This window comes from Haliotis asinina, chromosome 1, assembly GCF_037392515.1.
Source record: "Haliotis asinina isolate JCU_RB_2024 chromosome 1, JCU_Hal_asi_v2, whole genome shotgun sequence".
NCBI classification, from domain to species: Eukaryota; Metazoa; Mollusca; class Gastropoda; order Lepetellida; family Haliotidae; genus Haliotis; species Haliotis asinina.
The window spans coordinates 76,331,164-76,457,349 of NC_090280.1; the positions used below are offsets into that span (position 1 = coordinate 76,331,164).

A 126,186-nucleotide genomic window follows, 5' to 3' on the forward strand; every position below is an offset into this window, starting at 1 on the left:
TGTAACAACTGAAATCCTACACGCAGAAGATAGGCTAACTATTTTCTCACTTCAGTTTAAGTCAAATAATTGGTACTAGTGTCCGTATTAGGACTGTAGATTTGTAGTAAAGTTTCAAGTCGGTATGTAATAGCTCACTGGCTTCTATCCTCGATTCACCGCGAAGATAAACTAAATTGTGCCGATAAAAACTTCTTTCACACATTCGTTTAATTTCTAGCAGGAGAACATACCTTTAGTTGAAAGGTATTTGCAAGTAATAGTGACAGTTTCATGACTTAAAAATTGTTAGGGTGTAATTGAGGTGTGTAAAAAATATGACATTTCGCCACTGAAATGCAATACGCGGTTGTTGGAGTATTCCTAGTTACTTCCTCAAAAACATCTTTCACATACACCTTTAATTCATATGAGGGGAATCTACTATCGGGTGAAATATGTTTGCAAGTAATTGTGATAGTTTCATAATCTAATAAAGAATGTTAGGGTGTATTTGAGGTGTGTGAAAAATGTGACATATCGCCGATCTGCTCTGTTCCGCCATTAATACTATACGCCGCTGTTTGAGTGTTTCTAGTTATTACTTCAAAAACATCTTTCACATACACCTTTAATTCTTATGAGGAGAATATACTATCAGGTGAAATGTGTTTGCAAGTAATAGTGATAGCTCCATAATCTAAAACAAAATGTTAGGGTGTATTTGAGGTGTGAGAAAAATATGACATATTGCTGATCTGATCTGATTCGCCATTGATGCTTGAGGGTTATAGTTCCATAACTTCTTTCTTTTTTGTTGATCTTATTATTTGACAAAACTGGAAAGGTGTTTTAGAACGTTTTGTGTGAGTTTTACACTTTATTTTTAAGGGTACAGTGACAGTGTCAGTTAACATTTTGTTAATGTTCATTCCATTCCCCAAATGCAATAAGATATCTGAATTAATTATTGAAGTAAACAAAAATGTTTCAAAGTAGATTTTTTAAAAGGACAGCTGATGTTAACACGCGTTCTCGCGATACTTTTGCGTTCTTTAATATGCATATGTTTTGGGAGGGACGGCCGTGGTGTATCGTTTATTCTTTCATTCATTCACATACATGTATGTACTTCTTTCTTTTATTTTTTTTTCTTTATTTCGTTCATTCATTCACATAATTCTTGCTCTTAATTCTTACTCTAATTCATTCATTGTAAAATTCCTACTGATACAATAAACTGGCTGAAGTTCTGTTAAACCAGGGACAATCTACAACGTATATACTCTATATAGTCTCCCTGGTTAAACACAACTGAAGTTGCACTGAGAACGAGCAAAGTCACTGTGTGCGCTGGAGCATGACGAGGCACACGTCAGTTAGTACAAATGGGAAAGAAAGTAAGCGAGTGACCTATCCCTGTTGTAGAGTATCCCTGTTCATATGTATATGGATATCAGTGTACACTTGTTGGACCCAGGACGTATTATTTTTCAGCAATACAAGCCCCTGTGGATCTAACTAGACATTCAGTGGAATGCGTAACAGGATATCCATAACGACTGTTTACTCGTAAGATCGGGCAAACCTTGATAAAGTTGACCAGGATCAGACTATAGATGGCAGTTATTTCGCCCAGGTATGCCGATAGACAGTCGTCGACTCGACAAATGGTATGAAATGTGCTGCCTACAGGCACATGGGGTCACCCAAGGGCGAATATAGATTTTTGAAAAAAGTGGGGATGTGCACACTTCATTTTCACCCAAATTTCAGTGGTCATTTACGCAGATCGATGTTTATGTTGTTTATCACTTTATTGTCTGTTCTAGACTCGATTTTTTACAGACCGCCGCCATATAGCTGTAATGCGGTGTAAAAGTAAACTCACTCACTCACTGTTCAAAGTAGAACAGAGAATGAATTCATGCAAGATTTCTTCGCTGAGTCATATATACACGCCCCGATACCGAAAACTCATATAAGCGCGCTGGTGAAGTTTCCTCATGGTATCGCCCCCCTGAGGATTGAAAAAGGCCGCAATGAGAACCAACAGAAGCAAGTCTATGCCCCAACTGCAATGAAATTGACCCCGAATTCCACACGTTGTTCAAATGTCAAATGTACGAAGAGGATAGAGATGAACCTTGTTAGGGAAAGTGTCCAGATATATCGAGTTCTTACAAACCTTAATGATATTTTAAAGTTTACGTACTTTTTAGTGACCGCAATATTGTTTTACAGAGGGCCAGAACCTGCAATTTTATCCTATCTAAACGACATCACCTTTTATACATGTATTCCTAATTATACTGTTCTACTGCTTAATGACAGCATCATAATGCGTTTACATGTGTACATGATTTGATACATATGTATGTTTTTACTATTTTCTGGTCTCTAAGTCACTAAGTGATTGTTCGTGTACCTTATGTACTATTTTTACTAAAGCTATCAGCTGTATGTACACAAGTGAGATTGTAATGAAATCATTGTCTGTGTGCATGAATTCAGACATTACCGGTTTGACTGGCTAACAAGGGCCACAGCTTGGTTAACGAGAGATCAACGACAACAAGTCTCTGGAGGCCTACACAATCTCCGGCTACGTTTCTTGTGCCTTTCAGTATATTTGGGTTTAACACCTTCTTAGAATGTAATGCGTTAGTTCTTTTATTGAGTTCAGTCCCATCTCGGACGTGGAACCCACACGCTCAGAGTCAGGCACCTAAACTCCAGCACACAAAGTCAACCGGCCTTCGCAAAGATGGTGGTACCCAAGATTGCGGACTTTGTGTACCCTTCTGATGAGTGTCAACTGGTACGACTCAGACGGTCTGAATGAGTGAGGGAATCTTTTCAACTATATTCCAGCGATATCTTGGCAAGGGGCACAAGAGATTTACATTGTGCCCATGATGAGAACAGAACCCGCGTCCTCGGCGTGTCGAACGAACGCTATAACCACTAGGCTATGAAAGCGATGCAAGCAAAATGCCAGTTAGTGGTCAAATGTTTTTATTTACACTTTCTCATTCAAGGTGGCGATTAGGTACCTGAGGGTGAGAGTTCGAGTACTGCACGGGACTCAACCCAAGAAAGTTACAAGCAGCTGCTCTTTCCTGAGAAAGTGTTTATCCCAAATAAAAATGTGTTTCGTTTGACCGCTTTCTATATGCCATTGTGTATATAAATTTGGTTCGAATCCCCAGACAGCTACTGGTTGCATCAGTTGCAAGGAACATAATTTGACATCATCGAGCAATTTTGGATGTGTCGAAACCTCACACTGGAACCAGTTACGGAAGCCAGCATCTGGAGGTAGCAGATCCTGCAACCTAAAGAGCACACCTACACGAGTCACCCATACCCGTCCTCATAACCGTGGGGTAGCCTTGTGGTTAAAGCGTTCGCTCATCACGCCAAAGTCCCTGGTTCGATTCCCCACATGAGTGAAGCCCATTTCTGGTGCCCCAGGCCGTTACTTTGCTGGAATATTGCTGAAAACGGCATGAAAATAAACTCACTCACTCTAATAGGCGTCAATAATGAAAAGTAAAGCTGTAGGAAATAGACTTACCCCCATGCACGTGCATTTTCGGCGCTAAGAGGAACATGGATACTATCATAAGGAAAGCCGGCATAATGCGGATGGCCATTCTGCTACCTTTGGGGAGGTGTCTTGTGAGGTGTCCCACAGGTGTGCCTGTGTACCTTGGACAGCCTATTTTATAGCCCACGCCAATCATGTGACATGTTTGCTCACCTCTAAAACGTTATTTGTTCAAAAGTTTTAATGTACCTTTGTCACGAAAAGACGATATTGAGTGATGAGCGGGATACCAAGCATTGTGTCAAGTGTCAGATAAGGTACAAATTAAGCATCTCGCACTTCCGATGTATATATAATTCGAAAATTGGGGAAGTTAGGATAGAATATTTAAATATTTGTTGTTTGGTAATACGTAATATGAGTACGCGTGTTTCGCTGCTCTGTATTGCTATTGTTGTTATGACGTTATTGTTGGTGTTAATGTTTTTTGTTGTTATGATTGTTTTTAATGTAGCTGTTATTTTTTATTGATGTTAGCGTTGTGTTTTAGTTGCTAATATTGTTGTTAATGTTGTTGGTGGTGTTTTGGTTAGTATTGTTGCTAATATTATTGTTTATGTTGTTGGTGTTTTGGTTAGTATTGTTGCTAATATTGCTGTTTATGTTGTTGGTGTTTTGGTTAGTATTGTTGCTAATATTGCTGGTAGTGTTGGTTGTGGTGTTAATGTTATTACTGTTGCTAATATTGTCGTTAATATTGGTGGTGCCGTTTTGATTATAATTGTTGTTATTAATGCTGTTAATGTTGGTGGTGTTTTGATTTTATTGTTGCTAATATTGTTGTTAATATTGTTGTCGGGGCTTTGGTTAGTATTCTTGCTATTAGTGTTGTTAATGCTGTTGTTACACTTTTTTATGTGTTGTTGATGCTGTTATTTTTGTTGTTGTGGCGGTTGTTGTCAACCCTATCGAAAAGACCTTCGTAGACTCATTAAACTACTCTTAGAACAGGCAAGTCCTGAAACCTAGACTTTGATTGTATGCATTGAAAGACGACGTATTGTACCTTCTAAACATTACTAAGTCAAGTGAGGGAAGTTGGGTAACCTGTTGGTTTAAGCGCTGAAGACTCGGGTTTGATACTCACACACAAAGCCAAATGCTGCTCTCAAAGCAAACTCCCGAGTGATCATCTCTAGCTTTATATCAAATCCAAAACAGGTTTTATACTGTTTAATAGAAACGTTTATGGATGCAACTATGACGCCGTGTCGTGCAAAGTCTAGTCAGGCTGTGTTCTAACATGTGTAGGTTCTAATACAAGCGTACTATTGTGTTGTCTCTTTCCAGACTCTTGGTCAACAATTGCCCTGATTTGCACTGAAAAGTGTATACAGGGATCCAAACAACAATCGTCCTGATTGGCAAGACTTCCAGTTTAACCTGGTCCGAGTATGTAAGATTTGCACTGGTGTCATTCACATTGAACATGCTTCATCACAAAGATTCATCGTTACCAACCCTAAAACTCCCCCACCCCTACCCCCACACCCCCACACCCACCCCAATTTCCGCTTTCCAGTGCTGTCGGGAATTACATATTAGTTGGGATGTACGACGAAAACAGTCTTCTTATTTAATGAGCGTGTACAATATTTAACATACATCCTGTAACCTTACTGTCGTGCAAATTACCACGCGTCCATAACCTACAATCAGCCGTTTCCTGGCACGAGGAGTCCAGTTCGTTGTAGCGCAGTCATAAATCATATATCACGCGTCGTCAATGTGCGCAGATCAAGAATAACTAGGATAAGTCTAAGATTTAGTACCTTATGTCGAAACTTTGAACTGTAGAAGAAATCACGTTTCTAAAACTTTATCCTTAACACCACGCTCGGATTATTCGTGAGGTTCAAATGATGTGTTCACATATAAACGTCAAAGCCAGAAAATAACCAGGGGCGGTTACAGCTTTTTGAGAAAGAGGGGGTGTGCACATTATTCAGACAAGTAGGGGGTGGGTGGGGGTGCACACTTCTTTTCCCCCGAGTTTCATTGCTTATTTTTAAAAAATACACGACCAAGGGGGTATGCGCAGCCCTTCAGCCCTTGAAGATTGTCTTGAAAAAAAACAGTCCAGTGACACGTGTGAGTATTTACAGCTTTTGGTGACACTAAAAACGATATGTTAATTTAAAACTACGAATTACGTGTGTAAGTTCAAATATTCTCCTACTTTAAGTGAAGAAAAAAGGCCAGTCAGTCAGTCTTTCAGTCTCTCAGTCTTTCAGTCTGTCAGTCTGTCAGTCTTTCAGTCAGTTAGCCAATCGGTATTAGTCAGTCAGTATCTGACCATCAGTCAGTTAGTATCAGTGAGGCACTAAGAGTCAGTATCAGCCACTATCAGTCAGGCAGTATCACTGAGGCAGTACTAGTCAGTATCAGTCACCATCAGTCAGGCAGTATCAGTCAACATCAGTCAGGCAGTACTAGTCAGTATCAGTCACCATCAGTCAGGCAGTATCAGTCAACATCAGTCAGGCAGTGCCAGTCAGTATCTGTCACCATCAGTCCATCAGGCAGTATCAGACAGGCAGTATCAGTTAGGCAGTATCAGTCACCATCAGTCCGTCAGTATCAGTCAGTATCAGCCACCAGAAGTCAGTCAGTCAGTACCTTTCAGGAAGGATCAGTCAGTATTAGTTAGTCAGTATTAGTCAGGCAGAATCAATCAGTACCAGTCAGTCAGTGTTCGTCACCAAGAGTCAGGCAGGATCAGTCGGGCAGGACCACGCAGGATCAGTCAGTGTCCGTCAAGCAGTACCAGTCAGACAGTATCAGTAGGGCAGGATCAGTCAGTGTCAGTCTGTATCCGTCAGTCAGACAGTATCACTCAGTATCGGTCAGTGTACATGAGTCTGTATCAGTCAGTCTGTCAGTTAGTATCAATCAGCAACGGTAATTGTAGTAATACTGTGACCTGTAGCAGTACTAAATGTAGTACAGTCTGTAATAACACTATGGCATGTGGCAGTACTAACTGTAGTACAGTCTGTAGTAATACTATGCCATGTGGCAGTGTCATCTGTAGTGCATGTTGTAGTAAGTATCAAACAGACAGTCAGTCAGTATCAACCAGTGCCCCGTTTCACAAAACTCTCGTAAGCCTAAGATCTCGTACGTTTTCTCGTAGCCATTGTACCTGCTATACTGTAACACAGGAGCTACGGATGCTACGAGAAAACTTACGAGACCTTAGCCTTACGAGACTTTTGTGAAACGGGGCCCTGAGTCAGTATCATTCAGTAGTATTATTGTGATTTGTGGAAGTAGCACCAGTGGTACAATCTGTAGTAATGCTAATGTGAAGCATTTAAGACCGATTTCATGAAAATGAAATCTGGCATTGTCACCAATCCTCAAAGTGATGTTGATGATATATGTCCGACTGCCTTCTGGAACTCGCTCTCGGGATGTCTTAACATTCATGCGTCTTTGGAGGTAAGCAAATCCCTACACGAGATGGTTCGAATGTTAACAAAACCAAGGCTCAGCGACGTGTGGCATAACGGCGCCGGAGGTCTGCACGTCTTGAGGTGCACAGACAGACGTACAAAGTAGCAAGAAACCATATTAATGTATTTATCAGGAAATCGAAAACGGCATTTGTCAACAAAAGCACTGAACAAAATGTTCAGAATCCTAAAAAGTCATTTTCAGTTCTGAACCATCACCTTGGAAAATCAAAGGACGCTGTACCGAAAGATGATAAAAGTCGTTTAGCCTCAGTCTAAGTAAACTTATCCTCAGTACTTTTCGTTACACTCCACCACTGAGTCTAAAAAAACTAATAGGAGGTCGCGTCAGGTAACCTTTGACCAATCAGAACACAACTTACCAAATCGCGAAAGTGCACATCTGCACTTCCCTTATGAACTTTTTATCTCGAAAAGGTTCGTACCCGAACGATTCCGAATGCTGTTTAGCGCACGATCGCTTCCGGGTGATGCACACGGCGTACATACTGCCATGACAACGGTGAGTAAACAGTCGCTGAAAATAGTGTTTTTGACAATATTCAAAGATGTTAATTTGCGGAAATATTAGCTAATGGTAACCATGTGAACAGAAATCACAAAGCGTATATACTACAGGTCAAATAACTGTGTTATATGCTGATTTTTGTTTGTGGAGAGATCTGTGTCGGTGACCTGAATGTTTTGAAAGTCCCTCCAATCCCTAAATAGTAGCCGTTTTCTGATTAGTTAAATCTGTTTAACCGCATCGCATTTGATTGGACCGTCATTGGTCTCCCAAAGGTTACCTGACGCGACCTTCTACTAGGTTTTGTTAGACTCAGTGGTGGAGTGTAACGAAATACACCGAGACTAAGTTTACTTAGACTGCGTATAGCCTAAAACTTCTCCAGTTTCTTGATTGAGAAGACTGACAAGATTAGGATAAACCTTGGACCCTAAGATCATGAATAGTCTACGCCATATTCTGGAACCAGTTTTAATAGTTTTCGCCCAGGAGTGAAGAGAATCTGCACAATGTAAGCATAGACTCTAAACTCACAGCCTGTGAAATTGATCAAGATTTTGTACACGATCATTGATGTTGTATTACCTACCCTTCTACAACTGGTAAATATGTACTTCATTGGAATCAGAAACTGTACCCAAGTGTTTCAAGCCTGCCGTGATCAAACCACTGATAAAAAGGCTTTCACTCGATTCCCAACTGCTTCAAAGCTACAGACCAATGTCGAACCTTCGATTCCTATCCATAATTCTGGAGAAGATAGTGAAATGTCAGACTGGGGAGCATCTTATTTAACATGGACTGATGGACCAGTACCGGTCTGCCTACAGATCATGCCATACTCAGCTTTTTTGTGGATAACTCGAAGTGGTCTGTGGATGGTGGTAAAAATGGAATGCTTGCTCTATTGGACTTGTCTTCCGCCTTTGATACTGTGGATCATCACCTTCTGACAGATGGGTTGGGAAAAGATTACGGTAGATCCGCGGGCCTGTCTTCAAGTGGTGAGTTTATTATCTAATATGGCAGAACCCAGTCTGTATGTGCACAGAACACCGTGACACCTGTTATTGTATTGAAGTGTGGAGTACTCCAGATTTCTGTCCTTGGGCCACTCATGTTCACCCTTTATACCAGACCACCCGGCTCTCTCATCAGTAACCAGCATGTTACCCATTGCCCTGGCGACTCTCTCTGCTCATGGCGACTCTCTCTGCTCATGGATTAACTTCACCAGTGGTCCCCAGTGTCAGACTGAGGTCTGTGCCAAGATGGAGACGTATTTGAAAGGTGTTAAAACTTAATGCTTGATGTCTAAGAACACGCTAAATAGCACAACAGCTGAACTCATGATCATTGTTTCTAAGTCCAGATTGCAGAAATATGGTATCGATCATCTCCAGATGGATGACGTAGAACTTCCTGTTTCTCGTAGTTTAAAAAACCTAGGCGTCTTTGTAGATGAGAATCTATCTATGGAACAGCATATTAACCACCTGAGGAACATTCTATTCGTCACCCCCTCACCAGAAACACCACACCTACACTGATGGGATCCTTAGTGATGTCTCGGTGAGACTACTGCAATAGTCTCTTGATTGGTATTACCAGTGACCAACTTCACAGACTACAGAAGGTGCAGAACACCGGCATTATCGCACGCTCAAAACTAACACATCCAGCCTGTATTGAAGTCCTTCCACTGGCTGAGTGTCAAAGAAAGAACACAGTTTAAGATTTTAACTCTAAACCACAAAGCCCTACATGGAACTGCTCTACTCTATTTCCCAGCCCTTGTCTCACCCTACGTCCGACAGAGGAATCTCAGGTCAGTCGATCAATCACATCTTCGTGTGCTTCCATATAAACTAAAACCACTCGGACATAGATCATTCAAACATTCAGCTGGTTTCCTTTGGAACTCTCTCCGTATAGACATCAAATCTGCTCAAACTCTCGCAAGTGTTAAATCTCACCTTTTTCTTCGGTACTGACTTGATTGTGTTTGTGCTTAGAGTATGGCCAAGTGTTGCTGAGTCCGGCGCTTTACAGATAACCTATATTATTATTATTATTATTATTCTGACCTGTGGCAGTAGCACCTGTAGTACTGACTGTAGTAATACCGTAACCTGTCGAAGTAGCAGTGGTAGCACAATCTGTAATACTATAGCCTATGGCATTAGAAACTGTAATACAGTCTGCAGTAATACTAGGACGCTTAAAAGCAGTAACTGTAGTACAGTCTGTAGTATTACTGTGATGTGTGGTAGTGTCAACGGTAGTACAGTGTGTAGTAATACAATGACCTGTGGAAGTGTCAACGACAGAACAGTCTGTAGGAATACTGTGATGTGTATAAGTAGCACCTGTAGTACATTCTGTAGTAATACTAAGATCTGTGGCATTAGAAACTGTAGTACAGCCTGTAGTAATACTATGGCATGTGTAGAACAGTCTGTAGTAATACTATGGCATGCGTAGAACAGTCTGTAGCAATACTATGGCATGTGTAGAACAGTCTGTAGTAATACTATGAGCTGAAGCGTTGCTGTACGATGTAATGAGCATAATGGCATCCTATCTCTGCAGTGAGAGGGTGGTTTGGTCTGATTGAGTGAGTGAGAGGGTGGTTTGGTCTGATAGAGTGAGAGTGGTTTGGTCTGATTGAGTGAGTTAGAGTGGTTTGGTCTGATTGAGTGAGTGAGAGTGGTTTGGTCTGATAGAGTGAGAGTGGTTTGGTCTGATTGAGTGAGTGAGAGTGGTTTGGTCTGATAGAGTGAGTGAGAGTGGTTTGGTCTGATAGAGTGAGTGAGAGTGGTTTGGTCTGATTGAGTGAGAGTGGTTTGGTCTGATAGAGTGAGTGAGAGTGGTTTGGTCTGATAGAGTGAGTGAGAGTGGTTTGGTCTGATTGAGTGAGAGTGGTTTGGTCTGATAGAGTGAGTGAGAGTGTTTTGGTCTAATTAAATGAGTAAGAGAGTGCTTTGGTCTAATTAAATGAGTGAGAGAGTGGTTTAGTCTGATTGAGTGAGTGAGAGTGGTTTGGTCTTAGTGAGTGAGTAAGAGTGGTTATGTCTGATTGAGTGAATTAGTGAGTGGTTATGTCTGATTGACACTGAGAGTGGTTATGTCTGATTGAGTGAGTGAGAGTGGTTTGGTCTTAGTGAGTGAGAGAGTGGTTTGATCTGATTGAGTGAGAGAGTGGATTGGTCTGATAGAGTGAGTTAGTGGTTTGGTCTGATAGAGTGATTCTTTTGGTCCGATTGATTGAGTGGTTTAGTCTGATTGAGAAAACAGTTTAGTCTGATTGGGTGGTTTGGTCTGGGTGAGAGAGAGAGAGAGAAAGAGAGCGTTGTTTGGTCTGAGAGAGTTATTGACTGATTGACTGGTTTTGTCTGATTGAGTGAGTGAGAGTAGTTTTGTCTGATGGAGTGAGTTAGTGAGTGGTTTTGTCTGATTGAGTGAGTTAGTGCGTGGCCTGGTCTGAGTGAGGAAGTGGTTTCGTCCGACTGAGTGAGTTAGAGAGTGGTTTTCTCTGTTTGAGTGAGTCAGTGAGGGAGTGGTTTGGTCTGATTGAATAAGTGGATGAGTCGGTAGATTAATATATTTGTACTGGAGTCGGCAGATTGCCGTTTGCGATTTTTATTGTAATCAGTTTAGTAGCAGCTCCCTGGTAGAATATTTCTATTGCTTTTTGCAGCGTTCTACTGCGTCATTACCATCTTACAGACATACCATGGCGGATAAGACAAACCACCGTCCTAACCATATCATTGATTCCCTAGTTGAACACTGAAAACAGCAGTAGGAATATTCGTTGAATTGTTCGTACTGCAGACTCCACCTCATATCGAAGTGTGCGTTCGAGTCATACTATACTGGACAACAAAAGAAACGCAACTCAGGCTTTTTGTGGAGTTCGTAAATGGGGATTCTTGACAGGCATTTTGAAGTTGGTATTTAAAACGTCTTTTACTTTAAGTTTTTAAATAGAAGACATAAACATGAGCGCTTACTTTTATGCGATTTCCTTTCTCTAACACTTGCGTTTCTTTTGCTGTTCTTTATATATTATATATGCAAACAAACAACCAAACACCGTCTTTGTGGTGCACAATTTTATTGCAGTTTTTTAGATGCTCTTGGAGGGCTGACCGAGTTTTGACAAAACAAGGTATCGACAACACACGGACATATTTTCTGCATCACCAATCAATCCCTTACATCACATTCCACAATAGGGAACCATAACGCAAACACGGCTCCATTTCACTGAGTGATCTTATATAACGTTACGACAGTAGAAAGTCTGCGGTTAAGACAAAAGTGTAAACCTGAGAAAACCTGTGAGACGAAACCCATTGATATTGTACGAATGCAGTATGGGTAAAAACTAATGTTTTAGTTTCCTGTTGGTTTCAATGACAGTGACAACCTGCTTTTTAACTTTTTCAAGAAAATTGTATTTTTACTTGAGCTGATGTAATACCAATGTTGACAATTTCATAGATAACGACTTCTTTATTTTGTGTGTGTGCGACTTTGTGATAGAGATTCTGGTACCTTTGTCAAGCAGTTGACGAAATATAGAAGTTGCATTCCATGAAATTATACTTCCCAACTTCCCAACTTCCAAAATACCACTCAAAGAAATGCTATATTCTCAGTAAATCAGGTGCTAAGGGAGGAAACTCAGCAGTGAATGCCGACAGAAGCAGCTCTGCACATCGGACGCTCAGGGAGGCAATTTCTCAAAGCATGTACTAAGGGCGACAACTCTGCATATAGGACAATAATGGGGGAGGTGGGGTGCGCAACTCTGAGCAGCGGATGCTAATGTGGCAATGCTGCAAACCGGATGCTGTGACACGACACAGGGTCCTAAGGGAGGCAACTACTTTGCACATCCGTCGCTATGCAGGCAACTCCACAAAGAGGACCAAGAGAGTACTAAATGGAGTCGTTCCGCACACCGGAACCCTTTGAAGCCAACTCCAGACAGCGCACATCTAAATTTGCTTTCATGAGCCAAACCATATGTCAGCAAATTATCAAAAACCGAAAATCATGGGATTTTATCATGGAATATTTCTAAGCATCAATCAAACTGTCACGTATAGAGACAAAAAACGGCTTTACAATGTTAAACTACCGAATGTCACGTTGTAACATAATCTACATATTGTTGCAAAAGCATACTCCGACAAAGTACGTGACAGATCGATTTAAATAATCTAACACACTCCGTAAAGACTCAGCATTTTCCCTTGCCTACATAGTAGGTACACCAATGCTCAATAAATAGCATCTTTTACAGTGATGTAGCAGCCATTGTCAAAATTATTTTAAGCTCGCGAACCAATCAGTATGTAGTGTTCTCAAATGTCGTGGTAGAAACTCGTCATATAAGCCACTGTACACGCTAAAACAAAGGTTGGCTATGCTTTCAGATAAAGGGGTGGGGAAATCTGAGACGAGGCAGTGGTGGTACGTGTTTCTCTTACTACACTTCCATAAATCTTACAACGCGAACGTCTTCTTCACGGCAGCACAGGTTCTGACTGCCGCAGCGATCGAACAATTCGACGGTGATGTTGGGCAAGTCCATGGCATTGGGGCCACAGAAATTGCCGGGAATAACAAACAGACCACTTAAGAATGGTCTGTATGTGCTGCCACACAACATCATCAGCCTTATGTTTCGCACTTGTAAGCGGTTAACATATGTCTCCGCTGAGAACGCTGTGGTGTTGATTGCGACGCGCGTTATGTTGCCGCAACTGTCGTCGATGACGACGACGGCGTATATTTGCTGCTGCATGTCACTCCCGCAGTAGGGTGCACATCGAACTGTCCAGGGACGGCTCAAGTTCACTTCTGTCAAACAAGATGAAAGTTAATCAATGTAGGGTCAAGGATCATACATTATAACCAAAACAAAGGGCAGTTCATAATACATTTGTGTATGACCAGGGGAGTTTTACTGAATAATCTTTTGGAATTTTTTTACATATGTCTCATTTATTTGCTATTTATTTATCTATCTATCATTATCAGTTCTCTTTTGTTTTGGGAGTGGGGTGGGGGGGTGGGGGGGGGGTCACTGATTTTGTACATACGGGGGTTGGGGGGCACTTCCTATGTACAAGGCATTTACATGCTCCTCCTTCATCAAAGAATGAGTGTCGGCGGGAGGGCAGTGTTTCTGTGATATTTTCGTGATTGCGATTCTGTTGCGATTCAATTCACTCCCTCACTTTAACAAATATTATTCTCACCGCAATCATCCGCTGACGTTCCAACTAGTAAGCTCTCCCTGGCCATCTCCCTGGCCATCAGAGCGACCGCTGTCCGTGGACAGTGCAACGCTCGATTGAAGCCTGAAAGAGAAAAGAATTGTTGTTATAAAATTTGAAATTACTCGAATTTATGAACAAGTGATTCAAATCTGACGCTGTAGTTTAAAGGCCACGTTTCTAAGACTGTAGTAGAGTGTAGTCTCACTGTCCCTGCACTATATCATTTCCCATTTCACCCAGTCCAGGTCGGGTAGCCTAGTGGTTAAAGCGTTCGGTCGTCACACCGAGATCCGAGTTCATTGTTGGAATATGGTTAAAAGCGGCGTAAAACAAAACTAATTCATCCAGTCAACTCATCAGTGCGAAACCTCCAAATAAAGCTATAGATTTCCTCAGGTTATGCGTGGGTGAGGTTTACGCTGCACTCAGCAAAAAAAAATCGAGTCTCTTGGATTAGGTGTTTGGCTATTTTGTCCACAAAGCTTCGAAGGGTTGGTGTGAAGTATAGACCATGGCATTCCTCACAAGACGGGTAGCGCGGGCAGCGCACGTGTAGGACACGGGTAGCACGTGCATGGCAATATATCGGCTTCCTGTCGCATCCCATTTGAAATTAGACTTAGCTTCATTATAAACGTAAGTTGACGTAAAAAATAATTATAACTTTTATGCTGAAACTATTAAGGATGTATCCACCATGGAGTCCCACTATCACTATAAAGAGAAACAGGTAGGAGGGGTCGTCTCAAAAGCAAAACCAGGACGAGTGTAGCAGACAATGGTTGGGATCGGGCTCGGGGATTGAGAAATCAGCTAAAACATGTATATGATAATCCCATAGGAGAAATAAACTGTGGAAGAGCACGGCATGTGAAAACAATTTTAAAATAATATCCAATGCTGTATGTCTTCGTGTGGTCATGCTACCTGTACATTTTGAGACATTTAATTTTATTCTGTGGGTATCACGTATCATACTATTTTACATGTCGCAGCATAAACTTTATTGATGTCAATCAATAGATGAGACATAATCAACACACAGGTAAAAGCAAAACATATGTCTTTAAGATGGCCCCTTGTGCCAGTGCGCACAAGGTGTGTCGACGGTGGGTCTTTAGTCTGAGCCAGTGTTTTCAGTAACCAGTCTATATTTTCTCAGCTTTGCCAGATTTTACGAGTAAGCAAGTTTTTCTGGATATCCTCTTACGCATCCCACTGAATTCCCGATTAGACAAAAGTGGGTTATTTCCACATATCCTATGTGCAGTTGTGTAAATATTAGGGATGCAGAGTAACAACCTAGAAACAGTTTTTTTACTATCCCCGACAGTTCATTAGTTGCCTCATCCGGCATTCGAGTATGGACCATACAACCTAGTGATCAAAATCATGAGCATCGATCTACGCAGTAGGGACATGACAATATATGGCAACGGTAACCACCCGAAGAGCCACATTTGAAAACTACCTATGGCCGTTAAAGCCACATTTCAAGTACAAACCTGGTTGCCACGAAACCCACAACGAATAAGGGAATCATTAGGGGTTTTGTTTGTTTGGTTGGTTGGTTGGTTGGTTGGTTGGTTGGTTGGTGTGTGTGTGTGTGCTGTTTGTTTGTATGGGGTTTTTTGTCTTGTTTTTGTGTGTGTGTGTGTTTTGTTTTTGTTTTTTGGGGGGGGGTTCTTTTTGTTGTTTTTTTTTCTTTTTGGTGAAGGGGGGAGTTGTTTTTTGTTTTGTTTTGTTTTTGATGTTGTTCTTTGGGTTTTTTTTCTTTTTACGTTCATTATGTTCTTTAATCTAGCATTTTCTGCTTTCAGTGTATATTCTAATATCTTAATTCCTATGAACAGAATCTGTTCTGAAATAAAATGATGCATGCAAATGGGTCAATGTATGGAAAAGGGCAATTTCAGCTTTAACTCTTAAGAAAATTTATTAAAATTTTGCATTTTTGCATTTATTTCTTCAAGTGAACTACTTTGGTTTGTGTGAATTGTATATCGCTTACGCAAAGATGGTTTTACATAATATTTATTGTGACGTTCCAACTTCAAATCAAATCCTTACCACAGCGGCGGCAAAAATACAGATTTGGGTAAATGTAGGCATAAAGCTTGCTTAAAACACCACCAGCTGTGAAACGGAAAAAGTCCCAAGGCTTCACATATGTGACTGTTTCTAGGTATAATCGTGCAATAAATGGTCACTGTAAACGTTTCGGGTGTTTTTATCATAAATTGTAAACAAACTAACTGAAGCAACAATAGCTCTTATCTCAAACCGTTATCAGAAAAAACACAAAACATTGAATTCCTTTGACATTCACTGAGCTAAAATGCTTCTAAGTAATAACTGGTTGTATAATCACACACAAAAAATCGTAAAAGGTGTTTGAGTACCCACGTGAGGCAGCTAGTTTGATATCCATTATTTACGATAACATGAATAAACATTGCCAGGCTAGCAATTCTCGAAACGTTCGTAGCCCTACGAAGTTCTTAAGCCCATTCTTAACACATTCTTAACTACGATCAATGTTATATATCCTTAGGGCTACGAACCTTTCGAGAATATGGGCCCTGGAGAGCCACGCGCAGTTTTTACTCCGTAACCCTATCAACCAAGATAGCGAGTCTGACCAGCCAATACTATTATATAGCCTGTTTGCATGGAAAACGTACCGATGAATTCCACTTTATACAAAAAGGTAAATCAAATAAAGTGAAATTATGATTGAGAATCCCCATAATTTTACCTTGCCAATTGTATATTTAAATGTAAATAAATTTTCATCTCAGAGTAAAGGTTGTTTAACAAACGATTATATTTATAAATCGTTCTATGTGCTTGTATTACAAGGGGTTGTGCACATTAAATGAAACACCGAGAACAAGTACGGTTGGCCTTAGTTAACGCTTATCACGTACAGCACGTGCATTTGTTTCACTGTTCAAACTGATACGCTCAACACACATGGGTCTTACGGATTGTACAAATAATGGGAATCGAACCATAGTGTCATGCATGACGAGCGAAACCTTTAACCACTAAGCTACCCTATCGTCTCTCTTGCCTATGGTTTTAGTCCACTGGTAACAATATTCCAGCAATATCCCGCCGGGGAACACCAAAAATGGGCTTCACGCACTGTACAAATTTTGGGACTCGAACCCGGGTATTCTGCATGGCAAGTTCAAGTTATAACCACTAGGCTACCCCGCCGCCCCTATCAACGACAGAACATCTGACCATACTCACCCGGTAGGAGTTCCTGGAATTGGTGAGTAGGCGCGATCAGGATCATGACCACAGTCATTACAAACGCTGGTGCTTGTAGTCGTACCATTCTGCTCACACTTGACGGGATGTTCCTGACTGTGGTTCTATCGTTGGAAGAGGACTGACATATATACACATATGTGTTCAAAGGCATTTTTTTGACATATAACAAGAATCAACTGGGCTCCTAAATTTGATCATGTCTGAATGATGTTCGTCACGTAAGCGAAAAAAATAGATTGATGGGAGACGCTGCAGGTCAGTGTGATCTTACTGTGTGATGCACGGGCAATACGACACCTCACCTGGGTGCAATACAAGGAATGGGGGTGGGTAGTTGGGGGGTTATACATAGCGCTTACCTTGGACCTGGAATGAACAATCAGGTTGTGGTGGTCCGTCTAGCGTCCTTGACCAGTGAATGGTTGGTGAGGGATGTTGCACTTAGTGCCATGTTTCATGCTTACGACACGTCATTAACAAAGGTTCAAATGATAGCACATGTAAAGAAAAGTTTCTAAGAAATATTTCAACTAAGAGTGTCATCATGCTTAACGTGTTGAGAAACGTGACATACAGAGAAAAAGTTCAAACCGTACTAGCAAACATCAGTTGTACAGACCAGCCCCAAAGACAAACATAAAAAACCTCGTTCATTCAATATCTTGTGTACTCTTCTCGCCCGTCCAAGACACAAGTGCTTCTTGTTCACATGCTCTTTATCAAATTCAAAAAGAAAGCTTGCGGAATTGCATTCCTTTCCTCCACTAGAGCTCTTCGGCAGTCTAAGTAAACTTATCCTCGGTACTTTTCATTACAACCCACTACTGAGTCTAACTAAACCTTATGGAAGATCTCGTCTGGTAACCCTTGAGATTAACCAGTCAGAACAGCTTACCAAATCGCAAAAGTGGACACTCGCACATACCTTCTGAACTTTTTTATCACGAAAAGGTTCGTACCCGAACGATACCGAATGTTATTAGCGTACGATCGCTTCCGGGTGATGGACACGGCGTACGTACAACCATGAAAACGGTGAGTAAACAGTCGCTGACAGTCGCTAAACTTATCCTCGGTACTTTTCATTACAACCCACTACTGAGTCTAACTAAACCTTATGGAAGATCTCGTCAGGTAACCCTTGAGATTAACCAATCAGAACAGCTTACCAAATCGCAAAAGTGGACATTCGCACATACCTTCTGAACTTTTTTATCACGAAAAGGTTCGTACCCGAACGATCCCGAATGTTATTAGCGTACGATCGCTTCCGGGTGATGGACACGGCGTACGTACAACCATGAAAACGGTGAGTAAACAGTCGCTGACAATGGTGTTTTTGGCGATATTCAAGGATGGCATCTCGCGGAAATATTAGCTAATGGTAACCATGTCAACAGAAACCCCAAAGCATATATACTGCAGGTCAAATATTTGTGTTATATGCGGATTTTGTTTGTGGAGAGATCTGTGTGAAAAATATTTTGAAAATCCCTCCGATCCCTAATTAGTAGCCGTTGTCTGATTGGTTAAATCTATTTAACCGTCTCGCGTTTGATTGGACAGTCATTGGTCGCTCGGAGGTTACCTGACGCGACCTTCTACTAGGTTTTGTTAGACTCAGCGATGGAGTGTAACGAAATACACTGAGACTACGTTTACTTAGACTGAGCTCTTCGGAGTCCTGGAAGATCCATTGGTACTGGATGACGTCAATCGTGTGTAGACTCGGCCGAGTTCATTCAAGGTATTCTCAAATGAGCCTTAAGCCCATCTGTCTGTTATACATAACCCAGATCTTCGCGAGTCTTCCAACTTGTAGAGTAAGTTAGTGAGTTGTGTAGGAGGATAAAGGGGGCTTACAGTTTTGTGTACAGAAACGCAGAATAATATTGTTTTACGCCGTCTTCAACATTATCTCACGTCACGCCGGGTACCAGAGTCCGACTGAAGATGATATATCGGAGAAGCAGGACTATCTGTAATTCATGTTAATACTTTCTTCCATATAAATGCGTTTGTATTTGAAATATGAAATATGATTTTCGGATATAACAGCTATTACTGACATCCTGTGTAATCAGCTGTGATTCGTTTCGACACGACTGAGGTACACGTAATAAGGGTTCAAGTATCGGAATATCTTTTATGAAACATTTTGAGTCAGAAAAATGTTTAACTTACATCAATCATCATGGCAGTCCTAGGGCCTGCACGAACCTTGTCAGTTCGAGTATTATCGTGTGCAGGAGTGGGTGAAGTAACTTAAATAGCTTTCTGGATATATGAGTAATGTCGGAGGCAAGTCTGGACTCATGAAGGTCTCTGACGTTCTCATTAACTACACTCGGGCATTTTGAGTGCGTGGGTTTGGTCCGTAGCTCTTGAATATATGTCAGATGATTCACGAACCCCTGAGTGAGTGGGGTTTTACGCCGCTTTTAGCAATATTCAAGAAATATCGCAGCGGGTCACAATAGTGTTGTCGACTATTGTATTGTTTCTTGTAATATGTACAATGTTGTAAATGATTTCGTTGTGTGTCTAAAACCGCTGTCTGAGTTGCCCACCATGGCCTACTTCTCGCGTCAATCTGAAGTTGACAACTCCTGACAGTCACATGGCGCGACACGTGCGCAGGAAACATGTATTTTCATAATTTACACAGATACATACTCGATGTTGATTGTCAACCGTCCCTGGTTTGTAACTTAAGAAATTCTCTTGTAGACAGTTTTCCTGACTCTAAGCAACTTGTCAATACTAACTTGCACGAAAGTGTATCATGTCTGCAGGATGTCTGTTATAAATCTCTGGCATCCCTCAAACACACATACTAATATGAGGAGTAGTACATTATTACTCACTTCCCCCAATTGCATTACAACACGCATCCTGGCTTTTCTCACCCCTGCTTCCACCACCTTACACATCATCACACAAACGTGCCTTTGGTAGACAATTGTTTCAGAAAGAATTTCTTTGTTTATTTATTTATCTATTTTTCCTAAATTACAACTGGGAATTTTATTATTCAAAGTGGCAACTGTACTTGTTGCCAGATGCAGGCTTTTTATGGCAAGACTTTTTGGTAAGTTCAAATGATTGAAGTCCTTCAAAGAAAACTGTGGGACTGCCTACACGAGGTATTAAAACAATACAGTTTGTATTTGTTAACAAAGGTTTATTGCAAAAAAATATTGTAAAATTATGAATTCTGTGGAAAACGCACAAAAATAATACGTAATGGATAGACTTCAAATGCTATAAAATTGTTGAAACTATTCAAGTTGTTGTTTGATAAATGTTGGGAATATATTTGTTACTTTCATAAGTTTCTAATATTCAATACACATCATATTTGGTGATGTTTGGTTGTCCCTATTTTTTATTCTTACTTGAAATAATCAAATGATTCCTTAGGTCAGTTTTATCCACAGATATGGAAATGTTTGCCCTGATGGAATAAAACAATACTCTCACCCATCACACACTCATTGGTCAGCAAAATTCCAGTTATAGGGCGATGGTCTGAAAATTTGGAGCAGTCAATACAGTTATCAACGTCATGAACATCGATCAAGAAAGTGATGTGATATGATGACATGTGTCAACCAAGTAAGCAAGCAAGACAGATCAAGATCATCACCTCTTACGACATGTATAGGGGCTGAAGATCAGTTCTAACCCGGATCTTCACGGTTAGGTCACCAAGATATTTCTTCATCGATGTTATTAAAACCATTCTTTCCAAAGCAAAGAAACTTAATGTACATAATAAATTAATTTAAAGACTAGTACCAAGTGAGCAAAATTTAAATACTTAAAAAAATTAGTCACACATTTAGTCAAAAGCATTTGTTAAAATGTTTTACTATTTATAGTTTTCGCCCACCCATGCTTTTGATGGCCTTATGGACATAACACATCTGCAAAAGTATCTTTTGCAAGTAATTATAAAGTTGGGACTTCATCCTCGATAACTCCAGGGTATACGTTCCGATAAGTCCCCACTATACCCTGGACGCATCTACGACTCTGCCCGATAACTTTATTACCTCCTTTGGCTGTCTCTTTATCCAATCATGTGCCTATGCTGGGAAGTTGAGTGAACCAATCACAACTCACTTTCGTTTTTAAATTATCTAACCGATTAAACATGGCAACACAAACCATTCAGCGGTACTCTGAAAGAAGTAGAAGGAGTTCTTGTATATGTCGTTTTAAAGTTTCGAGAACGTGTATTGATGTTGGGACTAATGCTGCATCATTAACATTCAAAGCAATCTATCCAGGAGTGAACCAGTGGGGTTTTATGCTGCTTTTTGCAATATTCCAGCAACAGTGAGTGAGTAAGTTTAGTTTAGCTCTCAGCAATATTCCAGCTATATGACGGCGGTCTGTAAATAATCGAGTCTGGACCAGACAATCCAGTGATCAATAACATGAGCACCGATCTGCACAGTTAGGAACCGATGACATGTGTCAACCAAGTCAGCGAGTCTGACCACCGATCCCGTTAGTCGCCTTTATGGCAAGCATGAGTTGCTGTAGGCCTATCCACAGGCAAACTATATGAAGACTGGTCATTTTCTCTACGCTGTGCAACCACATTTGCGCTACAGTTTGCATGTGGCCTATCCTAGCCCGTGAGCTTCACGGGTACCAGCAATATCTTGTCAAGGGACACCAGAAGTGCACATCACGCTGTCAACATCTGGACCTTCAGTGTGACCAGGGTACGCTTAAACCAACACACGCTACCTCACCGTCCCAAGCAACTTATTAACAAAACAGAGAAAACTGTTACTATCAATAAATGGTGCCACTGATATAAGTCTGCCACATTTTGTGTATTATTTAAAATTATATCATAAGTATTACAGGAAAACAGATACTTTTAAACTTTTGAGTTTATTGGGACATCATGACTTACAGAACAATGTAGCACACTTAATATAATATCAAGAAATGAAGAAAGTATACCAGGAAGATCAGTGTAAATGCATATTTTACACACTGGCAAAGTATACATGTATTACTAATTATCACATCATGGATAATATTATCAAGGCACTAAACCCAATATGATAAACGTGACTTGTTTGTTAGCAATTTAATGCTGCATTCAGCAATATTCCAGCTATATGGCGGTGGTCTCTAAATAATGAGTGAGTGAATTTGGTTTTACACCGCACTCTGCAATATTCCAGCCATATAGCAGCGGTCTGTAAATAATCGAGTCTGGACCAGACAATCCAGTTATCAACAACATGAGCATCGATCTGCGCAGCTGGGAACCGATGACGTGCGTCAACCAAGTCAGACAGCCTGACCACCCAATCCCGTCAGTCGCCTCTTACAACAAGCATAGTCACCTTTTACGGTAAGCATGGGTTGCTAAAGGCCTATTCTACCCCTGGACCTTCACGGGTCTTGTAAATCATAATGTAAGAAAAAGCAGTGATCAAAAGCATGAGGCTCAGTCTAGGTAACTGGGATACGATAACATGTGTCCTACCATGTCAGCGTGCCTGACAACCCTTCCCATTAGTCGCCTCTCACGACAAGCATGGGTTACTGAAGTTCACAGGGATAAGGATGGGTAGGAATGAAATAAGAGGAGAAATGGGCAAGACCTCTCTGGAGTCGTGTTTATTGAAACAATTTAACATATATCATGAACAACACCAGTGCCATCAAATGCGCAGAATTCGGCGGATTTCATCCCTGAGATATTCATCTAACCATGATCTTTACGGGTGACAAACTTGACATCACTATCTGATGATTTATGCAGGATGAATAAAAAGAGCTAAGTACACTGTATAAACGTCATTCATCTACCTTCTTGTCCGGAGACTGCTGTGTCTGCTGAGACTGCGGAGTCTGCTGTGTGTGCTGAGACAGCTGCGTCTACCGAGACTGCTCTCTGCTGTGTCTACTCAGACTGCTTTGTCTGCTGCGTCTGCTGAGACTGCTTTGTCTGCTGAGACTGCTTTGTCTGCTGAGACTGCTGTGTCTACTGCGTCTGCTGAGTGCTGAGTCTGCTGTGTGTGCTGAGACTGCTGTCTGCTGTGTGCTGAGTCTGCTGTGTGTGCTGAGACTGCTGTGTGCTGAGTCTGCTGAGACTGCTGTGTGCTGAGTCTGCTGAGTCTGCTGTGTCTGCTGAGTCTGCTGAGACTGCTGTGTGCTGAGTCTGCTGAGTCTGCTGTGTCTGCTGAGTCTGCTGTGTGTGCTGCATTTGCTGCATCTGCTGTGTGTGCTGTGTGTGCTGTGTCTGCTGTGTCTGCTGAGACTGCTGTGTCTGCTGTGTCTGCTGAGACTGCTGAGTCTGCTGTGTCTGCTGAGGCTGCTGTGTCTGCTGTGTCTGCTGTGTGTGCTGCATTTGCTGCGTGTGCTGTGTCTGCTGAGACTGCTGTGTCTGCTGAGTCTGCTGTGTCTGCTGAGACTGCTGTGTCTGCTGAGGCTGCTGTGTCTGCTGTGTGTTGAGACTGCTGTGTCTGCTGTGTCTGCTGCATCTGCTCAGACTGCGGTGTTGTTACACTGTTGACTCGTGATGCCAGTTTGTGATGGTTGTTCTATCAATCCTACTTATGAAGGCAACCATGAATAGTATGGGAACATGATACATTTGAAAGTTCCGTCATCTACTGATGTTGCATAGACATATATCAGGAATATCAGCTGTCTCATACAAGAATATTCCCAACACATGATTCAATCTAACACCCTGATCAAGGCAAATACTTCAAGTTGTCAGAGACAAAAGGAAATTGTTGACTTTCCAGAATGTGCTGGAAGTACGTTTTGGAATGTGAACTTACTTTGAGACAAGGAAGTGAGTGAGGTAAGTTTAACACTGCTTTTTGCAATATTTCAGCAATATCATGGACAGCAAACACCAGAAATTGTGGCCATATAGGGAATCAAACCTGTACCTTTGGTATCAAGACCAGGCTAACCACCAGGCTACCCCACCCTCCCTCCAGACAATTGTAATTTTAAAAAAAAATGACTTCAAGAAAAGTGTAAATTGAAACAAAATGACTTTGACACAAATGTAACTTTGACAAATCTGATTCAACTTATCTGAAGCTGAAAATTAAATAAAAACAAAACATGGAGCAACTAATCTTTCGCTCAGAGATAAACCTACACACAAGACATCAAAAGTTTAAGAAACAGTGTTTGGCATTGTTATGCTGCACAATCTCATCCAGACATTTCTATTTACTTGTGGGACATGTAACACAAAGGAGTCCTAAAATGAACCATACCACAAGTTACATACAATCAAACAATGTCGTGTCAAACTTTGGCATGTCAAAGCGTAGGTAGTTTGAAGTGTAAGGGGTGGTGGGGTAGCTTTGTGACTAAAGTGTTCACTCATCACGCCAAAGACCTGGTTTCTACTCCCTGCATGGGGATAATGTACAAAGCCTATTTCTGGTGTCCCACGTCATGATATTGCTGGAATATTGTTAAAAAACAACATAAAACAAAATCCACACACTCACTGTACCTATGTGGGGAATGGAACCCAACCCCCAAACTTCACAACAACACCAAAGCCATGTACATACATTTCCAAAATGGGGCGTAGTTGTCAATGCTGTAATGTGTTTCTTTCTTCTCAAAAACAGTCTAATTTAGTAATTTAATCTGTGTGTTTGAGCCTTGAAAATCCCCTGAAATTTCAGCTGCTTGCACACAAAACGACCTTCACACAGCAGGCTAAAGTTTGATAACACATGCTGTTAAAATTATAAAGTTGTCAAATTCATGTTTTCACAAGTCAAACATGTGTATTCAAACTTGTCAAGCTGACTAGATGACCAAAACATCATATGACAATTTTGACGGGTTTGACAACACTTCACACGTCAAACTCAAGGTTGATAACACCGTAAGTTTGATGGAAAAGTTGGAGAGGATAGAGACAACAGTTTGACAGCTCTGAAATTGGTGTTGGTGGCGAGTTGTTGACATGTTCACACTCTCAAACTCAAGTTTTGTAAGAGTGTAGTTTGCGGTGTGAAGGCTGCTTCAGGTTATCAATCAGTGGTAATAAAAGTATACTACTCAAAAGAAGTTGAGGAACATAACGCTTGGTATGACAGAAAGAATAACCGTAGTAACATGAGCAAATCAAGTCTTTTAAGTTCCTCTGAGTAGTATATACAGGGGACTGACAGCCTCTGCAAACATTGACATTCTCACTGGGATGAAGATATGGAATGATGTATGTGCAAGAGAACCTTCACATGTATGGTGAGCAAAGAGTTTTGACATTAACTGTTCGGAGCCTGTCATCAGCTGTCAATCTGTCTTCTGAGAATGTTAGATGATTCTGTGTCACCAAACTCATTTTGAGCCACTGAAGGTAACTCTGACCCAAACAGGGAATGCTGGTACTGAAAATATTGTGACCTTGCATCATGACCTTCACCTTCCTGTGATGTTTCGGTTTGTGACTGGAAGTCATATGACCTTGACACCTGTGAATAAGGGTCATGTGACCTTAGTCCTTGGGACTGGAAATCAAGTGACCTTGATACTTGATAATAAGAGTCACCTGACCTTGACCCAAGAGGCTCAATGTGTGACCTCGACTGATCTTTGTGATGCTGATAAGGACTTGAAAATTCATCTTCCCTTGCTCCCTGTGTGTGACAGTCCAGTGATGCAGAATTCAGACAAGAGTCTTGCTGAGTTATTTTCACATCTCCTTTTGATTCATGGTAGCATGATGCATGTGGCCTTGGCCTGAATTCTAATGGGGACACAATTCCAAAGTTGGTATTCTCTTGCAGCACAGGATAAGACTTGAGGTTCTCTTGGACTTCCTGGGTCTGTTGAACTTTGATTCCACTGAGTGTCTGCTCACTTGCCGATTTTTCTTGTACTGAGGAATTCTGGGAGGTCAATGGTGAAGTATGGTTGGACACAGAGTTTCCCTGAAAATATAAACCATGCACTCATAAGTCTCAGTCAGCAATTTTCATGCTTGGTTTCCACTGTGCAAAGTTGCTATATGGCTGAAAACGCTGATGTGAGGTAATGTGATTTTAACTCAGTCACTCACCCCACTGTACGAAGTGTTCTCAATATATCTCAAATATACCTTAACCTTGCCTTACAACCAGATAGCTGTCTTTATACCTGCACCTAAAGGATAAAATGAATGACACTAGATGCAGATTGCTACAGAGGCCAGTGTTGTCCTCACCTAGTTAGCTTTGCTACTGAAAACTTGCAAAGCAGATTTCTACTGCCTCACCTGGGTGTTAGTGGAGGCTAATACAGTGGACCTCTACTGACTCACCTCTGTGTTACTGGAGGTTGGTACAGTGGACCTTTACTGACTCACCTGGGTGTTCCCAGAGGTTGGTACAGTGGACCTCTACTGACTCACCTGGGTGTTAGTGGAGGCTGGTACAGTGGACCTTTACTGACTCACCTGGGTGTTCCCGGAGGTTGGTACAGTGGACCTCTACTGTCTCAGCTGGGTGTTAATTGAGGCTGGTACAGTGGACCTCTACTGACTCACCTGGGTGTTAGTGGAGGCTAGTACAGTGGACCTTTACTGACTCACCCGGGTGTTCCCGGAAGCTGGTACAGTGGACCTTTACTGACTCACCTGGGTGTTCCCGGAGGTTGGTACAGTGGACCTTTACTGTCTCAGCTGGGTGTTAATTGAGGCTGGTAGAGTGGACCTCTACTGACTCACCTGGGTGTTCCCGGAGGTTGGTACAGTGGACCTCTACTGTCTCAGCTGGGTGTTAATTAAGGCTGGTACAGTGGACCTCTACTGACTCACCTGGGTGTTAGTGGAGGCTAGTACAGTGGACCTTTACTGACTCATCTGGGTGTTCCCGGAAGCTGGTACAGTGGACCTTTACTGACTCACCTGGGTGTTCCCGGAGGTTGGTACAGTGGACCTTTACTGTCTCAGCTGGGTGTTAATTGAGGCTGGTAGAGTGGACCTCTACTGACTCACCTGGGTGTTCCCGGAGGTTGGTACAGTGGACCTCTACTGTCTCAGCTGGGTGTTAATTAAGGCTGGTACAGTGGACCTCTACTGACTCACCTGGGTGTTAGTGGAGGCTAGTACAGTGGACCTTTACTGACTCATCTGGGTGTTCCCGGAAGCTGGTACAGTGGACCTTTACTGACTCACCTGGGTGTTCCCGGAGGTTGGTACAGTGGACCTTTACTGTCTCAGCTGGGTGTTAATTGAGGCTGGTAGAGTGGACCTCTACTGACTCACCTGGGTGTTCCCGGAGGTTGGTACAGTGGACCTCTACTGTCTCAGCTGGGTGTTAATTGAGGCTGGTACAGTGGACCTCTACTGACTCACCTGGGTGTTAGTGGAGGCTAGTACAGTGGACCTTTACTGACTCATCTGGGTGTTCCCGGAAGCTGGTACAGTGGACCTTTACTGACTCACCTGGGTGTTAGTGGAGGCTGGTACAGTGGACCATTACTGACTCACCTGGGTGTTCCCGGAGGTTGGTACAGTGGACCTTTACTGTCTCAGCTGGGTGTTAATTGAGGCTGGTACAGTGGACCTCTACTGACTCACCTGGCTGTTACTGGAGGTTTGTACAGTGGACCTCTACTGACTCACCTGGGTGATACTAGAGGCTGGTACAGTGGACCTTTACTGACTCACCTGGGTGATCCCGGAAGCTGGTACAGTGGACCTTTACCGACTCACCTGGGTGTTAACAGAGGCTGGTACAGTGGACCTCTACTGACTCACCTGGGTGTTACTAGAGGCTGGTACAGTGGACCTCTACTGACTCACCTGGGTGTTACCAGAGGTTGGTACAGTGGACCTTTACTGACTAACCTGGGTGTTCCCGGAGGCTGGTACAGTGGACCTTAACTGACTCACCTGGGTGTTCCCGGAAGCTGGTACAGTGGACTTTTACAGAATCACCTGGGTGTGAATGGAGGCTGGTACAGTGGACCTCTACTGACTCACCTGGGTGTTACTGGAGGCTGGTGCAATGGACCTTTACTGACTCACCTGGGTGTTCCTGGAGGCTGGTACAGTGGACCTCTACTGACTCACCTGGGTGTTACTGAAGGTTGGTACAGTGGACCTCTACTGACTCACCTGGGTGTTACTGGAGGCTGGTGCAGTGGACCTTTACTGACTCGCCTGGGTGTTACCAGAGGTTGGTACAGTGGACCTCAACTGACTCACCTGGGTTTTACCGGAGGCTTTTACAGTGGACCTTTACTGACTGACCTGGGTGTTACCGGAGACTTTTACAGTGGACCTCTACAGACTGACCTGGGTGTTAACAGAGGCTGGTACAGTGGACCTTTACTGACTCACCTGGGTGTTACCGGAGACTGGTACAGTGGACTTCTCCAGGCTCTCTATCATCATCCTTGACTCTGTCAACAGACGCTGTAGTTTACTCGCAGGGGAGGAGGCAACATCAGCATGGGTCACGGCCTGGAAACAGATCTGTCTGCTACAAATCTTGATCTACTATGAAACATTGGCCATAGGCATCAATAGAGCTTCCAATCTATGGTGGATTGGATGGAGGAATCCCAAACTTTTGTATGTCAAGTTTCAACATTCTGCTGTCAAACACCAATCCAGAAACAGACACAAATAAGAACATTTAAATTAGTGGCATTTATATTTGTTTGTCAGAACAAATGCTTTGTCTCCATCTCCAAGTTTTCAACATTTTCGAAGTTTTACGCAAGACATATCAGTAATAATCAAAGCCTGTAGGTTATTCTATTCTCTCAGCTCACCTCAGTATCTGTGTCTTGATCAAGGAATGATGACAGGCGGTCTTCAAATGAAACACGGTGATTGTCACTGTCAACATCATGTTGCTGTAGAGACATATGTTGAACTGGTTCATCATTACCATGGCAACTGATGGAATCATCCAGACCAATGCTAGAAATGGGAGAAAAACATTCAGTAATGGGGTATGATTTCTCTAGATCAATACACCCAAAAATTACGAAGTGAGAAAAAGAAGGGAAAGAAATTGCAATGGTCTGACAAGGAAAGTGTCAAAGTAGATTCCTTTTTTTCCAGAATTAAAACCAAATACCAATCTATCTGAGCTCAAGGTTACAAGGACACAAGTCATGCACTTGTGATGTCATCACTTCTCCTGTAACCAGTAACATATCGTTTGACTGTCAGATTATATCAAATGTCATGAGTGAGAGAGTATGGTTTTAAGTCGCTTTCAGCATTATTTCAGCAGTATTGTGGAAGCGGACACCAGTAATAAACTTCACACATTGTACTCGTGTGCGGAACTGAACCCAAGTCTTCAGCCTGACACGCAGATGCTATGAACTTTGTTCAGTGAAACATGTTCATTTCAGACACTAGTTGTTAGTCTAGGGCAGCTGGTACTCGGTATTTATCACAAAGTCATCAAGAGATGACAAAAAAGCAACAATCTGATGCAAGGGCTACTTATACCAGAACTGTCAATGAAATCCTTCAGTTCAATCAAAAACATTTAATGTTGATCAACATTTTTCAATATCACAAATCATCAAACGTCCCCACATAGACCTCCAGTCAGATCTCTACAGCAAATTTCATCCAGAAATATTTAGTGGTTTTGAAATTGCTCCAGAAACTGACAACGGAGAACACACAGTGAGTGAGTGAGTGAGTGAGTGAGTGAGTGAGTGAGTGAGTGAGTGAGTGAGTGAGTGAGTGAGTGAGTGAGTGAGTGAGTGAGTGAGTGAGTGAGTGAGTGAGTGAGTGAGTGAGTGAGTGAGTGAGTGAGTGAGTGAGTGTAGTTTTATGCCGCTTTTAGCAATATCCCAGGAATATCACTAGTGTCTCTACCAGAGTGTTTTAGAAGGGCGCTGCGCCCTGCCCTTTTCTTCTGGCACCCTGCCCGTTTTTACTGCGCCCTGCCCAGTACTTGTTAGTTGTGACAGAGCACAGGAACAGACTGAAAGTCAGCAACTGTAACAAGCATCTTATGATCAGCCTAAACACTGACAGCCACAATGACACCGACTTGGAAGCTGTTGTGAAAAGCTTCATGAGAAAAAAGCAAAGGAGACTGTAGGTTAATTATACATGAGGTTCAATCTGATAATTTTGTTTTGGTTTTTATTGTGGTTTGTGCCCTTTTCAAACTAGGGTGCCCTTTTCTATAGTCTATAGAAACTTCACCCTGCCCTTTTTGTGGTCTGGAGGAAACTCTAATCACGGTGAGGGACACCAGAAAATGGGCTTCACACATGAGGACAGACAGATGGCGCGGGAACAACTGGCTGAATAACCGGTCATTTAATCAATCTTGCTTGCATCAGTGATTATCAATTGGCTCTTGAGACTAACTGATATTCTAAAACAATTAAACATCAAATTAAACTTTAGAAAGTTTGTTTATGAAATCAAAGTATAATCAAATGATGCAGTTTCACTACCTATAAAACTGCACTGGAAAAAAAAATACTTGTTGCATATTCTTACAAGAGTGGATTTTCTGTAAATTGTAGCATTGGCTAAGTGATGAATTTTGAGTGATAGTTACTATGGGTCACATTTGCATCATAAGTGTTCAGTGCCATAAGTATTTTAGCAGCAGGCCTTTAGGTTAGTTCTCTAGAGTTACCTCCCTTTGAGAATGTTTTGATTGAGGTACACACAAGGCTGGCCAAGAAATTTCTAGGTAAATGGCGATGGTGAGTTGATACTATATTTGTGGTTCACTACTTTAGATTTGATTGCACATGAAACCTCTATTGTGGATCAATGTATCTTGCCCTTGTTTGCTCAATACATATTACTGAAAATTTTAGACTTGTCAGTGTTATATTTCACTAGTTCAGAGGTGATTTCTTATACCTTTTGTCATGGCAAACTTTTAACTATTTTCTTGGTATTACCTACAAGAGTTTTGTGGTTGTGGTTACAATTACAACTGCATATTGATTTATTCATTTGCATATTATTAGCAATAACCAACTCTATAGAAAGATTAAACCACCAAGTAACCTGTTACACAGTCAGTGTATTACTCTTTGACCAGCAACAGTAACAAACCTTTGTTCAATGTTGCTGTTCTGGTTGCTATTCTCCCGGGAGCTGTCCAGGTTGAGCTGCATCAGAGTTATCTCCCTTTGCTGGCGCTCATACAACTGGAACACAAACGGATTGCAGTAGTAAATGTGTATTCTATATATGCAAAGTCTGATGTACTGAGAGAACTGTTTCATCAAGAACATTATCACCATAGCACAGTTGGTGTGATTCTTCAGTGAATTTTGACCTTTTGCATCTCATAGACGAGAGAGAGGGTCTAACATGACAACTTAACGTCAATAGTTCACTGACATTGAAGTAATTAGATACTGGTTTAAGGTTTTGAACTTACCTAATGATAGGAACCATAAGCAATGTTATATCATGCTGTGTAATATTTACAGAGCTGGTAAGAAGACATGGGTGTATTATATTTTATTACCTATGACGGCAAACATATTGGGGTTCATATTTTTCACACAAAATATCATGGTAACGTGACATCATGAACAATGGTATGACATTACATTTCTTTCTCTGATGTTGCTTTCCACAGGTGGCGATGGCGGGCCTGCTGTGTTTGACAGTAGATTTGGGTTCATTTTCCTCAATTTGACGACTTCAGTAATAAACAGATAATATCATATTTGTGCCCTTAACATACTTTGTTTACGACACTCTTGCCTAAATGTCGATATATCCCATGCTCTCACTCAGGAAATACCAAAATTTTAGCACTCGTGTCATAAACATAGTATGACATGAGCACTCATATGATATCCTCTATATATCTAACAAAATAAATTATAGATTTCTTTATGTATGGGGGGCCCAAGGAGTTGGAAATGTGGAATTATTTTTACAACAATTTTATCATAGTGTAAAAGGCTGCCAACAGTGATCAATTGTTAAAGATTTGTGTAAGTATCATCTTTAGATGTTTATTCATCAGTGAACCATATCAAATCTTTATAAAATCTCAAGATGCAAGGTGTAGAATTACATTACTAAGAATAGGTGCACTTCCTCATTTTAAATATACTGGTAGGCAGGGTGGAACAATAGCTATTACTTCTTAATACACATCTTTGTAATATTTTTTCAGATGCTACCAATTGTGTGAATTAGTTCAAAGATATGCTTACATTTCATTAATCATGTTATGAGTGAGTGAGTTTTATGACACTTCGTGCCATATTCAAGCAATATCATGGCAGCCATATATTTGGTACAAACTTAATATTGAAATGTTATCATGATTTTGTGTGTGGGCTTTAGGCCTTCTCACAAAACAGACTGATTGACTGACCCGAACTTGAAGTCTTTGAAAGTCAAGGATGCAACTTTCCAGAGAAGTAATTATATGAAATATGTAGTCCAATTCTCTGAGCTACATCTCATCAGAATATATAGTTAAACAAAAAAATATGTTCAGTAGAAACAGAAAAGTTAAATTGGTTCACTTCAAGGCATTTCATCAACTTGTGAGGGCTTAGTCAATTCAAACTCAAGATGTTTACAAGGATTGTCACTGTGGCCCAGTAAGCACTGGCAGGGTATTTATGAATAAGTGAATGTCTGTCCTACCTCACGAACACTCCGGAGTTCTGCCCGCGTTCGCTCCTGCTTTGACCTCAGTGACTCAATCAGGTCATCCTTGCTCTTCTCACGCTCACCTATGAACAATACAGATATTCATGTTAATAAAGAACATTGGCAATAAAATCACTGACTGACCCTTCAATGACTCCTCCCTCCACTAACTCTATCCTCCACACCTCAAAAATGCCTCCCTCCACACTTCAATGACTCTTTCCTCCACACTTCATTGACTCCTCCCTCCACACTTCAATGACTCCAACCTCCTCTGACTCTCCCTACACACTTCACTGACTCCTCCCTCCACACTTCAATGACTCCTCACTCCACACTTCATTGACTCCTCCTCCACACTTCATTGACTCCTCCCTCCACATTTCATTGACTCCTCCCTCCACACTTCATTGACTCCTCCCTCCACACGTCAATGACTCCTCCCTCCACACGTCATTGACTCCTCCCTCCACACGTCACTGACTCCTCCCTCCACACTTCACTGACTCCTCCCTCCACACTTCATTGACTCCTCCCTCCACACTTCATTGACTCCTCCCTCCACTAACTCCATCCTCCACACCTCAAAAATGCCTCCCTCCACACTTCAATGACTCTTTCCTCCACACTTCATTGACTCCTCCCTCCACACTTCAATGACTCCTACCTCCTCTGACTCTCCCGGCACACTTCATTGACTCCTCCCGGCACACTTTACTGACTCCTCCCTCCACACTTCACTGACTCATCCCTCCACACTTAACTGACTCCTGCTCCACACTTCACTGACACCTCCCTCTATATTCCAATGACTCCACGTTTCAATGACTCTTCCTTCAACCCTCTTCACTTCACTGACACCCACCTGTTATCATCAGCTCCTCCTCTGCTGTCACCAACCTCTGCTGCAGCTGCTGCAGCTCACTCCTGACTAGACTCAGCTCATTGTCCTTGCTTTGTATGGAGCCTGAAACCATTCAAATCAACATCATTCCACAGAATGTTCACAGTCTCATGAGATGAAGACAGCAAGGATATATTCTATGTTACTTTGGAGAAACAGAAGGTGTCCAAGTTTAGCTGAGCCTGATTAGTCCAAAATATTCAACAAACAAGAGTGCTTTGGGACTCACACTCAACCCCTCCCTTGATAACTGTCAGAACAATACTGTAATGCTGTTTACGCAGAACTTTACAGCACGGTGGTAAACAACTGACAGCAACGCCCTACAGGCATCCCTACTTGCATACTCTTCATTCTCATCTCTGGCCTGTGTGTATTTCTGCTTCCACTGCGTGGCACGGTGCAGGGCATCAGCTTCCCGAGTCTGGCTCTCCTTACATCGGATATCCAGATGCTGAATACAGGCGTTCAGTTCTGCCATGCTGCTGGTGGCCTGGGTCACGTCTTTCTCCTAGGAAACACTCTCAGTAAGTTATATGAGATCAATTACTGTGGCGTACTTACTGCAGACACCTTTGATTGCTTCTTTGTTACATGTGTCTACAGGAGGGTATACAAACTCATTTGTATATTAAATTCAAACTAACCCAAACTACTATTAGTTTAACGATACAAACACTGGCTATTATACCCAGGAGTGTGAGTAGACTTTTATGCAAATTTTAGCCATATTCAAGCAATATCATGATGGGGCTGCCAGAAATGAGCTTTGCACATTGTACCCATGTGGGGAATCGAACAAGGGTTTCAGCACAACCAAAAGTTTTCAGCACGACCACGTCCAATTACCATGGACTAATAAAATTATAATTCTTCTATTACATACAGCCTTAAGTTTTTTATTTTGTTTTGATCCTCTCAATTCTCCCTCTCAAATATGACATCTGAAAGACAGGTATCCCTGCTGCCCTTGGGCTTGTTTGTAATCTTTCACTCTTGTGTTGTGCGGCTTACCTTGAGACGGAGCAGCGTCATCAGTTCCTGTTCCCGAGCCTCTAACTGACCAATTGTCCCGGACATGGCCTTAACAGAGTTACCCAGACTTTCGTTTTGCTTCTTAAAGGAAAATGAAACGCAGCAACTTATTGCATATACCAAACTCAGACACCTTTGTGAGCAGATTTTTGTAAAACAAAGTATATTGTCAAACTGAAATTTGTGGCAGTGGTTCTACACATCAAAATGGAACATACAACTTTATGGATGACAACTCTCTTGGTTACTGTATGTTTCCATACTTGCTTGGAAATTTGACATTGTATTCAATACAATAATATACAGCTATACATTTTACAGAAAATTACGAAATTCAGACATGTCATAACACAGCTCTATTCTATGTGAAATGCAAGTTTAATCAAACCATCAGTATCATTAGTTGGACAGAGGCATTTCTTTGAAAATAAACTAATATAAAGGCCTCTCTGACTTGGCAAAACTCTCTCCTAACTGAACTTTATGGACTTTTTGTTTCTGAAATACATGTGAAATTGTTTTAAATCACATGAAATTCACTTATCCATACCAAACAGTCACTATAACTTCAGACATTGGCATGAAGAAAAGGAACAGTTGTAAATGTTGGTGCAGTTGATCGGACTTCCTGTCTCACCTCCAGTGTGTCCACCTGAACTACACTGTGTTGTTTCTGCCGACTCAGCTGTTCCAGCTCTTCCTTGGTGGTGATGAGGCTGGCATTGTGGGTCTCCTGGTAACTTCGAGCTGCCTTCAGCTTTGACTTCATCATTTCGACCTGCTTCTTCTTTTGTTGTAGCTCACCTGGTAAGGGAGAAACAGTTTACACAGCTTTCTGACATAACAAAATGATGGGAAATCAGAGGCAAGCTAGAAAATCCCTCCAACATCTCAAATTTGATGTTATCACATAGCTGGAATGTTGCAGAGTGTATGAATAACAATGCAATGAATTTCGCCTTCTAAGACATTACAAAATGAGCAAGAGTTCATCAACAGGTGATTTGGTTTCTGGCTACGGACAATAATGTACAACTCAGCATCGGACATGCATAAGACAGGAAAGTGGACTGGTGTAGGACTGGTATGGAACAGGTTTGGGACAGGTATGGACAAGTATGGGACAGATATGGGACAGGCAAGTTCGCCATTTTGAGGTGAGGAATGAATCCAGGTGATTATCTGAAGAAGTTTGTCATACATCTTCATGCTTGAACTTAAAACATTCAAGGCAAATCTATAGTTTATTACATTGTACCAGGAAGCAGATCAAGCTTTATTTTTTAGTTATTGGTAATACTGCTGATTTATTGCCAGTTCCAAGGCAATAGTGAATTCTATTATATGACGATGCATAACTTCTCTCAGTGATCAATCACATCAATTCATCATTCAGAATATCCCTGTAGAAAGTTGAGTGGTGTATTAATCTGATACAGATTAAGTTCACAAACTGTCAAGGACCCACTTGAACAATTTGATCTTAGCTCTACAATGATTGAAGCTCACATGCTCAAATACAGATTTAGATGGTTGTAGCACAAAGATCTCTTCATGAAAGTGAGCACTATCCTGTGAGTTGATTATTTACAGACCGCAGCTATATATCAGGAAAATTGCTGAGTGCTGTGTTATACAACAAACAAACAAAACTGTCGCTGTGGTCAGCTGACCTTCATATCGAGAACACTTCTGTTCCAGCATCAACAGCCTCTGTCTGTCCCGTTCCCAGGCCAGGAGCTGACTGCTGTGAGCTGTCACAGTCTCATTCAGCTCATTGTCTCGCTCCCTCAGTTCCTGAATCAACAGCTGAATCTCCCGGCGCTGTTTCTGCACTGTTGTGTTGTCTATTGGGGATGTGGGATTCTGAAAAAGACATGTCAAACTGTCATAAGTTCATAGGAAGGACATGCTTCAGCATAATATATTTCATTGCAAGAACAGTATTTACTAACTCCAAATTTCGGAAAAGGGTTAAACAAAAATAGAAATTCAAGCATTTTTTAATCACTGACACAGAATTCATTCAAAAAACATCATACATTATCTCCTTTTCTAACCTTGACAACTGATACATGCTATACAAGCCCAGAGACAGATACGTGTTCACTCCATTGCTTGTAACAGGAAATATGGGAACCACATTTGGTTGCGGCCTCAGATGGACCTGAAGCCCACAGGACACCCAGGTCGGTTGTGTGATGAGCAGGACCTGGTATCCACACCACACCCAGGTGGGTTTTGTCAAGAGAAGGACCTAGTACACACAGGATACCCAGGTCGGTTGTGTGATGAGCAGGACCTGGTATCCACACCACACCCAGGTGGGTTTTGTCAAGAGAAGGACCTAGTACACACAGGATACCCAGGTCGGTTGTGTGATGAGCAGGACCTGGTATCCACACCACACCCAGGTGGGTTTTGTCAAGAGAAGGACCTGGTACACACAGGATACCCAGGTCCGATGTGTCAAGAGAAGGACCTAGTACACACAGGATACCCAGGTCCGATGTGTCAAGAGAAGGACCTGGTACACACAGGATACCCAGGTCCGATGTGTCAAGAGAAGGACCTAGTACACACAGGATACCCAGGTCAGATGTGTCAAGAGAAGGACCTGGTACACACAGGATACCCAGGTCAGATGTGTCATGAGAAGGACCTAGTACACACAGGATACCCAGGTCAGATGTGTCAAGAGAAGGACCTAGTACACACAGGATACCCAGGTCAGATGTGTCAAGAGAAGGACCTAGTACACACAGGATACCCAGGTCAGATGTGTCAAGAGAAGGACCTAGTACACACAGGATACCCAGGTCAGATGTGTCAAGAGAAGGACCTAGTACACACAGGATACCCAGGTCAGATGTGTCAAGAGAAGGACCTAGTACACACAGGATACCCAGGTCAGATGTGTCAAGAGAAGGACCTAGTACACACAGGATACCCAGGTCAGATGTGTCAAGAGAAGGACCTAGTACACACAGGATACCCAGGTCCGATGTGTCAAGAGAAGGACCTAGTACACACAGGATACCCAGGTCAGATGTGTCAAGAGAAGGACCTAGTACACACAGGATACCCAGGTCAGATGTGTCAAGAGAAGGACCTAGTACACACAGGATACCCAGGTCAGATGTGTCATGAGAAGAACCTGGTACACACAGGATACCCAGGTCCGATGTGTCAAGAGAAGGACCTGGTACACACAGGATACCCAGGTCCGATGTGTCAAGAGAAGGACCTAGTACACACAGGATACCCAGGTCCGATGTGTCATGAGAAGAACCTGGTACACACAGGATACCCAGGTCAGATGTGTCAAGAGAAGGACCTAGTACACACAGGATACCCAGGTCGGTTGTGTGATGAGCAGGACCTGGTATCCACACCACACCCAGGTGGGTTTTGTCAAGAGAAGGACCTGGTACACACAGGATACCCAGGTCGGTTGTGTGATGAGCAAGACCTGGTATCCACACCACACCCAGGTGGGTTTTGTCAAGAGAAGGACCTAGTACACACAGGATACCCAGATCCGATGTGTCAAGAGAAGAACCTTGTACCCAAAGGCAACCTGGGTCATGATTAGTCATGTGACGCATTGCTAACAATAACTATGAAAGTCAATAGTTGCACTACAAGTTGCTAATATTCAACCCTCAAATGTTTCAGACAAAGAAAAACATAAAGCTTTATTCTACTTCAGTGTACACATGATCAGATCAATCATTATGACTAAAGGGGTCAGCACAGGGTACTGAAGACATGTACCCGAGGTAAGTTTCTGAATACAGAAATGTACCCTTGCTAAAATCTGAATACAGAAACATATCCTAGGACAAGACCTATCCCCATTTCACTGTTTTCTTGACTGGAACTGTCCTTTGTTGTATGAGGTGAATTTGATTGTGCTAAATATGACACAAGCATCTCCAGTATTTCACAATATATCTTTACAATACTGTATCACTCTAACTACTTAATAAAATAACTATTACTAACAGTTTCAGGTAAGTGTTGAGGAATATGGATTCTGAAGTCGTTTAAGGTATGGAGTACACTACTTTGGATTGGGTATATTTCTGTACACAAAAACATATCTATGTTGCATGACTGAAGTGTCTTTGCGACAATGACACCTTCGGCATCATTACATATGCCGAGATAATGTTAGCCAGGGTTTAATAAAATAATTCCAAATTTGACATCTCGACTCTTCAGACTTACAATGGGGACAAAAGGTTGGGTTGGGTAAAAGAGATTTCAGCTCAGTGACAATAAATTTGGACTGGTCACAGCTCCAGATAATAAAATCAATACATACATGTCTTGGAGAATGTAGGCTGACTGGTGACTGCTGTTTTCTTGAGTTTATGGAGTGATGGGATCTGTCAACATCCCCATTCCTCTCCGACTGTTGACCATCACTGACCACCTGACGTACTGGAGAAGAGGGCTCCACTCGTGCTGTTATACGGACTGGACGAAGTGGACGTTTGAAGGGACCATCCTAGGCATTACAAATAAACAGGGTCCCGTTTCACAAAACTTTCGTAAGTCTAAGATCTCATAACTTTTCACGTAGTATTTGTACCTCCTATGTTACAGCATACCAGGTACAAATGCTATGAGAAAAGTTACCAGATCTTAGGTTTACAAGAGTTTTGTGAAACAGCCCCAGGATATCAAATCTCTGTGTTGTGGCATCTGTGCAAATGGGAACCAATGATATGTGTCAACCAAGTCAGCAAGTCTGTCCACCTGTTCCCATTAGTCACCTCTTATGACAACCAGTCACCTTTTATGGCAAGCATGGGTTGCTGAAGGCCTATTCTACCCCAGACCCCAGAACAGGTTAGATAATTGAAAATTCTTTCGTTTCATACAAAGTTTATGGTTTTGTCAATTAATCTAAAGTGAACAATGAGAGATGAATATGAATATTTTATAGTTAGTGAGTGAGTCAAATATTCCATTTATGTGGCGGCAGCCAGTAAATAATCAAGTCTGGACAGGACAATCCAGTGATCAACAACATAAGCATTGATCTACACAACTCTGATATGATGTCATTCAAGTCAACAAACCGATCATGTTAGTCATGTTAGTTCAGCTTGCTGAAGCGCACTTCTAACCCAGACCTTGATATGATGTCATTCAAGTCAACAAACCGATCATGTTAGTCATGTTAGTTCAGCTTGCTGAAGCGCACTTCTAACCCAGACCTTGATATGATGTCATTCAAGTCAACAAACCGATCATGTTAGTCATGTTAGTTCAGCTTGCTGAAGCGCACTTCTAACCCAGACCTTGATATGATGTCATTCAAGTCAACAAACCGATCATGTTAGTCATGTTAGTTCAGCTTGCTGAAGCGCACTTCTAACCCAGACCTTGATATGATGTCATTCAAGTCAACAAACCGATCATGTTAGTCATGTTAGTTCAGCTTGCTGAAGCGCACTTCTAACCCAGACCTTGATATGATGTCATTCAAGTCAACAAACCGATCATGTTAGTCATGTTAGTTCAGCTTGCTGAAGCGCACTTCTAACCCAGACCTTGATATGATGTCATTCAAGTCAACAAACCGATCATGTTAGTCATGTTAGTTCAGCTTGCTGAAGCGCACTTCTAACCCAGACCTTGATGGGTCCTTAAACTATAGAGATCAGGACAAAACTAATGATGCTTTATCCAATACGATAGTTCTTAGAACAAACATTCATGTGAACAGGTTTAGATTTTAAATATTACTGTGTATAACTCACTACCATACATATACTACCGAAAGAAAATAAGGGAACCAAAAAACTGAATGTAGATGACTTTGACTGTGACAGGGTGCGTTATTGTGGCGTAGGTCCCAAACGCAACATCCAATGACAATGGAATTTCGCATAATGCATGCCCAGCACGTGCTACACGTGCATACAGAAGTTAACTCCTGTAAATGTACTGGAGAAGTCGCAATCACTAATGCAGTAGAGATTGACACTTACTGACAGAAATGCCTCCGAGGCAGCATCTCAGTGAAGCAACAAAATGGAGAATTGTGGGGATGATAGAGGGGGGGACATCATTATGTGAAGTTGCCCAGCAGATGGGTAAATCAAAAAGTGTAATTTCACACCTGTGGTATAAGTACCATCAAACGGGTGGGGTTGCAACGAGATCTGGGCGTGGTAGACCAAAATCAACGACACCACAACAGGATCGTCTCATTACGTTAATTGCTCTCCTCGATAGGTTTAAATCGGCCCCTGCCATCTAAGTCCCGAGACCTGTCCCCAATTGAACATCTCTGGGACGTTCTTGGTCGAAGGGTGTACACCAGGGACCCAGGACCCGCCAACCTGGCCCAGCTTGGTGCAGCTCTCCAAGAGGAATGGCGGGCAATACCACGGGCAACCATCCGGAAATTGATTAACAGCATGCCATCAAGGTGCCGTGAATGTGTTGCCCAACATGGTGGACACACCAGATATTGAACTTGACGCCTAAAATTGATTTAGTGGATATTTAAAGCAGTTTCAAATTTGCTATTATTTCATTAGTTCCCTTATTTCTTGTCGGTAGTATATCAGCAATATCATCTGTGAAATTCCTTACCTTGATGGGTGTGCTATGGTGCGGACCTTCTCTCTCCACCAGGCTTTCAGAAAAAACATCTTAAAAAAAATCAAACTTATTGTTTATTAAACACTTAATGAGTATTCAAAATCAGAATGGAAGCCAAGGGGGTGCAGGATATTGGAAAAAGGGGATGTACATAATATTCTGAAGGCAAAATGTTAGTTCTCATGATTAAATTTTGATCTATGTTCCAGGGCCTAGATTTTCTAAGTTCTTTTAATAGCGCTATGACAGTCGTAAAAGCCACACATTAACATTAACTTATGACTACCTTGACACTAAGAGAGCTTAGAAAATCTAGGCCCTGTATTGTAGTGAATTGGGATACAATAGTACAGTAATCAAGAGAATCATGTGATACAACAATGTATATGAGGGGGATAAAACTGGTTCAGTTCAGGTCGTAGGTAACTGTGTCAGCTCTAGAATCCAGCACGCTGTCTAAACCAAATTTGTCTTCAGTCCCAATGAGAGCCAGTTTAGACATGTTCCTGTGCTGTTTCTCTTTTCATCATGTAAGATCACTGACATGATCATTGAACAAGTACAAAGAAAATACATCAGATTTCCTTCAGCAAAATGTGAAATACATTAACATGATGAAGTGTTGCAATCTTTACTTTTTGAGGGATATATTTTCTATAAATCACAAATTCGCTCCTTTTCAGTAAAGTAAAAAGCAAAACTGGTTTGTTCACATGTAATAAATATGATGAAAGCTAGAATATATAGAAATTCTTACCACATTCATCTCCAAACATTTCTGTAATCTAAAGTTGTCACTAAGTCCAAGTCAGAGAGAGATAGCAATCTGCTGAAACAAATATCAAGGAAGTATGATGTCGCTTCAGCTGGAAAAATTCAGCACTGTTAATTGATGGTGTGGATAATAACATGGAAAGGCAAAAAAGGCAACGTTTCTGGGGCTCCTTTCATGAAGCAATCTTTACCAAGGTTAACCTTAACTCGTATTCTCTAACATTGTACCAAGGTTATCTCACTGACTTATGATCACCTTTGTGCTTTGAGAAAGGAGCCCTGCGGTTAGATTTTCGAAGCTCTCTTAGCGCTAAGATAGTCGAAAGTGAATGTTGATGTAATTGGTACTTTCGCCCATCATAATGCAAGAGAGCTTTGAAAATCTAGGCCCTGCTCTTTAGATTCAACCAAATAAGCTACAACCCCACCTTTTGGTTTCATCTTTTCATATTTTTAAAGTTTTCTGTAGGTACTCCAACACTATGGAACGGATGAATGGATGGGTAATATGATGATATGACAAAGGAATTAAAATGGCCTCAAGGAACTCTGGGAAGAAGCAATATATTAGGAATTACACTACTAACTATACTACATGGGGATTAGTGCCATTAGGATTCCAAACCCTCACTAGTAAGTCACTGTTCACTCAGTTTATTTGTTTGTTTGTTTGTTTAACACAAAACTCAAGAATATTTAAACTATATGGCGACAGTCTATAAATGTCAAGCTTGCAGAAGTATTCAACCACATGTGAGTGAGGGAAGGAGAGAGGGAGCGGGCATGGTTTTGTACCACCCTTGGAAATATTAAAGCAATATCACAGCAGGGGACAACAGAAATGGGTTTCACACACTGTATTCATGTGGGGAATAGCAGCTGTGTCTTCAGTGTGATGAGCAGTCACTTAAACCACTAGGCTACCCCATTGACCCTGGTCATCACATGAGAAGACAAGTTCCTGACTTTGATGTATAATGGGTAGCACTGTGTGATTTGTGGGGTATTAATTCAAAGTAAACCGATACTGTCAGCGGAGGAATTTGTTTAATAAGCTATCACACATAAGTGTTTGTTTTCATCAAAGTAATTTATAAAAAGGGTGAAATATCTAATATTCTCAAACTAACCTGAGTGTGAAAAGGGGGTAAGTGACCAGTATTGAGGGGAGGTGCAGCATTTGGGACATCAATCCTGAACAAGTGGTGTTTTTTTCACACTTACACAGTGCTGTCAAATCAAAATTGTTGTGTGCTCATTCATTTATGTGCTCTCCCACAACAAAGTTGACATCACAAGAACATGGCTTCATCTACTGCAGCCTCTAGACAGATTAAGGCTTCATTGCAGCCACTTCATTACACTTTACCTGTCATTTATATGAATTAAACATGGTACACAAGCACTACACCAGACACTTACCTACCATATTGGATTAGGTCCCTAACCCTAAACCCCTAAAAACAATCCTACTACATAAAGCAAATTGGTCAAAGCTGGGAATAATGGAATATAACTGAAGGTGGCTGTTGAAATGCATATTTTACCATTAAAAGCAAACTAAAGTGATATTTGAGCTAACTAGCTGTGAATGACAAGGATCTATCAAAGGAAGGGGCAAGATTACAAATACCGGATGCCTTCTGCCATCTTTGAAAGCATGCAAGTTTACATTTGGTTAGGGTTAGGGTCAGGGTTAAGGTTAGGGGAAGGTTTAGGGTTTGTGTTTGGGTTAAGGATTGGGTTTGGTTTACAGTTAGGGAAAGATTTAGGGTTTGCGTTATGGTTGGGGAAAGATTTAGGGTTTGCGTTATGGTTAGGCTGACTTGGCACAAGGTATACAGACTATTCTGTAACTGTACCAAAGAAGGTATCACTTGCAAATGAATGAGAATTCTTTCCCATAGCGGATACAGGGCCATGCTCGTTGCAGTTACTCTTGTACTGACCGCCTATCACTATCAGTATAAGTGTGTACTGGGAGGTGGGAGGGTGGGGTGTGGGAGTGTGCCGAGGTCGATTCAACTGAAGCGTCCGTTAAATCGCTAATATCATCATCGACAAATGCAAAACCGTTTCTAACCGACGAAGTGAATTATCTTACTTGCTGCGCAGTGTGTTTCATGGACCTTTTTTGTGTAAACGACTCAAACTGTTCTCACTGAAGCAGTGATTCAATCCTGTACAATAGTCTGGAGCTTCTGCCAACGGTAATTTGAGTTGTCATCTATGTTATAGCGTATGGCGATTCACATTTATCGGTTTGAGGCTGCTTTTCGGAAATGTATCATATGACCGCTCTGTCTCATCACTGAACGCACAATATTACTCTCTGTCCTCGTCAATAAATATGATTTTTCCTCTTCACTGGTCATTGTTTACGTAGTTGGCAAGTATTCCGCTTGTTCAATCACGTTCGTTGGTCACAGTCCCAAACATCCGGCGAATGGGTTATGATAAAAGAAAGATTCTACTACTCACCCTTCTGTATTAAATCAAATTTACCTGAACACACATGTATACGCCTATATACCTAGTTATGATACTAAAAATATGAAAATGAATAGATATGCCCCGCACAAAATTAGACATGTTACTTTAAAGCAAAGTGGAATAGAATAGTTCCGTTTTAGTAGTACACTTTTCGATGCAAGACGAATATTCTAGCGCATGCGTGTACGTCTACTTCACAATCTACTTCCTTCCTGTGCATGAGACATGGCATGTATTATTTCATAGACAGACTGTGTTTAGAGAAGTTCATTGCTGGAAGTTCATTAACGTAAGTTTTCATTCACGCTTAATCAAGGGCAAACGTCAGAGACACTTGTCGGACTGGCAGCAACGCATTTTTGGGGCGCAGCTGGTAGAATTAATTGGCTGTCTGTAGCTTTCGTTTCAAAAACCTCACAGATCTGAGACCTCTTTGAATTGATTCTGAAAATTTTGGTAACTTCAGTTTTGATTGGCTTGTCGTCTCATCTTTATGCTCTTCCCTTGTATCTGACCTTTCCGATCCAACACGCAACGCAATTTTGGTACACCTGCAGAATACCGGATATTTACCATCCATATTGTTTAGTGTCACATCACCCTAAACCTTACTCTAACCCTAACCAAACTCGCTTGCTTTCAAAGATGGTGGAAGGTATGCTTACCCAATTTAGGTACCCATGTCTTGCCAAGAACCGTGATGTTTATCATGTTTATGACACCATCGCTGCTTCTCCCACCCACTCACCAATATGTGTTCACTCATCACTCCGAGACAAATCATTTTAACCAGATAAGTGTTCGCTTGACACTGACAGAATCATCAGGAAAACCAATTTCTGGTCTCCACCGTTGTGATCTTGAAGGAATAATGTTAAAATAAGCAGCCTGAACACATACTCAGCACTGTACCTTTATTCGTTGAGACTGGTTTTTAAAAATTTACCAACTTTTGTTAGTCTTGAGTTGAATTTGTATTCAATACAGCTACTTTACCTTTGTTTACAGAAAGCTATGGCTGCTGCAGATGTTGCCGAATCAGGATGTGGTGATCACAAGTTTCTGGAGTATGATGGCCCAAGGAAAGGTGTTAAATACCCAATAAGAGTTCTCTACTGTGGAGGTGAGATAATGCTCAGTATGTTCATCATTATGGTCATGTGACATTCGTTTTCACAACTCTTCTGAAAAAGGCAATGCTCAAGAAAGAGTATGCAATAGGCATGTCCACAGAAAACATGAAAACATAACCATAACCAAATTAAGTTTGAATTGTTTGTGTACAAATATGAGTAAAAATATGAAAACTTACATGTTCTTAAATTTCAGTGATTCACAGAATCAGTCAATGTTGAGAATAAGATACCACCCAAATATTCTTTACCAGTGTCTCTCTGTATATTTCCAATCTTGCAATTTCTTACTGTGTCCATTGTTGTCTTGCAGAGTGCAGCATGCCTGTGGAGGTAAGTTTGATGTTTTTAAATTAAAGAGTGAGTATTCAAGTGAATAATCCAGTATGTGGTTCATAATTAGATATCTGACATCCATTACTTGCACAGTTTTATCTGTAAATCATGAAAAGACATAGTCCATCCCCATTGCCAGTGGTCTGTTTGTTCAGAAACTAGTGAAATCTTGAGCGACAAGTTGATGTTTTTCTAATCTAGTTATAAACTCTACTTCGGAAAGAGGACTGAACTGGTTTGATCTGACCCATGGGAGTAACTTTGAGCATGTGACTTATCTGAGGCTTTAACCCTCTGGAACATTGCTAACATAAAACTTATATTTTATCAGCAACTGGAATTAAAGCAGGACAGAGTTAATTCTGACTAGCAAGATCAGGTGGTTGACACATGTTGACTTATTCCAACTGCAGGATCAATCATTCAATGCACATGCTGTGGATATCTGGAAAGTCTGGTTGAGACTCAGTTATTTATATACAGCTTGAATAATGCTGAGTGCAACGTAAAAATAAACTCAAGAAGAAAAATAAAATCTGCATGTTCAAGGATCAGTCGTTCATCATGTTTTTGCATTTAGATGTTTTTCTGTGATACATTAGCTCTTAGCATGAAAAACTGATGACAGAATGAGTGAGTGAGTGTGTTTAGTTTTACGCCGCACTCAGCAATATTCCAGCTATATGGTGGTGGTCTGTAAATAATTGAGTCTGGACCAGACAATCCCAGACAACATTAGTATCGAACTACACACATGCATGCATAATGATCACCTTTAACCACCTTGATTCAGATTGAATTAAGATTTAATTTTCAACAAAGTCATACCATCATGGTATAGAGTTTTGAAGGGAAGGACAGTTTCAGTGTTTACATGACAGTGGAACATTGGCTTCATGGCTTTGTTTGGTAATTTGGGGTGCTCCTGTAGAGGTCTTCAAATATGACATGCTAGGTAATGGTCTCATTCATAAAGACTCAGATGAAATATGTATGCATCCCTCTAATTTTGTTGGTTTCCATTGCTTGCAGTACTGTGAGTTCTACCCCAACTATGATAAGTGCAAGGAATGGCTGAAGAGCAACATACCAGAGGAGTTTTCCCGGCTCATGGCAGGTTAGTGATGACAATATCTAACCTGTAGCACCTCATAGTCAGGGCCTAGATTTTCGAAACTCACTTAGCACTAAGATAGTCGTAAGTGCCATTCATTAACATTAACTTACAACTATCTTACCGCTAAGAGAGCTTCGAAAATATAGGCCCAGAAGTCCTGCTAGAACCAAGATGCAAGAGGAATCTAAGGTGCCACAATCTGCTGTACACAGTTGTATTCCTTAGATGTGTACACACAAATGTCTGAGTTAGAATATTGGCCTTCAATAACCCATGCTTGTTGTAAGTGGCAACTAATGGGATTGGGTGTCAAGTGTAGCATAGAAAACTACACTTGTTGTAAGAGGCAACTAATGGGATTGGGTTGTCAGGCTCGCTGACTTGGTTGAAACATATCGTGATATCTCAGTTGCGTATGTCAAGGTTGGACATTGGTCTTCAGCAAACCATAATTGTCATCAGATGCAGCTATTGAGATTGAATGGTGAGATATGCTGTCATTGTATCCCAGTTGCGTAGAATGATGCTCATGCTGTTAGTCACTGGGTATTGTCCAGACTCGACTGTTGACAAACTGCCTTCATATAGTTGAAATAATTTCTGATTCAAAAGTCAGGTGTAGCATAGAAAAGTACAGTTGTTGTAAGGGGCAACTATTGGGATTGGGTGGTCAGCATATAAAACTTATTGAATATTTTTTTAAGCATTATATAAATTTTGAGACATACATCTTGAACTTAATTTTTGAAATGTTGTATTCCTTCTAGTGCCAAAGATATATTGCCATTAAGCATGACAAACACTGTTCCATATTTTAGTACTTGTAGAAAATAAACAATATTTGGAAATGTTTACAGTGAAAAATTAGATTGCTGATCTTGTTGAACAGGATTGGTGAAATGGGATACAAGTTTCTGCATATTTTAATGAATATTTAACTCATTCATTCTCAGAGCCATTAAACTGCTCCTATAAGGTTTTTTTCTGAATCTAACTATTGAAATGGACCTGTGGTATGTTTGTGTGACCTTGACCCGGTGCTTGTTCCAGACAAAGATGAGGAGGAGGCGAAGGCAGGGGAAGAGGACGGGGAGAAGAAGAAGAGGCAGACTCGAGGGGGGAAAGGTATGATGAAGCCGAAGAAGAAGACAGAACCACAGGGAATCAAGATGTGGACAGCAACGAGGGGCAAGAAGAAGAAGGTCACTTGTGTGGCTGGCTTAGCATCATACGGTAAGGAGGATCAGCTGAAATATCATTGCAGAATTCGGCAGAATCAGTACCTTTGGTTTGAGAGCATTGTTGACATAAAGACCATTGTTAAAAGAAAGCAGGGTTCATATCAACTTGAAAAATCCTAAAATTGGATTCCTACACAAAGGCCCGACATTCATTTTACTCTTGAAAAGATCCTGATTGCCAATGACTTGCCCTAAAAAGACCCTATATTTATCAAAATTTGTCAAGTTATGATAATGCAAGAAACATAATAATAATTAATAATAATTAATACATTAATAAAAATACCTAGTAAGGGACTTAATTTATGTTTTTTTCTGATTATAATGGAGGCATGTACCAAACCCACTCACACACGACGCACATGCACACGCACATGCACAATTCCCCAGAACCAAGTGGGTGACATTGTATACAGGTCAATTCTCCTGTAAGGTACACCGTTTTCAGTCTATAGTCCTACTTCTTCATTAGTTGAATAAAACTGAGAAGCTTTTATATGTGCACATGTGGACAGTAGATGTAATACATTAACAAACATGGACACTTTCCAAGGGGTGCCAGTAGCTCATTAGCGCTGTCTGGTATTAGCAGTGGACAAATAGAAGCCAAGCGTAGATTTGTGTAGATAGGAAAAAGCATTGATTAGTAATGTACAAAAAGAAGCAAGGGAGGTAATTAGCTCTGCCTCGTGATAGAACATATAGAAGCTTATAAAGTTTACAAAAGTATAGAAAGTCATATGTAATTTTGTAAACAGCAAATATTCTGCATCTTGAAAATTTTACGTACCACCAGCCTGTTCTGCGACGTATTATTTTTGCGAGAGTAGGAGGCTTTGCAAAGCCAACATTGTTAAGTTAAACTACATCGCTTCTTGTTAATCCCTTTGATCTGAACAGTATCAACTATGTGTCAGTGGGCACTGTGATTGCTAACTCAGTGTCAGTCGGCATGTGACTATAAGAGGCAGATTGGTCGGTCTCTCACAAAATCGAAATGTTGAAGTTTTTAATTGTACAGAAGCGTGGAGAGAGAGGCCTACCAGATCCCTCGAAGGCCTCGACACCTGAGAAGTCCAGGAGGATGCCTGCTGTTAACCAAACCATTGAACAAAGTTTGAATAACAGTGGCCATGACACAACCATTACTAACTGTGGTGTCAAGCAAAAACAAGAAAATAATAATTTCTATCCAACCTCAAGAGCCAAGATCGCAAAGTATGCAATTGACAACGGAAATACAAGGGCCGCCAGGCACTTCAGTTCTGTTCTTAACACGAACATTGGCGAAAGCCCCATCAGATTCATGACGGAGGCTTACCTTGCTAAGAAGAAAGAAGACAAGACTGCTGATATCGAAGAATTAGTACCCAAACAATGCAGCCGCCCCCCTCATGTTGGGAGAATTAGACAAACTTGTGAAACAACATGTGGCTGCCATTCGTGACTATGGGGGTATTGTCAATTACAATATTGTTTTGGCTACTGCTAAGGGTATTGTTTCTTTTGAAAATAGATCACTTCTTGCTGAAAACGGAGGCCCCATTTCCTTAAGTAAAACATGGGCAGAATCTTTCTTAATGAGAGCAAGCTTTCTGAAACGTAAAAGTATGAAAGCAGCTAGAAAATTGCCTGACAACTTTGCTGAACAGCAGGAACAGTTCATTCGTGGTGTAGGGGAGGCTGTTTCCAAACATTACATCCCATCGGATTTGGTTGTTAATTTTTACCAAACTAATGTCAAAATTGTACCTGTCTCGAACTGGACATTAGCTACTCAAGGATCAAAACAAGTGGGCATTGTAGGCCTTGTAGATAAGGGTGAAGTGACAATGGTATTAGGAAGTAGTGCAAGTGGTGACCTCCTTCCCCCTCAGCTGATTTGCCAAGGACTTACTGATAGATGCCACGCCCACTTCAAATACCCTGAAACCTGGCACATGACTCACTCCGCAAACCACTGGAGCAACGAATCGAGCTTGCTCAAGTATATTGACCATGTGCTTGTACCTTACACCAAGACTGTGAAAAAAGAACTCTAGTTGCCATTGAAACAAAAATCTCTGCTGATCACTGATGTTTTTGCAGCACATCGTTGTGAATTATTCTTGAGCAAGCTGAAGCTGCGGAACTTCATTGTCAAATTTGTTCCAGCTGGTTGCACTGGCAAACTGTAGCCAATGGACCTTTATGATAATTCGGGGGTTTAAGTCAGCTGTGAAAACACAGTTCACAGACTGGTATGCTGATTGTGTTGCAAAGAATCTAAAGGACGGGGGTGATCAACATGTTGATCTACGCATAAGCACATTGAAACCTCTCCATGCCAGATGGATCGTGTCCAGCTTGGACTGTGTGAAGAAAAATAAAGACTCAATGATTTGTGTATGGAGGGCATCCGGTCTTCTCAATGCGATAATATTTGTTAGTATAAGTATTTGTTATCTGACACTGATTAAACTGTCTGGGAGTGCTATATCCAATTTGTTATTACTGCGTGTAGAATTTGTCAGTGTATTTCAAGAATATAGTATATACGTCATCAGGAATATTTGTTTTGTGGTGGGTGTATTTATAAGTATTGAAGGAATATCTAAATGTTTGTTGAAGTAAATTTACGTTTCTAAATATTACTACAGAGAATTTTTTACATGGGGAAGAGAAACGCAAAATTCACAAAATATAAAGAAACGCAGAATATTTCCTGTTTGCAGTAATCAGAAAATCCAAGGACGGTATCTGGACAACAATGACTGCGTTGATTAGTCATGTACAAAAAGAAGCAAGGGAGGTAATTAGCTCCGACTCATGATTGAACATATGGAAGCTTATAAAGTTTGCAAAAGTATAGAAAGTCATATCTGATAGTCAGAAAATCCAAGGAAGGTCTCAATGACTGTTTTAAAATCTTAACTGATGAAACTGATGTGTTTCTTGACTGTATTTTCACTTAGTCTTCAGAAACCAGTGTCCACAGTAATGCCTGAATTACCTCCCTTCAGACTGTTTCAAGCAAAACCAATGTCTAGTAAACACACACACTGTGTTTCACACCATGTACCCTTGTAGGAAATTGAACCTTGGTCTTCGGCATGACGACCAAACACATAACCACAGGACTATCCCACAGCTCCTATTGTCCAAGGAAGGGTCACCGAACAAGACTATTGTTATGCAGGTTAAAGCATTTTCTGGTTGTAGGTTCCAGTCCTCCATAGGAGTACAAAGTGTGAAGCCCATTTTTGCCATCATATCACTTAAGCAGCATAAAACCATACTCACCCACTCACTCATACATGAAACATGTTCCTATGTCTTTGGACAGACATCGACCTGAAGGATGCCTGCAAGTTCTTTGCCACCAAGTTTTCCTGTGGGTCGTCAGTGATGGGCGAGGATGAGATAGTCATCCAAGGCGATGTCAAGGACGATCTGTGGGATATTATTCCAGAGAAATGGAAACAGGTAACACTGATGTTGGTGTTTGGTTTCGTGAGCATATTGATGTATTTATGTCATGTGAAGATCCGGAGTAGAAATTTTCTTCGGCAACCTATGCTTGTCACAAGAGGTGAGTGATGGGATTTAGGTGGTCAGACTTGCAGACTTGGTTGACAAACATCATCATATCCCAAGTGTATAGAGCAATGCTCATACTGTTGACCACAGGATAGTATTATACAGATTCAATTATTTACAGACCACCTCCATATAGCTGGAATATTGTTGAGTTCAGCTCTATAATTCAAAATCAAATGTCTTTTGTGTGAAGGGCCGCAGGGCCATTCACATGAAGTGTATTGGCACAGCAAAGGATCATTGTAAAGAGAGAATCACACTTCATTTCAACCCGTTTCTGCTCCTAAAGGCATAATTCTTGATAGTTTATGGTTGCCTTAAGGTGATTAAATTATTACACTGAAGGTGTGACTCAGTAATTAATTGGTATGTATGGGTTCCAATATTCTCTAAGGACAGACATCTGAGGTTAAATGGTACAGATCTTCAGTATTTTTTAAGCTTCATCAATGCTGATTCTTGGTTTCTTGAACACTTAGAATTTTCAAGATATAGCTCAAGACCCATGAAGGTCCCGGTGTTGAACAGGCCTTCAGCAACCCATGACTTCCATAAAAGGTGACTATGCTTGTCGTAAGAGGCGGCTAACAGGATTGGGTGGACAGGCTCGCTGACTTGGTTGTCACATGTCATTGGTTCCCATTTGTGCAGATCGATGCTCACTGGATTGTCTGGTCCAGACTCGATTATCTACAGACCACCGCCATATATCTGGAATATTGCTGAGTGCGGCATAAAACTAAACTCAGTCACTCATGTGACTGAAATATAGCTGACATAAAATTTTAACCCACTCATGAGCACTGTTCCAAGGGGCTAAACCTATATCATAGTCTTGATTGTCTTTTTCTCAACAGGTTGATGAGGACGATATAGATGACAAGGGAGATAAGAAATGATGGATGAACATTGTCAGCACTCTTCACTATATGTAAATAAATTTTGAGGACAAACACCATTATGTTCTTTTGTAGTTTGTGTGTTGTTTTTAAGTAGTTTGCTACAGAGAGTCACTGTAAGGCTAACCAGTGAAGGTCCGGGGTAGAATAGGCCTTCAGCATCCCATGCTTGTCATAAAAGACAACTATGCTTGTAGTAAGCTGCGACTAATTGGTCGCTCACTTAATTGACACGTTATTGGTTCCCAATTGTGCAGTTCGATGCTCATGCTGTCCACTACTGGATTGTCAGGTCCAGACTGGATTATTTACAGACCGCAGCCTTACAGTTGCAATATTGCTGATTGTGGTGTAAAACTAAACTCACTCACTCACTGTAAGGCTACAGAGGTACACTATGGTACTTACACATAATACTCCTCTATATGTTCATCCACTAACACAATCAGGTGTTCAGGCTTGCTGATTAAGCTGACACACTTCATCAAATCCCAATAACATAGATTGATGCTCATGATGCTGATCACTTGATTTTCTGGTCCAAACATTATTGTCAACACTGTCACCAAATAGCTGTAATATTTACACAATCAAGATATAATCCCAGGTAGATTTCTATGCTGTTGCTAAAAAGTTACGTCATGAACACAGTAATCAAACAGTTGAACAGACAGAAAATGTCACATAATGTTTGAAATTGAAGACAGTACCAGTCAGACTTGGTACAAACTCACTCACTGGTGAAATTGTGTTTTTTAACACCAGGAACCTTTCTTAGCTGAACAATGAAGATCCAGTTACAGGGCTCCAGATACAGGTCGTATCGGCGTATATACGGATACAAAATATGCAATGTGGTAGGGAAAAAATCATGAAAAGTAGCAGATATGCACCACAACAAATCATTTACGGAGTATTTACCTGAGAAAGTATTGTTATTGACCTGTTTACACAAGAGATGTGAATCATCTGTGATGCATCCATGAAACGAACACAAGATTACTTACTCGCCATTAAATGCCATTCAATACTCTAAATGTACTCTTTAACTTTTCCAAGTAGTCTTATAGGGAGAAAATAAGGCGTGCATACTCCTCATGTTCAAAAAGTATCTGGAGTTAGAATTGGTCATCAGATACCCATGCTTGTCATACGAGGCAACCACTAGGATCAAGTGGTTAGACTCTTGTATTGGTTGACTACGACTGCATTGAACGATGTTCATGCTGTTGATCACTGTACTGTTGGTCTAGACTTGAATATTTACAGACCAACGCCATATAGCTGGAATGTTACCGAGTGCGTAGTTAAACAACAATCAATCAATCAGACCTTTCTTATCCCAAAGGAGAACCCATCAGTAGCTGACTTTTTCATTGGGGGAACTATTTTGCCTTTCATTTATTACATCTAATTCTTTTATTTAATTTTTGAATATGCAATCGTTATGCGCTGAAGCATTCAAGTAGGAAAGCTGAAAAGCACTAATTGCTGAATCCGTGTTACTATAATGGCTGCTGAACAGTTCTTTCACTTGTACTTTCCCAATTACACTGCTTTTCATTAAATCCACGACACAGAATTAATCATGGTATTTAATTAGCTATGCATCAATGTATTCAGCCCGTTCACTGCCGCTAATCATGTATTCATACAACACAGTAGAAGGGAATCGTGGCAATACAAATAGGTCTTTCCTCGCAACTACCTGTAACAGTTCTCACCATTTCAGAATATCTCCTGTCATTTATGAATGAATAATATTCATATCATACAGTAACCTCGAATGATTGCTTATGTGACTAGTTGAGTGTTTGTTTCATAGTAAATTGACAGGGTATGAAACAATTAATGACTTGTGAACTTGAACTTGCTATTACATAGATCTTGAGACATTCACTGGTGATAACCGTCAGCAGCGAAACTGTTCAGCAGCCAGTATGAAATTTACCTGATGATGACCTCATAGCGACAAAAGGTTGGCTTATCTCGGACCAGATTATCCACAGGTTGTCATATCATAGCTGGTTTTGTTGCCAACAACAGCACAACACTATTTTCAGTGACAGTTTATTCATAGCACATTTTAAACTATGTTAAAGTTAAATTAACAGTCTTTAAAGCTAGTCCACTCTCAGTTTTGTGAAGCTCAAGTTTAAGAATGAGACGACCAGAAAAGGCAACACTTGTCATATGGAAAACACATATATAAAACTTCATCTCATATCCGAAATTGCCAAAAACATTTCAATATATTTTTTGATAATTCAGAAATAAAATTGTCACAATGTTTAGAATGCACACTTGTTTCAATGTCGGTAAGAAACAGTCATGGTTGTATTTGTTCTTTGATGTTATGGAAGATCTGAGAAAAATACACAGAAGACAACATATTTATATAATCATGATAATAATATATACGATAACTAGGCATCAGGAGCAAAAAAATGTTTGTAAGAAGCCAAATGTACTACATATTTATCTTGTTTTGAAACACTTTACAAAAATCATATATACTAATCTTGATGAACAACTCCATGCCAACTTTATATCATGACATTGAAGTGTCAACTATGATCTGATTCAAGAAAAATATTCTTATGAAACCCTTCACCGCACACACAGATAACTTGATGCATTTGTCAGATAGATACCACTTGATCTTCCAAGTCATTTCTATATGTATCTGAAAACTAACCAATGAATTTCACTCTAAACAAAATAGTACATAAAATAAAGTGAAATAAACATTGCCAATACACATAGTTCTACCAGTCCAAATGAACCTGTAAAACTCAGAATCTTATTCAACTTACAATAAAAATGTTCAACAAACAATCATAGTTGCAAACGGCAGTAGTTGAAACAGAGAAACAAAAGCATGTGCAGTACATGATTAGTGTTAAATCGGACCACTCTTTGAATCACTATCAGATAGTAAACATCAAGAACATTAAAAAAATGCAAGTTTTGAAAAACTAAAATGTCATACAAGTATGTCTTCATGTTTGTCATCTACTTAACAAACTGACAAAAAAAACGTTTTCCTTTGCTGTTCTGTATATTCGCGACAGTGAGACACTCTACAAAGAAATAAATATGTATAAATCCAAACACAACATATCACTTATAGCAGTTTTTAATGTGAAAGAACATATTTTCCACTTTCATCCTCCTTCCTCCTGTCAAGTTCACATTCCTTAAGTTCCAGCCTCATTTGAAATGTTTATCTTCCTACAAACTTCAGCTGGTTGGTAAATGTTACGGAGGATCATGTTTTATGAATGGGATCAATAATGATCAAAACAGCCACCATGTTTTTCACTCAAATGGTCGTAACAGGCTCTAGATTCACGAAACCAGACAAGGCACAACCAACAGAAGCTGCAACGGCATGCGTTACAGTGCATATTATTGCAACCTTCTGTTTTCTCTATTGGGGTCTTACAGTTTGGGCACTTCTTGGTTGTTTTGGCATGGGCTGCCAGCCAAGCTTCAAGGCTGCCTTCATCATCCTTGGCACTGTTGTACATGGCACACGTCAGTCCATCATGATACTGAATGTGGCACGAAGTGCATATTCTCACACTGCAGTCAGGGCACCTGAACACAGATCCCTTTGAGGTCACTCGGTACACCATGTCACAGTTTGGGGTCAAGCAGTACTTGAAGGTTGTGTTTTTGCTTACAAAGGAACTCAAAGAGGCGCTAGCCAGATTTGCAGTAGTGAATGTTCCTTCTTGCTCAAAATTGGACAAATCCTTCCATACAAATGGCTGACCACATCCATCATGCCCACAAACGCAGGGGAAGTCTCGTTCAGTGATTGCAGTTTCCAGTTGTCTCTTGACACAGTCCAGGCAGTAGGCATGCCCACAACACTGCAGCCTGTACAATTCCTTTGGTTCTATTGGGCAGAAACAGACACAACAATTGGGCAGCTCCTCCTCCTCTGAAGTTTTGACACCCTCCAGCAATTTAGATGAAATGTCATCTATGACCTTGACAGCTTTGCCAATATCTTCAGCTGATCCCATCAAGTTAACAATCTGTCCCTTGAAGTTCAGGACAACTGATCTCAGACCAAAGTCCTTCTGTAGCTTCTCAAGTTCTATGCCATATTTATTCATCAATGTCTTCATCAACCCATTGGGTTTGTCTCTTCCCCTCAAGTGCACCTCCCTCATTTTGCCTTCGGACCGTTTCTGGAGATAATCATTGATTGAATCGCGCACTCTAGTGCATGCTTCTTGTTTCCCGCGGATTGAGAGTGTGAAGGTTCTACCATCAACTTGAATAAAAACATTCCATTTCCTTTCTATGTCTTTCAGAAAGTCTCTTCCAGCCCTGGTAAAGAGTTGACGCAAATTTGGATTTGTACCACATTCCAAAACATCTCCTTGTACAATGGTCTGAAGCATAGCTCGAACCTTTGCCATTTCTATGGAGCTTGAGGCATGGATATCAAGGACGACAGTTCCGCCCATCAGTGTCCTCGAAGTCACTTCAACTTCCGTGTAACCGAAGGTCAGGAATTCTTTCAAGTATGCATCCAAGTCCTCTTTGATGGCTTCATAAACTTCTCTGTTTACATACAGTGATGACCTTATGTCTGGCTCCATGGTGACCACTCGGTCATTGATACAGAACTGCCTGGACAAACCTTGGCAAGCTGCTATTCCCTCATCTGAGTTGGTGAATGATGCAAATGCTAAGTAGTTGACACTTGTTAGAAATGGCTCTTTTACCTCCACATGGAATCTGTTGTCTGGCGAAAATCTTCTGAGCTGTCCCTGGAGATGAGTCTTGAAGGTATCCAGTTGATCTTTTGTAGTGGTTACCTTTTCTCTCACTACTGTTACCTTTCGAACTACGTCAGTCTCATCTTCATCATAGTTCAAAGAGGATAGAATTGCTTGTTTGATATCATCTTCGGTGATAGTTTGACCAAGATTTCTAAGATAAAGGCTCATTCCACGTTTCCTGTTAATATCAACATCTACACATTTACCTTTGATATTCAAAGGCCCTCTTTGCAAAATCTTTGGCATCAACTCTGGTTCAACATCAACAATCCCACATCCTTTAGATTCTCGTCTACACCACGTTATTTTGACCTTGAACTTAGAGTTTTGATAGCCTCGGCCATGTTTCTCTGGAGCAGCAACTTCTGATGAATCAGATTTTGTGTTCTCCACAGCTTGTTTTGCTGCTTCTGAAGATTCATATGTAATACAACCCCACCTCTTTCGAGGATTCTTGAATATTCTGTGGCTCTTTATCTTTCCAAAACAGCCAAATTTGTTCAATATACTATCTTCTGAAGAATTTTCATCAGGACGATCAACAAATATTGTTCTGTATTCATCTGCCATGAGGATGTCTTTCACATCGCCTCCTTTACCAAGTATCGCACGGACACCAGCATGCTCTTTAGACTGACCCAGTGGTACCTCCACATCTTCTCCTTCCAAATACGTTTTCATAGGTCCAGTCACCTCATTGAAAAGGTGAGATAATTTGCCAGTAGCATGATCAGAGCTAAATATCTTCAGTTCCCCTTTTTCCTTTGAAGCCTCAATGACAACCAGATGTGGTTTAACAAGATGTGACGCTTTTTCTTCAAACTGTTTTAGTTTTGTAAAACCAGGACCAACAAGCTTCCAGAAAAGAAATGATCCAACATGCTCAACATGCACAGGGAGGAGTTGTTTCTTTCTCATCTCTTCAAGATCTCTCTTTAGACGTCCAGATTCAATGGCTTCAACAACCCAAGATTCATCAACTGGTGTGAGTCCTGTTATGAAGTCTTTGGATGTCTTCATGGACTGCTCGAAGACAAGCCACTCAGGAACTAAGTTGAGTGGATTCAGAACTGATGAGGGATGAGCATGAACTTGTTGATCAAGTCTAGGGGTATAATATCCTGCCTTTGCAAGTCCAAGCGAATGAGAGATGTTGGATGTGAAGCTGTCAAAGAGTATTCTCTGAAGTTTCCCATCTGCTTCTTGTGGGTCTTTGAACTCATGTGTGACCTTTACTTTTGTCTCCTTCTTCAAAAGAGTCATCACCTCATTTACTGTCTCTCTGGCAATTCGCAGAGATTTGGAGTTTAGGCTGTTTGCAAAGCACCATTTGTTCTTCTGCTTTTCTGGCTCTTTGTTCCATTCTCTGTAGACATTCAGCAAAGTGAGACTATCACCACCATTGTGGCAGAACTGTATCTTCAGTTTGTCAGCTTTCTTCTTATTGTCGTCACTGCCCCCTCTGAAAAATATGGAGCTTCCAACATTACTCACAGCTGCAAGAACAACAGCATCAAAGAGAACATCTTCAGATCTTCCTTTCTGGATAATAAGTCCAAGTCGAGGTTCTACAGGAAGCTTTGCTAGTTCTTTCCCTTCTTCTGTGATCTTATTGTCTTTGACTGCACCAAGTTCCTCAAGTGTAGTCATAGCTGCAGCTATTGCTGATTGCTCTGGTGACTGAACAAATTCATACTTAAGGGGATTAATTCCAAGCTCTGTCAGTTTCAGCATAGCCTGCCCAAGGTGAACTTTGAGTATCTCTGGCAGTGATACTGCTTCCATTTCACGATATGTCTCTTCACTGTAGAGTCTGTAACATTTCCCAGGACCTGTTCTTCCCGCTCGACCTTTCCTCTGATCTGCTGAGCTGCAACTAATGAGAACTACACTCAATATGCTCATGTTCCGACGAGGATCACAACGTTTCTCCTTTGCAAGGCCAGTATCAATTACATACTTAATTCCCGGAATGGTGATGGAAGTCTCTGCACTGTTTGTAGCAAAGACAATCTTTCGTATACCTGGAGCAGTGGCCTGAAACACTAACTGCTGCTCATCTGGTTGAATCTGACCATGAAGAACCAAACATTTGAAGTCAGTCCTTCCCTGCAGTCTGTTCTTGAGATCTTCACTGCACTTCTCGGTCTCTAAAGGAGATGTTACGAAGACCAGAATGTCACCTGGGGGATCCTTCGTGTGGACATGTACAGCCTTGTTGACAGCTTCTTCCTGATAGTTATCAGAATTCTTGCCCCCATCACCTTCAGCTAGGTACTCAATTTCAACGGGAAACATTCTGCCAGATACTCTCAAGACTGGGCAGTCACCAAAATACCTGACAAAGACATCAGGGTCAATAGTTGCTGATGTAATTATTGCCCTGAGATCAGGGCGCTGTTTCAAGCACATCTTCAGCATTCCAAGTAGCAGGTCAGTGTAGATGCTTCTCTCATGTGCCTCATCTACTATAACACAGCTGTATCCAGACAAAGTTGGATCTTTCAGGCATTCATTCAGGAGGCAGTGATCAGTCATGTACAGGATCTTGGTAGCTCCTCCGCATTTGGAATGCATTCCTACTCTGTAACCTACTACATTGCCCACATTTGTTACCAGCTCAGAAGCAACATGGGTTGCTAGACTTATGGCTGCAACTTTCCTGGGCTGTGTGCACACGATTAAACCATCTTTGCTGAAGCCAGCCTGATGGAGGTACTGTGTCATCTGTGTGCTCTTCCCTGATCCAGTCTCGCCTAATATCACACAAACCTGGTTGTCCTGTACCGTTTTGATTATATCATTTCTTCTAGCATACATAGGCAGTGCTGAAGTAAGCCTACAAAGCTCGATACCAAAGTCTCTTCTTAGATCGCCAATGTGTTTAGCATAGGTATTATCTTTCCACAGTGAAACAAGTTTTGGCTCCAAGCCCTGCACAAACGTTATAAACTCTTCTTTCTGCAGTTTCAACTCTTCCAACTTATCCTTGAGAGCAGTCCTTTCATGCTGTATTGCGTCATATTCATCAATAGATACATGTGTGTTTGTGGAAAGTCTCTCAATATTCTTGGAAGTAACATTGATTTTATCCATATGATCACTCAAAGCTTTCGCTTCCCTTCTTTTAATAATGGTGAGATGCTGCTGAAATTCCGTTTCATCTCTCTTAGTAGGAAGATCCATTGCCTCATTCCTGTCTAGTGTGCAAACTAACTTTGTCTTTGATTCTCTGTTACTTAATTTCAGTAAATATCCAACTTTGTTTGCCACAGATTTACTTGGTGCTTCAACTGAAACTACAGTGTTGCTTCCAACATGCTCCATTTTCTCCACTTTTACTTCTTGGTCAGTCTGCATCCGTGCACGAAGGAAACCTTCAACATCATAGTTTGGGTCAAGTTTTTTATGGATTCTAACATACAGAATAACAGAAATCTGCTTTCCAACTTTATTTCTCAGGAACACATCAATCTCATCCGTGGGTTTGTTCTTTTTCTGGGCATTCCTCTTTGTACCTTTCTGTACCCCACCTTTCTGCTCCCCTTTCTGAGTAGCATCCAGTTTGTCTTCTCTGCCCCCCAGGACATCTTTGATGGGTGTTTCTTCTGACACACGTATGGTCTTTCTTCTGCTCTTGTCGACAGTATCTCTTCTTTCATACTGTGTTTGCTCGGGATGACTTTTTTGTGCCTCTCCTTCCGGATTAGCATCTAATTTGTTTTTGTTTCCCTCCAGCACAACTTTGGTGGGTGTTCTTTCTAACAAGCGCCTGGTCCTTGTTGTGGTCCTGGTGACACTACTTCCTCTTCCATGCTGTGTTTTCTCAGGAGGAACGTCTTGACTAATCTGTTGCTTTGAGGGAGTTTCGACTGTCTTGCAATTTGGGCTTTCTTTTGTGTCTTGTTTGTAATGGCTCTCTCTTGGCTTCTTCTGTCTTTCCTTGTCACCTTTTCTTGAAGAAATATCACCTTTTGATCTTTCATAAATTACACTCTCCCTTTCTGTGGGGGCCTGCCCGTTCTTGGTAGCCTCAATACGATGCAGAGACTGATCATCCACAACAGGAATGTCTTTCATTTCTTTAGAAGCGTCTGGTCGATCATCTTTTGGCTGATCTTTCTTCAGATTTGTTCTTGACTTTGAGACAGGTGTTCTACCTTTCCAATTCATCGCTGTCTCCTCATTATCAGACATGCCTCCATCACTGATGCTCTTTGAATGGTCCACTGGCAAATTACTTGGCAACACAGCAACTGAACCATCAGCAAGATCAGATCTACAGATTTGAGTTTTAATAGAACCATTTTCATCATCTGTCAGCCCTTCCTCATTGGATACTGGAGGGATGGCTGCCATCTTGGTGACACCGAAAAACGTTGATGCTGCAACTGATTTCCGTCTGCAAAGGCTTCAGAATATCTGTTCCACCTTGCACATCAAGATTCAGTTCAAAGCTACGCCTGCTCACCCCTTCATTGGTCTCTTCCTACACAAGCATTTCCATCTGAAAAAGAATAAATATATATGAAACAATGTACTTGATATCCAACTCACAAGGGGTTGTGCAGTAGCTTAGTCATTAAAACAATCCCTCAAAACCGAACACATGGTTATAATTCCCCACATGGGTAAATTGTGTGAAGTCCATTTCTGGTGTCCCACGTGACGATATTGCTAAAGGGGCCTTCACACGGCAAACTGAAGTTTGACAACACATGTTGTTGAAATTTTAAAACTTGTCAAACTCAGGCTTTCACAAGTCAAATACGTGTCAAGCTGTGTTGTCATTTGAGGGCGTTTGGTGGAAAAGTTGGTGAGGATAGTGACATACCCTATTTCTCAACAACACTTTGACAACTCTGAAATTGATGTTGGCGGTGAGTTGTTGGAATGTTCAGACTCTTAAACTCGAGTTTGACTAACATGTGTTGTTAAACTTTAGTTTGTCGTGTGTAGCTATAGGCTACTTAGAAATATCACAAAACTAAACACAGTCACTCCAAATCACAAATTTAACATCATTTAAGGTGAAGCAGTATTGCATGTTAACATTCCATTATCATTCAGTCATTGTTTGGCTTGATTACATATCCTGATCCTGGACCTAGATGTTTTAAGCTCTCTTAGCGCTATGATAGCCGTACGTTAATGTTAATGTATGGCACTTACGACCACCTTAGCGTTAAGAGAGCTTCGAAAATCTAGCTCCTGATGTCTTGGTAATGTGTCTGAAGTTGTTACTCAGGTGGAAAGAGCGTACTTGAAGATGAAGATGCAGGCGTCAATAGATGACTCGTTGACACCCTAGCTGGTGTTTGGTATTATGAAAGATAAAATTGTTGATTTGTTGGCCGTCAGAATAATGGTTCTGAAAGAAATATCCCTTTTAAAATGTACAGTATCTTTTTGTAAGCACTATCACACTGATATTACTATTGCTTTTGCCACATTTAGCAACATTCCAGCAATACAGTGCCAGGGGTGGGCTTGGCACACTGTACGGCCTAATAAGCAACGACCTACTACCCTGGAACATGAACACAAGAGCTCCTACCCTAGAACATCAACACACAACCTGCCACCCAAGAACATCAACTCAGGACCTACTACTCTAGAACATGAACACAGGACCTACAACCCTAGAACATGAACACAGGGCCTACTACCTTAGAAAACGTGAACACTGGACCCACTACCTTAGAAAACATAAACACAGGACCTGCTACCACAGAACATCAACACAGCACCTAATACCCTAGAACATCAACACAGGACATCCTACCCTGGAACATCAACACAAGAGTTCCTACCCTAGACCATAAACACAGGGCCTATTACCCTAGAAAATCAACACAACACCTAATACCCTAGAACATCAACACAGGATCTACTACCTTAGAACAACAACACACCACCTAATACCCTACAGCACGAACACAGCGCCTAATACACTAGAACATCAACACAGGACCTAATACCCTAGAACATCAACACAGGGCCTACTACCCTAAAACATGAAGGGTACAGGTCGTTCAGCTTGACCCGTGCCCACTTGCACAGAACAATCTGAGCATTACAGTTATTGTAAATCCTTAAGATCACGATCTTGGGTTTCAGCTACCATCACCACTCACTTGCACAGAGCGATTTTAGGCTAAGATCCTTCCAGGTTACAATCACATCTTACAATTGACACGGGTCAATTTTTATCCTATCCAGATTATCCAGATTATCCTATCCACCCAACCTTAGTATCTCCTTACCTTATCCAAATAAAAAAACCCTTGCCCCCTCCTAATATACCCCTTCTCACCCTATCCAAATAAAAAACCCTTGCCCCCTCCTAATATACCCCTTCTCACCCTATCCAAATAAAAAACCCTTGCCCCCTCCTAATATACACCTTCTTACCCTGTGGAAATAAAAGCCCTTGCCCCCCCCCCCCCCCCCCCCCCACACACACACACACACCCTATCCTTATAAACACCCTTGCCCTCTCCTAGCATACACCTTCTTACCCTATCCTATGTTGCCAAAACAATAAGGCACACTTCAAAAAGAGAGTTATCGCCCCTCTGAACAAAACAGATTGCCCATTTCAGCGCATGCGCAAAACACGTAATCAGATCTACACCCAAAACACGGAAAGAGCATGGTTTTCCCGGACTGTTTCGATCTCGAGTTATCGTCCTAACATTATTACATGTACGCGTATGAATAGCACATCTGTTAGTGTGTATATTTATAGCAATGTTTAGACCCAAAACCTCGTCGAAATTCTTCATTGCAGTCTCAAGCAAATACGACTGAGGCACGACAGCCCTGCAGTACATCTACTGAAGTACGATAATATTTTTCACCATTTATTATTGGCTCTCGGTTATGTACAGCTCCATGTGCTATCAAAGATATTTTCATGTTTGTGCAATCACATATTCTTTAAGTTATATCAACGAAGAAGCTGATGAAGTTTAACAACGCACAACCAGCACCAAGATATGACGGCAATACATGGTCACTGTCGGTCACCAACGTCTGATTGTCTCTGTGTTTCTCAGCTCCGTATTCAGACACGCCCCTGTCACCTCGCGAAAATAAGAAGGCTCGAAAAGGTTTAGTGACGGTCACTCGCGAAATTTAAAGGCGCGAAAATAAGACAGTTTAGAGTTTTAGTCCGATACAGGCTACCACACATGATCAAAAAATAAATGTGTAACTTACCTCCCACCTGTCATCAACGTCTGATTGACTCTGTGTTTCTCAACTGTATGCTGATTTTCAGGGAAATTTCGATCCCTGTGAGTGTCCATTGTGACAGACAGTGTGTTAGTGTTTACAAGATCAAAGGTGTCACTCTCATCTTATCTTTTTCGTGAAAATGTCTCCGTGAATTTGAGTTGTTTCAAAACAGAGACTAGAAATACTGTTTCATTTTGACTAGTTGTTGCAAAAAGTCATCTACCGGCGAATTATTGAGACCTCCCGCCTTACTTTCGGTTTGGACTTCCCAGAAAATCCGGAAAAAAAAGATCATGACAGAAGCTCCAGGGTATGATGGTATGCCCGTGGACGTGTTAAACAATGAACAGAGTCTTATGTTTTTACACAGAACTTTTAACTTGTGTTTTCTTACTGGTAAAGTTCCAGCTGGTTGATCCAGGGGAATCATTAACCCCATACCGAAGTCAGCAACAGAGGACCCACGTAGTCCACTCTCATATAGAGGTATAACGCTGGTCAACTCAACTTATAAGCTGTACTGTGGAGTTTTGAATGACTGACAGAACGTGTGGAAGATGCTAGTACTTTTTCCGATGAACAGAACGGTATTAGAAAGGGCAGATCAATTACAGAGCATGTTTCCACTCACTGAGTGATATCGGCATCCACGATAATATGTTTAATGCTACTGTGTCACTGTATCAGTATGTCAAGGCCTATGTGCGGATAAACGGGTTGAGTACGTCATGGTCTGGCGTCAATGGTGGTTTACGCCAGGGATGTCTGCTTTCTCCGCTGCTATTTAACCTGTACATCAACGATCTCATAACTACGTTGAATGCCTTGGAAGTTAGTGTTAGTGTTGACGATGAATGTATATGTGTTCTAGCCTACAGGACCTGAATATACCTCTTCACGCACTTGGACAGTGGTGTAGTACAAACAGGATGTCGGTTAACCCCAGCAAGTCGAAGGTTGTTCATTTCCGGAGTCAGGCAGTGGAGAGAACCGATGCTTTATTCCAGTGTGATGAAGCGATTTTGGAAATCAGTGATAGTTATTGTTATCTTGGATAACTATTAACGGAACATCTGGAATACACTCGGATGGGTAATATTGTAGCTAATGCGGCAAGTCGAGCTTTAGGACTTCTAATATCGAAGAGTAAGATCCAAGGAGGAATGGATTATAATACATTCACCAAGCTTTATGACTCCATGGTGTGGGCAACGATAACCTACGGAGCTGCGATATGGGGAGCTCATCACATTCCAGCCATCAATAGTGTTTACAACAGAGCCATGACATATTTTATGGGAGTGAGGAAGTCTACACCTAACAGCGCAATAGCGGGGGACATGGGATGGGAGCCACCGGTTGTGTGGCTATGGAGAAGTGTGACGGGACAGTATAAGCCAGTCTAAGTAAACTTATCCTGAGTACTTTTCGTTACACTCCACTACTGAGTCTAACAAAACCTTATGGGAGGTCGCGTCAGGTAACCTTTGAGATTGACCAATCAGAACACAGCTTACCAAATCGCAAAAGTGGACATTCGCACATACGTACCTTTTGAACTTTTTATCTCAAAAAGGTTGAAATCCGAACGGTTCCCGAATGCTATTTAGCGTACGCTCGCTTCCGGGTGATGCACACGGCGTACATACAACCATGACAACGGTGAGTAAACAGTCGCTGACAATGGTGTTTTTGGCAATATTCAAAGATGTCATCTTGCGGAAATATTAGCTAATGGTAACCATGTCAACAGAAACTCCAAAGCCCATATACTGCAGGTCAAATAATTGTGTTACATGCGGATTTTTGCAGGTGGAGAGATCTGTTTCAGTGACCTGAATATTTTGAAAGTCCCTCCGATCCCTAAATAGTAGCCGTTGTCTGATTGGTTAAATCTGTTTAACCGTCTCGCGTTTTATTGGACGGTCATTGGTCGCTCAAAGGTTACCTGACGCGACCTTCTACTAGGTTTTCTTAGACTCAGTGGTGGAGTGTAACGAAATACACTGAGACTAAGTTTACTTAGACTGCAGTATAAGCGATCGTGCGACATGGACCCTGACAGACTGACTTATAAAGTGTTCAAGTGGGCAGATGTAGTAGCATCATCGGGTAAACGGAACCGGAATCTTCGTGTCCACAAGAAGCTGCGAAGTTTACATTTAGACCATTTCTTATCTCTTAGAAACACGTTTTACGCTCCTCTTATCACAGACAAAGTCGCGGAGAAGATCATGTACAACTTCCTGCAGGAGTGGATGATGTCGGTCACACAGGAAGAAAGTAAAGATGGGACAGGAAAGAACAAGCTCCGACTATATCGCCGTTTTAAGGCTAGTTTGAAAGCTGAACGTTACTTGCAGCTTCCCCTACCCGTTCTCACCGCCGTGCTCTAGCGTTATTCCGCTGTGGTGTGGCCCCGCTCTGTGTAGAGATAGTTTGCTACAGTAATGTGCCTTTGAGGGAAAGAGTATGTTTTAATTGTCAGGAATGCGTGGAAGATGAACACCATGTTTTATTTCACTGTCCTTTATATACAACTATTACTGATAAGCTTTTAAGTGTCTGTATGAATATCTGTGGTAATTTTCAAGTTTTAGATGATGCGGATAAGTTCGCTTTTATTATGTCCAATGATGATCTGTTGTTTTTAACGGCCGAAACCTGCAAACTCTTACTTGAAAAGCGCAAGTCTATTTTATACAATGCTTAGATTTATCTTTGTGATGTCACTTTTGTTTGTTCTACCTTTACTACTTTTATAGTCTCTCATATGGGTGGCTCGGTATGCATTTTATTATATCTGTATTTATGTATGCGTTTATGTTGTATACGAGGTGTGACTGAAATAAAGAGATATGTTTACAAGATCAAAGGTGTCACTCTCATCTTATCTTTTTCGTAAAAATGCTGCCGTGAATATTTGAGTTGTTTCAAAGCAGAGATTAGAAATACTATTTCATCTGAACTAGTAGTTGCAAAAAGGTCATCTACCGGCGAATTATAGAAACCTCCCGTCTTACTTTCGGTTTGGACTTTCCTGGAAATCCGAAAATATGACTGCCATAATTGGTTTCTCTGTAAGCTTGCTTGGAAACCACAGCCCCCTTCTGCGGGTCTGAAAATCAATAATCTACGTCCTGGTTTACTATTCAACCCCCTTACTATATACCATGCTATATACTAAGAAGGCTATAGAGAGGCTCAGTTTGTCGAGTCCTGTGACCCTCTATGGGATCCGATCGATGTTGGAAACTTACGAATTCTCACAGTGAGAAAGCGCCGGACGTTTTCACTTTCAAAATCATGTCGCAGAAGACCGGTTTAGATGAAATAGTTCATGAAAGGAGTCCGGTCGGTTTGTGCAGCGTACACCTCGGCCATTCATAGAATTCGTCTTCTGGTAAAATTTATCCGTAAAGGTTTTAGCATGGTTAGAGACGTGCCCTACATTTGTCAATGGAAGTAGTATATTACGGGTCCTTAAAAGGCAGGTTTGGTTGAGGGAAGGCTAATAGAAATTGATTGGCCGATCCAAGTCACGTGATCACCGTCAAGCGCGCCGTAAATAGCCCGTCAAAGACGAAGAGGGAATTGTTTTTAATGCAGAAAACCTTTTATCAGAAAACAAGTGAAGGGTGATAAATTAATGAATGTATAGTGTGCTGCCCTGAATAGACAGACAGTATCCCTCAGCCCAGTTTGAATTGAGCGCGCTTGACAACTCTGGTGTTCCTATCCTTTCAAATCACCCGCGCTCGCCAGGGCGAACGTCTTTCATTCACCCTTTGTAAAGAATTATTCTGCACTGTCCTGACTCGGAAAGCTAATGGTTCGAAATACACATGGATAAAAGCATATCTAGAAATCTGATGAAAACACCACCACGAAAGTCACATCATTTGGGAAAAGACAGCAACAAGAGTAATGTAGAGGCCAGGAATCTGCTAGCTGATGCAGCTCTGTCGTGCCCTGTTCCGATAGAGCACAGACTTAAAGGTCGCATGCAACGATGATCGGAACTGTGCAGATTCTGGTACCTTTCGGTGTGCATTTTCCGAATTCAACCTATTAAGTTGGAAAAACGCGATGCAAAAAAAACCCCGCGAAATCGGAGTTCAAACGTTTCACTAAATTCACCCCAGCGCTGGGGGGGGAAACTGGTTTCAATAGCTGTGCTGCGCTGCGTCCATAACGCATGCGCAGTGAATAGGTTCTTGGAGCTTGAAACAGTATGCATGCCCAGCGTCTGAGGTCGTGAGCAGTAGTCTAATCTTGGTTGTGTACACAAACAAGTACATAATCTACTCGTTACGTAAAAAACCTTGTTGATTGTGGTAAGCAGTCTCTGTCACAGAGAAAGCTCAATGTCTGGTTTATTCACACCTATGTCTGCCTGCCTGTCTGCTAAAGACAACATGTAATACACAGCTTCAATCATTGACCACGTGCAATTTGAACTTAACACCTATCAGACTATACGACATAAAGAAAATAAGATGATTTATGACTCGTGCACCCGAGTCCCGTGTCTGCCACATTATGTAACTAGGCATGTGTGATACAAATGACACGTTTTTATGTCTGTGGGTTGCACACAAACTACATCCATTTTTGTCTGATGACTGGATCCGACGGAAACAGGTGCAAACTCTTGTCAGTTTCAAGTCCTGGTTTCCAGCAATGAAGTAGTTCACCATCTCCACTGAAATGATTCTTGATTGGATCGAACGCAACAGAGAACATGTATTTACAAAACCCATCATCTCTATATACATTCTTTATGGACAACAACTTCTTCTAGTGTGTATGATTTTGTTTGACAACGGTATATGAATCCATACTTAAACGACGCATCAAGTACAATAAAAAGGTTGTTATGCATAAAGAATCTTATTTTCTTGTGACTTGCCATACTTCTAAAATGCCCATCAAACAGATAATCTTTCTGTACACACAATGAGCCCTCAGCGTATCAGCAAATGAACCAGCCATTCGGAAGCCGGGCGACTGGGTTCGGTCTCCCCCCACTTTCGAGGAAAGTAAGCCCAAGTTCGAAATATTGCACTTTTGAATCGCTTATAATTTTGCTCATTCGTTTTCACAAGCGGCAATGTACATTAAATGTCATGAATAACTGATGTGTTTTGTGTTTTTATTGTGTTTGATTTTGGTTGCATGTGACCTTTAACCATTTATAAAGAATTATTCAGTCCTGTGCAGACTTGCATAGCTGAACCCTATGTTTATGTAATATTTTATGCTAGCTTTTCCTTTTACCTTTGACGTTATGGCAAACAGACCGCACGGTTTGACTTTGACCGTTTGGCTCTATTCCATATTTTAATACTTCCTTTAAATAAACAATATTTTGAAATGTTTACAGTAAAAAGAAATACACAGTTCACATTTTAGATGCTGATCTTGTTGAACAGGATTGGTCAAATGGTATACAAGGCCCTGCATCTTTTAACGAATATTTGAATCATTTAGACTTAACTCAGAGCCATTAAACTGCTCCTATGAGGTTTATATCTGAATCTTATTATTGAAATGGGCCTGTGGTATGGTTATGTGACCTTGACCCGGTGTTTGTTCCAGACAAAGATGAGGAGGAGGCGAAGGCAGGGGAAGAGGACGGGGAGACGAAGAGGCAGACTCGAGGGGGAAAGGTTTAATGAAGCCGAAGAAGAAGAACCACGGGGGATCAAGATGTGGACAGCAACAAGGGGCAAGAAGAAGGTCACCTGTGTGGCCGGCTTGACACCATGCGGTAAGGTTAATCAGCTAAAATATCATTGTAGAATTCGGCAGAATCAGTACCACTGGTTTGAGAGCATTGTTGACATAAAGACCATTGTTAATATAAAGCAGGGTGCATATCAACTTGAAAAATCCTAAAACTGGATTGCTACAAAAAGGCTCGAAATTCATTTTAGTCTTGAAAAGATCCTGAGTGCCAATGACTTGCCCTAAAAAGACCCTATATTTAGCAAAATTTGTCAAGTTGTGATATTACAGTAAACAAGATAAAATGCTTAATAAAAATATCTCGTAATTTATGTCTTTTGGGGAGGTGATGAGTTTAATGGGGAAGCGTGTACAGAACACGCACGCCCACGTCCCCAGAACAAAATGGGTGAAACTGTATGCATGTCAACCTTCTTATTATAAGGTACACCATATTCAGTCGATCCTTTACTGACTGAATGAAACTGTGAAGCTTTTATAATAATTATGTACACATGAGGATAGTAGGTGTAATACATTAACAAAGATGGACACTTTGCAAGGGGTGCAAGTAGGTCATTAGCGCTGTCTGGTATTAGCAGCGGACAAATAGAAGCCAGGAGTAGATTTGTCTTGATTGGAAAAAGCATTGATTAGTAACGTACAAAAGAGACAAGGGAGGTAATTAGCTCTGACTCGTGATAGGACATATGGAAGCTTATAAAGTTTGCAAAAGTATAGAAAGTCATATCTGATAATCAGAAATCAAAGGAAGGTCTCAAGACAACAATGACTGTTTTAAAATCATAACTGATGAAACTGAAGTGTTTCTTGACTGTATTTTCACTTAGTCTTCAGAAACCAGTGTCCACAGTAATGCCTGAATTACCTCCTTTCAGATTGTTTCAAGTACAACCAATGTCTGGTAAACACACACACTGTGTTTCACGCCATGTACCCTTATGGGGAATCGAACCTTGGTCTTCGGCATGACAAGCAAACAGACTTCACCGGACTACCCCACAGCTCCTATTGTCCAAGGAAGGGTCACTAAACAAGACTACTGTTATGCAGGTTAAAGCATTTTCTGGTTGCAGGTTCCAGTCCTCCATAGGAGTACAAAGTGCGAAGCCCATTTTTGCCATGACATCACTTAAGCAGCATGGAACCATACTCACTCACTCACCCACTCATACACGAAACATGTTCTTACGTCTTTGGACAGACATCGACCTGAAGGATGCCTGCAAGTTCTTTGCCACCAAGTTTTCCTGTGGGTCGTCAGTGATGGGCAAGGATGAGATAGTCATCCAAGGCGATGTCAAGGACGATCTGTGGGATATTATTCCAGAGAAATGGAAACAGGTAACACTGATGTTGGTGTTTGGTTTCGTGAGCATATTGATGTATTTATGTCCTGTGAAGATCCGGAGTAGAAATTTTCTTCTGCAACCCATGCTTCTCACAAGAGATGAGTGATGGATCAGGTGGTCAGACTCGTTGACTTGGTTGACAAGTCATCATATCCTAAGTGTATAGAGCAATGCTCATACTGTTGACCACAGGATAGTATTATACAGATTCAATTATTTACAGACCACCTCCATATAGCTGGAATATTGTTGAGTTCAACTCTATAATTCAAGAAGTGTGTTGGCACAGCATAGGATCATGGTAAAGAAAGATTCACATTTCGTTTCAACCCGTTTCTGCTCCTAAAGGCACAATTCTTGATAGTTTGTACTTGCCTTAAGCTGAATAATTGTTACACTGAAGGTGTGACTCAGTATTCACGTGGTATGTATGGGTTCAAATGTTCTTTAAGGGTAGACATCTGAGGTTAAATGGTACAGATCTTCAATATTTTTTAAGCTTCATCAATGCTGGTTCTTGGTTTCTTGAACACTTACAATTATCAAGATATGGCTGAAATATTGCTGATTTGACATAAAATTTTAACCCACTCATGAGCACTGCTCCAGTCATGTAGATACTCATGTATTGATAGGTGTCAAAGAATGGGCATTAAAGTTCACTGAGAGTCCTTATGATCTATTTAGTCAGATCCGTAACATAAGGTGTGAATCTAGTGGTGAGATCATAACGAAAATGATTGATAGAATGTTGCGTATTATACCATCCACTTGAAAATTTACCGACCACTGTGATATAGTCTGTGGTCTGATGCAGAATGAATTAATTACGGACAGCTATCACAGTTACAAGGGGCTAAACCTATATCATAGTCTTCATCCCTGTGAATGACGTATCTTGATTGTCTTTTTCTCAACAGGTTGATGAGGACGATATAGATGACAAGGGAGATAAAAAATGATGGATGAACATTGTCAGCACTCTTCACTATATGTAAATAAATTTTGCGGACAAACACCATAATGTTCTTTTGTAGTTTGTGTGTTGTTTTTAAGTAGTTTGCCTACAGAGAGTCACTCCAAGGCTAACCTGTGAAGGTCCGGGGTAGAATAGGCCTTCAGCATCCCATGCTTGCCACAGAAGGTGACTATGATTGTAGAAAGAGGCGACTAACGGACCGGGTGGTCAGGCTCGCTCACTTGGTTGACACACATTATTGGTTCCTAGCTGCGCAGTTCGATGCTCATGCTGTCACCCACTGGATTGTCTGGTCCAGACTTAATTATTTACAGATAGCTGCAATATTGCTGATGCGTAAAACTAAACTCACTCACTCACTGCAATTCTACAGAGGTGCACTATGGTACTAACACATAAAACTCCTCTGTATGTCCACTAACACAACCAGGTGGTCAGACTCGCTGATTATGTTGACACACTTCATCAAATCCCAGTAAAATAGATTACTGCTCATGATGTTGATCACTGGATTTTCTGGTCCACACACGATTATCAACACTGCCACCATAGAGCTAAAGTATTGCTGAGTGCGGCAAATCTATTTTACACAATCAAGGGATAATCCCAGGTAGATTTTGGGGCTGTTGCAAAGAGGTGAACAGTCATGGACACAGCAATCAAACAATTGAGCAGACAGAAAATGTCACATAATGTTTGAAATTCAAGACAGTACCAGTCAGACGTGGCACAAAGCCACTAAGTGAAGCTGTGTTTTAAACACCGGTAACCTTTCTTAGTCGACTCATGAAAATCCATTTTGAATTGGTCATCAGATACCCATGCTTGTCTAAGAGTCCCCTTGTTTTGGTTTACTACAATTGTTGGTCCCGACTCGATAATTCACAGACCAACGCCATATAGCTGGAATACTGCCAAGTGCGGCGTTAAATAACAATCAATCAATCAAACTTTTCTTACCCAAAGGACAATCCATCAGTGACTGACTTTTTCATTAGGGGAACTATTTTGCCTTTCATTTAATTTATTACATCTAATTCTTTTATTTAAATCTTGGATATGCATTATTATTGTGCCCTGAAGTATTGAAGTAGGAAAGCTGAAAAGCACTAATTGCTGAATCCGTGTTACTATAATGGCTGCTGAACAGTTCTTTCACTTGTACTTTCCCAATTACACTGCTTTTCATTAAATCCACGACACAGAATTAATCATGGTATTTAATTAGCTATGCATCAATGTATTCAGCCCGTTCACTGCCGCTAATCATGTATTCATACAACACAGTAGAAGGGAATCGTGGCAATACAAATAGGTCTTTCCTCACAACTACCTGTAATAGTTCTCACCATTTCAGAATTTCTCCTGTCATTTGTGAATGAATAATATTTATATCATACAGTAACCCCGAATAATTGCTTCTGTGACTAGTAGACTGTTTGTTTCATAGTATATTTACAGGGTATGAAACAATGACTTGTGAACTTGAACGTGTTATCACATAGATCTTGAGACATAGATCCCCCGACTAACTTCAAAAAAATTATAGGGTTCATAACTTATAATTTTTCTCTTATGTTACTTAACATGAAGATTATTCTTTTTCTGTTCTTTATTGTCAAATACTGTTAGGGAAAATACCAGAATTTTAAAGGATGGAACTACACACGTCTGAGGACTGATTGCACTGGTGATAACTGTTCAGCAGCCAGTATGAAATTAACCTGATGATGACCTCATTGCTCATAACGACAAAAGATTGGCTTATTTCAGACCACATTATCCACCGGTTGTAATACCATAGCAGGATTTGTTGCCAACAACAACACAACACAAATTTTCATTGACAGTTTATTCACAACACTTCTTAAACTATGTAAAGTTAAATTAACAGTCTTTAAAGCTAGTCCAATTAAGGTTTTGTGAAACTTGCTTAAGTTTAAGAATAAGACAATCAGAAAAGGCAACACTTGCCACATGCATAACACTTATATAATAAACTTCATCTCATTTCCAAGAGAACCAGCATGGTTGACCAGCAATATTCATACCTGTGTATCAATATTTCCACTCAATATCTGCTGTCACAATGTTCAGTTTAGAATGTCCAGAAGAAAATAATTACTGTATCACAGATAATATGCAAAAAAACAAAACAAGTTCAGAAAAAACATATATAATCTCACCCACATGCCTCCTGATTTTGATTATAATTAATAAATATCCTAGGCTTGTCAACCCTTTATCAACGTGTGGTGATATAATTGATATCAGCAGATACGAGGGTGAGATTCTATTTAATATACAAAATAATTTTCCATTAGTTTTCAATGAAAAATCTACACCTCTGAACAGAGCACTAGCATTAGATTTGCAGTGCAGCAATGTCATAGCAATGTGACACCATCAAGTTCACTGTCATTGCATTGTGCAAAATCTACCGGTAAAGCGATATCTCCTAGGAAATATCATCTGATCTCACAAAAAAACGATATCTCCTGTGGAGCACAGTTTTGGATGATAAATCAATAGTTAATAAGCACTCTGGAAGTGAAATTAAGATTTTGGTGGCGGTGACCATGGCATGCAGACAATTCTATAGTTCATCCAATCAGCTCATTGCTGCCTGTAAGGGCCTACTCTACTTTTGGCACACTTGTTTCAATGTCGGTCAACAGTCATGGTTGCATTTGTTTTTGGGTGTTATGAAAGATTGGAGGAAAACACACAGAAGACAACATATTTATACAATCATGATAATTCCAACTAGGCATCAGCAGTAAAAAAAGATGTTAGTAAGAAGCCAAAACTTTTACATATTTATCCCTAATTATCCAAGTCTCCATGCCTTTCTGGCTTCTCATTTTGCAACACTTTACAAAAAATCATATATAAAAATGTTTATGAACCACTCCTTGCAAACTTTATTCCATGACATTGAAGTGTCAACTATGATCCGATTCAAGAAAAATATTCTTATGCAACCCTTCACCGCAAACACACATTACTTGATGCATTTGTCAGATACCATTTGATCTTCCAAGTCATTGCTATATGTATCTGAAAACTTACGATGAATTTCACTCTAAACAAAATAGTACATCAAATAAAATGAAATAAACATTGCCAATACACATAATTTTACCAGTCCAAATAAACCTGTAAACTTCATAATCTTTTTTACTTAAAATACAAATTGATCATAGTTGCAAACTGCAATTACTAGATAGTATTATGAGGGGGTAAGTGCAGTAGTTGAAACAGAGAAACAAAAGCATGTGCAGTACATGATCAGTGTTAACTCAGACGATCCAAGCTTGTTCTCAGTGTTTCATTTCATACGCATAGCCCAATGTCATACAAGCCAATACACAAGACCACATGTATCACATGTGCTTCATTGTGGAGCAAGACTAAAGTCGTGGAAACTCTGAAGACCTCTCCACACCCCACCATTGCATAACCTTAAACTGATTTGGGACCTAAACTGTGCACAGGATCAAACACCAACATACAGGAGTGTGCACAAAACAGAGTCAACTGTACAATTACAACTATGCAATTCCAAATGTGTTTATTACTCTTGGAATCACTATCAGATAGTAAACATCAAGGATAACAAATGCTGAACAACAACAAAAGATAACATATGCTGAACATTAAAAGAAATGCAAGTTTCCAAAAACTGACATCTCATACAAGTAAGCCGTCATGTTTATGTCTTCTACTTAACAAACTCACACAAGAAACGTTTTCTTTTGCTGTTCAGTACGTTCATGACAGTGAGACACTCTACAAAAATTAAATATGCATAATTCCAAACACAATATATCATTCATAGCATTTTTATGGTGAAAGAACATCTTTTCTGCCTTCATCCTCTTTCCTCCTGTCAAGTTCACATTCCTTAAGTTCCAGCCTCATTTGAACTAGAAACTTCTGTTGGTTGGTAAATCTTTTATAGGATCATGTTTTAGGAATGGGGTCAAAAATTATCAAAACAGCCACCATGTTTTTCACTCAAATGGTTGTAACATGCTCCAGATTCACGAAACCAGGCAAGGCACAACCAACAGAAGCTGCATTTGCAAGCTTTGCAGTGCATATTATTGCAACCTTCTGTTTTCTCTATTGGGGTCTTACAGTTTGGGCACTTCTTGGTTGTTTTGGCATGGGCTGCCAGCCAAGCTTCAAGGCTGCCTTCATCATCCTTGGCACTGTTGTACATGGCACACGTCAGTCCATCATGATACTGAATGTGGCACGAAGTGCATATTCTCACACTGCAGTCAGGGCACCTGAACACAGACCCCTTTGAGGTCACTCGGTACACCATGTCACAGTTTGGGGTCAAGCAGTACTTGAAGGTTTTGGTGTTTTTGCTTACAAAGGAACTCAAAGAGGCGCTAGCCAGATTTGCAGTAGTGAATGTTCCTTCTCGCACAAAATTGGACAAATCCTTCCATACAAATGGCTGACCACATCCATCATGCCCACAAACGCAGGGGAAGTCTCGACCAGTGACTGCAGTTTCCAGCTGTCTCCTGACACAGTCCAGGCAGTAGGCATGCCCACAACACTGCAGCCTGTACAATTCCTTTGGTTCTATTGGGCAGAAACAGACACAACAATCGGGCAGCTCCTCCTCCTCTGATGTTTTGACACCCTCCAGCAATTTAGATGAAATGTCATCTATGACCTTGACAGCTTTGCCAATATCTTCAGCTGATCCCACCAACTTTACAATCTGTCGCTTGAAGTTCAGGACAACTGATCTCAGACCAAAGTCCTTCTGTAGCTTCTCAAGTTCTACGCCATATTTATTCATCAATGTCTTCATCAACCCATTGGGTTTGTCTCTTCCCCTCAAGGGCACCTCCCTCATTTTGCCTTCGGACAGTTTCTGGAGATAATCATTGATTGAATCGCGCACTCTAGTGCATGCTTCCTGTTTCCCGCGGATTGAGAGTGTGAAGGTTCTACCATCAACTTGAATAAAAACATTCCATTTCCTTTCTATGTCTTTCAGAAAGTCTCTTCCAGCCCTGGTAAAGAGTTGACGCAAATTTGGATTTGCACCACATTCCAAAACATCTCCTTGTACAATGGTCTGAAGCTTAGCTCGAACCTTTGCCATTTCTATGGAGCTTGAGGCATGGATATCAAGGATGACAGTTCCGCCCTTCAGTGTCTTCGAAGTCACTCCAACTTCCGTGTAACCGAAGGTCAGGAATTCTTTCAAGTTTGCATCCAAGTCCTCTTTGATGGCTTCATAAACTTCTCTGTTTACATACAGTGATGACCTTATGTCTGGCTCCATAGTGACCACTCGGCCATTGATATAGAACTGCCTGGACAAACCTTGGCAAGCTGCTATTCCCTCATCTGAGTTGGTGAATGATGCAAATGCTAAGTAGTTGACACTTGTTGGAAATGGCTCTTTTACCTCCACATGGAATCTGTTGTCTGGCGAAAATGTTCTGAGCTGTGCCTGGAGATGAGTCTTGAAGGTATCCAGTTGATCTTTTGTAGTGGTTACCTTTTCTCTCACTACTGTTACCTTTCGAACTACGTCAGTCTCATCTTCATCATAGTTCAAAGAGGATAGAATTGCTTGTTTGATATCATCTTCGGTGATAGTTTGACTAAGATTTTTAAGATAAAGGCTCATTCCACGTTTCCTGTTAATATCAACATTTACACATTTACCTTTGATATTCAAAGGCCCTCTTTGCAAAATCTTTGGCATCATCTCTGGTTTAACATCAACAATCCCACATCCTTTAGATTCTCGTCTACACCACGTTATTTTGACCTTGAACTTAGAGTTTTGATAGCCTCGGCCATGTTTCTCTGGAGCAGCAACTTCTGATGAATCAGATTTTGTGTTCTCCACAGCTTGTTTTGCTGCTTCTGAAGATTCATATGTAATACAACCCCACCTCTCTCGAGGATTCTTGAATATCCTGTGGCTCTTTATCTTTCCAAAACAGCCAAATTTGTTCAATATACTATCTTCTGAAGAATTTTCATCAGGACGATCAACAAATATTGTTCTGTATTCATCTGCCATGAGGATGTCTTTCACATCGCCTCCTTTACCAAGTATCGCACGGACACCAGCATGCTCTTTAGACTGACCCAGTGGTACCTCCACATCTTCTCCTTCCAAATACGTTTTCATAGGTCCAGTCACCTCATTGAAAAGGTGAGATAATTTGCCAGTAGCATGATCAGAGCAAAATATCTTCAGTTCCCCTTTTTCCTTTGAAGCCTCAATGACAACCAGATGTGGTTTAACAAGATGTGACGTTTTTTCTTCAAACTGTTTTAGTTTTGTAAAACCAGGACCAACAAGCTTCCAGAAAAGAAATGATCCAACATGCTCAACATGCACAGGGAGGAGTTGTTTCTTTCTCATCTCTTCAAGATCTCTCTTTAGACGTCCAGATTCAATGGCTTCAACAACCCAGGATTCATCAACTGGTGTGAGTCCTGTTATGAAGTCTTTGGATGTCTTCATGGACTGCTCGAAGACAAGCCACTCAGGAACTAAGTTGAGTGGATTCAGAACTGATGAGGGATGAGCATGAACTTGTTGATCAAGTCTAGGGGTATAATATCCTGCCTTTGCAAGTCCAAGCGAATGAGAGATGTTGGATGTGAAGCTGTCAAAGAGTATTCTCTGAAGTTTCCCATCTGCTTCTTGTGGGTTTTTGAACTCATGTGTGACCTTTACTTTTGTCTCCTTCTTCAAAAGAGTCATCACCTCATTTACTGTCTCTCTGGCAATTCGCAGAGATTTGGAGTTTAGGCTGTTTGCAAAGCACCATTTGTTCTTCTGCTTTTCTGGCTCTTTGTTCCATTCTCTGTAGACATTCAGCAAAGTGAGACTATCACCACCATTGTGGCAGAACTGCATCTTCAGTTTGTCAGCTTTCTTCTTATTGTCGTCACTGCCCCCTCTGAAAAATATGGAGCTTCCAACATTACTCACAGCTGCAAGAACCACAGCATCAAAGAGAACATCTTCAGATCTTCCTTTCTGGGTAATAAGTCCAAGTCGAGGTTCTACAGGAAGCTTTGCTAGTTCTTTCCCTTCTTCTGTGATCTTATTGTCTTTGACTGCACCAAGTTCCTCAAGTGTAGTCATAGCTGCAGCTATTGCTGATTGCCCTGGTGATTGAACAAATTCATACTTAAGGGGATTAATTCCAAGCTCTGTCAGTTTCAGCATAGCCTGCCCAAGGTGAACTTTGAGTATCTCTGGCAGTGATACTGCTTCCATTTCACAATATGTCTCTTCACCGTAGAGTCTGTAACATTTCCCAGGACCTGTTCTTCCCGCTCGACCTTTCCTCTGATCTGCTGAGCTGCGACTAATGAGAACTACACTCAATATGCTCATGTTCCGACGAGGATCATAACGTTTCTCCTTTGCAAGGCCAGTATCAATTACATACTTAATTCCCGGAATGGTGATGGAAGTCTCTGCACTGTTTGTAGCAAAGACAATCTTTCGTATACCTGGAGCAGTGGCCTGAAACACTAACTGCTGCTCATCTGGTTGAATCTGACCATGAAGAACCAAACATTTGAAGTCAGTCCTTCCCTGCAGTCTGTTCTTGAGATCTTCACTGCACTTCTCGGTCTCTAAAGGAGATGTTACGAAGACCAGAATGTCACCTGGGGGATCCTTCGTGTGGACATGTACAGCCTTGTTGACAGCTTCTTCCTGATAGTTATCAGAATTCTTGCCCCCATCACCTTCAGCTAGGTACTCAATTTCAACGGGAAACATTCTGCCAGATACTCTCAAGACTGGGCAGTCACCAAAATATCTGACAAAGACATCAGGGTCAATAGTTGCTGATGTAATTATTGCCCTGAGATCAGGGCGCTGTTTCAAGCACATCTTCAGCATTCCAAGGAGTAGGTCAGTGTAGATGCTTCTCTCATGTGCCTCGTCTACTATAACACAGCTGTATGCAGACAAAGTTGGATCCTTCAGGCATTCATTCAGGAGGCAGTGATCAGTCATGTACAGGATCTTGGTAGCTCCTCCGCATTTGGAACGCATTCCTACTCTGTAACCTACTACATTGCCCACATTTGTTACCAGCTCAGAAGCAACATGGGTTGCTAGACTTATGGCTGCAACTTTCCTGGGCTGTGTGCACACAATTATACCATCTCTGCTGAAGCCAGCCTGATGGAGGTACTGTGTCATCTGTGTGCTTTTCCCACACCCAGTCTCGCCTAATATCACACAAACCTGGTTGTCCTGTACCGTTTTGATTATATCATTTCTTCTGGCATACATAGGCAGTGCTGAAGTAAGCCTACAAAGCTCGATACCAAAGTCTCTTCTTAGATCGCCAATGTGTTTAGCATAGGTATTATCTTTCCACAGTGAAACAAGTTTTGGCTCCAAGCCCTGCACAAACGTTATAAACTCTTCTTTCTGCAGTTTCAACTCTTCCAACTTATCCCTGAGAGCAGTCCTTTCATGCTGTATTGCGTCATATTCATCAATAGATACATGTGTGTTTGTGGAAAGTCTCTCAATATTCTTGGAAGTAACATTGATTTTATCCATATGATCACTCAAAGCTTTCGCTTCCCTTCTTTTAATAATGGTGAGATGCTGCTGAAATTCCGTTTCATCTCTCTTAGTAGGAAGATCCATTGCCTCATTCCTGTCTAGTGTGCAAACTAACTTTGTCTTTGATTCTCTGTTACTTAATTTCAGTAAATATCCAACTTTGTTTGCCACAGATTTACTTGGTGCTTCAACTGAAACTACAGTGTTGCTTCCAACATGCTCCATTTTCTCCACTTTTACTTCTTGGTCAGTCTGCATCCGTGCACGAAGGAAACCTTCAACATCATAGTTTGGGTCAAGTTTTTTATGGATTCTAACATACAGAATAACAGAAATCTGCTTTCCAACTTTATTTCTCAGGAACACATCAATCTCATCCGTGGGTTTGTTCTTTTTCTGGGCATTCCTCTTTGTACCTTTCTGTACCCCACCTTTCTGCTCCCCTTTCTGAGTAGCATCCAGTTTGTCTTCTCTGCCCACCAGGACATCTTTGATGGGTGTTTCTTCTGACACACGTCTGGTCTTTCTTCTGCTCTTGTCGACAGTATCTCTTCTTTCATACTGTGTTTGCTCGGGATGACTTTTTTGTGCCTCTCCTTTCTGATTAGCATCTAATTTGTTTTCGTTTCCCTCCAGCACATCTTTGGTGGGTGTTCTTTCTGACAAGCGCCTGGTCCTTGTTGTGGTCCTGGTGACACTACTTCCTCTTCCATGCTGTGTTTTCTCAGGAGGAACGTCTTGACTAATCTGTTGCTTTGAGGGAGTTTCGACTGTCTTGAAATTTGGGCTTTCTTTTGTGTCTTGTTTGTAATGGCTCTCTCTTGGCTTCTTCTGTCTTTCCTTGTCACCTTTTCTTGAAGAAATATCACCTTTTGATCTTTCATAAATTACACTCTCCCTTTCTGTGGGGGCCTGCCCGTTCTTGGTAGCCTCAATACGATGCAGAGACTGATCATCCACAACAGGAATGTCTTTCATTTCTTTAGAAGCGTCTGGTCGATCATCTTTTGGCTGATCTTTCTTCAGATTTGTTCTTGACTTTGAGACAGGTGTTCTACCTTTCCAATTCATCGCTGTCTCCTCATTATCAGATATGCCTCCATCACTGATGCTCTTTGAATGGTCCACTGGCAAATTACTTGGCAACACAGCAACTGAACCATCAGCAAGATCAGATCTAATACAGATTTGAGTTTTAATAGAACCATTTTCATCATCTGTCAGCCCTTCCTCATTGGATACTGGAGGGATGGCTGCCATCTTGGTGACAGCGAAAAACGTTGATGCTGCAACTGGTTTCCGTCTGCAAAGGCTTCAGAATATCTGTTCTACCTTGCACATCAAGATTCAGTTCAAAGCTACGCCTGCTCACCCCTTCATTGGTCTCTTCCTACACAAGCATTTCCATCTGAAAAAGAATAAATATATATGAAACAATGTACTTGATATCCAACTCACAAGGGGTTGTGCAGTAGCTTAGTCATTAAAACAAACCCTCATAAAACCGAACACATGGTTATAATTCCCCACATGGGTAAATTGTGTGAAGTCCATTTCTGGTGTCCCACATGACGATATTGCTAAAGGGGCCTTCACACGGCAAACTGAAGTTTGACAACACATGTTGTTGAAATTTTAAAACTTGTCAAACTCAGGCTTTCACAAGTCAAATACGTGTCAAGTTGTGTTGTCATTTGAGGGCGTTTGGTGGAAAAGTTGGTGAGGATAGTGACATACCCTATTTCTCAACAACACTTTGACAACTCTGAAATTGATGTTGGCGGTGAGTTGTTGGAATGTTCAGACTCTTAAACTCGAGTTTGACTAACATGTGTTGTTAAACTTTAGTTTGTCGTGTGTAGCTATAGGCTACTTAGAAATATCACAAAACTAAACACAGTCACTCCAAATCACAAATTTAACATCATTTATGGTGAAGCAGTATTGCATGTTAACATTCCATTATCATTCAGTCATTGTTTGGCTTGATTACATATCCTGATCCTGGACCTAGATGTTTTAAGCTCTCTTAGCGCTATGATAGCCGTACGTTAATGTTAATGTATGGCACTTACGACCACCTTAGCGTTAAGAGAGCTTCGAAAATCTAGCTCCTGATGTTTTGGTAATGTGTCTGAAGTTGTTACTCAGGTGGAAAGAGCGTACTTGAAGATGAAGATGCAGGCGTCAATAGATGACTCGTTGACACCCTCCCTGGTGTTTGGTATTATGAAAGATAAAATTGTTGATTGGTTGGCTGTCAGAATAATGGTTCTGAAAGAAATATCCCTTTTAAAATGTACAGTATCTTTTTGTAAGCACTATCACACTGGTATTACTATTGCTTTTGCCACATTTAGCAACATTCCAGCAATACAGTGCCAGGGGTGGGCTTGGCACACTGTACGGCCTAATAAGCAACGACCTACTACCCTGGAACATGAACACAAGAGCTCCTACCCTAGAACATCAACACACAACCTGCCACCCAAGAACATCAACACAGGACCTACTACTCTAGAACATGAACACAGGACCTACAACCCTAGAACATGAACACAGGGCCTACTACCTTAGAAAACGTGAACACTGGACCCACTACCTTAGAAAACATAAACACAGGACCTGCTACCACAGAACATCAACACAGCACCTAATACCCTAGAACATCAACACAGGACATCCTACCCTAGAACATCAACACAAGAGTTCCTACCCTAGACCATAAACACAGGGCCTACTACCCTAGAAAATCAACACAACACCTAATACCCTAGAACATCAACACAGGATCTACTACCTTAGAACAACAACACACCACCTAATACCCTACAACACGAACACAGCGCCTAATACACTAGAACATCAACACAGGACCTAATACCCTAGAACATCAACACAGGGCCTACTACCCTAAAACATGAAGGGTACAGGTCGTTCAGCTTGACCCGTGCCCACTTGCACAGAACAATCTGAGCATTACAGTTATTGTAAATCCTTAAGATCACGATCTTGGGTTTCAGCTACCATCACCACTCACTTGCACAGAGCGATTTTAGGCTAAGATCCTTCCAGGTTACAATCACATCTTACAATTGACACGGATCAATTTTTATCCTATCCAGATTATCCAGATTATCCTATCCACCCAACCTTAGTATCTCCTTATCTTATCCAAATAAAAAACCCTTGCCCCCTCCTAATATACCCCTTCTCACCCTATCCAAATAAAAAACCCTTGCCCCCTCCTAATATACCCCTTCTCACCGTATCCAAATAAAAAACTCTTGCCCCCTCCTAATATACACCTTCTTACCCTGTGGAAATAAAAGCCCTTGCCCCCCCCCCCCCCCCCCCCCCCCCCAACCAACACACACACACACCCTATCCTTATAAACACCCTTGCCCTCTCCTAGCATACACCTTCTTACCCTATCCTATGTTGCCAAAACAATAAGGCACACTTCAAAAAGAGAGTTATCGCCCCTCTGAACAAAACAGATAGTCCATTTCAGCGCATGCGCAAAACACGTAATCAGATCTACACCCAAAACACGGAAAGAGCACGGTTTTCCCGGACTGTTTCGATCTCGAGTTATCGTCCTAACATTATTACATGTACGCGTATGAATAGCACATCTGTTAGTGTGTATATTTATAGCAATGTTTAGACCAAAACCTCGTCGAAATTCTTTATTGGAGTCTCAAGCAAATACGACTGAGGCACGACAGCCCTGCAGTACATCTACTGAAGTACGATAATATTTTTCACCATTTAATATTGGCTCTCGGTTATGTACAGCTCCATGTGCTATTAAAGATATTTTCATGTTTGTGCAATCACATATTCTTTAAGTTATATCAACGAAGAAGCTGATGAAGTTTAACAACGCACAACCAGCACCAAGATATGACGGCAATACATGGTCACTGTCGGTCACCAACGTCTGATTGTCTCTGTGTTTCTCAGCTCCGTATTCAGACACGCCCCTGTCACCTCGCGAAAATAAGAAGGCTCGAAAAGGTTTAGTGACGGTCACTCGCGAAATTTAAAGGCGCGGAAATAAGACAGTTTAGAGTTTTAGTCCGATACAGGCTACCACACATGATCAAAAAATAAATGTGTAACTTACCTCCCACCTGTCATCAACGTCTGATTGACTCTGTGTTTCTCAACTGTATGCTGATTTTCAGGGAAATTTAGATCCCTGTGAGTGTCCATTGTGACAGACAGTGTGTTAGTGTTTACAAGATCAAAGGTGTCACTCTCATCTTATCTTTTTCGTGAAAATGTCTCCGTGAATTTGAGTTGTTTCAAAACAGAGACTAGAAATACTGTTTCATTTTGACTAGTTGTTGCAAAAAGTCATCTACCAGCGAATTATTGAGACCTCCCGCCTTACTTTCGGTTTGGACTTCCCAGAAAATCCGGAAAAAAAAGATCATGACAGAAGCTCCTGGGTATGATGGTATGCCCGTGGACGTGTTAAACAATGAACAGAGTCTTATGTTTTTACACAGAACTTTTAACTTGTGTTTTCTTACTGGTAAAGTTCCAGCTGGTTGATCCAGGGGAATCATTAACCCCATACCGAAGTCAGCAACAGAGGACCCACGTAGTCCACTCTCATATAGAGGTATAACGCTGGTCAACTCAACTTATAAGCTGTACTGTGGAGTTTTGAATGACTGACAGAACGTGTGGAAGATGCTAGTACTTTTTCCGATGAACAGAACGGTATTAGAAAGGGCAGATCAACTACAGAGCATGTTTCCACTCTCACAACGATTATTGAGACTCGTAAGAGCATTGGGAAACAGATGTTTGCTGCTTTTGTGGACTTTAAGAAGGCATTCGATTGTATTGATCGAAGTATTTTATTCACTTAACTGAGTGATCTCGGAATCCACGATAATATGTTTAATGCTACTGTGTCACTGTATCAGTATGTCCAGGCCTATGTGCGGATAAACGGGTTGAGTACGTCATGGTCTGGCGTCAATGGTGGTTTACGCCAGGGATGTCTGCTTTCTCCGCTGCTATTTAACCTGTACATCAACGATCTCATAACTACGTTGAATGCCTTGGAAGTTAGTGTTAGTGTTGACGATGAATGTATATGTGTTCTAGCCTGCAGGACCTGAATATACCTCTTCACGCACTTGGACAGTGGTGTAGTACAAACAGGATGTCGGTTAACCCCAGCAAGTCGAAGGTTGTTCATTTCCGGAGTCAGGCAGTGGAGAGAACCGATGCTTTATTCCAGTGTGACGAAGCGATTTTGGAAATCAGTGATAGTTATTGTTATCTTGGAGAACTATTAACGGAACATCTGGAATACACTCGGATGGGTAATACTGTAGCTAATGCGGCAAGTCGAGCTTTAGGACTTCTAATATCGAAGAGTAAGATCCAAGGAGGAATGGATTATAATACATTCACCAAGCTTTATGACTCCATGGTGTGGGCAACGATAACCTACGGAGCTGCGATATGGGGAGCTCATCACATTCCAGCCATTAATAGTGTTTACAACAGAGCCATGACATATTTTATGGGAGTGAGGAAGTCTACACCTAACAGCGCAATAGCGGGGGACATGGGATGGGAGCCACCGGTTGTGTGGCTATGGAGAAGTGAGACGGGACAGTATAAGCCAGTCTAAGTAAACTTATCCTGAGTACTTTTCGTTACACTCCACTACTGAGTCTAACAAAACCTTATGGGAGGTCGCGTCAGGTAACCTTTGAGATTGACCAATCAGAACACAGCTTACCAAATCGCAAAAGTGGACATTCGCACATACGTACCTTTTGAACTTTTTATCTCAAAAAGGTTGAAATCCGAACGGTTCCCGAATGCTATTTAGCGTACGCTCGCTTCCGGGTGATGCACACGGCGTACATACAACCATGACAACGGTGAGTAAAGAGTCGCTGACAATGGTGTTTTTGGCAATATTCAAAGATGTCATCTTGCGGAAATATTAGCTAATGGTAACCATGTCAACAGAAACCCCAAAGCCCATATACTGCAGGTCAAATACTTGTGTTACATGCGGATTTTTGCAGGTGGAGAGATCTGTTTCAGTGACCTGAATATTTTGAAAGTCCCTCCGATCCCTAAATAGTAGCCGTTTTCTGACTGGTTAAATCTGTTTAACCGTCAGGCGTTTTATTGGACGGTCATTGGTCGCTCAAAGGTTACCTGACGCGACCTTCTACTAGGTTTTCTTAGACTCAGTGGTGGAGTGTAACGAAATACACTGAGACTAAGTTTACTTAGACTGCAGTATAAGCGATCGTGCGACATGGACCCTGACAGACTGGCTTTTAAAGTGTTCAAGTGGGCGGATGTACTAGCATCATCGGGTAAACGGAACCGGAATCTTCGTGTCCACAAGAAGCTGCGAAGTTTACATTTAGACCATTTCTTATCTCTTAGAAACACGTTTTACGCTCCTCTTATCACAGACAAAGTCGCGGAGAAGATCATGTACAACTTTCTGCAGGAGTGGATGATGTCGGTCACACAGGAAGAAAGTAAAGATGGGACAGGAAAGAACAAGCTCCGACTCTATCGCCGTTTTAAGGCTAGTTTTAAAGCTGAACGTTACTTGCAGCTTCCCCTACCCGTTCTCACCGCCGTGCTCTAGCGTTATTCCGCTGTGGTGTGGCCCCGCTCTGTGTAGAGATAGTTTGCTACAGTAATGTGCCTTTGAGGGAAAGAGTATGTTTTAATTGTCAGGAATGCGTGGAAGATGAACACCATGTTTTATTTCACTGTCCTTTATATACAACTATTACTGATAAGCTTTTAAGTGTCTGTATGAATATCTGTGGTAATTTTCAAGTTTTAGATGATGCGGATAAGTTCGCTTTTATTATGTCCAATGATGATCTGTTGTTTTTAACGGCCGAAACCTGCAAACTCTTACTTGAAAAGCGCAAGTCTATTTTATACAATGCTTAGATTTATCTTTGTGATGTCACTTTTGTTTGTTCTACCTTTACTACTTTTATAGTCTCTCATATGGGTGGCTCGGTATGCATTTTATTATATCTGTATTTATGTATGCGTTTATGTTGTATACGAGGTGTGACTGAAATAAAGAAATATGTTTACAAGATCAAAGGTGTCACTCTCATCTTATCTTTTTCGTAAAAATGCTGCCGTGAATATTTGAGTTGTTTCAAAGCAGAGATTAGAAATACTATTTCATCTGAACTAGTAGTTGCAAAAAGGTCATCTACCGGCGAATTATAGAAACCTCACGTCTTACTTTCGGTTTGGACTTTCCTGGAAATCCGAAAATATGACTGCCATAATTGGTTTCTCTGTAAGCTTACTTGGAAACCACAGCCCCCTTCTGCGGGTCTGAAAATCAATAATCTACGTCCTGGTTTACTATTCAACCCCCTTACTATATACCATGCTATATACTAAGAAGGCTATAGAGAGGCTCAGTTTGTCGAGTCCTGTGACCCGCTATGGGATCCGATCGATGTTGGAAACTTACGAATTCTCACAGTGAGAAAGCGCCGGACGTTTTCACTTTCAAAATCATGTCGCAGAAGACCGGTTTAGATGAAATAGTTCATGAAAGGAGTCCGGTCGGTTTGTGCAGCGTACACCTCGGCCATTCATAGAATTCGTCTTCTGATAAAATTTATCCGTAAAGGTTTTAGCATGGTTAGAGACGTGCCCTACATTTGTCAATGGAAGTAGTATATTACGGGTCCTAAAAAGGCAGGTTTGGTTGAGGGAAGGCTAATAGAAATTGATTGGCCGATCCAAGTCACGTGATCACCGTCAAGCGCGCCGTAAATAGCCCGTCAAAGACGAAGAGGGAATAAAAAGTGCTTGTTTTTAATGCAGAAAACCTTTTATCAGAAAACAAGTGAAGGGTGATAAATTAATGAATGTATAGTGTGCTTCCCTGAATAGACAGACAGTATCCCACAGCCCAGTTTGAATTGAGCGCGCTTGACAACTCTGGTGTTCCTATCCTTTCAAATCACCCGCGCTCGCCAGGGCGAACGTCTTTCATTCACCCTTTGTAAAGAATTATTCTGCACTGTCCTGACTCGGAAAGCTAATGGTTCAAAATACACATGGATAAAAGCATATCTAGAAATCTGATGAAAACACCACCACGAAAGTCACATCATTTGGGAAAAGACAGCAACAAGAGTAATGTAGAGGCCAGGAATCTGCTAGCTGATGCAGCTCTGTCGTGCCCTGTTCCGATAGAGCACAGACTTAAAGGTCGCATGCAACGATAATCGGAACTTTGCAGATTCTGGTACCTTTCGGTGTGCATTTTCCGAAACAAATTATCAAAAATGCCAATTCAACCTATTAAGTTGGAAAAACGCGATGAAAAAAAAACCCCGCGAAATCGGAGTTCAAACGTTTCACTAAATTCACCCCAGCGCTGGGGGGAAAACTGGTTTCAATAGCTGTGCTGCGCTGCGTCCATAACGCATGCGCAGTGAATAGGTTCTTGGAGCTTGAAACAGTATGCATGCCCAGCGTCTGAGGTCGTGAGCAGTAGTCTAATCTTGGTTGTGTACACAAACAAGTACATAATCTACTCGTTACGTAAAAAACCTTGTTGATTGTGGTAAGCAGTCTCTGTCACAGAGAAAGCTCAATGTCTGGTTTATTCACACCTATGTCTGCCTGCCTGTCTGCTAAAGACAACATGTAATACACAGCTTCAATCATTGACCACGTGCAATTTGAACTTAACACCTATCAGACTATACGACATAAAGAAAATAAGATGATTTATGACTCGTGCACCCGAGTCCCGTGTCTGCCACATTATGTAACTAGGCACATGTGATACAAATGACACGTTTTCATGTCTATGGGTTGCACACAAACTACATCCATTTTTGTCTGATGCCTGGATCCGACGGAAACAGGTGCAAACTCTTGTCAGTTTCAAGTCCTGGTTTCCAGCAATGAAGTAGTTCACCATCTCCACTGAAATGATTCTTGATTGGATCGAACGCAACAGAGAACATGTATTTAAAAAGCCCAACATCTCTATATACGTTCTTTATGGATAACAACTTCTTCTAGTGTGTATGATTTTGTTTGACAACGGTATATGAATCCATACTTAAACGACGCATCAAGTACAATAAAAAAGTTGTTATGCATAAAGAATCTTATTTTCTTGTGACTTGCCATACTTCTAAAATGCCCATCAAACAGATAATCTTTCTGTACACACAATGAGCCCTCAGCGTATCAGCAAATGAACCAGCCATTCGGAAGCCGGGCGACTGGGTTCGGTCTCCCCCCACTTTCGAGGAAAGTAAGTCCAAGTTCGAAATATTGCACTTTTGAATCGCGATTGTACGCTTATAACTTTGCTCATTCGTTTTCACAAGCGGCAATGTACATTAAATGTCATGAATAACTGATGTGTTTTGTGTTTTTATTGTGTTTGATTTTGGTTGCATGTGCCCTTTAACCATTTATAAAGAATTATTCAATCCTGTGCAGACTTGCATAGCTGAACCCTATGTTTATGTGATATTTTATGCTAGCTTTTCCTTTTACCTTTGACGTTATGACAAACAGACCGCACGGTTTGACTTTGACCGTTTGGCTCTATTCCATATTTTAATACTTCCTTTAAATAAACAATATTTTGAAATGTTTACAGTAAAAAGAAATACACAGTTCACATTTTAGATGCTGATCTTGTTGAACAGGATTGGTCAAATGGTATACAAGGCCCTGCATCTTTTAACGAATATTTGAATCATTTAGACTTAACTCAGAGCCATTAAACTGCTCCTATGAGGTTTATATCTGAATCTTATTATTGAAATGGGCCTGTGGTATGGTTATGTGACCTTGACCCGGTGTTTGTTCCAGACAAAGATGAGGAGGAGGCGAAGGCAGGGGAAGAGGACGGGGAGAAGAAGAGACAGACTCGAGGGGGGAAAGGTATGATGAAGCCGAAGAAGAAGAACCACGGGGGATCAAGATGTGGACAGCAACAAGGGGCAAGAAGAAGGTCACCTGTGTGGCCGGCTTGACACCATGCGGTAAGGAGAATCAGCTAAAATATCATTGTAGAATTCGGCAGAATCAGTACCACTGGTTTGAGAGCATTGTTGACATAAAGACCATTGTTAATATAAAGCAGGGTTCATATCAACTTGAAAAATCCTAAAATTGGATTGCTACAAAAAGGCTCGAAATTCATTTTAGTCTTGAAAAGATCCTGAGTGCCAATGACTTGCCCTAAAAAGACCCTATATTTAGCAAAATTTGTCAAGTTGTGATATTACAGTAAACAAGATAAAATGCTTAATAAAAATATCTCGTAATTTATGTCTTTTGGGGAGGTGATGAGTTTAATGGGGAAGCGTGTACAGAACACGCACGCCCACGTCCCCAGAACAAAATGGGTGAAACTGTATGCATGTCAACCTTCTTATTATAAGGTACACCATATTCAGTCGATCCTTTACTGACTGAATGAAACTGTGAAGCTTTTATAATAATTATGTACACATGAGGATAGTAGGTGTAATACATTAACAAAGATGGACACTTTGCAAGGGGTGCAAGTAGGTCATTAGCGCTGTCTGGTATTAGCAGCGGACAAATAGAAGCCAGGAGTAGATTTGTCTTGATTGGAAAAAGCATTGATTAGTAACGTACAAAAGAGACAAGGGAGGTAATTAGCTCTGACTCGTGATAGGACATATGGAAGCTTATAAAGTTTGCAAAAGTATAGAAAGTCATATCTGATAATCAGAAATCAAAGGAAGGTCTCAAGCCAACAATGACTGTTTTAAAATCATAACTGATGAAACTGAAGTGTTTCTTGACTGTATTTTCACTTAGTCTTCAGAAACCAGTGTCCACAGTAATGCCTGAATTACCTCCTTTCAGACTGTTTCAAGCAAAACCAATGTCTGGTAAACACACACACTGTGTTTCACGCCATGTACCCTTATGGGGAATCGAACCTTGGTCTTAGGCATGACAAGCAAACAGACTACACCGGACTACCCCACAGCTCCTATTGTCCAAGGAAGGGTCACTAAACAAGACTACTGTTATGCAGGATAAAGCATTTTCTGGTTGCAGGTTCCAGTCCTCCATAGGAGTACAAAGTGCGAAGCCCATTTTTGCCACGACATCACTTAAGCAGCATGGAACCATACTCACTCACTCACCCACTCATACACGAAACATGTTCTTACGTCTTTGGACAGACATCGACCTGAAGGATGCCTGCAAGTTCTTTGCCACCAAGTTTTCCTGTGGGTCGTCAGTGATGGGCGAGGATGAGATAGTCATCCAAGGCGATGTCAAGGACGATCTGTGGGATATTATTCCAGAGAAATGGAAACAGGTAACACTGATGTTGGTGTTTGGTTTCGTAAGCATATTGATGTATTTATGTCCTGTGAAGATCCGGAGTAGAAATTTTCTTCTGCAACCCATGCTTCTCACAAGAGATGAGTGATGGATCAGGTGGCCAGACTCGTTGACTTGGTTGACACGTCATCATATCCCAAGTGTATAGAGCAATGCTCATACTGTTGACCACAGGATAGTATTATACAGATTCAATTATTTACAGACCACCTCCATATAGCTGGAATATTGTTGAGTTCAGCTCTATAATTCAAAATCAAATGTCTTTTGTGTGAAGGGCCACAGGGCCATTCACATGAAGTGTATTGGCACAGCAAAGGATCATTGTAAAGAAAGAATCACACTTCATTTCAACCCGTTTCTGCTCCTAAAGGCATAATTCTTGATAGTTTATGGTTGCCTTAAGGTGATTAAATTATTACACTGAAGATGTGACTCAGTAATTAATTGGTATGTATGGGTTCCAATTTTCTTCTGCAACCTATGCTTGTCACAAGAGGTGGGTGATGGATCAGGTGGTCAGACTCGTTGACTTGGTTGACACGTCATCATATCCCAGTTGTGTAGAGCAATGCTTATTACTGTTGATCACTGGATTATATTGTACTGATTTGATTATTTGCTGACCACTTCCATATATCTGGAATATTGTTGAGTTCAGCTCTAAAATTCAAAATCGATTTTTTTTTAATGTGAAAGGCCGCCGCACCAAATACATGAAGTGCGTTGGCACAGCATAGGATCATGGTAAAGAAACATTCACATTTCGTTTCAACCCGTTTCTGCTCCTAAAGGCACAATTCCTGATAGTTTGTACTTGCCTTAAGCTGAATAATTGTTACACTGAAGGTGTGACTCAGTATTCACGTGGTATGTATGGGTTCAAATGTTCTTTAAGGGTAGACATCTGAGGTTAAATGGTACAGATCTTCAATATTTTTTAAGCTTCATCAATGCTGGTTCTTGGTTTCTTGAACACTTACAATTATCAAGATATGGCTGAAATATTGCTGATTTGACATAAAATTTTAACCCACTCATGAGCACTGCTCCAGTCATGTAGATACTCATGTATTGATAGGTGTCAAAGAATGGGCATTAAAGTTCACTGAGAGTCCTTATGATCTATTTGGTCACATCCGTAACATATGATGTGAATCTAGTGGTGAGATCATAACGAAAATGATTGATAGAATGTTGCGTATTATATCATCCACTTGAAAATTTACCGACCACTGTGATATAGTCTGTGGTCTGATGCAGAATGAATTAATTACGGACAACTATCACAGTTACAAGGGGCTAAACCTATATCATAGTCTTCATCCCTGTGAATGACGTATCTTGATTGTCTTTTTCTCAACAGGTTGATGAGGACGGTATAGATGACAAGGGAGATAAAAAATGATGGATGAACATTGTCAGCACTCTTCACTATATGTAAATAAATTTTGCGGACAAACACCATAATGTTCTTTTGTAGTTTGTGTGTTGTTTTTAAGTAGTTTGCCTACAGAGAGTCACTCCAAGGCTAACCTGTGAAGGTCCGGGGTAGAATAGGCCTTCAGCAATCCATGCTTGCCACAGAAGGTGACTATGATTGTAGAAAGAGGCGACTAACGGACCAGGCTCACTTGGTTGACACACATTATTGGTTCCTAGCTGCGCAGTTCGATGCTCATGCTGTCACCCACTGGATTGTCTGGTCCAGACTTAATTATTTACAGATAGCTGCAATATTGCTGATGCGTAAAACTAAACTCACTCACTCACTGCAATTCTACAGAGGTGCACTATGGTACTAACACATAAAACTCCTCTGTATGTCCACTAACACAACCAGGTGGTCAGACTCGCTGATTATGTTGACACACTTCATCAAATCCCAGTAAAATAGATTACTGCTCATGATGTTGATCACTGGATTTTCTGGTCCACACACGATTATCAACACTGCCACCATAGAGCTAAAGTATTGCTGAGTGCGGCAAATCTATTTTACACAATCAAGGGATAATCCCAGGTAGATTTTGGGGCTGTTGCAAAGAGGTGAACAGTCATGAACACAGCAATCAAACAATTGAACAGACAGAAAATGTCACATAATGTTTGAAATTCAAGACAGTACCAGTCAGACGTGGCACAAAGCCACTAAGTGAAACTGTGTTTTAAACACCGGTAACCTTTCTTAGCCGACTCATGAAAATCCATTTTGAATTGGTCATCAGATACCCATGCTTGTCTAAGAGTCCCCTTGTTTTGGTTTACCACAATTGTTGGTTCCGACTCGATAATTCACAGACCAACGCCATATAGCTGGAATACTGCCAAGTGCGGCGTTAAATAACAATCAATCAATCAAACTTTTCTTACCCAAAGGACAATCCATCAGTGACTGACTTTTTCATTAGGGGAACTATTTTGCCTTTCATTTAATTTATTACATCTAATTCTTTTATTTAAATCTTGGATATGCATTATTATTGTGCCCTGAAGTATTGAAGTAGGAAAGCTGAAAAGCACTAATTGCTGAATCCGTGTTACTATAATGGCTGCTGAACAGTTCTTTCACTGGTACTTTCCCAATTACACTGCTTTTCATTAAATCCACGACACAGAATTAATCATGGTATTTAATTAGCTATGCATCAATGTATTCAGCCCGTTCACTGCCGCTAATCATGTATTCATACAACACAGTAGAAGGGAATCGTGGCAATACAAATAGGTCTTTCCTCACAACTACCTGTAATAGTTCTCACCATTTCAGAATTTCTCCTGTCATTTGTGAATGAATAATATTTATATCATACAGTAACCCCGAATAATTGCTTCTGTGACTAGTAGACTGTTTGTTTCATAGTATATTTACAGGGTATGAAACAATGACTTGTGAACTTGAACGTGTTATCACATAGATCTTGAGACATAGATCCCCCGACTAACTTCAAAACAATTATAGGGTTCATAACTTACAATTTTTCTCTTATGTTACTTAACATGAAGATTATTCTTTTTCTGTTCTTTATTGTCAAATACTGTTAGGGAAAATACCAGAATTTTAAAGGATGGAACTACACACGTCTGAGGACTGATTGCACTGGTGATAACTGTTGAGCAGCCAGTATGAAATTAACCTGATGATGACCTCATTGCTCATAACGACAAAAGATTGGCTTATTTCAGACCAGATTATCCACCGGTTGTAATACCACAGCAGGATTTGTTGTCAACAACAACACAACACAAATTTTCATTGACAGTTTATTCACAACACTTCTTAAACTATGTAAAGTTAAATTAACAGTCTTTAAAGCTAGTCCAATTTCGGTTTTGTGAAGCTTGCTTAAGTTTAAGAATAAGACAATCAGAAAAGGCAACACTTGCCACATGCATAACACTTATATAATAAACTTCATCTCATTTCCAAGAGAACCAGCATGGTTGACCAGCAATATTCATACCTGTGTATCAATATTTCCACTCAATATCTGCTGTCTAAATGTTCAGTTTAGAATGTCCAGAAGAAAATAATTACTGTATCACAGATAATATGCAAAAAAACAAAACAAGTTCAGAAAAAACATATATAATCTCACCCACATGCCTCCTGATTTTGATTATAATTAATAAATATCCTAGGCTTGTCAAGGATATTATTACCTTTATCAACGTGTGGTGATATAATTGATATCAGCAGATACGAGGGTGAGATTCTATTTAATATACAAAATAATTTTCCATTAGTTTTCAATGACAAATCTACACCTCTGAACAGAGCACTAGCATTATATTTGCAGTGCAGCAATGTCATAGCAATGTGACGCCATCAAGTTCACTGTCATTGCATTGTGCAAAATCTACCGGTAAAGCGATATCTCCTTGGAAATATCATCAGATCTCACAGAAAAGCGATATCTCCTGTGGAGCACAGTTTTGGATGATAAATCAATAGTTAATAAGCACTGTGGAAGTGAAATTAAGATTATGGTGGCGGTGACCATTGCATGCAGGCAATTCTATAGTTCATCCAATCAGCTCATTGCTGCCTGTAAGGGCCTACTCTACTTTTGGCACACTTGTTTCAATGTCGGTCAACAGTCATGGTTGCATTTGTTTTTGGGTGTTATGAAAGATTGGAGGAAAACACACAGAAGACAACATATTTATACAATCATGATAATTCCAACTAGGCATCAGCAGTAAAAAAAGATGTTAGTAAGAAGCCAAAACTTTTACATATTTATCCCTAATTATCCAAGTCTCCATGCCTTTCTGGCTTCTCATTTTGCAACACTTTACAAAAAATCATATATAAAAATGTTTATGAACCACTCCTTGCAAACTTTATTCCATGACATTGAAGTGTCAACTATGATCCGATTCAAGAAAAATATTCTTATGCAACCCTTCACCGCACACACACATAACTTGATGCATTTGTCAGATACCATTTGATCTTCCAAGTCATTGCTATATGTATCTGAAAACTTACGATGAATTTCACTCTAAACAAAATAGTACATCAAATAAAATGAAATAAACATTGCCAATACATATAATTTTACCAGTCCAAATAAACCTGTAAACTTCATAATCTTTTTTACTTAAAATAAAAATTGATCATAGTTGCAAACTGCAATTACTAGATAGTATTATGAGGGGGTAAGTGCAGTAGTTGAAACAGAGAAACAAAAGCATGTGCAGTACATGATCAGTGTTAACTCAGACCATCCAAGCTTGTTCTCAGTGTTTCATTTCATACGCATAGCCCAATGTCATACAAGCCAATACACAAGACCCCATGTATCACATGTGCTTCATTGTGGAGCAAGACTAAAGTCGTGGAAACTCTGAAGACCTCTCCACACCCCACCATTGCATAACCTTAAACTGATTTGGGACCTAAACTGTACACAGGATCAAACACCAACATACAGGAGTGTGCACAAAACAGAGTCAACTGTACAATTACAACTATGCAATTCCAAATGTGTTTATTACTCTTGGAATCACTATCAGATAGTAAACATCAAGGATAACAAATGCTGAACAACAACAAAAGATAACATATGCTGAACATTAAAAGGAATGCAACTTTCCAAAAACTGACATCTCATACAAGTAAGCCTTCATGTTTATGTCTTCTACTTAACAAACTGACACAAGAAACGTTTTCTTTTGCTGTTCAGTACGTTCATGACAGTGAGACACTCTACAAAAATTAAATATGCATAATTCCAAACACAATATATCATTCATAGCATTTTTATGGTGAAAGAACATCTTTTCTGCCTTCATCCTCTTTCCTCCTGTCAAGTTCACATTCCTTAAGTTCCGGCCTCATTTGAACTAGAAACTTCTGTTGGTTGGTAAATCTTTTATAGGATCATGTTTTAGGAATGGGGTCAATAATTATCAAAACAGCCACCGTGTTTTTCACTCAAATGGTCGTAACATGCTCTAGATTCACGAAACCAGGCAAGGCACAACCAACAGAAGCTGCATTTGCAAGCTTTACAGTGCATATTATTGCAACCTTCTGTTTTCTCTATTGGGGTCTTACAGTTTGGGCACTTCTTGGTTGTTTTGGCATGGGCTGCCAGCCAAGCTTCAAGGCTGCCTTCATCATCCTTGGCACTGTTGTACATGGCACACGTCAGTCCATCATGATACTGAATGTGGCATGAAGTGCATATTCTCACACTGCAGTCAGGGCACCTGAACACAGATCCCTTTGAGGTCACTCGGTACACCATGTCACAGTTTGGGGTCAAGCAGTACTTGAAGGTTTTGGTGTTTTTGCTTACAAAGGAACTCAAAGAAGCGCTAGCCAGATTTGCAGTAGTGAATGTTCCTTCTCGCACAAAATTGGACAAATCCTTCCATACAAATGGCTGACCACATCCATCATGCCCACAAACGCAGGGGAAGTCTCGTCCAGTGACTGCAGTTTCCAGCTGTCTCCTGACACAGTCCAGGCAGTAGGCATGCCCACAACACTGCAGCCTGTACAATTCCTTTGGTTCTATTGGGCAGAAACAGACACAACAATCGGGCAGCTCCTCCTCCTCTGATGTTTTGACACCCTCCAGCAATTTAGATGAAATGTCATCTATGACCTTGACAGCTTTGCCAATATCTTCAGCTGATCCCACCAACTTTACAATCTGTCGCTTGAAGTTCAGGACAACTGATCTCAGACCAAAGTCCTTCTGTAGCTTCTCAAGTTCTATGCCATATTTATTCATCAATGTCTTCATCAGCCCATTGGGTTTGTCTCTTCCCCTCAAGTGCACCTCCATCAATTCGCCTTCGGACAGTTTCTGGAGATAATCATTGATTGAAATGCGCACTCTAGTGCATGCTTCCTGTTTCCCGCGGATTGAGAGTGTGAAGGTTCTACCATCAACTTGAATAAAAGCATTACATTTCTTTTCTGTGTCTTTCAGAAAGTCTCTACCAGCCCTGGTAAAGAGTTGACGCAAATTTGGATTTGCACCACATTCCAAAACATCTCCCTGCACAATGGTCTGAAGGTTAGCTCGAACCTTTGCCATTTCTATGGAGCTCGAGGCGTGGATATCAAGGACGACAGTTCCGCCCTTCAGTGTCTTCGAAGTCACTCCAACTTCCGTGTAACCGAAGGTCGGGAATTCTTTCAAGTATGCATCCAAGTCCTCTTTGATGGCTGCATAAACTTCTCTGTTTACATACAGTGATGACCTTATGTCTGGCTCCATAGTGACCACTCGGCCATTGATATAGAACTGCCTGGACAAACCTTGGCAAGCTGCTATTCCCTCATCTGAGTTGGTGAATGATGCAAATGCTAAGTAGTTGACACTTGTTGGAAATGGCTCTTTTACCTCCACATGGAATCTGTTGCCTGGCGAAAATGTTTTGAGCTGTGCCTGGAGTCGACTCTTGAAGGTACCCAGTTGATCTTTTGTAGTGGTTACTTTCTCTCTCACTACTGTTACCTTTTGAAATATGTCAGTCTCATCTTCATCACAGTTCAAAGAGGATAGAATTGCTTGTTTGATATCATCTTCAGTGATAGTTTGACCAAGATTTCTAAGATAAAGGCTTGTCCCACTTTTCCTGTCAATACCAACATTTACAAGTACACCTTTGATATACAATGGCCCTCTTCGCAAAATCTTTGGCATCACCTCTGGTTCAACATCAACAAACCCAAATCCTTTAGATTCTCGTCTACACCATGTTATTTTGACCTTGAACTGAGAGTCTTGATAGCCTCGGCCATGTTTCTCCGGAGCAGCAACTTCTGATGAATCAGATTTTGTGTTCTCCACAGCTTGTTTTGCTGCTTCTGAAGATTCATATGTAATACAACCCCACCTCTTTTGAGGATTCTTGAATATTCTGTGGCTCTTTATCTTTCCAAAACAGCCAAATTTGTTCAATATACTATCTTCTGAAGAATTTTCATCAGGACGATCAACAAATATTGTTCTGTATTCATCTGCCATGAGGATGTCTTTCACATCTCCTCCTTTACCAAGTATCACACGGACACCAGCATGCTCTTTAGACTGACCCAGTGGTACCTCCAAATCTTCTCCTTCCAAATACGTTTTCATAGGTCCAGCCACCTCATTGAAAAGGTGAGATAATTTGCCAGTAGCATGATCAGAGCAAAATATCTTCAGTTCCCCTTTTTCCTTTGAAGCCTCAATGACAACCAGATGTGGTTTAACAAGATTTGATGCTTCTTCCTCAAACTGTTTTAGTTTTGTAAAACCAGGACCAACAAGCTTCCAGAAAAGAAATGATCCAACATGCTCAACATGCACAGGGAGGAGTTGTTTCTTTCTCATCTCTTCAAGATCTCTCTTTAGACGTCCAGATTCTATGGCTTCAACAACCCAGGATTCATCAACTGGTGTGAGTCCTGTTATGAAGTCTTTGGATGTCTTCATGGACTGCTCGAAGACAAGCCACTCAGGAACTAAGTTGAGTGGATTCAGAACTGATGAGGGATGAGCATGAACTTGTTGATCAAGTCTAGGCGTATAATATCCTGCCTTAGCAAGTCCAAGCGAATGAGAGATGTTGGATGTGAAGCTGTCAAAGAGTATTCTCTGAAGTTTCCCATCTGCTTCTTGTGGGTCTTTGAACTCATGTGTGACCTTCACTTTTGTCTCCTTCTTCAAGAGAGTCATCACCTCATTTACTGTCTCTCTGGCAATTCGCAGAGATTTGGAGTTAAGGCTGTTTGCAAAGCACCATTTGTTTTTCTGCTTTTCTGGCTCTTTGTTCCATTCTCTGTAGACATTCAGCAAAGTGAGACTATCACCACCATTGTGGCAGAACTGTATCTTCAGTTTGTCAGCTTTCTTCTTATTGTCGTCACTGCCCCCTCTGAAAAATATGGAGCTTCCAACATTACTCACAGCTGCAAGAACCACAGCATCAAAGAGAACATCTTCAGATCTTCCTTTCTGGATAATAAGTCCAAGTCGAGGTTCTACAGGAAGCTTTGCTAGTTCTTTCCCTTCTTCTGTGATCTTATTGTCTTTGACTGCACCAAGTTCCTCAAGTGTAGTCATAGCTGCAGCTATTGCTGATTGCTCTGGTGATTGAACAAATTCATACTCAAGTGGATTAATTCCAAGCTCTGTCAGTTTCAGCATAGCCTGCCCAAGGTGAACTTTGAGTATCTCTGGCAGTGATACTGCTTCCATTTCACGATATGTCTCTTCACTGTAGAGTCTGTAACATTTTCCAGGACCTGTTCTTCCTGCTCGACCTTTCCTCTGATCTGCTGAGCTGCGACTAATGAGAACTACACTCAATATGCTCATATTCCGACGAGGATCATAACGTTTCTCTTTTGCAAGGCCAGTATCAATTACATACTTAATTCCCGGAATGGTGATGGAAGTCTCTGCACTGTTTGTAGCAAAGACAATCTTTCGTATACCTGGAGCAGTGGCCTGAAACACTAACTGCTGCTCATCTGGTTGAATCTGACCATGAAGAACCAAACATTTGAAGTCAGTCCTTCCCTGCAGTCTGTTCATGAAATTTTCACTGCACCTCTCGGTCTCTAAAGGAGATGTTACGAAGACCAGAATGTCACCTGGGGGATCCTTTGTGTGGACATGTACAGCCTTGTTGACAGCTTCTTCCTGATAGTTATCAGAATTCTTGCCCCCATCACCTTCAGCTAGGTACTCAATTTCAACGGGAAACATTCTGCCAGATACTCTCAAGACAGGGCAGTCACCAAAATACCTGACAAAGACATCAGGGTCAATAGTTGCTGATGTAATTATTGCCCTGAGATCAGGGCGCTGTTTCAAGCACATCTTCAGCATTCCAAGGAGTAGGTCAGTGTAGATGCTTCTCTCATGTGCCTCATCTACTATAACACAGCTGTATCCAGACAAAGTTGGATCTTTCAGGCATTCATTCAGGAGGCAGTGATCAGTCATGTACAGGATCTTGGTAGCTCCTCCGCATTTGGAACGCATTCCTACTCTGTAACCTACTACATTGCCCACATTTGTTACCAGCTCAGAAGCAACATGGGTTGCTAGACTTATGGCTGCAACTTTCCTGGGCTGTGTGCACACGATTAAACCATCTTTGCTGAAGCCAGCCTGATGGAGGTACTGTGTCATCTGTGTGCTCTTCCCTGATCCAGTCTCGCCTAATATCACACAAACCTGGTTGTCCTGTACCGTTTTGATTATATCATTTCTTCTGGCATACATAGGCAGTGCTGAAGTAAGCCTACAAAGCTCGATACCAAAGTCTCTCCTTAGATCGCCAATGTGTTTAGCATAGGTATTGTCTTTCCACAGTGAAACAAGTTTTGGCACCAAGCCCTGCATAAACGTTATAAACTGTTCTTTCTGCAGTTTCAGCTCTTCCAACTTATCCTTGAGAGCAGTCTTTTCATGCTGTATTGCTTCATACTCATCAATAGATACATGTTTGTTTGTGGAAAGTCTCTCAATATTCTTGGAAGTAACATTGATTTTATCCATATGATCACTCAAAGCTTTCGCTTCCCTTCTTTTAATAATGGTGAGATGCTGTTCAAATTCCTTTTCATCTCTCTTAGTTGGAAGATCCATTGCCTCATTCCTGTCTAGTGTGCAAACTAACTTTGTCTTTGATTCTCTGTTACTTAATTTCAGTAAATTTCCAACTTTGTTTGCCACAGATTTACTCGGTGCTTCAACTGAAACTACAGTGTTGCTTCCAACATGTTCCATTTTCACAACTTTCACTACTTGGTCAGTCTGCATCCGTGCACGAAGAAAACCTTCAACATCATAGTCTGGGTCAAGTCTTTGCTGGATTCTAACATACAGAATAACAGAAATCTGCTTTCCAACTTTATTTCTCAGGAACCCATCAAACTCATCCGTGGGTTTGATCTTCTTCTGGGCTCTCCTCTTTGTGCCTTTCTGTACCTCCCGTTTCTGCTCCCCTTTCTGATTAGCTTCCAGTTTGTTTTCTTTGCCCTCCAGGACATCTTTGATGTGTGTTTCTTCTGACACACTTCTGGTCTTTCTTGTGCTCTTGTCGACATTATCTCCTCTTTCATAATGTGTTTGCTTGGGATTACTTTTTTGTGCCTCTCCTTTCTGATTAGCTTCCAATTTGTTTTCGTTTCCCTCCAGCACATCTTTGGTGGGTGTTCCTTCTGACAAGCACCTGGTCTTTGTTGTGGTCCTGGTGACAGTTTTTCTTCTTCCATGTTGTGTTTTCTCAGGAGGAACTTCTTGATTAATCTGTTGCTCTGAGGGAGCTTCCACAGTTTTGACATGTGTGCTTTCTTTTGTGTCTTGTTTAAATTGGCTCTCTCTTGGCTTCTTCTGTCTTTCCTTGTCACCTTTTCTTGAAGAAATATCACCTTTTGATCTTTCATAAATTACACTCTCCCTTTCTGTGGGGGCCTGCTTGTTGTTGGTAGCCCTAAGACGGTGCAGAGACTGATCATCCACAGCAGGAATGTCTTTCATTTCTTTAGAAGAGTCTGGTCGATCATCTTTTGCCTGATCTTTCTTCAAACTTGTTCTCGGTTTTGGGACAGGTATTCTACCTTTCCAATTCATCGCTGCCCTCTCGTTATCAGATATGCTTCCATCACTGATGCTCTTTGAATGGTCCACTGGCAAATTACTTGGCAACACAGCAACTGAACCATCAGCAAGATCAGATCTAACATAGATTTGAGTTTTAATAGACCCATTTTCATCATCTGTCAGCCCTTCCTCATTGGATACTGGAGGGATGGCTGCCATCTTGGTGACAGCGAAAAACGTTGATGCTGCAACTGGTTTCCGTCTGCAAAGGCTTCAGAATATCTGTTCTACCTTGCACATCAAGATTCAGTTCAAAGCTACGCCTGCTCACCCCTTCATTGGTCTCTTCCTACACAAACATTTCCATCTGAAAAAGAATAAATATATATGAAACAGTGAACTTGATTTTCAACTGACATGGGGTTGTGCAGTAGCTTAGTCATTAAGGCCATCCCTCATCAAACCAAACCAGTTATAATTCCCCACATGGGTGCAATTGTGTGAAGTCCATTTCTGGTGTCCCCCATCATGATATTGCTAAAGGGGCCTTCACACAGCAAACTGAAGTTTGACAACACATGTTGTTGAAATTTTAAAAGTTGTCAAACTCAGGCTTTCACACGTCAATACATTTTGTCAAACTTTCGTGACATTTGAGCACATTTGTCTCTGTCAGTGCAGTCATGTGACAATTTCGTTGGCTGTGATTGGTCGTTTCTAAACAACTCAAGTTTGACAACACTTCACATGTCCACATGTTGTAAGTTAATCTATGGCACTTACGACCACCTTAGCGCTAAGACAGCTTCGAAAATCTAGCCCCTGACGTTTTGGTAATTTCTCTGACTTTGTTGCTCAGGTGGAAAAGAGCGTACATGGAGTTGAAGATACAGGTGTCAATAGATGGGGCTTGTTGCTACCCTACCTGGTGTTTGGCATTATGAAAGATAAAAATGTTGATTTGTTGGCTGTCAGAAAAATGGTTCTGCAAGAAATATCCATTTTAAAATGTAGCACAGTATCTTTTTGTAAGCACTATCACACCAGTATTAGTATTGCTTTATGTCACATTATCAGTATTCCAGCAATACAGTGACGGTTGGGCTTGACTCAGTGTACGGCATAATAAGCAAACATTCTTACCCTGGGGTGCAGTAGCAGTACCACTTCACACTAGCATTCACAGATATTATGTACTTAACTGTGTAAATGTATCGACATTCAAACCCTTTTCACCCCACCTTCTGAATTTCCAAGTGGATAGGTTCCAACATACACTTAACAAGCGAAGCTGGTGACCATGTATGTGGGAGATATACAGGATACTAGACAACCTTCCATGTACGACCACTTTTTTAATACCAGTTTTCAATTTGGTACTAAATATTTAACTATACAGTTTAAAACAAATGGTATTTCTTGGAAGTGAGTTTAGTATTACTCTCCAACATAAATTGATAGCTACTGGCTACAGTGTGATGACTCTTAGCTTTCCATGAATCAAGCAAGTCATACTTAAAGCATTGTGTGATTGTAGATTCATTAAACAGTGATATCATCATGTTGTGAAGAATAAAATATCAGAAAGGTATAGATATGTTTTAGTTTATGTAGAATATGTGTCGTTTTAAATAAGGAAACAAGACATTCATGGCTGCCGTTTGAGCCCAATTATATTAGATAAAGCAACACAAAGTGCCTACAACTGGTACCCAAGAATATGAACACAGAACCTACTACACTAGAATACGAACATAGGACCTACTACTCAAGAACATCAACACGGCCTACTAAACTAGAACATGAACACATGACCTACTACCATGGAATATGAACACAGGACCTAATACACTAGAATATGAAAACAAGGCAACATTCCTAGAATGTGAACACAGGACCTTCTACCCTAGAAAATCAACATAGGACCTACTCAACTAGAACATAAACACAGGACCTACTACCCTAGAACAGGAACTCAGGACCAACTACCCTAGAACTTCAACACAGGACCTACTATCCCAGAATATGATCACAGGACCTAATACCCAGAAATATGAACAGATGACCCCCTCCCCTAGAATATGAACACAGGACTTACTACCCTAGTACCTACTACCATAGAAAATGAACATAGGAACTACTACCATTGAATATGAAAACAGGACCTACTATCCTAGAATGTAAACACATGGCAACATTCCTAGAATATAAACACAGGACCTTCTACCTGAGAACATCAACATAGGACCTACTACCCTAAACTATGAACACAGGACCTACTACCCTAGAATATGAGCATAGGACCTGCTACCTAGAACATCAACACAGGGCCAGCTACCCTACTCCACTATAACATCAACACAGGACCTTGAACTACCCTAGTAAATACACACAGGACCTACTACCCTAAACTATGAACACAGGACCTACTACCCTAAACTATGAACACAGGACCTACTACACTAAACTATGAACACAGGACCTCCTACCCTAGAACATCAACACAGGACAGCTACCCTAAAACATCAACACAGGACCAGCTACCCTAGTAAATAAACACAGGACCTACTACCCTAAACTATGAACACAGGACCTACTACCCTAAACTATGAACACAGGACCTACTACACTAAACTATGAACACAGGACATGTTACCCTAGAAGATGAACATAGGACCTGCTACCTAGAACATCAACACAGGACCAGCTACCCTACTCCACTATAACATCAACACAGGACCTACTACACAAGAATGTTAACACAGGACCTACTACTCTAGAACATCAACACAGGACCTACTACCCTAGAACACAAACACTGAACCTACAACTCTAGAACACAAACACTGGACCTACTACTCTAGAACGTCAACACAAGAGCAGGTACCATAGAATATCAACACAGGAACGAATACCCTAGAATATCAACACAGGACCCACTGAACTAGAACATTAACACAGGACAGCTACCCTAGAACATACACACAGGATCTACTACCTTACAATATGACCACAGGACTTACTACCCTAGAGCATCAACACAGGACCTACTACCCTAGAACATAAACACAGGACCTACTACCCTAGAACACAAACATGGGGCCTACTACCCTAGAACATCAACACAGAACCTACTACCCTAGAACATAAACACAGGACCTACTACCCTAGAACATCAACACAGGACCTACTACACAAGAATGTTAACACAGGACCTACTACTCTAGAACATCAACACATGACCTACTACCCTAGAACACAAACACTGGACCTACAACTCTAGAACACAAACACTGGACCTACAACTCTAGAACATCAACACTGGACCTACTACTCTAGAACGTCAACACAAGAGCAGGTACCATAGAATATCAACACAGGAACGAATACCCTAGAATATCAACACAGGACCCACTGAACTAGAACATTGACACAGGCCCTTCTACCCTAGAACATACACACAGGATCTACTACCTTAGAATATGACCACAGGACTTACTACCCAAGAGCATCAACACAGGACCTACTACCCTAGAACATAAACACAGGACCTACTACCCTAGAACACAAACATGGGGCCTACTACCCTAGAACATCAACACAGAACCTACTACCCTAGAACATAAACACAGGATCTACTACCCTAGAACATCAACACAGGACCTACTGAACTAGGACATATAGATAGGACCTACTCCACTATAACATCAACACAGGACCTACTATAATAGAATATGAACACGGGGCCTACTACCCTAGAACATCAACACAGGACCTACTGAACTAGGACATATAGATAGGACCTACTCCACTATAACATCAACACAGGACCTACTCCACTATAACATCAACACAGAACCTACTCCCCTAGAACATAAACACAGGGCCTACTACCCTAGAACATCAACACAGGACCTACTGAACTAGGACATATAGACAGGACCTACTCCACTATAACATCAACACAGGACCTACTCCACTATAACATCAACACAGGACCTACTATAATAGAATATGAACACAGGATCTACAACCCTAGAACATCAACACATGACCTACAGCACAGGCACAAGAACACAGGACCTACTACACAGGCACAAGAACACAGGATCTACTTACTACCCTAGAATATCAACACAGGACCTACTACACAGGCACAAGAACACAGAACCTACTACACAGGTACAAGAACACAGGATCTACTTACTACCCTAGAATATCAACACAGGACCTACTACACAGGCACAAGAACACAGGACCAACTACACAGGTACAAGAAAACAGGATCTACTTACTACCCTAGAATATCAACACAGGACCTACTACACAGGCACAAGAACACAGGACCTACTTACTACCCAAGAACATCCACACAGGACCTACTACACAGGCACAAGAACACAGGACCTACTACACGGGCACATACACACAGGACCTACCAGCTTACAACATGAAGGGTACCGCTTGTTCAGCTTGACCCGGGCTCACTTGCACAGAACAATCTTCATACTACAGTTATTGTAAATCTCAGGATAACAATCTTAAGCTTCAGCTACGATTACCACTCACATGCACAAAGAGATTTTAGGTAAAGATCAAATCAAATTTTACAGTTGGTTCGGACCAATTCTTATCCTATCCAGATTAACACCCACCTTGCCTACAACTAATATACACCTTCTTAACAGATCCTAATAATCAACCCTTGCATCCTCCTTATATACACCTTCTTACCCTATCCATATAAACACCCTTTGCCCCCGTCCTAATATGCAACGTCTTACCCTACCCAAACAAACAATTGCCCCCTCCTAATATACATCTTCTTACCCCATCCAAATAAACAGTCTTCAATGACCCCGTCCTAATATACACTGTCTTACCCTATGCTAGTAAACAACTGTTGCCCCCTCCTAAGATTTGTCTCCTCACTCTATCCAAATAAACAACCACTGTCCTTGCCCAATATACACCTTCTTACCCTATCCAAACAACCAACCACTGTACATGTCCTTGCCCAATATACACCTTCTTACCCTATCCAAATAAACAACCACTGTACATGTCCTTGCCCAATATACACCTTCTTACCCTATCCAAATAAACAACCACTGTACATGTCCTTGCCCAATATACACCTTCTTACCCTATCCAAATAAACAACCACTGTACATGCCCTTGCCCAATATACACCTTCTTACATATCCAAATAACCAACCACTGTACATGTCCTTGCCCAATATACACCTTCTTACCCTATCCAAATAACCAACCACTGTACATGTCCTTGCCCAATATACACCTTCTTACCCTATCCAAATAAACAACCACTGTACATGTCCTTGCCCAATATACACCTTCTTACCCTATCCAAATAACCAACCACTGTACATGTCCTTGCCCAATATACACCTTCTTACCCTATCCAAATAACCAACCACTGTACATGTCCTTGCCCAATATACACCTTCTTACCCTATCCAAATAACCAACCACTGTACATGTCCTTGCCCAATATACACCTTCTTACATATCCAAATAAATACCCCCTTTGCCCTCCCTTCTTCCCCCTCCCCACCCCAAAAATACAACTTCTTACCTGACACAAAGTAACATGTCCTTGCATCTTGAAACACAGACACCCTCCTAATAAACACCCAAGTAAACACTGTAATAAACAGCCCCCTTATTCCCTGCTAACATACTACACCTTCTTACCTGTACTTTGACAATGGTTAGAGGGTGGGGGTGGGAGGAAGTATTTGAACCATCATCAGCCAAACCAACACCACCATCCCCCACCCACCTGGCCTTAACCCCGTGGATGCCACAGGGACATATATGTCCCTCCTCTTCACCCCTCACTTTGAAGTCCAATAAAATTCTAAACATAACATGCACATATATATAATTCCCTGTTTCCTGATACCATCCACTATTATCTCAGACCAAGCTTAAGTGTTTCAAACTGCCTTTCACAATAGGCTTCATCGACATATATACTAATCCGGAAACAGTGTCGCCATTTTCCGACGTAACAAAATGCACAAATCATGCCATGACGTCAACTAAAATGTCACATTATTTTCAGTTATTTCATTACATTTGAAGATGTGTCTGTTACTCCATTAATAATGATGCAAAATTAATCAAAATACATCTACACAAACAGGAGAATATGGGAATCTAAGAACTACATTATGCATCCGATTGGGACACCCAAATTGCTATTACCTGCTTTCTCATGTAGAGCGGTGTCAGGTATTACCAAACAAACGGCTATTAACAAAATTCCATTTCTGTCTTGTTTACTCAATTTGCTGATCGCTACTGCAAGGTTTATGCGCATGTCGTGAAATGGAAACTCTACCGGAAAAATGATTGTCTGTTCCTTAAATATATTTCAAAAGAAGCAGAGAAGAAATATATTTCAAAAGAAGCAGAGGAGAAAACTGACGAGAGGACAAGCAAGTGGCATCACATCTTTAAACCGTGTGTGTATATTGTCGATGAGATGGCTAAGCCAGCAAGTCTTGGTCAGTACTGGGATACCCCATTCTAAATATATAAACATGTCTATTTAAGTGCATTACACAGTTCCAAACCATAATATAAAGCTTTGTTAGCCATACATGGACTGTATCAGCACTACCCCATCATTGTGCAGCCTTGTCATCCTTTACTGAACAAGCGCCATTGACCTCAGCAATTTTCGCTACCTACTTTATGCCTATGGCCGTTTGTGTCACTCTTTTGTTGATACTAAAACAAACGGCATTAATTAATCCATCTGCTGTATAAAGTGTCAAGACAAACAAAATACATGATAATTATGTGAGTTTCCATTCTCTAGTCGTAGGTGTAACAATTTAACTTGGTCTGTACCCTGCTGAAAAAAAACATGATGATTGTTTCATAAAGGAATTGGATTTACTGTACAGGCTATTGCGCTCTCCCAAGCCAAATCAGACATTAACTCCAAACATTAGTTCATGGAACAACTTACTTTTACATCAGGAACATGTTTGTTGAGGCATTTCGATAAACGTTTGAGATATTCGACCATGACCTCATAGGAACATCAAGGGCAGTTAATTTCATGACTTTGTTGAGAGTGGTTTCCCTTAGACTGTGAGTGACGGGCACCTTGCCCATCATTTCATTAATTTCACCCTTGTCCCTGTTGAAATATGTAGTTCTATTACTTTCCATGGCCAGTTAATTATGTCTCTCATAAAATATGTGTACATATCATAAAATACATACACACTAATCATGTATTTAAATGTAAGACTTCGAGTACATTATGTTCTGCATTCCAGTCTTCCGCATGCCCCATGTTTCTTGTTGTATTCAGACATGAAATAATAGAAAATGTCATTGACGCTCACTGAATTAATGCCCATATGTGATAAAGTAGCTCTGCATTCAAAACAGTTCATTTTTCTCCATAATATACATTTAATGAAATAATCTAGCAAAGAGAAAGCGACCAGAAATATATCAACTCAAAGAAAATTAAAGATCATTAAAAAAAGACACTAGAAATGATCTACTTTTGAAAAACCTGATAAATAGACACAGCACTGGAACACATTTGTGCAGACAGTATTCAGGAATATCCGTTTGATGCCTGGCAATTATATGACTTTCAAGTGAATATTGTATTGTCAACAAAACATCAATCAAGTGATCGTGCTAAAAATTAATAATTAATTAATCTTCTTCATGGACTTTCTTTCTGAATCTTTTCTTCTGCTGATGTTTCGAATAGTGAATGCTTACCTTCAAAATGCTGCATTTTGCTGCATTTTAATTTAAAAAATGAACAAATATTTCTTCTACGTTTGGGCCTAGTGTTTATCAAATTATTTAACTGACATCCTTAAATTATACGTAAGTTGAATCAGGTATGATTTACCTGGCTTAACTATTTTACTTCAAGCACTCGATATGGTCTGATTTAGAGTTTGTAGTTCTTTCATATTGCTCTCTCACATGCTAGTATGTTTCACGTTTCGGTATTTTTCAGTCAGGTGGTTAAGATCAATACAATATTTTTTTATTTGTCAATAACCGGTGATCGTAAGTCCCCATAATTCCTAGCATCGTGCCATAACTTTGATTGGGGTGGCTGTAACCAGTGTCTTTCAAAGGTGTAGATAGCACTGTCATGTGAAGAATCGTTCATGACAACTTTAATTGTTCCATACGAAACAAGAAAACTCCTCCATTGTACGCGTATGAAACAGTTGTTATCTGGTATGTAGTTGCTCAGCACCACACCTGACAAGTACCTTTTGTAACACGTGAAGTGTGTTTGACTCATGCGTAAACATACCCGCATAAATGATTTCATATGATGCGTCCATGGCAGTAGTTGTTTCACATGCATGGTTACGGCAGAATGTTATCATCGTTAACTGGATGTTGAGATAGCACATCAAACAATAACGTATTTGACCTTATTTGAAACGATAGGCATGTTCAAATACATAATAATGTACACACTATATGAGTTATAGTTACAATGTTAAACTTTACTGTTATAGAACGTGCACCTGGTATATCAGTATATTGAGTGAAGACACTTAGGTATATTAAGGCAAGACCATGCCACTATAAAAAGTATGTCGTCTTTTTATTTTTCATTTTCCCTAAAATTACAGTAGAATGACGTTAATTCGAAACAAACACTTTCTGAAACTGCAAACAAATCTACATGAATTCGTTTACCCATGGAGCAAAAAAATCACGGAGGACTCAGCTGCATGTTTCAATTATTGGTTGGTTGGTTTGATGTTCAATGCCGCACTCAACATTATTCCAGCTATACATTGGAACGGACTAAATTATACAAATTTTGGTAAAAATATGGAGGTCAGAGTACATAATATGAACGAAATGACAGCACTTGAACTTAAACACTCGTCATGGAGGACGTCAGTCCGAGGAATAGCCCGGAATAGCCTGACACAAGTGTTCGGAACAGCCCGACGTCGTAGTTCAGAAAAGCCTGACGTCATTGTTCGGAATAGCCCGACATCACTGTTCGGCAGAGCCAACAAGAGGTCAAAATCTGACAATTAGATCACCTCAAACAGTTGCCTGAAACAGGTTTACTAAGAGGGATTAACTTGTCTTCACACGTGAATATGATGCATATTGAATAGTTCATTGTGTGTATTGATTATTGTTAGGTGTGATGAAACAGGGTAGGAATTAGGCGGAATGTGGTGTTAGCTGTTCGGTAATACCCGACACCACTCTAGTACATTGGCATCTTTTCTTACAGAATGTGAAATTACCACAAGGTATCCTCTCACATTGGCCTGATTGGGGAATTTTGTGAGTGAGTGAGTGAGTTTAGTTTTACGCAGCACTCAGCAATATTACAGCTATATGGCGGTGGTCTGTAAATAATCGAGTCTGGACCAGACAATCCAGTGATCAACAACATGAGCATCGATCTGCGCAATTGGGAACCGATGACATGAGTCAACCAAGTCAGCGAGTCTGACCACCCGATCCCGATAGTCGCCTCTTACGACAAGCTGAGTCGCCTTTTATGGCAAGCATGGGTTGCTGAAGGCCTATTCTACCCCGGGACCTTCACGGGTCGGGAATTTTGTAGTGGAATAGTTTGGTTCACTGTGAACAAAACATATTGAAAATACACTGTCCATATCCACAGCAAATCCTCTTCATGTGATCTGAGTTACACTGACCTAATCAAAAGCAGAGTTATGCCTCCTTATCTTTATACGTGCAAGACCTCTCTGTCAACGTTTTTTTGGTTTTTTTTACATTTATTGCGGGTCATTTTTTTTTTTTTTTCTGGGTATGACATTATGCAGTAGCACAATATTACATCCATTTCATATACACTTATGTCATTCAGATATCAAGCTGTATTTTCTTCAATCACACCGTAAAGACAACAAATTAAAAAAATCGTAGAAGAGTGCTTTTATTGGTGCACAATAAAAAAATGGAGAAATTTACTGTTTTATAACGCACACAAAAGCTTTGGACAACATTTAGCTGTGTCTAATTTCTCAAACCCCTGTGATAGTCACAGTTATATTTATACCAACTGATAGGAAATGAAATAGAGCCACACGCAGATCCAGGACCAAATCTCGAACAATGTTCACTTTTCAAACCTTACAAAAATGTGCACCTTAAAAAATAACTCAGTATCCTGGGGGTTAATTACAAACTGTCCCTTATATCTTCATTGCAATATTATACAATATTACATTGAAATAAAGCTATTACAGTGAAACAAAATTACTGTAGCCATAATTCCTAGCAAACAAGCTCTGTGTGTGGGTGTGTGTGTGTGTGTGGGTGTGTCTGTGTGTGTGTCTGTGTGTCTCTGTGTGTCTGTGTCTGTGTAATATATATTACCGTCGTGTTATCAAGACAGTAAGACACACTTATAACAGAGAGTTATCGCCCTTCTGAACAAAAGCGCCGCTAACGCGCATGCGCAACACACGTAATCGTGCACACACCCAAAACACGGAAAGAGCAAGGGTTTCCCAGACTGTTTCGATCTCGAGTTATCGTCATAAAATTATTACATGTACGCGTATGAATAGCACATCTGTTAGTGTGTATATTTATAGCAACGTTTAGACCAAAACCTCGTCGAAATCCTTTATTGTAGTCTCAAGCAAATACGAGTGAGGCTTGACAGCCTCCCAGTGTTGAAGTACGATCATAGTGTTCACCATTTAATTGACTCTCGGCTATGTACAGCTCCATTTGCTCATAATGAAAGATATTTTCTTTTTTGTACAATCCCAAATTTCAAAATTCCAAATTCTTCTTTTCAACCTAAGTAGGACTATTTGATACTATCAAAATTATGTATATTCGTAAACTAAGCGTCGCCTCGGATGAGTATTAGTCTGATACAAGCTACCACATATGATAAAAAATGTGTAACCTACCTCCCACCTCTCATCAACGTCTGATCGACTCTATGTTTCTCAGCTGTATGCTGATGTTCAGGGTAATCACGAGACACGTGAGTGTTCATTGTGGTATACAGTGTGTTAGTGTATACAAGATCAAAGGTGTCACTCTCATCTTATCTTTTTCGTGAAAATGTTTCCGTGAATATTTGAGTAGTTTCAAAGCAGAGATTAGAAATACTATTTCATCTGAACTAGTAGTTGCAAAAAAGTCATCTATCGGCGAATTATTGAGACCTCCCGTCTTACTTTCGGTTTGGACTTTCCTGGAAATCCGAAAAAAGGACTGCTATAATTGGCTTCTCTGTAACCACAGGACCCCTCTGCGGGTCTGAAAATCGATAAACTACGTCCTGATTTACTATTCAACCCCCATACTATATACCAAGCTGGAGAGAGGCTCAGTTTGTCGAATCTCGGATCCGATCGATGTTAGAAACAAACGAATTATCACAGTGAGAAATTAAAGCGCCGGACGTTTTCACTTTCAAAATAATGTCGCAGACAACCGGTTTAGATGAAATAGTCAGTGAAAGGAGTCCGGTCGATTCATCCACCGTACACTGCGACCATTCATAAAATCCGTCTTCTGATTAAATTTAAACGTAAAGGTTTTAGAATGGTGATAATCTTATGAAATGCGTACCGTTACGGAAGTGGTAAGATCGATCTCACTCACGTATTGTAGAGACGTGCCCTAAGTTGATAGAGACTATATCGGTACATCAAACATCAGTTTTATTACTTTTTCACTTTCCATGCACGTGTAATCTGCAAAATATACATAAACTAAAAAATGATAAAGACATGCAACCTCCTTACCAGCTTATATCTTACATAATAGATAGAATAGAGAGATGTAGGTGCAATATACATGACACGTCCTTACTGTACAGTATCGTTCTCTTCAAATGTCAGCTAGAAAAAAAGAACTTGATTTTCATTTTGGTCGTGTAAAGTGTGATCAGTCCCAAAGAAAGACCAGCGATCAAGAAACCTGCACACAAAAATTAAGGCAAATAATCTATAAAAACTATTCATGATAAAATAATGAATACATTGTGTACACCGAATTCATGAAGGCTAAGGATTGCGTGTATGTTAACTGGATGGACTAGTATAAGATTAAGAAAACAAGATTGCTCTTCAATAACATGCACTGAAGTGAGTGCAATTTGAAAACATTTACTATCTGGACAAGTGGCAATGTTCAAACAGAGCAATACAGCAGACCTTACAATATCAGGCACAACTGGTTTCAGTTCACACCCTCGACTTAAATATACATGATTTCATTTTATATCTGATGTCAGTGAATTCACCAGTTCCAGCTTACTAGTTATAAATGATAGAGTCTGGCCAAAAAACTAGAAAAATAGCATGTTGTGTCCTGCAAGTCTGTAGGAAGGAAACGTGTGTCTTCTCGAGAGTAGCCCTGAGTAGGAAGTCAATATGTTCTGTTATATGCGGCGGCATTTTAATCATGTGAAATTGGCCTCTGTGTGTGTTTAGAACGCTGTTACAGTTAAGAATTTGCCGTGGCAAACAATGTAAGAAACCCCCTGTGAACCAGCAAAACAGAACAAAGACAAGTTTAAAACATACAATATTATTATTACCAAAGAGAGAATGTTATACAAAGTCACAAGTCAATTTCACAATACCGATTTCAAATGCAATGCAAATGAGACAAACTCTAAGGCAATGGGTCACAAAATATGATATAGCAAAATCCCCAAAGTCTTAGTGCGAGAGAGAAACAGTTATGCAGAAAGTAACACGGGGAGAGGTCAGTCAGCAGTAGATCAGGCGTTGACAGATGCAGAAAGATATCACTCCAGTTAAAGTCTGTGTCCCAACATGGCAACCAGCGTTTTTTATACTATTCAGTCCTTTCCCGAAAGTTCGGGCACATACGACCATCGCCAACGCTGTAGAATGCTCTAGCAGTCTCCCAGAAGTAACAAATAGAAATCCACGGGCAGATAATTTACGGAAAACCTGCTGTCCAAATCCTAAAAATGCTGACCGTCTATTATACGAAATATGACCAATCATAATTATTATTCAAAACACTAAATGTTGTGACTCTATAATAATTATTACTTAATTAATTACAAAATATACAGAAAACACACGCTGGAGTGTTTATTTTGCAATATACAGTTTGGCTGTATTTGAAGCAAGTGAAATACATGAATCGAGGGGCTTTTGTACTAAGGGATATTTATACCAAGGTGCTTTTGTGCACAGGGACTTTGGTACCAAGAGGCATTTGTTTCCAAGGGGATTTTGTCCTGAGCTGTTTTTGTACCAAAAGAACTTTGTCCCGCGGGCTTTCGTACCAATGGGTTTTTGTACATGTAGCAAGGAGCGTGTGACCTAGACGCCGACAGACTAGTATTATCTTTGTGGTCAAGTTGGAGAACGAGATAGTTTATTGTGATTACAAGCATCCTGAGGCTACAGTAATAAATATACACTAGCCGACCCCATACCTGGTTGTAGATTTGCAAACCAGGTTTCCAAGAAAGCGTAGCATTAGAAATACTAATGTTAAGATTTGCTCAGCTTGAAAACTGATTTTTTATACATGTCTGTGGAAAATATTGTTGATTGTGATAAGCAGTCTCTGTCACAGACAAAACTCATTGTCTGTTTTACTGACACCTATGTGCCTGTCTGCTAATGACAATATGCAATACACAGCTTCAATCATTGACCACATGCAATTATACACCATAAATACATTGATTTATGGCTCGTGCACCTGTCACATTATGTATGTACACAGACAGGCAGACGTGATAGTTGTACACATGACATGTTATCATGTCTGTGGGTTCCATTTTTCCCAGATGACTGGATGGGATGGAAACAAACTCAGATAGTCAGTTTCAGATCCTGCTTGATATCGGTACTTGGATGAACGACAATTTCCAGCCACGCAGTAGTTCACCATCTCAGTATTTGTTGATTGGATCGAACGAAAATCCAGAAAAATTGAGGATGTACTTAGAAAACCCAACAACTCTATTATATCCACACCCCTGAGCGTATCGGCAAATTAACCAGCCAAAGAAATGTCTTCGTTACACTTGAGAGCACACCCATCCGCTCTGACTGGGTTGGTATCCCGGCTGCTTTATTTCAAGGGACGTAAACCCAATTACAAATTATCGCACTTTTGATCCTCAGTTGTACGCTTGAATTATTATTGTCATTATTTGACTTCTCACAATCAGGGGAGTATAATACGTGTCATGAATAGGCAATAATTGTGTTGGAGGAGGGGTGGGGTGTGTGTGTTGTTTGTTTTTTTGGTTGGTTAGTTGATTGGTTGGTTGTTTTGGGGGTTTTTTTGTTTTGTTTTTGGTTTTGGTTTTGTTTTGTTTTGGTTTTGGTTTTGTTTTGTTTTGTTTGTTTTTTGGGGTTTTTTTTTTTCTTTTTTCTTTTTTTTTTTTTGGGGGGGGGGGGGAGGTTGTGTTGGTTTTGGTTTTGTTGTTGTTGCGCTGGTTGCATGTGACGTTTAACTCACGGCTATATACGCTCGTACACACGCACATACACAAGCGGACAAACACTAATAACCAATATTGAAAACGTTCTGTATACAGACGACGGTGAAAACAGACATCTCGCAAAGTGCACATGTAATTCCACTGAAATCTACGTCACCACTCAGAACGAACTGATCAGACTTGAGTCTTGCAGGCCCCGCCACTGCCTTCTCTCAGTGTTTGTCGTGTTCAACCGAAGTTGTGTCCCTTTGACCACAAAGCGACCGATTCAGGAAACCCGAGCAAGGGACAGACAAATGGACTGACCCCCGTCGTTGTTTTCCAAGGACAACATGGACCTTACATGGATTTGGGATGGCGCCTGACATTATGTGAAGAATTACAATCCCGAAACACTTAGTACAAAGTGGTTACAACGTTGATTACAATGTTTAATGCCCACAAGTGAGGACACTCGAACATCTAGTAACCATGGAAATGTCCACAAACAGAAAGAGGAGGGTGACTAGGAATTTAGCTAAACGCTGACGAAATGCTTCCTAGTATTAACGAAAGAAACAAGAACATCAACCAGAGATCGATCATTCTTTTCGCAACAGTCAGCGATTTGTACTAAAAATAGCCCATGACGTTCACGGAGCATAAAACATTTCGCTTTGTCAACGTTCCGAACACGAGGCTTAATTCTGTGTGTATATAAACAACGTTGACAGGGTATCTGTCCAGTCTGAGCGAGACCAGCGGGTTGTCAGTATCATAAAACCTACGTTGGCAGCTACAATGGCGGAGTCAGCAATCTCAATTGACAGGTAGAAATACGTACCGAACAAGTGAATGAATGGTCGACTTGCTCTGTACAGTGCTGTCATAACATTAAAATGTGTTGATATTTTGCTGAAAGTTATGTGTGTAAATCGGGTGTTTGATAAATTTGTCAAGTTACGTTGCTTTATTTACAGTCCAGATATTGATTCCGTATTGGCTATAACTCAATTACTATTGATTTGAAGACTACCTTAGTTCTTTTTTTTCACCAAATGGGAAGACAGGGGCAAGCGCTATAGAGCCTTGCTTCATGTAGTCTAATCCGCTACAAGCAGACGCCTTTGTTATTGAACTAGGGCTATAGTCTGTATCTACATTGCGACACGGTATAAGATGCATTAAAAAATGGGTTTTGTTGGTTGGTTTTTAAATAGAAAACATATATATGAACACTTACTTTTATGAGATTTCATTTTTTCGAAACTTGCGTTTCCTTTGCTGTCAGAGCTGACAAAGGGACAAGTGGATGTGACTCAAGGTCTCGTTGTTCACATGCTGTGGGGTCTGAAAGTGAGATATATTGTCTAGATGCTGTCGTAGTGAGTGAGTGAATTTGGTTTTATGCCGCTTTCAGCAATGTTCCAGCAATATCCCGGCGGGGGACACCAGAAATGAGCTTCACACACTGTACCCACTGGGAACCGAACCCTGGTCTTCGGCGTGACGAGCAAATGCTTATATCACTGGGCGGCCCCACTACCCCTCCCCTGATAGGAAAACCTTCATTATGTTTCGTTTCTTTCTTTATCTATTGTTTTAAATCACAGATGGGAATTTATATCCTATTTCAAATAATTATTTTGATTTTCTCTTTTATTATTTATTTATTTATTTATTTATTTATTTATTTATTTATTTATTTATTTATTTATTTATTTATTTATTTATTTATTTATTTAATGTACACTCATTGCGAATTGACGGGGGAAAATAACATGATTCTGGGCTCATTCAAATGTTTTCAATACTTTACGGACAGTTTTTACGGGAACGAGACAAATCTGTTTCATTCAGTATTTCCATTTTTGTAGTGCGTAATATTTGACATACATTTGTTTGATTGCAGCGAACTGACGAAAAAGGAACTGGCTACAAAAGGATATTGTGTCATTCCTGACGTCATAACTACCAAAGAATGCGATGAGCTGATTGGACAATACAAATCATGGCTTGGAACATTTCAAACTGGCGACTTTCCAAAGAGTCGAAGGTCAATTGTACACCAGTACCGGATTGGACACTTTGGCGCCTCGTGGTCTGCGAGGTTGAAAGTCAAACCGGTGTTCTCCTCTATCTGGGATACGGAGAAACTCCTGTCCAGTTTTGATGGCGTGGCTATATCCAGGCCCCCAGAGGAAGCTGACGGAGTCTTTGATGAGGGCAAGAAATGGTTTCACCTCGACCAGAAGCCTTCCAGAAAAGGTCTTCATGGTTACCAGGGGGCACTGTATCTTGAAGAAGCGACAGAAATGGACCACTGCTTCAGAGTATTGTCACATTCACACCGATACTTCGAGGAATTTTTCAGCCATTTCGACACCGCCAGGAAAAGGAGCTTGAAGAGCGAGTTCTACAGGCTCACGAAACCCCAAACTGCGTGGTACCAGAAACGGGGTTGCGAAGAAGTCAAAGTTTCAGTCCCAAAAGGTGGGATGGTGCTTTGGGACTCGAGAACCGTCCACGATAATGTCCCACCAGTTCTCGGGCGTCCTCATGACGATAGATGGCGCTGGGTTGTCTTCATTTGCATGATGCCTGCTCATTGGGCAGCTGATAAAGACAAACAGAAACGCGCCGGTGCCTATTATGGACTTAAATTGACCAATCACTGGGCTTCTCAGCAAACAGAAGTGTTTAAGAGCAGCCAGCCAAAGCACAATGGCGATGCTATGTATTGTGTTGACGCAATGCCCCCAGAAGGAAGTACCCGAACTGCTCGCCTGTTGGCTGCTGTGGAGGAGTACGATTTTGATGACGGGCAATCAAATGGCCCCGGATGGGAACCCGAATGGGACCACACGATGGCCTAATGGGATGTTAAGGGATTTCAATAAAGTGTACAAATAGATGACTGAGTACATACTCAGGATAATAATTTTGTTGTCATAAATTTGCACATGAAGTGATATTGATATACAAAACAGAAAAAGAAACGCAATTTTCGAAAGAAATGAAATCTCATAAACGTAAGCGTACATGTTTATGTCCTTATATTATGCCACAGTTGCTTCTCTTTTGCTGTTCAGTATATTAATATTCTTACACGAGTCATCGGAGTTTGTTCTGAAGAACAGCCTTACAATGTCGAGACCAAAGGTCTGTGAATCCCAGTTCGCCGCTGATGTTTTGAGATTAGTGCTTGTAGAGACCCGTGCTTGTAGATTTCAGCAAAATGTTGGACATTAAATGCCCATATCACCTCGGGATCGACTTTTTCTACTCATGGATACCATAGATTTACTGCAGCAAGTCAGTGTTGACTCAAATTTCCTTTTTACGTCATCCTTATGGAAACTGCAAGTGTGGTCATATAAGCACGGACTGGCCTGTGCAGCTGGCATATATTGTTTTCAAAATTAGTTTACATGCCATATACAGACAGTGTCAGTTTCCTAGGGAAGTAAGAAAATATTTTGCAATATGCAAATTGTGTCTTAGTCCTTGAGACGTTGCCCTGATATTTATTTATGTACTATATTTAAATACTGTGAGTGTATTGAACGTATATCTTCACACGTCTGGATTCGAACCCGGACATGCGTCGAAAGTGTATGCTATTGTACGGCCTTGTAACATACCACTGGAAGATACTTCAGACGTTGAGGAAAACACGATTTATAATTTGTATTCTTGTAACTACATGGTATTTGTCATATTTTAACTTCTTCTTAGTAACACACCCATACACACATACGCGCGCACACACACACACACACACACACACACACACACACACACACACACATACATACACATACACACACACACACACACACATACGCGCGCACACGCTCAGAGAGAGAGACTGTGTATTTTGTTTAATTGATGTGTATTATAATATTTTATTTCAGCTACTTTTTTCCTGAATAAATATTTTTAAAATAACTTTTGCTTGTCAGTTGCTTCTACGTGCGTCCCGATCACAATATCGAAAGATCCATGAAGATCTGGATTAGAATATATCTTCAGCAACCCGTGCTTGTCGTAAGGAGTGACAGACGGGATTGGGAAGTTAGTCTCGCTCCCTTGACTGACATCGATGCTCATTGTATTTTATGTTAATATTTAACTTAAAATGCCCCCTTAGGTAGTACGTCTTGAGAGTCTTTACTACCTTGCTATATTAGTATATGTTGTGATTGTATGCATATAATAATTAAGACGATCAGTAAAACCATGACAATAAACAGAAGAAACTAAACTAAACTAAAAATGCTTTATGGTTCAACTTCTTTATTATACAAGGTCACAACGTTTCGAGACAGTTCCTAGTCTCTTCTTCAGGTGAAGTGAAGGTAAAACTAAAGGGTTGTAGTATATATACACATAACAGTAGACAGATAACAATGGGTAACAAGATATACAGGTTTCTGTTAATTGATGTACAGGCTTCGATTGATTGATGTACAGGCTTCTAGTGATGTACAGGCTTAACTGGCGTGCAGGGTTCTATTGATTAGGTTAACGAGTAAACAGAAGAATAGCGCGCAATAACCAGTGTGTCATCAAAAGGTTAAATCATTGCGCCCAGGCTAATTTTACCTGCAGACTACTTCTATTATATGTTTCAGCACTATCTTACAATGCAGGTTATCAGTGTTTCAGAGTTAAACACTGAATTATCCATCAAGTGTAGGCGATCTAACTAACATAAACAATAAGTGCAAGCGCCTGTTCACATTATTTAGATCAAGATGTAATGCACTACTTATCAATTATATTAGAAGAGGTACTGCCTCTTTCAATGATACTAATACACTGTAAAAATATTGAGGATGAAATTCATATCTGTAAAAGCTATGAGGATACCATCCTCGATATATCCAGGGTGTTCGTTCCGATAAGTCCCCACTATACCACGGATGTGTCTACGGCTCAGCCCGATGAATGTATTACCTCCCTTGGTTGGCTTTTCAACTGATCAGGTGTCTCCGTTGTAGGTGGAACCATTTATGTTTTTCATGGTTATCAAAAATTACAGCTGTACTTTCTTCGATTTCTTCAAGATGATAAAATTTATTAACTGACGATCCTCACCTTTATGAACCCAAATCGCTCCTACCCAAGGAACGAAAAGGCGCGCTTGACAGAAAAGCACCTTAAATTGGTACCTAAATGTAGAAACAGAACCATTCCACAGTCAGTGGTTTAACCTAGGCAAAAGGATGCAGTCCAACGCTCGTCCAGTCAAAAGCTGAAAATATACAGTATACACTACGCATTTAAACGCTGGGCTAACTCACCATAGTGAACTTCGAGAGGTATTTAGCAGTTGGTGTGCTGAACAGTGGGAACAGTTCTATGGATATGCAGCTTCTTTATTATAATATAAGCAACGTTTTGGTGTAGACACTGCTATGAAGCACATGATGTACAATACTGCAGGAAACGCTTAAGTGAGTGAGGTTCGACAGATTTATGTCGCTCTTAGCAATAATCCAACCAAATGGAACCATTAACAATGATGCATGATGAAGCCATGTGCCCATGTAAATTACAACTCTTTGCTCTGTATCACGTTTATCTGATATCATACATATCATCACTTAGAGTACGTTATGAATATATTATTGAGACAGTTTAAATGGTGTTTATATGTCAAAAGTTGATGTGTAAAACATTCCGTTTGCCATATCTGACAGCGCCGTAACTTATAAATACACTGATTTACCTATCTCTGTATGCATGTATTACATGTATATATCACAAAGGGTACAGTTGCTCGTGGTCTCGTAGCATTTGATAAGCTGATTGGTGACGCGTGTATCCAATTAACGTTTTTCATTTGGTAACATTTTCGTTGTCAGAGAGGGGCTTGAAACTCGTTCAATATATGTAATGAACTACCTGTATTATCCTAGAAGAGAGAAACAGTAAGTCTTGTAATCATCATTGCAGATATTGATATTTTCAGCTGCCAGTCACCAAAATATGTTCACGTTGATTAACATGGTCAAATCTGAACAATGCCATACTGACGTGACGTTTCTGAAACTGGAAGCCGGTGGTTCCCTTTGACCAAAAAGCAGAAAATATTGACAACTCCACGGTTAGGATCGACATCCAGAAATATAGACTTTTAACTGGTACCATCTCACAATTTGTTTATAGTGACGCAGTGTCTCATCTGGTGGGATTGTAAATTGAAATGCGACTGAAACAAATGGTGATTCAGCTTCCTGTTGGATTAAGTCATACGCAGGCAAGACGACATGCGCAGACAGTGCAGAATTGAGGTAAATATCGCTTTATCGCTTTCTCGCTTTATCGCTCTATCCCTCTATCGCTCTCTCGCTCTATCGATTTCTCGTCTTGTGATATCGCTTTCTCGCCTCCAGATTTTAAGGCGAGACAGCGATGGCCCAGCCACCATAACTAAAGGGATCGAGTGGCCAGGTTCGCTGACTTGAATGACAGTCATCGATCAATGCTCATGCTGTTGACCACTTGATTGTCTGGTGTAACCCACAACCGCGGGTCTGGTGGTGACATATACTGGAGTTCAAACCCAGTAAGGTAGCCTTAGATGAGATCACCCTTCGTGCCGGCAATATTTCACAGAGGTTAACAATACAGAGTAATAGTGCACTGGAGATCGATGCTCATGCTGTTGATCACTGGATCACCCACTCGATTATCTACGCCATATAGCTGAAATGTTCCTGACGTTAAACAACAACAACTTTAAAAGCAACCAAATATACACTGGGGAGATGAGGGTATCCTATTACGCCTCGCTGCAGCCCAACTGCGAATATGTGTTGAAGCGAACGTAAAAGGCTTTCAGAGAATGCATTTTATGGGTTCATCATCACCTGTATGTTTTGTTTGGATATGGTGACATGTAATTGCCGCTCACCGACATTTTTATCTATTCGTTTTCTATTTTCTACTTCTTTTCATATTCTATTTTTCACCATGCTTACCCAGTGAAAGGCTTCAAATGTGGAAGTATATATTTAAAAGCATATCTTTTGTTGGTGCACAACGCCACTACATTTTACGTTGTAATAACCGTGGCTCGTGTTAGACATTTTCAATTAAATATAACAAGTATATGTATGTATGTATGTATGTATGTAACATCTCTGTTTCTGTAACATCTCTGGCATTCTTCAAACAACATCAGGCCTATCTGCGTACAAGTCAGTGAGTGAATTTAGTTTTACGCCATATTCAGCGATATTCCAGCAATATGGTGGCGGTCTGTAAATTATCGAGTCTGGTCCAGACAATCCAGTGTTCAACAGCATGAGCATCGATCTACGCAACTGGGAACCGATGACACGTGTAAACCAGGTCAGCGAGCCTGACCATCCAGCGAGCCTGCTAGCCACCTCTTATAACAAGCATGCGTTATTGAAGATCGATTCTAACCCGGCTCTCCACGGGCCCCTTTATGGTTGTTTTAATTCTCTCGGTACGGTATGGAAGGCAGGCGAACAGTTTACTGAGATCAGAC

General features: G+C 40.8%; 8 protein-coding genes and 2 pseudogenes across 9 annotated transcripts; 4 read left to right on the top strand and 6 right to left on the bottom strand.

The window, feature by feature from the left end:
• Positions 1-11,682: 11,682 nt before the first annotated feature.
• Positions 11,683-17,257, bottom strand: LOC137282751 (uncharacterized). Its single transcript, XM_067814542.1, has 3 exons — positions 17,140-17,257; positions 13,858-13,959; positions 11,683-13,456 (listed from the first exon to the last, which is right to left on the bottom strand). The coding sequence occupies exons 1-3, from the start codon at positions 17,225-17,227 to the stop codon at positions 13,083-13,085; spliced, it is 564 nt and encodes a 187-aa protein (XP_067670643.1). The 5' UTR covers positions 17,228-17,257; the 3' UTR covers positions 11,683-13,082.
• A 5,851-nt stretch (positions 17,258-23,108) lies between these two features.
• LOC137275423 (osteocalcin 2-like) lies at positions 23,109-23,684 on the bottom strand. The gene has a single exon (XM_067808170.1). It carries the CDS (start codon positions 23,682-23,684, stop codon positions 23,109-23,111), a length of 576 nt encoding a protein of 191 aa, XP_067664271.1.
• A 1,619-nt stretch (positions 23,685-25,303) lies between these two features.
• LOC137282763 (coiled-coil domain-containing protein 62-like) lies at positions 25,304-44,593 on the bottom strand. Of its 2 annotated transcripts, none has more exons than XM_067814553.1 (14): positions 44,254-44,531; positions 42,133-42,204; positions 41,367-41,425; positions 39,079-39,264; positions 36,422-36,614; positions 35,386-35,552; positions 34,728-34,829; positions 34,053-34,224; positions 33,675-33,776; positions 32,804-32,892; positions 31,238-31,332; positions 28,954-29,104; positions 28,517-28,639; positions 25,304-26,123 (listed from the first exon to the last, which is right to left on the bottom strand). In XM_067814553.1, the coding sequence occupies exons 2-14, from the start codon at positions 42,149-42,151 to the stop codon at positions 25,479-25,481; spliced, it is 2,103 nt and encodes a 700-aa protein (XP_067670654.1). In that variant the 5' UTR covers positions 42,152-42,204; positions 44,254-44,531; the 3' UTR covers positions 25,304-25,478. The 2 variants fall into 2 exon arrangements, with proteins under 2 accessions (XP_067670654.1, XP_067670661.1); XM_067814560.1 differs by having other exon boundaries at positions 25,309-26,123; positions 42,133-42,201; positions 44,254-44,593.
• A 218-nt stretch (positions 44,594-44,811) lies between these two features.
• LOC137282777 (density-regulated protein homolog) lies at positions 44,812-53,006 on the top strand. The gene is made up of 7 exons (XM_067814572.1): positions 44,812-44,931; positions 45,651-45,765; positions 46,089-46,108; positions 47,144-47,228; positions 48,279-48,461; positions 51,795-51,934; positions 52,906-53,006. Exons 2-7 carry the CDS (start codon positions 45,657-45,659, stop codon positions 52,945-52,947), a joined length of 579 nt encoding a protein of 192 aa, XP_067670673.1. The 5' UTR covers positions 44,812-44,931; positions 45,651-45,656; the 3' UTR covers positions 52,948-53,006.
• Positions 53,007-56,230: 3,224 nt separating this feature from the next.
• LOC137282790 (uncharacterized) lies at positions 56,231-65,026 on the bottom strand. Its single transcript, XM_067814575.1, has 2 exons — positions 64,978-65,026; positions 56,231-62,259 (listed from the first exon to the last, which is right to left on the bottom strand). The coding sequence occupies exon 2, from the start codon at positions 62,109-62,111 to the stop codon at positions 56,238-56,240; it is 5,874 nt and encodes a 1,957-aa protein (XP_067670676.1). The 5' UTR covers positions 62,112-62,259; positions 64,978-65,026; the 3' UTR covers positions 56,231-56,237.
• A 2,020-nt stretch (positions 65,027-67,046) lies between these two features.
• Positions 67,047-73,081, top strand: LOC137275439 (density-regulated protein homolog; annotated as a pseudogene).
• Positions 73,082-77,028: 3,947 nt separating this feature from the next.
• On the bottom strand, positions 77,029-85,864 carry LOC137282806 (uncharacterized). The gene is made up of 2 exons (XM_067814577.1): positions 85,816-85,864; positions 77,029-83,090 (listed from the first exon to the last, which is right to left on the bottom strand). The coding sequence occupies exon 2, from the start codon at positions 82,940-82,942 to the stop codon at positions 77,063-77,065; it is 5,880 nt and encodes a 1,959-aa protein (XP_067670678.1). The 5' UTR covers positions 82,943-83,090; positions 85,816-85,864; the 3' UTR covers positions 77,029-77,062.
• Positions 85,865-87,993: 2,129 nt separating this feature from the next.
• LOC137275455 (density-regulated protein homolog) lies at positions 87,994-94,512 on the top strand (annotated as a pseudogene).
• Positions 94,513-96,354: 1,842 nt separating this feature from the next.
• LOC137297278 (uncharacterized) lies at positions 96,355-115,224 on the bottom strand. Its single transcript, XM_067829295.1, has 2 exons — positions 115,135-115,224; positions 96,355-104,540 (listed from the first exon to the last, which is right to left on the bottom strand). Exon 2 carries the CDS (start codon positions 104,390-104,392, stop codon positions 98,513-98,515), a length of 5,880 nt encoding a protein of 1,959 aa, XP_067685396.1. The 5' UTR covers positions 104,393-104,540; positions 115,135-115,224; the 3' UTR covers positions 96,355-98,512.
• A 4,221-nt stretch (positions 115,225-119,445) lies between these two features.
• LOC137275472 (uncharacterized) lies at positions 119,446-121,534 on the top strand. Its single transcript, XM_067808171.1, has 2 exons — positions 119,446-119,488; positions 120,571-121,534. Exons 1-2 carry the CDS (start codon positions 119,460-119,462, stop codon positions 121,532-121,534), a joined length of 993 nt encoding a protein of 330 aa, XP_067664272.1. The 5' UTR covers positions 119,446-119,459.
• Positions 121,535-126,186: the final 4,652 nt, after the last annotated feature.

What these genes read in the sequence shown, in the direction of transcription:
- LOC137282751 (XM_067814542.1), bottom strand. Translation starts at nt 17,227, where the DNA reads ATGGTACGACTACAAGCACCAGCGTTTGTAATGACTGTGGTCATGATC. An exon ending in ATTCCAGGAACTCCTACCGG is followed by an intron (nt 13,960 to 17,139) that starts GTGAGTATGGTC and finishes TTTCTCTTTCAG; the next exon opens with GCTTCAATCGAGCGTTGCAC. An exon ending in AACGTCAGCGGATGATTGCG is followed by an intron (nt 13,457 to 13,857) that starts GTGAGAATAATA and finishes CTTGTTTGACAG; the next exon opens with AAGTGAACTTGAGCCGTCCC.
- LOC137275423 (XM_067808170.1), bottom strand. Translation starts at nt 23,684, where the DNA reads ATGCAGCAGACACAGCAGACACAGCAGTCTCAACACACAGCAGACACA.
- LOC137282763 (XM_067814553.1), bottom strand. An exon ending in GCCTACATTCTCCAAGACAT is followed by an intron (nt 36,615 to 39,078) that starts GTATGTATTGAT and finishes TGTCTTTTTCAG; the next exon opens with AATCCCACATCCCCAATAGA. An exon ending in GAAGTGTTCTCGATATGAAG is followed by an intron (nt 35,553 to 36,421) that starts GTCAGCTGACCA and finishes CTCCCTTACCAG; the next exon opens with GTGAGCTACAACAAAAGAAG.
- LOC137282777 (XM_067814572.1), top strand. Translation starts at nt 45,657, where the DNA reads ATGGCTGCTGCAGATGTTGCCGAATCAGGATGTGGTGATCACAAGTTT. An exon ending in AAGAGTTCTCTACTGTGGAG is followed by an intron (nt 45,766 to 46,088) that starts GTGAGATAATGC and finishes GTTGTCTTGCAG; the next exon opens with AGTGCAGCATGCCTGTGGAG. An exon ending in AGTGCAGCATGCCTGTGGAG is followed by an intron (nt 46,109 to 47,143) that starts GTAAGTTTGATG and finishes CATTGCTTGCAG; the next exon opens with TACTGTGAGTTCTACCCCAA.
- LOC137282790 (XM_067814575.1), bottom strand. Translation starts at nt 62,111, where the DNA reads ATGGCAGCCATCCCTCCAGTATCCAATGAGGAAGGGCTGACAGATGAT.
- LOC137282806 (XM_067814577.1), bottom strand. Translation starts at nt 82,942, where the DNA reads ATGGCAGCCATCCCTCCAGTATCCAATGAGGAAGGGCTGACAGATGAT.
- LOC137297278 (XM_067829295.1), bottom strand. Translation starts at nt 104,392, where the DNA reads ATGGCAGCCATCCCTCCAGTATCCAATGAGGAAGGGCTGACAGATGAT.
- LOC137275472 (XM_067808171.1), top strand. Translation starts at nt 119,460, where the DNA reads ATGGCGGAGTCAGCAATCTCAATTGACAG. An exon ending in TCAGCAATCTCAATTGACAG is followed by an intron (nt 119,489 to 120,570) that starts GTAGAAATACGT and finishes GTTTGATTGCAG; the next exon opens with CGAACTGACGAAAAAGGAAC.